This window comes from Jaculus jaculus, chromosome 17 (assembly GCF_020740685.1).
Source record: "Jaculus jaculus isolate mJacJac1 chromosome 17, mJacJac1.mat.Y.cur, whole genome shotgun sequence".
In the NCBI taxonomy this organism is placed as follows: domain Eukaryota; kingdom Metazoa; phylum Chordata; class Mammalia; order Rodentia; family Dipodidae; genus Jaculus; species Jaculus jaculus.
In genome coordinates this window covers 5746128-5887449 of record NC_059118.1, presented here as the reverse complement: position 1 = coordinate 5887449, position 141322 = coordinate 5746128, and the positions used below count along the sequence as shown (strand labels likewise).

Here is a 141322-nt window from a genome sequence, read left to right as displayed (position 1 = left end):
TAGACTTTTAAACAACTTCCTGGTAGTAATAAAGAGTGATTGTCATGAATTGGGTTGGATCTGAGGGATGCTTGTGAGTGTTAGGAGTGGGTGTTAGGGAGCTTCTCTAGTCGCTGTAACAGTCAACAGGTATCAGTTGGTGCCTGAAAACAGCCTTGCATGTTGAGGTTCAGTGGAATGCTTTGGGTAAGGTATAGGGAAGTTCATCTTGGTCTTTGGGTGTGATCAGTTGGGTTTCTGTTCACACACTGAGACACTGTATGTCCCACAGTATGAAAGATGCAGCCGAAATAAGCCGTGTGCTCGGCAAGGAGGAGGTAATGCTAGTCTTTCTTTCCTTCCCTCAGTAGGTGTGTGTGCCTGCTCTCACTTGAGCCTGAGCCGACCTGGAACCCATTCTGCAGCCAGGCTTGCCTCAGTCTCCCTGTGGCAATCCTCCTACCTCAGCCCCCTGAGTGCTGGGATCAAAGATATGTGCACTGCACATAGCTTCTGTTTGTTTATTTATTAAAGATTTTTATTTATTTGTCTGAGAGAGAGACAGGAAGGAAGAGGAAGACATATATAGAGAGAATGGGTATGGGCATGCCAGGGCCTCCTACCACTACAAGCAAGACCACAGACGCATGCGCCACTTTGTGCATCTGGCTTTATGCGGGTACTGGGGAATCGAGCCTGCGGCCATCAGACTTTGCAAGCAAGCACCTTTACCTGAGCCATTTCTCCAGCCCTATTTATTTATTTATTTTTGTTTTTTCAAGATAGAGTCTCACTCTGGCCCAGGCTGACCTAGAATTCACTATTTAGTCTCAGGCTGACCTTGAACACACAGTGATCCTCCTACCTCTGCCTACCAAGTGCTTGGATTAAGAGTGCCTTACCACAGCCGGATTTTTTTTAACTTTTTTTTTTTTTTTTTTTTGAGGTAGGGGCACTCTAGTCCAGGCTGACCTGAATTTACTAGGTAGTTTCAGGGTGGCCTCAAAGTCACAGTCATCCTCCTACCTCTGCCTCCCAAGTGCTGGGATTAAAGGCATGCACCAGCACACACATATTTTTTCCTTAAAAAAAATAAAATAAAATTATATATATATATATATATATATATTATGTACATATATTTACAAGTAGAGAGAGAGAATGAGACTGAACATACCAGAGCCTTGTGCTTCTGCAAGTGAACCTCAGACATATGCATCACTTTGTGCATCTGTCTTTACCTGGATACTAGGGAATTGAACCCAGTCCATCAGGTTTCACAAGCAAGTTCTTTTAACTGCTGAGCCCAGGCTGCAGTGAAATCATGTGGTGCATCAAGGGCAAGTGCTGTTGGAAACACTTCTGATTAATGACACACTAATTTTTTATTTTTATTTTTGTTTTTTCGAGGTAGGGTCTCGCTCTAGCCCAGACTGACCTGGAATTCACTATGGAGTCTCAGGGTGGCCTTGAGCTCATGGTGATCCTCCTACCTCTGCCTCCCGAATGCTGGGATTAAAGGCGTGCGCCACCACGCCCAGCAACACACTTGATTTTGAAAACGTTTTTGGTTGTTGCACATTTAGAAACCTTTTGCTATTGCTAAAGTGGCCTTTTTTTTTTAATGTGAGAGAGAGAGAGAGAAAGAATTGGGATGTGAGAGCCTCCAGCCACTGAAATCGAACTCTAGATGCCTGTGCAACCTTGTGCATCTGGCTTACAAGGGACCTAGAGAGTCGAACATGGGTCCGTAGGCTTCACAGGAAAGTGCCTTAACTGCTAAGCTGTCTCTCTGGCCCAACTTTTTTATTTTAGTCATTTATTTTTAAATGCTGTACTTACTTACTTGTAAGTGGAGAGAGAGAGAGAATATGAATAGGCATGCCAGGGCCCCCAGCCGCTGCAAGTGAACTGCAGATGCATGTGCCTCTTTGTGTGTCTGGCTTACCTGGGTACTGGGTACATCAGGCTTTGCAAGCAAGCACCTTTAACTGCTGAGCCATCTCTCCAGCCCTACTGTTGCTAAACTTCTCACGACTCCCACATTCAGTCACATAACCCCATATGGGATTGCAATTTATAGCTTAGAAAGACTCACAAAGATTTACTTATTTATTTATTCACTGATTTTTGCCATACTAGGGATTGAACCCAGGGCTCTGTCCTTGCCAGGTAAGCACTGTCCCGTGGAGCTGTATCCCCAGCCTCCAGTCTGCAGTTTAGTTAGCTGGGTGTTGGACGATCAGAGCTTGTGAGGGAGACAGTGGCAGTTGTAGTTCTTGGCCTCAGGGGCTGTAAAAGCAGGGCTCAGCCTGAGGGTGACTCTCATTAGCGTCGGCATAGAGGATGCTCGGTAGCCGTAGCAGAGGGTTCTCGGCGTCATCCCGTCACTTAGCCATACCCGTGAGTTCTCTGCATAAGCCCCTGGGCTCTTGCTTTTCAAGTGTCCACTGTATAAACTAGGCTTTGCCCAATTTGGTTTTGATGATCTTATAAAATGGGTGCCTGCATCACTTTTTTTTTTTCTTTCAAGATAGGTTCTCACTCTAGCACAGGCTGACCTGGAAATCACTATGGAGTCTCAGGGTGGCCTCGAACTCACAGCCATCCTCTTACCTCAGCCTTCTGAGTGCTGGGACTAAAGCATGTGCCATCACACCCGGCTTCACCTTTGTTTTTGTTTTTTTAATTTTGATTTTTTGGTTTTTTGAGGTAGGGTCTCACTCTAACCCAGGCTGACCTGGAATTCACTCAGTAGTCTCAGGGTGGCCTTGAACTCAAGGTGATCCTCCTACCTCTGCCTCCCAAGTGCTGGGATTAAAGGCGTGCGCCATGCCTGGATATTACTTTTTTTATTTTTGAAAGAGTGTGAGAGACAGAAAGAGAGAGAGAATTGGTGTGCCAGGGCCTCAGCTACTGCAGTTGAACTCCAGATGCTTGTGCCATCTAGTGGTCATGTGTGATCTTGCACTTGCCTCACCTTTGTGCATCTGGAGAATCAAGTATAGTCCTTAGGCTTCACAGGCAAGCGCCTTAATGGCTCAACCATCTCTCCAGCCCTGTTTTTTTTTTTTTTCAAGGTAGGGTCTCACTCTAGTTCAGGCTGACCTGGAATTCACTATGCAGTCTCAGTCCAGCCCTGTTTTTTTTTTTTTAATTTTTATTAACATTTTCCATGATTATAAAAAAATATCCCATGGTAATTCCCTCCTTCCCCCCCCCCCAGCCCTGTTTTTTTTTTAAGAATGAGGATGCGGCAAGGTTTACATAACAAATTCAAGGTCATAGTGCAGAGTGGCAGAGTCAGAACTTCAGCAGCTGGGAGCCTGAACCCGAGCTGTGCAGGCCTGTGAGTCCCCATAGCGACACCCCTGTGAGACTGGGCGCTGCATCTGTGTGGGTGTCTAACCGGCTATGGAGTCTAAATTGGGCTACTGTTTAGAAAGATCACACATGCGAGTGGACGGGGAGAGTTTCTCACTCTGCCTACCTTCTGGAGACAGGTCTCGGCATTCCCTGGAGACGTGGAGATTCGAGCACTGATTGAAGGACAATTCATGGCCAAGAGGATTCATGCAGAAGGCCTGGGCTATCGAGTCAGTAAGTGAGCGGCCAGCGGGGTGCATTCTGGGAGGGGGCCTCGGGCAGGAAGCAGGAGGAGCTGGGCCTGATGGAGCGAGAAAGTGGGCTGACAGGAGTCTGTGTGGGTAAGGGCAGAGCAGGAGGAAAGGTGGCTAGCTTCTCGGCTCCATTCCTCATCACCTGGTCTTTGTCATGAACTCCAGGACCTGAGAGAGGCCGTGGTTTCCACCTGCAGATCAGATTGGATCTGCAGAGCCCTGGACCCTGCCGACATGGGCAGTGCACGTGGGAGGACGCTGGCTCGGGACTACCGCTGGGCCCCTCAGCTTGGACCAGAAAGGCGGGGGGCGGCTGGGGGGAGACGCCACTATCACCAGTCAGAGGCGGGGCTGGGGAGCTGGCTCAGTGGGTAAGGACCAGAGTTTAGACCCCAAGCGCCCACGTAACTGCTGGGTGAGTTTGACAGCCACCTGTAATCCCAGCATGGGAAGTGGAGACGGGGTCAGCTGGCTACTTAGGCCAAGGAAATGAGTGAACTCTGGGTGCAAGTGAGGGAGACCCTGGTCAGTAAAATAATACAGAGGAATGGAGGAAGATACGTGACATCAACCTCTGGCCTCTATACACAAACACACACCCACACCCACACCCACACAACATTACACAGGCAAAAACAAGTAAGGAGCCCGGCAATCCCAACGCTTGGGAGGCAGAGGTAGGAGAATCGCTGTGAGTTCAAGGCCACCCTGAGACTACAAAGTGAATTCCAGGTCAGCCTGGAAAGAGTGAGACCCCACCTCAAAAAAACAAAAAACAAAAAAAAAAAAACAAAAAACAAGGGAGGCCTGGCGTGGTGGCGCACGCCTTTGATCCCGGCACTCAGGAGGCAGAGGTAGGAGGATCACCATGGCTCGAGGCCACCCTGAGACTAAATATTGAATTCCAGGTCAGCCTCAAAAAACAAAACAAAAAAACCTAGCAAGCTCAGGATTAGCTTGGAGAGGGCAGACCCAGTGGGTGTGGGGAAGGCCAGCAGGAGAGAGGAAGGGATCTTAAGCTATGGAGCACACAGGTTCGGGAGGTCAGCAACTCCGCCCTATTGATGGAGTCAGGCTCCTTTGGGGGTCTTTGAGGAGGCTGGACCCCGCAGCCAGGGCTCAGGTTTCTGAGGTGTGTTGGTTGTTCTGACAGCAGGGTTGACACCAGAGAAGGAAGAGGCCCGTAAAACCTTCTGCTTCAGGGCCCCGTGGGAGCCTTCCAGGGACAGCTTGCGTTTTGTGTAGGAAGTTTTATTATGCCTTTGAACCAGCCAAGTCAAAGGATACTATAAAAGTAAGCACTGGGTTAGCCTCTCAGAAAACCTGTTAGGTGGCATCTATTGAAGCTGAGCATACGCTTTCCCAGCAGTCTCCCTTCTACAGAACAGAGATGCCACATAAAGACGTCTCCCAGAGCATTCTTTGGGACCCTGGACCTGACCGTCCCGTGATGGAAGCAGGTCGGTGTCTGTGAACGCTGGACAGGACAAGCTACCATGCGGGGAACTGGCAGTGAGCCACCTTTAATTAACAACATGGGTGACTGTCACAGATTAACGCTCTGAGCAAAGGAAGCCAAGCACACGAGTCCACATGGCAGGATTCTGGGTACACAAGCTCCAGGCGGGTACGGCTCGACATCATTACCTGTCACAGCAGACGGGCAAGAGCAGCTCTTAGATGCTACCCGTATTCTGTATTGGGTTACATGGACGTGTTTAGTTTGTTAAATGTTTTTTGGTCTTTCAATGTAGGGTTCACTCTAGCCCAGGCTGACTTGGAATTCACTGTGGAGTCTCAGGGCAGCCTCGAATTCACGGCGATCTTCCAACCTCTGCCTCCCAAGTGCTGGGGTTAAAGGTGTGCGCTGCCACTTAGTTAATACATTTAAAAAAATATTATTAGTAGAGAGAAAAAAGAGTGAGTATGGGTGTGCCAGGGCCTCCTGCCACTGCAAATGAACTCCAGATGTATGTACCACGTTGTACATCTGGCTTTACATTGAGTGCTGGGGGATAGAACCCAGGCCATCAGGCTTTGCAAGCAAGTGCCTTTGACCTCTGAGCCATCTCTCCAGCCCATAAAAAATTTATTAAGTGACAGGATTGAAGTATGTACATGTTTCAGGATGCATGTTTTAGGTCAATATAACTCTTTGGTTTTGGTTTTTTATTTGTTTGTTTGTTTTGTTTGTTTTTTGAGGCCAGGTATCCTTCTGGCCCACGCTGAACTGGAATTCACTATGTAGTCTCAGGGTGACCTTGAACTCACACTGATTCTTCTACCTTGGCCTCCTGAGTGCTGGGATTAAAGGCAAGTGCCACCACACCCGGCTTCCTTTGTTGCTTTTGAGACAGGGTTTCATGTCACAACAGCTGGCCTCTTTCCTCTGCCTCCCAAGTGCCAGAATTGTAAGCCTGTTCCATCACCTCCTTTTTATTTTTTAAACTTTTAAAAAAATATTTATTTTATTTTATTTATTTGAGAGCAACAGAGAGAGAAAGAGGCAGAGAGAAAGAATAGGTGCACTATGGCCTCCAGCCACGGTAAGTGAACTCCAGATGCATGTGCCACCCTGTGCATCTAGCTTATGTGGGTCCTGGAGAATTGAGCCTTGAACTGGGGTCCTTAGGCTTCACAGGCAAGTGCTTAACCACTAAGCCCTCTTTCCAGCCCTATTTTTATTTAATTTAATTTATTTATTTAAGAAAAAGAGAGAAAGAGGCAGATAGAAAGAGAGATTGGGCATGCCAGGGCCTCTAGCCACTGCAAATGAACTACAGATGCATGTGCCCCCTTGTGCTTCTGGCTGACGTGGGTCCTGGGGAATCGAACTGGGATCCTTAGGCTTCTCAGGCAAACGCCTTAACTGCTAAGCCATTTCCCCAGCCCCCTATTTTTATGATTTAAGGGGGGGGGGAATGAGAATTGGCACACCAGGGCCTCAGCCATGGCAATTGAACTCCAGACGCTGTGCCACCTAGTGGGCATGTGCAACCTTGTGCGTGCCTCACCTTTGTGTGTTTGGCTGACCTGGGATTTGGAGAGTTGAACTGGGTCCTTAGGCTTCTCATGCAAGCAGCGTAACCACTAAGCCAGACCCCACCACCTTCTCATTTATTTGTGCACATATTTGTGCGTGTGTGTTTACGTGCAGGAACGACATGTGACAAGCATCAGGTCTGCCCTTGCCTGTCCACCTCATGTGGGGCAGGGTTTCTCACCCTGGACTCCTGCTCTGCTGGCCTTTGCTGTGTCCGCCCTGAGATTCTGGGAAGTTCCTCTGTCTCCACCTCCCATTGTACTGGCAGCATCAGTGTGCTGGGATTGTAGAAGCCTATTATGCATTCTGGATTTTTCAATTTTTATATTTTATTTATTTATTTTAGGAGGGGCAGATAGAGAGAGAATGGGCATGCCAGGGCCTCCAACCACTGCAAAAACTCCAGTCGCATGTGTCCCCTTGTGCATGTGGTTTACATGGGTCCTGGGGAATCAAACCTAGGTCCTTTGGCTTTGCAAGCAAGCACCTTAGTTGCTAAACCCACATTCTGACTTACAAAAAGTTTTTTTTTTAATTTTTATTAATTTATTTAACAGTGACAGGGAGAAAGAGGGAGGGGGAGGGGAGAGAGAGAATGGTCACGGCAGGACCTCCAGCCACTGCAAACCAACTCCAGACGCATGCGCCCCCTGGTGCATCTGGCTAACATGGGTCCTGGGGAATTGAGCCTCGAACCGGGGTCCCTAGGGTCCACAGACAAGCGCTTAACCGCTAAGCCATCTCTCCAACCCGCATTCTGACTTTTTATGTATGGTCTGGGGATTACACGTGGGTGCTCCAGTTTGAGCCACCTCCCTAGGCCTCAATGCAAATTTGAATATCAATATACAATGATCACTATCTACATTCCCATTCTCTTCATCTCATCACCCTAAAAGCCTAAGAAGAAATCTCACGCAGGTAGCCAACGCCTTCAGAATTGAGAGTGGGTGAGCAGAGTGGGGGAGTCGGCTCTGAGTGCCTGGCAGGGGACCTTGAGCTACCAGAAGGTTACATTTGGGAGCTGAGAGATCATTGCCAACAGCCCAGGGTGAGGGTGCAGGAAGAGGCAGGGCAGAGAGCTACGAAGGCTTATGAGATTATTTTAAAAGCATTTCTTCTACAGCATGAAGATTTTTATCCGCTTAGCAAGCTTAAGAGCAGAATCAAACCTGTCCTGCCAGCTCCGCCGCGTGTTCTTCTCAAACAAGCTCGGTTAAGTAAATGTTCTTGGAGCCACAAAGGGCCGCGTCCACGTGAGGCATCACTCTCCTGGCTGCCACGTGCACTGGCCAGCTCGCGCTTCGTCCCCAGTCAGTGTACAGCAGCTGCTTTCTTGTCTTCTCTGGGACAAAACACTCAACTGGAAGCAACTTGTGAAATGAAAGAGTTTATTTCCAGCTTACGGTTTTGAGGGAAGCTTTCATCATGCCGAGAAAGCGCGGAAGGGCCAGGTAGCACTGCGTCACCTCCTCACACCAGCGGGGAGGAGGTAGCAAGAGCTGGCTGAGTCCTAAGCAGGCCTGGGCTCTAACACTGTTAAGGCTTTCCCCAGTGACACATTCTTCCAGCAAAGCTCCACGCCCCTCCCAAAGGTTCCAGAACCCTCCCAAACAGCACTACCAGCTGGAGATTAATATTGAAACACACTCTGGCTCTCAAGCAGCTGAAGTATGAGGATCACTATGAGTTCCAGGCCAGCCTGAAGCTGGTAGGCTTTGCAAACAAGCACCTTTAGCCGCTGAGCCATTGTCTCAGCGCTCTCTCTCTCTCTCTCTCTCTTTTTCTGCAGTTTTTGTTTGAGGTAGGGTCTTGCTCTAGCCCAGGCTGACCTGGAATTCACTATGCAGTACTAGCGTGGCCTCCAGCTCACGGTGATTCTCCTACCTCTGCCTCCAAACTGCTGGGATTAAAGGGGTGTACCACCATGCCCATCTCAGCTTTCTCTCTCTTTTAATTTATTTGAGAGAGAGAGAAAAAAAAAATAGGCAGGTAGAGAGAGAGAGATTGGGTGTGCCAGGGTCTTTGGGCACTGCAAGCAAATACCAGACGTGTGCTTACATGGGCACTGGGGAATCAAACCTAGGTTCTCTGACTTTGCAGGCAAACACCTTAACTGCTAAGCCCTCTTTCCAGCCCTCAGCTCTCTTTTTTTTTAATGTCCTCATGTTATGCAGATCTTTTGTTGGTAATATCAGCCATTATCAAGTGATTGTAATGGCTACTTAGTAACTCCCAAGCATGCTTTGGAGTTTATTTATTTGTGTATTTTAAAGAATCTTTTTAAAAAAATTTTATTTATTTATTTATTTGCAAGCAGAGAGAATGGGTGAGCCAGGGCCTGTAGCCACTGTAAATAACCTCCACATGCATGTGCCACCTTGTGCATCTGGCCTTACGTGAGTACTGGGGAATCAAACCCAGCCTTTGCAGGCAAGCATCTTAACCACTGAGCCATCTCTCCAGCCCTGGTGTTTTTAAGGTAGGGTTTTATTCTAACCCAGGCTGACCTGGAATTCACTATGTAGTTTCAGGATGGCCTTGAACTCATGATGATCCTTCTGCCTCTGCCTCCCAAGTGCTGGGATTAAAGGTGTGTGCCACCACACTTGGCTTATTTTAGTTATCTTTTTTAAAATTTATTTATTTGAGAGCGACAGACACAGAGAGAAAGACAGATAGAGGGAGAGAGAAAGAATGGGCACGCCAGATGTTATTCCCCAGTACCCATGTAAGCCAGATGCACAAGGTGGCACATTGCATCTGGAGTTCACTTGCAGTGGCTAGAGGCCCTGGTGCACCCATTCTCTTTCTCTCCCTCTTCCTCTCTTTCTCTCTCAAAAAGTAAAATAAAATAAGTAGGGGCTAAAGAGATGGCTTAGCAGTTCAGGCGCTTGCCTGTGAAGCCCAGGGACCTGGGTTCAGCTGTCCAGAACCCACGTGATGCCTGCACACAAGGTCACCTATGTGTACAAAGTGGCATATGCATCTGGAGTTGGATTGCAGTGGCTAGAGACACTGTCATCCCAATTCTCTTGCATGCTCTCTCTCTCATAAAAATAAATAAAATATTAAAAAATATTTCTATTTATTTACTTGCAAGCAGAGAGAAGGGGGGGAATGGATGCACTAGGGCCTCTTGCCACTGCAAACAACCTCCAGATGCATGCACTACCCTGTGCATCTGGCTCTACATGGCTACTGGAGAATCGAACTCACTCTGGCAGGCTTTTAAGGAACTGCCACTAACCACTGAGCAATCTCCCCAGACTCCTATTTTCTCACTTTTTTTTTTTTGTTTTTGTTTTTTTGTTTTTCAAAGTGGGGTCTCACTCTAGCCTAGGCTGACCTGGAATTCACTATGTAGTCTCACGGTGGCCTCGAACTCACAGTGATCCTCTTGCCTCTGCTTCCCAAGTGCTGGGATTAAAGGTGTGCACCACCACGCCTGGCTTCACTTTTTTTTTTTTTTTTTCAAGATAAGTTCTTTCTAGCCCAGACTGACCTGGCACTCATTCTGTACTTCCAGGCTGGCCTCAAACTCACAGCAATCCTCCTGCCTCTGCCTCCTGAGTGCTGTGACTAAAGATGTGCCGCACCACACCTGACCCCTATTTTCTGAATTATCAAATGAGCCAAGCATAGTGGAACATGCCTATAATCCCAGCACTTGGAAGGAAGAGATGGAAGACACCCCCCCCCAAAAAAATGTTGTAAAGATAGGTTCTATGGCACTTACAAATTTAAGACAATTTCTTTCTATTCTTGCTTTGTGAGGTAACCCAGGTGTAGAAAGACAAACACCATATGCTCTCTCTCAGGCGGATCCTCTCTTAAAACCTTTATATATGTGGGTGTGTATTGTGGGAGAACGTGTGCACAGATGCCAGAAAACTAGAAAGGAGCCCATGAGAGGGAGGGGGAGGCTCCCAGGGAGAAGGGTGGGGAAAGTAGCAGACCTTGAATGACTGAAGCAAAAGGGAAAAATACCTGGGCGTGGTGGTGCACACCTTCAATCCCAGCTCTCAGGAGGGAGGCCCAATTCCAGGTGAGGCTGAGCTAGAGCAAGAGCCTATGTGGGGGAAAAATGTAAGAAATCCTAGAGGGAAAGGGAGATGAGGCAGAGGAGAGGGTAGCTTAAACTAAGCATGTGTATTTTTTTAACTGTATTGGCAACTTTCTAGTTTTCAATATTTTGTTTGTTTATTTGAGAGAGAGAGAAGCAGATAGAGGGAGAATGAAATGTGCCAGGGCTTATAGCAACTGCAAACAAATTCTAGGTGCATGTGTCACCTTGTGCATTGGCTTATGTAGGTACTAGAGAATTGAACCTGCATCCTTAGGCTTCACAGGCAAGTGCCTTAATTGCTAAGCCACCTCTCCAGCCCAACATCTTTCATACATATAGACTATATGCCATGCCATGATCATACTCTCCTTCCACCACCATCTGTGGTGTTTTTTTTTAATTTTTAAAATAAATTTTTTTTTTTATTTATTTGACAGAAAGAGGGAGGGAGAGAGAGAGAGAGAGAAAGATGTGCCTGGGCTTCCAGCCACTGCAAACGAACTCCAGATGCATGCGCCAATGTGTTTTTTTGTCCTTTTTTTTTCCCCCAAGGTATGGTCTTACTCTAGCCCAGGCTGACCTGGAACTCACTCTATAATCCCAGAGTGGCCTTGAGCTCATAGTGTTCCTTCTACCTCTGTCTCCAAAGTTCTGGGATTAAAAGTGTGCGCCACCACACTTGGCTTGCTCTTTTGAACGGCCTAGCAATTTATCATATTAAAGATTCTTCTGCATGGGGCTGGGAAGATGGATCAGTGGTTAAAGATACTCGCTTGCAAAGCCTTCTTGCCCAAGTTCAGTTGCCCGGTACTTAGATAAAGCTAGACTGGCACTCATTTGCAGTGGCAAGAGACCCTAGTGTGTGCATATACACACATATGTGCACATAAATAAAGTAATTAAAGATTTTTTTTTTTGCAACTGCTAGGCATAGCAATGCATGCCTTTATTCCCAGCACTTGAGAGGCTGATGTAGGAGGATGGCTGTGAGTTCAAGGCCAGACTGGGACTACAGAGTGAGTTCCAGGTCAACCTGGGCTAGAGTAAGACCCTATCTCAAAAAAAAAAAAAAAAACTAAAAAATTTTATGGGGTTGGAGGGATGGTTTAGCAGTTAAAATGTCTTCCTACAAAGCCTAAGGACCCAGGTTTGATTCCCCAGTACCTATGTAAGCCAGATGCACAAAGTGGCACATGTGTCTGGGGTTTGTTTACAGTGGCTGGAGGCCCTGGTGCGCCCATTCTCTTGCTCTCTCTCGCTCTCTCTCTCTCTTTCTCTCTCTCTTTCTGTCCCTTCTGTCTCTCTCTTTCATATAAATATTTTTTAAATTATTTATTTATTTATTTGAGAGATTGAGAGAGGGAAAAAGGTGCACCAGGGCCTCCAGCCGCTGCAAATGAACTCCAAACACATGTGCCACCTTGTGCATCTGGCTTACCCAGGTACTGGGGAATTGAGTTCAGGTCCTTGGGCTTTACAGGCAAGCACCTTACCTGCTGATCCATCTCTCCAACCTCAAATAATTTTTTTTTTTTGATTTTTCAAGGTAGGGTTTCACTCTAGTCCAGACTGACCTGGAATTCACTATGTAGTCTCAGGATAGCCTTGAACTCACAGTGATCTTCCTACCTGTCTCCCAAGTGCTGGGATGAAAGTGCCACCATGCCTGGCTTCAACTAAATAATTTGAATTTTTAAAAATTTTTATCTGTTTATTTAAAAGAGAGATAAAGAGAATGGGTGCACTAGCTACAGCCACAGTAAATGAACTCCACACTCATGTTCCACCTGTGCATCTGGCTTATGTGGGTCCTGGGGAATTGAACATGGGTCCTTTGGCTTTGCAGGCAAGCACCTTAACTGCTGAGCCATCTGTTCAGCTTCAAATAAATAATTTTTTAACTTTATTTTCAAAAAATATAAAGTTATTTTTTCTGGGCTGGAGAGATGGCTTAGCGGTTAAGGAGCTTGCCTGCGAAGCCTAAGGACCCATGTTTGACTCTCTAGATCCCACATTACCCAAACACACAAAGGTGAGGCAAATGCAAGATTACACATGCCCACTAGGTGGCGCAAGTGTCTGGAGTTTGATATCAGTGGCTGAGGCACTGGTGCACCAATTCTCTCTCTCTCTCTCTCACTCAGTTTCTCTAAAATAAAAAATATAGCTGGGTGTGGTGGTGCACGCCTTTAATCCTAGCACTTGGGAGACAGAGCTAGGAGGATTGCCATGAGTTCAAGGTCACCCTGAGATTATAGAGGGAATTCCAGGTCAGCCTGGGCTAGAGTGAGATTCTACTTTGAAAAATCAAAAAAACCAAAAAAATTATATATATGTATGTATGTATATATGTGTGTGCATATATGTATATAAATAAATAAGTTTTTTTCTGCAGAACTGTAGATCATAACTCATTGATGCGTTCATATAAAGGGGTGAATATAAAAATATAGCTGGGCTTGTTACTTTGTTTTTATTACCTCAGCTAATCAAAAGGAGTCCTTATGTGAACATTTGGCAATAAACACATGTCCTAAAATCGTTTTTAAAACGTGGATAAATCCAACCACATGTGGTAGCATATGCCTGAAAGCCAAAGTAGGAGCGTGACCATGAGGTCAAGGTCAGTGTGCACTAGATCGAGGTCCGTGTGCGCTAGAGTGAGACCTTGCTCAAAAAAAGAAAAGTGGGGCTGGAGAGATGGCTTAGTGGTTAAGGCGATTGCCTAAGAAATGTAAGGGCCTAGGTTCAATTTTCCAGTTCCCATGTAAGCCAGATGCACAAGGTGGCACATGCATCTGGAGTTTGTTTGGAGTGGCCAGATGCCCTGGTGTGGCCATTTTCTCTCTCTAATAAAAACAATATTTAAAAAAATAAAATAAATGAAAAGATAGCCTGGCATGTTGGCACACGCCTTTAATCCCAGCACTCAATAGGCAGAGGTAGGAGGATGGCCATGAGTTCGAGGCCACCCTGAGACTACATAGTGAATTCCAGGTCAGCCTGGGCTAGAGTGAGACTCTGCCTTGAAAAAAAAAAAAAGATGGATGAACAGGAGCGTCACAGAGAACTCACATGCGGCAGGCCTGCTTGGAGAGGGCCAGCTTTGGGTGTCCTGAGTGTCCCTTCACAAGCCACGCGTCGGGCAGGACTAGGACGCAGCCCATTCCGCCTGGGGCAGCTGCCACGTCCAGTTCAGATTTGTCTTTACTATTATGTTGTTTTTGAGGGAGAGAGAAAGTGGGTGCACCAGGGCCTTTCAGCCACCGGGAACGAACTCCAGACATGTGCGGCCCTGTGCGCATGTGCGACGTTGCACGCTTGCATCTCTATTGCATCTGGCTATGTGGGACCTGGAGATTCGAACAAGCATTTTTAGGCTTTGGGGACAAGTGCCTTAACCTCTAAGCCACCTCTCCAGCCCTGATTTTTTGTTTTTATCTTTTCTCTTGCAGTGCCCAAGACTAAGATTTTGGCCACCGGAGGGGCATCTCACAATAAAGACATCTTACAGGTAGGTAGTAGTGCCAGCCGTGCACGATGACCCCCCCCCCCCCCCCCCGCCGCTGGACCAGAAGCTCAAGACCAAGTGTGTTTCTTTTAAGGCAACAACGGTTGGTTGGAAGGGTTGGTTGGAAGGGGTCGGAAGACACGAGGAAGGAGAGTCGGGTCTGGAAAGTGCTGTCTGCTCTCTGACAGGTAACTCACGCGGTGCGACCTCTGTGCGCTTCCTTCCAGGTGCTCGCGGATGTGTTTGGTGCCCCCGTGTATGTCACAGACACTGCCAACTCGGCCTGCGTGGGTTCGGCGTACCGGGCTTTCCACGGTAGGTCGGGGATGGGGCACAGCTGTCTCTATAAACAGCTGCTCTGGAGCTGGGTTCGGAAACAGTGGCGTCTTGGGAATGTTTGCCTCATTTGTCTCCTTCCCAGCATGCAAGAAGCAACCTTTATCCTTTGTACTTTTAAAAAAAGAAGAAGTATATATTATATCTAGGGGCTGGAGAGATAGATGGCTTAGCGGTTAATGTGCTCATCTGCAAAGCCAAAGGACCCAGGTTCGATTGCCCAGGACCCACGTAAAGCCAGATGCACAAGGTAGCACATCTGTCTGGAGTGCCCATTCTCTCTCTTTCTATCTGCCTCTCTTTCTCTAAAATAAATAAATAACTTCTTTAAAGTATATATTTAGGAGAAACAGGGAAAGGGAGAGAAAGAGAGAAGGAATCAACACCAGGGCCTCCTGCCACTGCAGATGACTCCAGGAGCATGTGCCACTTTGTGTGCCTGGCTTTTTACATGGGTATGAAGGAATCTAACCCAGGCCATCAAGCTTCACAAGCAAATGCTTTAAACACTGAGACATCTCTCCAGCCCCTCCTTTTGTCTCTTATTCTCTCTCTCTCTATCTTTTTTTTCAAGGTAGGGTCTCACTCTAGCCTAGGCTGACCTGGAATTCACTCTGTAGTCTCAGGGTGGCCTTGAACTCACAGTGATCCTCCTACCTCTGCCTCCCGAGTGCTGGGATTAAAGGCATGCACCACCATGCCTGGATATCCTTTATTCTCTACTTAGAGTGGGAAAAGGGGCACAGGGTCTACCAAGGGAAACTGAGTTTTCAGACTTAAAAAAAATTATTTATGCTGGACATGGTGGCACATGCCTTTAATCTCAGCGCTTGGGAAGGCAGAGGTAGGAGGATCAAGGCCTCCCTGAGACTACATAGTGAATTCTAGGTTAGTCTGGGCTAGAGTGAGACCTTACCTTGAAAAACCAAAAATTAAAAAATTCTTTATGAGAGGAAGAGAGAGAGAGAGAACAGGTGCACCAGGGCCTCTGGCCACTGCAAAAGAACTCCAGATGCATGTACAACAACCATGTGCATCTGGCCTAGGTGGGATCTGAGGAATTGAACCTTAACCGCTAAGCCATCTCTCCAGCCCTGAAGAGGGAAACTGGAAAAGGCCACATTATGCTTAAGGGCCGTGGATGTGGGTCTGGACAGCTGGTTAGTGGGAGTTGAGGGCAGTGCCCACGGATGAAATCCAGAGCCATCTTTTCAAACAAGAGCAGAGCAAGACATGGGGACAATGGCAAGGAGTCCAGCACCCTGGACAGCTCCCCGAGGCCCATGGCTCTGATGAATGGCACCCAGAAAAGTCACACATTACAGGAAGCCCCAACTTCCTCAGGTGAACCACCCTGTCTCTGCCTAGGAGATCCTGGCTGCTGTGCACCTCAGGATGTCTGTCCTTCCCTCCCAAGGTTCCATTCTTTCCCTGTTTACTTTTCACTTCTTTTGTTGTTGTTGCTATTTTTTTTTTTTTTCCAAGGTAGGGTCTCGCTCCAGTTCACTCTGACCTGGAATTCACTATGTAGTTTCAGAGTGGCCTTGAACTCATGGCGATCCTCCTGCCTCTGCCTCCTGAGTGCTGGGATTCATGGTGTGCACCACCACGCCTGGCTTAACTTCTTTTTCTTTCTCCTAACCCCTCCACCTAGCTCCCCTAAATTCTTTTAAAAAAAAAATATTTTCTTTTTCTTTATTTGAGAGAGAGCAAGAGAAAGAGGAAGAGAGAGAGAAAGCAGGAGAGAATGGGAATTCCAGGGCCTCTAGCCACTGTAAACTTATTCCAGATGCATACGCCACCTTGTGTTCCTGGCTTTATGTGGGTACTAAGGACTCGAACCTGGGTCCCTACTTTGCAGGCAAGCACCTGAACCACTAAGCCATCTCTCCAGCCCTACTTTTCACTTCTTTGTGTGTGTGTGTGTGGTGTGGTAAGGTATGTTGTGTGTGGAGGTGAAAAGGTGAGTAGGAAAATATGAGCCCAGGCTGGCTTCGAACTCCTGATCCTCCTGCCTCTGCCTCTTCGGCAGTTTCCTACCAGCATGTGACACCACAGCCACCACTTGTAACTTCTTTTATTTTTATTTAGTTATCTATTTATTTCGTCTTTTTCAGGTAGGGTCTCACTCACAAGGTGGTACCTGCATCTGGAATTCATTTGCAGTGGCTAGAGGCCCTGTTATACCCATTTTCTCTATCTGCCTCTTTCTCTGTCTCAAATAAATAAATAAAATATTTAAGAAACAAGAAACAAACAAAAATAAATAAGTAAGCCCAGCATGGTGGCGCACACCTTTAATCCCAGCACTCAAGAGGCAGAGGTAGGAGGATCTCTGTGAGTTGGAGGCCAGCCTGAAACTACATTCCAGGACAGTGAGAGCTAGAGTGAGACCCTACCTTGAAAAAAAAAAAAAAAACCTAAATAAAAATAAATACATTGGGCTTAGGATATGGCTTATAGTAAGAGCACTTCCTGTATAAGCATGAGGCCTGAGGAGGCTGGAGAGGTCACTGGAGTTCAAGCCCCAGGACTCACATGAACAGCTGGCATGGTCAAGTGTATCTTAGCTCTAGTCATTTTTTAGAGAGAGTGAGTGAGAGAGAGAGAATTGGCACGCCAGAGCCTCAGCCACTGAAATCAAACCCCAGATGCTTGTACCACCGAGTGTGCATGTGCAATCTTGCACTTGCCTCACCTTTGTGTGTCTGGCTTACATGGGATCTGGAGTGAGATTGAACGTGGGTCCTTAGGCTTTGCAGGCAAGTGCCTTAACTGCTGAGCCATCTCTCCAGCCCTATAACTCTAGGCCTGTAGGGGAGTAGAAACCTGAGAACTCCAGAGCTAGCAAAAACACAAAAATATGAAAAACAAAACAAAACCCTGCAAGCTCCGGGAACAGTAAGAGACGTTGGTTCAAGTAAGAATGGGCAGCAGAAGCCGGGCGTGGTGGCGCACGCCTTTAATCCCAGCACTTGGGAGACAGAGGTAGGAGAATCACTGTGAGTTCGAGGCCACCCTAAGACCACATAGTGAATTCCAGGTCAGCCTAGGCTAGAGTGAGACCCTACCTCAAAAAAACACAGAAAAGGGGGGGCTGGAGAGATGGCTTAGCGGTTAAGTGCTTGCCTGTGAAGCCTAAGGACCCTGGTTTGAAGCTCGATTCCCCAGGACCCACGTTAGCCAGATGCACAAGGGGGTGCACACATCTGGAGTTCGTTTGCAGTGGCTGGAGGCCCAGGCGTGCCCATTCTCTCTCTCTATCTGCCTCTTTCTCTGTCACTCTCATATAAGTAATAAAAATACAAAAAAAAAAAAACCAAAAAAACAACAACAAAAAAAAAAGAATGGGCAGTAGAACTGGAGAAATTGCTTAGTGGTTAAGGCACTTGCCTGCAAACCCTAATGACCCTGGTTCAGTTACACAGTTCCTGTGTAAAGCCAGATGCACAAAATGATTCATGTATCTGGTGTTCCATTTGTAGTGGCCAGAGGCCCTGGCAACCCCATTTTTTTTTCTCTCTCTCCTTGTAGATAAGTAAATTAAAAATAAAAAAAGAATGGTGGCTGGAGAGATGGCTTAGCGGTTACGTTGCTTGCCTGCCAAACCTAAGTAACTCAGGTTCAATTCCCCAGTACCCATGTAAGCCAGAAGGGCCTCCAGCCATTGCAAACAAAGTCCAGACACATGTGTCATCTTGTGCTTCTGGCTTACATGGGTACTGGGGAATCGAACCTCGGTTCTTAGGCTTTGTAGGCAAGTGCCTTACCTATTAAGCCACTTTTCCAGGCCCCACATTTTTGTGTGTCTTTTAAATTAAAAAAAAAATATTTGGGCTGGAGAGATGGCTTAGCGGTTAAGCGCTTGCCTGTGAAGCCTAAGGACCCCGGTTTGAGGCTCGGTTCCCCAGGTCCCACGTTAGCCAGCTGCACGAGGGGGTGCACGCGTCTGGAGTTCGTTTGCAGTGGCTGGAAGCCCTGGTGCGCCCATTCTCTCTCTCTCCCTCTATCTGTCTCTCTATGTCTGTCGCTCTCAAATAAATAAATAAATAAAGGAACCAAAAAAAAATTTAAAAAAAAATTTATTTATTTGCAAGCAGAGAGAGTGAGAGAAAAGAGAGACAGAGAGAGAATGGGCACTCCAGAGCCTCCAGCAACTGCAAACGAACTCCAGATGCATGTGCCCCTTGTGCATCTGGCTTATGTCGGTCCTGGGGAATTGAATCTGGATCCTTTGGCTTCACAGGCAAGCGCCTTAACTGTTAAACCATCTCTCCAGCCCCACATTTTGCCTTTGTTCTTACTTTAGTCTAGGATTGAACCCTGATCGCTTCTGAAATATGAACCCTTAATCGCATTTATGCCAAGCAGGCTCCCTGGCCCTGAGCTGCACATGTGGCCCCTGGTTTTAGAGCGTTTTGTCTCTGCAACGTGACCTGTTGTTCAGCTAACCTCTTCACTTGCAGTGTGTGTAGATATGAAATCATCTTTTCCTTCCAGGCCTTGCTGGTGGGACAGGCATGGCTTTTTCAGACATTGTGAAGATAGCTCCAAATCCCAAACTGGCTGCCACCCCAAGCCCTGGAGCTTCTCAGGTGAGAAATCATCAAATTTTGTCTTGGAATTTTTGTGAAAATTAGCTAGGGTTTTTCTTCCCCCCCTTTTTTTTTTCTCTCCTCTTTGGTTTTTCGAGGTAGGGTCTCACTCTAGCCCAGGCTAACCTGGAATTCACTCTGTAGTCTCAGGCTGGCTTCATACTCACAGCGATCCTCCTACCTCTGTCTCCAGAGTGCTGGGATTAAAGGTGTGTGCCACCATGCCCTGCTAAATTATTATTATTATTTTTTTGGTTTGGCCCTGGCATGCAAGCAAGTGCCTTAACTGCTGTTGAAGGCCAGCTGGGTGTGATGACACATGCCTGTGACCCCAGAGAGTCCTGCAGTAATGTGGATGTTCGGAAAGGCCAGTTTTCATTCAGCCAACTCAGAACAGTTGAACATTTTTCCCATCATCACAACATTATATATATCATCATATATATATATATATATATATATATATATATATATATATATTTTTTTTTTTTTCCAAGTAGGGTCTCCCTCTAACCCTGGGAATTCACTATGTAGTCTCAGGGTGGTCTTGAACTCTTGGCAATCCTCCTGCCTGTGCCTCCTGAGTGCTGGAATTAAAGGTGGGCCCCACCATGCCCAGCTAAAAATAATTTTTTCAAAGATTTAAATGAACCCAACTTAGAAAACTATCTGTGTTAAAAAATAACCTCAGTAACTGGCCACGATGATGCATGCCTTTAATCCCAGCATTGGGGAGGCAGAGGTAGAAGGACTGCCATGAGTTCGAGGCCACCCAGACTACGTAGTGAATTCTAGAACAGCCTGAGCTAAAGTGAGACTACTTCGAAAAATCAAAACAAAAAAATTTTAAGAGCAAGTTAAGCAGATGTAAGAGGCACACACAGTCCTGAACCATGTACCCCTTTATAAATTAATTCTTTCTGCCCCTCCAGGCCTATGAGGCCCTCCTTCCCCGGTATGCGGAACTTGAACGGAGAATCTTGTCTCAGGCCCTGGGGACTTTGGAATGAATTCTGCAGGCTCAGACATCCCAGTTGCCCCTGCCTGCCTTGTGTGTTCTGACCAGTGTCGCCTGCTATCCTGAATTCTCCCGAGTGTTCCCGTCCTGTCCAGGACTATCCTGAAGCCAGTGTCACCATGGTTCCCTGAAGAGACGTGGGCTGCCTGCGCCAGGGTTCAAGAACATCTGTCCTTTCCTGCCCTTTATCCCAGGAGACAGGAAAACAAGACTGGGATGTGGCCACTAAATAGAGTCATTTCCCCTTTCAAAGGCAGAAAGAAAGGCATCTCAGGGGCTGGAGAGATGGCTTAGTGGTTAAGGTGAAGCCTAAGGACCCACGTTCAATTCTCCAGGCTCCACGTAAGCCAGATGCACAAGGTGATGCATACATCTGGAGTTCATTTCCAGTGGCTTGAGGCCCTGGTATGCCCATTCTCTCCCCCTCTCCCACTCTTTGTCTCTAATAAGTGAAATAAAATAAAAAGACATCTCAGAACCACAGTCCTCAGGATGAGGGAGATAAAGCCCTCCTGTTCCCTCCCTCCTCAGGCTACCTCTCCTTAAGCCCTGGCCCGCAGCACCCCACCCTATATCTTGACCCTGCCCTCCATCCCCTTCCACAAACCACAGCTACTTCTGTCCCCGCCCCGACTGTCCCTGCTGTGTGTGCCCTCCCGAGAGGGTACCTCCCCAAGTTCTCCTGCCTGCCCACTCTCCCCTCGCCTTCATGCTCTTTGCTTTCTCTCCTCACAGCTCCTGCCCTTCTCCCTCACTCCTCCCTCAGCTTTCCTTCCCCACACCCACCTGGTGTAACTCACCACTTCCCACCCAAGAACACTCTGGTGGGTGAGAGCAGCGACTGATGGGAAGTCAAAAGGAAGGTGCTTGGTGAAGGCATCATCGCTTCTGCTAGAGGCCAAGGCTCCCTGCAAGGGAGTGGTGTCCCTTAGAGGAAGTGGGTAGTAAAAGTTTGCAGCTCACCAGACAGTTATCTCTCATTACCTCCTCGACATTGCTTGTAAAGAAAATGTGCATCACTGACCAAAGAAAAGGGCTGTCTTGAACCACATTGCAGAGTAAACTGTAACATAACAGTCCAACATGCATTTTCCAATAAGTTGAATAATTGTGGATATATGAAGAAAACCATAGTTGACAAAGTCCAACAGAATCAAAGTAAAAAAGCAGCAAGCATTTGCAAACAGACTAGAAAAAGTCTTTGAAAGGAGATAACATCATGACAGATACCAAGATCAATTTACAACATATCCCAGTGGGAATAGATAGGGCCAGAAGTAGGGAAGGTATCAAGAAAGAAGGAAAGGGGGCTGCAGAGATGGCTCAGCAGTTAAGACGCTTGCCTATAAAGCCTAACAACCTGGAGTTCAATTCGCCGGTATCCACATAAAGCCAGATGCACATCGTGGCACATGCATCTGAAGTTCATTTGCAGTGGCTGGAAGCCCTGGTGTGTCCATTCTTTCTGTCTGTCATCTCTCTATCTTTCTGTGCTTACAAATAAATAAATTAAAACAAACAAACAAACAAAAAAAAAAAAAAAAAAAAAAGAAGGAAGGAATCCTCCTACCTCTGCCTCCCAAGTGCTGGGATTAAAGGCACGTGCCACCATGCTCAGCCCCATTTTCAACTTTTTTATTGACAACTTCCACAAATATAAACAAAATTCCAGGAGCTGGAGGGATGGCTAGCAGTTAAGGCGTTTGTCTGCAAAGCCAAAGGACTGAGGTTCAATTCCCCAGGACCCACGTTAGCCAGATGCACAAGGGGGCGCATGCTTCTGGAGTTTGTTTGCAGTGGCTGGAGGCCCTGGCGCACCCACTCATTCTATCCCCTTCTTCCTCTGTCAAATAAAAAATATATTTTAATTCCATGATTATAAACCCCTCTTGCCTTTCTCCCTCCTTTTCCCCCAATCCTCTCTCCATTGAATCCTTTCTTTCCAAATAGTCTCATCTATTTTTTAAAATTTTTGAAATTTATTTCAGAGAAAGAGAGAGAAAGAGGCAGATAGAAAGACAGAAAATGGGCGCATCAGAGCCTCCAGCCACTGCAAAGAAATTCAGACACATGTGCCACCTTGTGCATCTGGCTTATGTGGGTACTGGGGGATAGAACCTGGGTCTTTAGGCTTTGCAGGCAAATGCCTTAACCGCTAAGCCTCCCTCCAGCCCATCGTCGATTTTGATGTCATCATTTCTTCCTGTCATTATTCAGGTCTTGTGTAGGTGGCTGTGAGGTCAGGAATATCTAGGCCACTTTGTGTCTGGATGACAGCATTGTAAGCATTCCTCTCCTTCCTTTGGCTCCTGCATTCTTCCAGTCACCTTCCACAGTAGGCCCTGAACTGTGGAGGATGTGACAGAAATGTCTTAGTGCTGAACATTCCGTCACTTCTCAGCAGTATGGTGAATTTTCCGTCACCCTAGTGGGCTCTGCCATCTGAAAAGACAAGCTTCTCTAACCAAAAATGAGAGTAGCATTAATATATGGGCATAAACATAAGAGTGTTCAGAGGGCAGTTTAGTGGGCATAATAGAAACAGTTGTTATTCCCCTGGGGCTCATGACCTTCCCAGCCATAGGCTTTTGACTAGGTTTTTGTTGTTGTTTTCAGGGTAGGGTCTCACTCTGGGCCAGGCTGACCTGGAACTCACTCTGTAGCTCCAGGCTGGCCTCAAACTCATGGCGCTCCTCCTACCTCTGCCTCCTGAGTGCTGGGATTAAAGGTGTGTGCCACCATACCAGCGTGACTAGGTTTTCAGTACCAGGCATGATTAGACCGGCCTCTGGTCTAATCAGAGAGCTGATGTTTCCCCTGTAACAGACCTGCCACTATTGTACCAGCTGACACATCTCACCTGGCTGGTCAGCTTAAACCTCACATGGTCCACTGCTGGTGAACACTGTTGATGACTTCTCTCTCCCAAAGGCTGAGTACTACAAAGCTCTCTCCAGCGTCCTGACAGCTGGTCAACAGGGAGGCAGCTTCCAGCTCAGCTCCAGCTTCATTTCTCAGTGACCTGCAGCCCAGGCATGTGGAGTCTTCAGCCAGAGGTTCTCACCATCTAGTTCTTGTGGGCAACCACGAGCCTTGGCAATGGCCTGTAATGTTTTGGGAGCACCAGCGGCCTCCCTGGTGAACAGCTCACTGGAAGGCGTCCCACCCCTGGCCTTGAAAGTTTTCTTTTTTTTTTTTTCTTCTAATAATCTGTAGGCTGGGCGTGGTGGCTCACACTTTTAATCCCAGCACTCAGGAGGTTGAGGTTTAGGTAGGAGGATTTTTGGGAGTTTGAGGCCAGCCTGGGACTGCATAGTGAATTCCAGGTCAGTCTGAGCTAGAGTGAGACCCTACCTTGATACATCTGGTGAATTTTGAGTCACCCCAGTGGTTTCCACCGTCTGAAAAGAGAGGCTTCTCTAACCAAAAGTGAGAGTAGCATTAATATATGGTCATAAACAGGGCGTGGTGGCACATGCCTTTAATCCCAGCACTTGGGAGGCAGAGGTGAGAGGGTTGCCATGAGTTTGAGGCCACTCTGGGACTACATAGTGAATTCCAGGTTGGTCTGAGCTAGAGTGAGACCCTACCTTGAAAAACATATGTGTGTGTGTGTGTGTGTGTGTGTGTGTGTGTATGTATATATATACACACACACACACACACACACACACACATATATATATATATATTACACATACACATAAACATAAGTATTTAGAGGGCAGTCTGATGGGTATAATATATCCACTTAGCCAGACAAAAACATTTATTTAATTAAATTGATATATTTATTTGAGAGAGGGAGAGACAGAAAGAGGCAGACAGTGAGTATGGATGTACCAAGGCCTCCAGCCACTACAAATGAACTCCAGACGCATGCGCCACTTTGTCCACCTGGCTTTCCGTGGGTACTGCGGAATTGACCCCTGGCTATCAAGCTTTGCAAGCAAGCGCCTTTAACTGCTGAGCCACCTCTCCAACCCTGGAGCATGAAATCTTGAATTCTGAGTATAGCATGCATGTGTGGGATTTTACACATCTTTGGGACAGGAATGCTCAAAATTTTCATGTGACAATGCTGTGAGCAATTGTGACCACAAGGGAAAATGGAGACATTTTGCAAAGATGATCCTAAAGACTTCCCATCTGTGTTAGGCAATTTCCCATCACTATAACAAAATATCTGAGATAAAATGGCTTTGGGGGTGCAGCTCAGTGGTAGAAGACCTGACAAGAATGGAGCCCTGGATTCAATACTTAAGACCATATTTAACCCCCACCCCCAACACACACAAAAAACCCACTGAGGTAAGCAAATTTAAGAAGAGGACTTTGGCTCACAGTTCAGATTTCAGTATATGGTAGTTTGGCCTCATTGCTTTAGGGCTTCCTGTCGTAGCTGGAGCACACGGTGGAGGAAACGACCTCACCTCACCTCCTGTTGACCAGGAGCCAGTGAAATGTAGTGAGCTCCATCGCAATAAAAGAATAGAAAACGCTTGGAAATTGAGCTCAAGTTGGAAGAATATCTTCAGATATTCCTGAAATCCTGAAAGGTATAAAAATAGACTTAAGCAAAAAGGATTACTCAGACTCACGAAGGTTTAGTGTGTTCCAAATAAAAATTCCAACTTCCATGAGTGGGGGAAGTGTGCCTGGTTCTGGTCACAAAGATCCTAAAGCTCATTTGGGAAACTGCGGAACTGGAAGCAAGCAGAACAATTAGAAAAGGATCTCAGTGAGGGTCACCCTATTAGAAAATGAAACATGGAGCTTCTGTTTAAAAATACTTGGAGGGGGGGAGACCGAAGAGATGGTTTAGCAGTTAAGGCGCTTGACTTTGAAGCCTAAGGACCTAGGTTTGATTCCCCAGTACCCACATAGGCCAGATGGCAAGGTGGCACATGCATCTGGGGTTTGTTTGCAGTGGCTGAAGGCCCTGGCAGGCCCATTCTGTGTTTCTTCCTCTCTCTCGCTCTCCCTCCCTCTTTCTCTCAAATAAATAAATAAAAATAAAATATATAAAAAAATAAAATATATAAAGGGCTGGAGGGATGGCTTAGTGGTTAAGGCATTTGCCTACAAAGCCAATGGACCCAGGTTTGATTGCCCAGGACCCATGTTAGGCAGATGCACAAGGGGACGCACATGTGTGGTGGAGTTCATCTGCAGTGGCTGGAGGCCCTGGTGTGCCCATTCTCTCTCTCTCTCTCCCTCTTTCTCTGTCAAATAAATAAATAAATAAATAAATAAATAAATAAATAAATAAATAAAATATTTAAGTAAAAAGTCCTGTGTCAACATGGCTGGATTTATAAAAATAAAGACACACACACACACACACACACACACACACACACACACACACACATATATATGTGAGCTGGGGAGATCGCCCAGAAGTTAAAGCTGCTTTCTTGCAAAGCCTGCTGGCCCAGGTTTGATTCCCCAGCACTCACATAAAACCAGACACAAAAAGTGACTCGCGGTTTGATGTTCATTTCGGTGGAAAGAGGTCCTGAAGTGCTCATACACATGTGTGCTAACCAGTACCCATAAACAAAATAAAACATGACCATAGGAGCTGAGAAAATGACTCAGTGGATAAGGTGCTTGCTGGGCGAGCATGAGGACCTGAGTTCAGTCCCAGCATTCATGTCAAAAGCTGTCCCAGCACTCGGGAGGCAGAGGTGGGAGGATCTCCGTGAGTTTGAGGCCACCCTGAGACTACATAGTGAATTCCAGGTCAGCTTGAGCTAGAGTGAAACCCTCCCTCGAAAAACCAAAAACATAAAAAAAATTAAAAAAAAAAAAAGCTGAGTCTGGCTGCTCATGTCAGCACTGGAAGGCAGCAGTGGGGCTTGGTGGTCATCTAGTTTCACAGAATAAATGGAGGCTCTACGTTCGGAGAGAGGCTTTGTCTCAGGGAAACATGAAGATGAGTTATAGAGGAGAACGCCTCATGTTCTACTCCAGTTTCCACACACAATAAAAATACGATGAGCTGGGCCTGGCTGGGGGTGCACGCCTTTAGTCCCAGCACTGGGGAAGCAGAGGTAGGAGGATCACTGAGTTCAGGGCCACCCTGAGACTGCATAGTGAGTTCCAGGTCAGCCTGGACCACATTGAGATCCTACCTCAAAAAAAAAAACAAGATGAGGGCTGGACAGATGGCTTAGAGGTTAAGACTCTCGCCTGTGAATGCCAAGGACCCAGGCTTGGTTCCTCAGAACCCACGGAAAGCCAGATGCTCAAAGAAAGTGGTGTGTGCATGCGGAGTGCATTTGCAGCGGCCAGAGGCCCTGGTGGACCCATTCTCTCCCCACACCTGCTTGCAAGCAAATAAATAAATACTTTTTTTTTTTAGAATGTGGTGATGGTTGTGGTGGTTTGATTCAGGTGTCCCCCATATACTTACATGTTCTGAATGCTTGATCTCTACTTGATGGCAATTTGGAAACTGAAACCTTGTTGGAGGCGTGTTGAGGTGGACTCAAGGGTGTTACAGCCAGCTTCCCCTCGCCAGTGTTTGGCACACTCTCCTGCTGCTATTGTCCAATTGACGTCGGCCACGAGGTGATGTCCAGCCTCTGCTCATGCTACGTGTTCCCTGCCCTCGTGGAGCTTCCCTCCAGTCTGTAAGCCAAAATGACCCTTTTCCTCCCACAGACCGCTTGGGGTCAAGTGCTTTCTGCCAGTAACAGGAAGGTAACTGCAATAAAAAAAAACAAAGAGCAGAACTGGCCACCGCCCTGGCCCAAGGTTCACACTTTCTTTCTTTCTCTCTTTTTCTTTCTTTCTTTCTAAAAGGAAGAAGAAATACGTCCTGTCTTTTTCAGTTTTACTTTTTTCCCTTTCGTTTATTTTATTTATTTATTTATTTATTAGAGAAAGATGCAGGTAGAGAACAAGTGAGAGAGAGAGAGAGAATGGGTGCACCAGGGCCTCCAGCCGCTGCAAACGAACTCCAGATGCAGGCACCACCTTATGCATCTGCGTGGGTCCTGATCTGGCTTACATGGGTCCTGGGGAATCAAACCTGGGTCCTTTGGCTTTGCAGGCAAATGTCTTAATGGCTAAACCATCTCTCCAGCGCCACACTTTCTTTTCTCCTTATTTACTTACTTTCTTTCTTGTTTTTTTTTTTTTTTTTCATTCTAAACTTTCTGGTTTTTCTAGGTAGGCTCTCCCTCTAGCCCAGGCTGACCTGGAATTTACCACGTAGTCTCAGCCTGGTCTTGAACTCACAGGGATCCTCCTACCTCTGCCTCCCAAGTGCTAGGATTAAAGGCGTGTGCCACCATGCCAGGTCAGGGTTCACACTTTCTTGTCAGGCTCTTAAACACAGTGGTGGTAGAGGCGCAGGCCAGTCCTGTGAGCTCAGCAATGTGGACTTCAGGTCTCCTAGAGAACCTGGGGAGGGATTAAAGCAGTGAGAGTGACGAGTGTAGGGGATAGACAGTCCTGACGCCAAAACTACCTTAAAGTGTCTGAACTATAGAAAGCCGACCAGTGTGTCTGGCTGATCACAGCGAGGTGGGAGAGGAAAATGAACTGATAAGAAATTTGTTAACCAATGGAACAAGATGCCGTGGGAGAATTTTGTCTTGCTTTACTTTAACATATCTTTAAAAAGTACTTTATTTATTTACTAGAGGGACAGAGCCAGATAAAGAGAGAATGAGCACACCAAGCCTCCAGCCACTGCAGACGAACTCCAGACACGTGCACCACCTTGTGCATCTGGCTTATGCGGGTCCTCAGGAATCAAACCTGGGTCCTTAGGCTTTGCAGGCAAACACCTTAACCACTAAGCCATTTCTCTAGCCCTTAATATGTTCTTTAATATTATTTATTTATTTATTTGCAAGCAAAGACAGAGAGGGAGTGCAGGCTATGGTGGTGCATATATGCCTTTAATCACAGCACTCAAGAGGTAGAGGTAGAACTAAAGAGATGGTTTAGGGGTTAGAGCATTTGCCTGCCAGGTTCGATTTCCTAGGACCTACATAAGCCAGATGCACAAGGTGGCGCATATGCCCGGAGTTCATTTGCAGTGGCTAGAGGCCCTGGCATGCCTGTTCTCAATCTCTACCTGCCTTTCTCTCTCTCAAATAAATAAAAGTATTTAAAATAAAGAGGTAGAGGTTAGGAGGATCATTGTGAGTTTGAGTCCAGCCTAGGCTACAGAGTAAGTTCCAGGTTAGCCTGGGCTACAGTGACACCTTGTCTGAACTCCTCACCCCCCCCCCCCAAACAAACCCTAAATAACCAGGTTTGGTGGCACAAACCTTTAATCCCAGCACTTGGCAAGCAAAGGCAGGTGGATTGCCGTGAGTTCAAGGCCAGCCTGAGACTACATAGTGAATTCCAGATCAGCTTGGGCTAGAGGGAGACCCTACCTCAAAAAAAAAAAAAAAAAATTGCTGGTTGTGGTGGCACATGCCTTTAATCCTAGCACTTGGGAGGCAGAGATAGAAGGATTGCTGTGAGTCCGAGGCCAGCCTGAGACTACATAGTGAATTCTAGGTCAGCATAGGCTAGAGGGAGACCCTACCTCGAAAAACAAAATAGACAAAAAAAAAAGCCTATGGTGTGGAAGGTCAAGGCTGCTGGGTCTCGAGGGGGAAGCTGCTACTGTTGTTTTGCTAAGTGGGTATGTTGTGCCAGTCAGAATGCCCTCAAAATGCTCATGCTATGCTCACATGGTAGTGCAGCTCTCACTTTCGATACGAGAAGCTTCTTTTCACAGATGGCGTTGACAACTGGGGAGACGCAAACTCAGTGATGTGTGGAGAAGAAGTGACAGTGAAATGCTCAGCATCAAATGGAGCATTTCAGACAAAAATTTAAAAAATAAGAAAATAAGTGGGACATTTATCTTTTAGTATTTTTTTTATGAGAGAGAGGGGGGAATGAATGGGTGCATCAGGGCCTTCTGCCACTGCAAATCAACTACAGACACATGCAGCATCCAGCTTTACATGGGTGCTGGGGAATCGAACCCAGACCATCAAGCTTTGCCAGCAAGAGACTTTGGACACTTCTATCTATCACACTTGCCAAGGAACTTTGCAGGAAAGGTGCTAGAAAGAATGTAGGAGGGCAGGAGAGATGGCTCAGTGGTTTAGACACTTGCCTGAAAAGCCTAAGGAGCCAGGTTTGACTCCCCAGAATCCACGTAAGCCAGATGCACAAGGTCATGCATGTGCACAAGGTAGTGCACCTGTCTGGAGTTCAATTGCAGTGTCTAGAGGCCCTGGCGTACTAATCCTCACTCTCTTTCTGTATCATCCAAAGGATGGGACGAAATGCTTTGGAACATTGTATTGCGGACATGTAGCCATTGCATTCATGACTTCATAGTGGCTGTTCTTACCCACACAATATTGGGCCCATCAACACGCTGTCATAGATGATGAAAGAAGACAAGAGAGAGACAAAATGGTAGCGGTACTTACTGGGGTGAGGAAGGAGTTCCCTGAAGGGGATTGGGAAAGGGGGGGGACAAGAGTGTGTGTTACAAGAGGGGACTATGATCAAAATACAATATGTGCATATATAGAACTTGGCAATGAAATATTCACAGTTGGTAAGAATAGAATAGGAGCAGGGGGACTGGTGAGATGGCTTAGTGGTTAAGGCACTTGTGTACAAAGCCTAAGGACCTAGGTTCAATTCCCCAGTACCCACATAAGCCAGATGCACAAGGTGGCACATGTGTCTGGAATTTGATTGTAGTGGCTAGTGGCCCTGGTGTGCCCATTCTCTCTCTCTGCCTCTTTCTCTCTGTCAAATAAATAAATAAAGTTTTTTTTTTTTTTTTTTTTTTTTTTTTTTTTTTTTAAGAACAGAAGCAAAGAATTGTTTTTGATCCCTTCCCAGTTCACTGCTATTGAAGCAGTCCAGACAGGGGATGTTGGGTGATGGTAGTGGACAATATGTTTTAAACACTGGCTGGATAATGCATATGTCTTTCAGACTAATTTGACAATGGGCTGGATTTGGGAACTGTTAAAAAATGACACATAGGGATGGAGAGATGGCTCAGTGGTTAAGGCTTTTGCCTGCAAAGCCTAACGACCCAGCTTTGACCCCCCAGTACTCACATAAAGCCAGCTGCACAAAGTGGCACAAGTGTCTGGAGTTTGAGTGCAACAGCAAGAGGCCTAACCATGCCCATTCTCTCTCCCTCTTTGCCAGGAGTGGTAGTGCATGCTTTTAATCCCAGTAGTGGGAAGCTGAGGTTGGAGGAGCGCTGTGACTACATAGTGAATTCCAGGTCAGCCTGGACTAGACTGAAACCCCACCTTGAAAAACAACAACAAAACAAAACAAAACAAAAAAGTAAAACAAAACAAACAAAAAAAGCAAAGTTGGGGGCTGGGGAAATGACTCAGCAGTTCAATTCCTGAGTTCAATTCCCTAGTAGCCCACATAAAGCCAGATGCACAAAGTGGCACATGTGTCTGGAATTTATTTGTGGCAAGAGGCCCATCACCCTCTCTTTCTCTCTTTCTCTGAGGGAAAAATATATATATATATTTAAAAATGCAAAGTTGTGGGGCTGGAGAGATGGGCTTAGTGGTTAAGGCCCTTGCCTGCAAAGCTAAAGGACCAAGCTTTGGTTCCCCAGGACCCATGTAAGCCAGATGAACAAGGTGGTGCATGTGTCTGGAGTTTGTTTGCAGGGGCTGAAGGCACTGGAGTCTCAATTCTCCCTCTTCCCGCCCCGTCCCTCCCCCAAATAGATAAAAATAAATAAGTAAATAAAATGTAGGAAAAGCAAAGGTAGTTCATGTTTATAATCTCAGTACTCTGGGGAGGGAGGCAGAAAGATGAATGAGTGGAAGTCAGCAGGGGATTATATAGGGAGGAGAGGGAGAGGGGAGGGGAAGGAAGAGCAAGTGGGAGAGAGAAGTAGGAAGAGAGATGGAGTAAGGGAGGGAGGGAGAGAGAGAGAATGTACCATCAGGGAAATGCAAATTAAAAGTACTTTGAGATTCCATCTCATTCCTGTCAGATTGGCTACCATCGTAAAAACCAATGACCATAAATGCTGGTGAGGATGCAGAGAAAGAGGAACCCTTCTACACTGTTGGTGGGAATGCAATCTGGTCCAGCCACTGTGGAAATCAGTGTGGAGGCTCCTGAGACAGCTAAAAATAGATCTACCATATGAAACAGCTATAGCACCACTAGGCATATATCCTAAGGACTCGTCTCACTACCTTAGAGATACGTGCTCAACCATGTTTACTGCTGCTCAGTTCATAATAGCTGGGAAATGGAACCAGCCTAAATGTCCATCAACTGATGAGTGGATAATGAAGATGTGGCACATTTGCACAATGGAGTTCTACTCAGCACTAAAGAAAAATGAAGTTATGAAATTTGCAGGAAAATAGATGGATCTGGAAAGGATTACACTTAGTGAAGTAACCCAGGCCCAGAAAGCCAAATGTTACATACTCTCTCTCTCCTATGTGGATCCTAGCCACAGATGACTGGACTTCGATGTGAGTAGGAATAAAGCTCTGTAGCAGAGGCCAGTAAGCTAGAAAGGGGCTATGAAGGGAATAGAAAGGGAGGGAGGATGGTGTGTATATGTAAGCAGAAGAACAGATTAAAGGGGGTGAAAAGGCCTAAGTGAGGTCAGGGGAAGAGGTTGAGTAAAGGAAAGGTGGGAGGAAGGCTAAAAATAATTAAAAGAGAGAGAATGTAAAGTTCCCCAGGCATGGCTCCCCGGGAGGCTGAGGCAGGAGGGTCCATTAAATCTATGCACCGAGTCCAACTTAGGCAATGCAGAGAGAATCTTCGTGCAAAACCAAAAGCCGCAGCAACAACGAACGACCCCGGAGGAGGAGTCTAACCTCTTCACTTTCCAAGTGGGGAAACTGAAGCTCAGGCTTCTCGGTGCTCTTGCCAAGGCAGTGGCCAGTCAAGAGCGGCAGAAGGACAATCACTATCCGAGGATGATTCTTTCCTCCGCGGTGACAGGGCTTCCCTCTCGAGCTGGGAGCCTTGTCACGACTCTCACAAGCTCGGGTTGTGTAATCAGGAGTGTGGAATCTGAGATGGGGAGCCAGGGCTTCCAAGGAGGAACCCTGGAGTGGGGCACGCAGGGCCATTCGCTAGACCAGATCTTTACATGGGTGGGAATGGTGGTGCAGGAGAAGAGCCGCTGAGAGAGAAGGAAGGCGGGGGAGGGGGAAGGATGCTAAGGACTTTGGGGGAAGCAGGTTGCCAGAAGCGCTCTCCCACCTGCAGCTGCTCCGTGGGGTGCGTGCATGTGGGGTGTGTGCAAGTGGGGTGTGCGCTTTGCCCCCCCCCCTCACTTGGCTACAGCTGAGTGCGTGCATGTGGCGTGCGCTTGCGGACGTGGGGAACCACTGTCCATCTGGTCTATTTTCTGCCAATCAATTCACCTGTCAAAACAGATACGATTCTCGCTTGATTCTTGGGGGGACTCTAGGACAGAGGCCAGGGGTCGGGGGCTGATCCATTCTCTCTCGGGGTTTCAGGGTATCATGCATTCGACAGCGTGGGCTGGACAGCTTGGAGCAGGAATCTCAGGTAGGGTGACCATGGCTGGACCCAGGGGTCCTCAGGGTCACCCGCGGTGTGGGGGGGGGGGTGTCTGCCTGTGCGCTCCGCCCTGCCTTCCAGCGCGCTGGGATGCGGGCTGGGGAGGGGGCGTGGCCTTCGTGTTGTTGTTTCTCCGGGGCCCCGCCTCCGAGGGGGGCGCGGACCACGCGGCCCGAGCGCCCGCCTTCCCCTCCCCTCTCTTCCCCTCCCCGCCCAGCTCGCCCGCCTCTTTGTATCCAACATCCGGGTTTCCCCGCTGGCTCGGGCTCCGTGGCCACCGCTCAGGAGCCATTTTGGACTCGGTTCAGGTCCCCTCCCCCAACCCTCCCCTCCCCGTACATGGCCTCTCCGGACACGGCCCCTGCGCCCGGGGCCCGGGCCCAACCCCGCTACGCAATGCCTGCATCGGGTACGCCAGGACCCATGCCCCGCTGCCGCCCCCGGGCCCCAGCATCTCCCCGTAGCCCGGGCCGCAGTCTGCATCTCCCGCAGCGGCCCTGAAACCCACCACCATATCTCCCACCATCACCCCGCACGCTGCACGGACACCCCGGGCGCACGAAAAGGCGAGCGCGCGCGGCGGCGGCGGGCCACCGAAGACTGATCCAGAAGGAGCGGGAAGGAAAGAGAGAGAGGACAGAGAGCGAGCGAGCGCGCAGCCCCGGCCGCCGGGCCCTGCGCCGGCCCCTCCGGGGGGCTCCGGGTGTCCGCGGGGCGGCGCCGCGGAACATGACGGCGCCCTGGGCGGCCCTCGCCCTCCTCTGGGGATCGCTGTGCGCGGGTGAGGACCAGGCGCGGCGTGGGTTGGCGATGGGCGCGCGGGGAGGGCGCCGCACGGTGTTTACCAACAAAGGGCGGACCCGCGGCCTCGTCGCCGCGCCACCTGTCCCCCCCTTCTCGCCGGGCTCGCATCCCGCCGGGCTGGGGCCGCTCCGCAGGGGTGTCCCTGTTTCGTTGCTTTTTGGGGAGGAAGGGCTGATCTTGTCTCTTGGCGTTTGGTCGTCTGTTGCTGGATTCTGGTTCGCGGAGGCGCTCTGGGGGACGGGGACCTGGAGCGCATCAGGCTCCAGGGTTCAGGGCGCGCGTGGAACGCGGGGATCGAGTGGAGCTAAAACCTGAGCGTGCGGTCGAGGAGTGGTGCGCATGGAATGGGGGTGCTGGTGGTGGTCCCGGGACGGCTGTGCGTGCTGTTGAGTCACTCGGGGTAGCGAAACGGAGGTGACCGCTTCACCCAGCCCCTATCGGAGACCCCGGCACCCCCATCCCGTCGCGGTCCTTGCGTGCCTCGCTTTTGGTGCTGACTCTTACCTGCGCCCCGCTTTCCGTGCCGCGGGCCGCCAATGCGCCCTACGGGACCGCTTTGTTTTGGGGTCAGTGGGAGCGGAGAGGGTCGGGGCGTGGGATTTAGGAAAAGGAAAACCAACAGGTCCTGGTCCGCTCCGGCTTCTGGGAGGCACGTGGCGGACGTGAGTGACCGGCACTCGGTCCGCCGGCGGCCGCGGGCTTGTGCTTTGGGGATGTTCGGAAGCGAGTGTGCGTCTACTTGGGGGTGTGTGTGTGTGACTTGGGGGTGTATACTCCGCTGGGAAAGCGCCGTTCCCCCCCCCCCAACACACACACACTCTCCAAAGGCAAAGCCGAGATTTCCCTCTCTTCCCGGTGGTGTTGGGGCGTGCCCAACCCGAAGGGAGGATCTTGGGGACCGGCTTGGGGGCCAGTCGTGGGAAACGTGGACCGTGGAGTCTCGGCGCTCCGGTGAAAAAGCCAGCGGTGCTGGCGGAGGGAGGGACGGCCGGAGCCCGGCGTCCCGGGCGCCGTGGTCCTGCGCGTCTTTGTTCCCAGCCCCCATTACACATGCAGCGCGGGTCCCCTGCCGCCCGAGGTGGCCGCCGCGCGGAGTCTGGGAAACCCGCGAGGGGCGGGGCTGGGCGCGCGGGGGAGGGGCCGGGATCCCCCGCGCTGCTGCGGGGGGTGGGGATCCCGGTGGCCTTTTCCATCCCCCCCTCCCTCCCCAGCATCCCCCCGCCCTCGCTCTGCTCCCATCCTTGGCGAGGTAGTGAGGCGCAGCGGTTAACGCCGACGGCGAGAGCTCTCCGCCGAGCCCCGCGCGCCAGGACCTCGCCTGCGGTCATCTGGGCCCCTCGTCGGGAAGGGGCTTCGCGGCCGTCCCGAGACCGTTTCCCGCGTGGTGGAGGCAAAGAGTTGCGCTCGAGTGTCGCTCGCCGCTCCGTTCCGCCACTGCGCCGTCCCTTCCCACGCTTTCCTCCGGGAACGCGGACTCGGAAGCGCAGGGAGTGAGTGCGTCCGTTCGCCCAGGGGAACGGGTCCCCGGCACCCGGCAGCTCGCCTGCCTCCAGGCTTCCCCGGTCCCTGCGACCACCCGGGCCTTTTCAAGTCCGGAGCCCACTGACTGCTCTCCAGTTTGTCTCACTTTAGCCCTGCCAGTCCCTCTTCCCACCTTAGACTGGGCACAGTGCGATGGGATCTCTAGGACTGTGCCTCCTTCCTCCTTCCCACCGACCCGGGCGAGCATTGCGGCGCAGGGCAGTGCACAGCAGCCCAGGGCAGCTGGACTCTGACGCCCAGAAACCATGTTCCTGCCCCGAGAAGACGGTAGAGTCACCTGGATGTTTTCTTGTGGTCTGAGGTGACCCTGGGAGGAACGATGGGAGAACGGGTACAAGTTCAAATATAGGGCAGATCTGGCCTTTCCTTCAAGTTTCTGGTTCTTGTTTAAAACTTCTCCACCCCTACTCTGCATCATACCGTGCCCTGGTGGAAGGATCTAGAATCGTATTGTCTGTCACAAACATAGGTTGAAAGCGACCATACAGGTGTGTGGAGGTCAGAGGGCAGCCTTGGGTGTCATTGCTCAGCTGCTGTTCCCTGTGGGTTGTTTTTCTTTTTTTTTTTAAGACAAGGTCTCTCCCTGGCTTGGAACTCTCCATTTAAGCCAGACTGCATGGCCAGTGAGCCCCAGGAATCTGCCTGGCTTGTCTTCCTAGTGCTAAGAGTGTAAGCGTAGGCTGGCAAGGCCAGCTGCCTTCAGGGGGAAGCTTGTTCTCATTTTTGAAAATTAATTAATTAATTTTCATGTCATCAGTGTGTCAAGTGCTGGGGTTAAAGGCGTGTACCACATCACCTGGCTTTAAAACTTATTAATTAATTAATTGTTTTTTCAAGGTAGGGTGTCACTCTGGCTCAAGCTGAACTGGAGCTCATGCTGTAGTCCCAGGAGGCAGGCCTCAAACTCACTGCGATCCTCCCCCCGTGCCTCCCGAGTGCTGGGATTAAAGATGTGCACCACCACACCTGAATATTTTAATTTTTAAAATTTTATTACTTACTTGCAAGAAGGGGGAGGCAAGAGAGAGAGAGAATGGGAGCGTCTGGCCTCAAACTCATGGCGGTCCTCCTACCTCTGCCTCCCGAGTGCTGGCATTATGCCCAGTTTATATAATTTTTCTGACAATTTCTGTAAGTGTACATAATAATGTATTTTGGTCATAATCTGCTCCCAGTATTTTCTTTTGTCCCCTCTCCATCCCTCTTCCACATAACCCTTTTCCAACTTGTTCTTTTTCTGATTTGATGATTTTTTTTTTTTTTTTTTTGCCTCTCTTCATCCTCTGTGACATATTGATGGACCCAATATTGGAGAGGCAACAGCAGCTGCTGTGAGGTCATGAACGCAGTGGTCACTTTATGTCCAGAAGGCAGCATTCCAGAGCATTCCTCACCATCCTCAGGCTCTGGCATTCCTTCCACCACCTCTTCTGAAGTATTCCCTGAGCCTTAGTGAGTGTGATAAACACGGTCTTTGATGTTGAACACTTACCTGTCACTTGCCAGCACTTCAGTCCAGCCGTCATCTATAAAAACCTGTGACCAAAGGTGGGAGCAGAACTAATCTATGGGCATAAACATAAGTATTTAGAGGTCAGTTTGTTGAGCACAACATAACCCATTTAGTTCAACAACAGTAGAGCCTTACCTCCCAGGGCCTATGACCATCAGCCTTTGACTGGGGTTTTCAGTACCTAGCATGGATTCCCTCCTGTAGAGTGGACCTCAGGTTGAATCAGCTAGTGGTCGGTTACCCCTTTAATGGTCATGTCACTGTTGTAGCAGTGGACATTCGCCTGGCTGGCTGGTTGTGTAGCTCAAAGGGTGCCCTGCTGGGCAAGACTGTTGAAGACATTTCTCCCCTAGCAGCTAGCCTGCAGGAGGAGGCTTCCAGCTCTGTTCCCGTTTATCTCTCAATATCCTACAGTCTTTAGCAAAAGGGTTTTACCCCCATCTAGTTCTGGAGAAGTCCAGCTTTATTGTTGTTTTTGAGGTAGGCTCTTGCTCCCAGTCCCAGGCTGGCCTTGAACTCACAGCAATCCTCATACCTCTGCCTCTTGAGTGCTGGGATTAAAGGCATGCATCACCACACCTGGCTAGCTTTTTTTAAAATTGTGGCTTCTAAGCCGGGTGTGGTGGCACATGCCTTTAATCCCAGCACTCGGGAGGCAGAGGTGGGAGAAGCCCTGTGAGTTCGAGGCCACCCTGAGACTCCATAGTGAATTCCAGGTCAGCCTGGGCTGCAGTGAAACCCTGCCTTGAAAAACAAAAACAAACAAAAGTTTATCAGCCAGGTATGGTAGCATATACCTTTAATTCCACCACTCAGGAGGAGAGGTAGGATCACTGTGAGTTTGTGTCTATTCTATAGAGTGAGTTACAGGTCATCCTGTGTTAGAGAGAGCCCCTAACCTTGAAAAAAAAACAAGGGCTGGAGAGATGGCTTAGCGGTTGAGCGCTTGCCTGTGAAGCCTAAGGACCCCGGATCGAGGTTCCCCAGGTCCCACGTTAGCCAGATGCACAAGGGGGTGCACGCGTCTGGAGTTTGTTAGCAGAGGCTGGAGGCCCTGGCGCGCCCATTCTCTCTCTCTCCCTCTATCTGTCTTTCTCTCTGTGTCTGTCACTCTCAAACAAATAAATAAAAAATTTTAAAAAAAATTAAAAAAAAACAAAATAACAACAACAAATATATATGTGTATAATGTGCACCTTACTCTTTTTATTTTTATTTATTTATTTGTGAGAGAGAGAGAGAGAGAGAGAGTGGGTGCACCGGGGCATCCAGTCACTGCACACAAACTCCAGATGCATGCTCCACCTTGTGCATCTGGCTTAGGTGGGTGCTGTGGAATCGAACCTAGGTCCTTTGGCTTTGCAAGCAAGTGCCTTAACTACTAAGCCACCTCTCCAGCCTATATCTTACTCTTGTAGAAGTTCTCGATTGAAACTTTGCACATTGCACGTTGTCTGTCCTCACATTTGGCTCATGACTGTCAAGTTGTAAAGCACATGCTTGGAAGGAAAGAGAGAAGTTGTGCTGCCATTGGTAGTTAGCTCAAGTCTTTTGTGGCCTGGGCCTGGCCCAGTATGTTCTTGAGAAGAAAGGTGTTTGGCTCTTACATTGCAGTCGGTGGGCATCCCCGACACTGTATCCTCCAAGACCCTCTGACTTGCGGTCTGTACTTGAGGTTCAGGTCAGAGGGTCTCGGGGTAAGGGCTGCTGGTGGAGTGGAGCAGTGTTCTGAAGGAAGGAGTAAGAGCCGCAAGCTGGTGAGGGTTCTGTCTCGTCCTCACTGCCCCGAGCTGCCCTCACAGGCTTGGCCACCCGAACACAAAGATGTTTCTTGTCCATTTCCTCCGAGGTGGGCGTGTGTATAAGGGAGTGACTTTCAGCGCTCTGGTCCAGCACAGTGGTAGTGGCCAAGGACATGGACTGCTGTGCAGAGCTGCGGATGGCCCTTCAGAGAGGGTGTCCACGGCTACCTCTCCTTCCATTCGCTGGGCATTCCCGGCTGCTTGTCTGGCAGGGATCCCCTGTGGGAGGGGTAGGTACCCACTTCAGCTCCTAGAGACTCTTCTGAAGCAGGTGTGAGAGAGGCACTTCCCATCCTCCCAGGCTCCACGGCTGAACGAAGGTCTACACTAGAACCAGGCCCCGTGGCTGCCACCTCATGCCTAGGCCGGCTTCTGTAGTGTACTCCCTCCGCGGGCCTTTTGGGACACCGAGGGTCCCCCAAAGCTCTGGACCTCCTGACGTCCACCCAAAGAGCTCCCTTTGCATGCCTCGTAGTCCAGATCATTTTCCTACACACTGCTATCCTTTACGTCAGTCGCTCTGGAGTCCACTGGAAGCTGCTAGCTTCCCAGAAGATAATAAACCAGCATCTGTGAGCATGGAGATTCTGTGCGGAGCACTGTCTTGCACCCTGCTGGGCTCCCTAAAATCCTAGCTGCGGCCACCCCTCTCAAGAAGCGACCTATCCTTCGAAGGTGTCCTGTTCTGGCCCCTGGACATACCCTCAACCTTCACTTCTGCCTCCAGCGATTCTGCCCGTGTTTGGTTTGCAGCTCTGCTCTCCTCTTCCTCTTCCAGGAAGCCACTGCCCCTGCATCCTGGGTAGGAGGTTGGAGTAATTCAGGTGGGAACCAAGGGCCATCAGGGTAGGAGTTCAGATCTGGTAGGTTGAAGAGTTAGGGGCAAGTCTGGGCCATGGTTTCTGTATGTGCCTGTATTATGTGTGGTGTGCATGTACGTCTCTGTGTAGGCAAATGAGTGTACGCGCATGTGCATGCAGAGGCCAGAATTTAACACTGGGTGTCTTCCTTAATCATTTTCCACTTAAAAAAATTTTTTTTTTTTTTTCTAGTTAAAGTCTTGCTTTCTAGTCTAGGTTGACTATGTAGTCTCAGGGTTGCCTAGAATTCACAGTGATTCTTCCACCTCTGCCTCCCGAGTGCTGGGATTAAAGGTGTGTGCCACCACGCCCGGCTTCCACACCTTTTTTTTTTTTTGAAAAAAATATTTAATTTATTTGCAAGCAGAGAGAAACAGAGACAGTATGGGCTTGCCAGGGCCTCATGCTACTGCAAACAAACTCCAGATGCAAGCGCCACTTTCTGCACATTGCTTCATGTGGATCCTAGAGAATTGAGCCCCAACTGCAAGCTTTACAAGCAAGCCCCCTTAACCACTGAGCAATCTTTCTAGGCTAGCCCTCCACCTTGGTTGTTTTTTTTGTTGTTTTTTTTTTTTGTATTTTTATTTATTTGAGTGAGAATATGGGTGTACCTGGGACTCCTGCTTCCTTGTGTACCTGGCTTTATGTGGGTGCTGGGGAATCAAACACAAGCCATCATCAGGCTTTACAAGAAAGCGCCTTCAACTGCTGAACCATCTCACCATCCTCTCAACGTTATTATCATTATTATTATTTTTATTTTTCAAGGTAGGGTCTCACTCTATCCCAGGCAGACCTAGGTAGTCTCAGGGTGGCTTCAAACTCATAGTAATGGGCTTACCTCTGCCTCCTGAGTGCTGGGATTAAAGGTACGCCCCTCCACCTTATGTTTTTTAAATTTTTATTAATTTTTTTTTGTGTGTGTGTGTGAGAGGGAAAGAAGCAGATAGAGGGAGAGAGAAAGAGAGAGAATGGGTGCACCAGGGTCTCTTGCTGCTGCACATGAACTCCAGAACACATGTACCACCTTGTGCATCTGGCTTACCTGGGTCCTGGGGAATTGAACCTGGGTCCTTTGGCTCTGCAGGCAAGCGCCTTGAACACTAAGCCATTTCTCCAACCCTCTTATTATTTATTGTTATTACCTTATTTATTTATTTTTGTTTTTCAAGGTAAGGTTTCACTCTAGCCCAGGCTGACATGGGATTTACTCTGTAGTCTCAGGGTGGCCTTGAACTCACAGCAATTCTCTTGCCTCTGCCCCCTGAGTGCTGGGATTAAAGGCGTGCACCACAATGCCTGGCCTCCACCTTACTTTTTGAGATAAGCTCACTGAATCTGACGCTCACTTGATTCAGTTGAACTAGGCGGCCTCCCCAGTGTGGACTTCATGTGCTCTCTGCCCTGCCTGGCTCTTACGTGGCGCTGGGGATCTGAACTCAGGCCCTCATGTTTGCATAGCGAGCATTTTACCAGCAGCCATTTCCCTCCTCCCAGGACCACACTTTTTTTTTTTTTTTTTTTTTTTTTTTAAGATAGAGCCTTGCTGTACCCAGACTGACCTGGAATTCACTATGTAATCTCAGGGTGGCCTCAGGCTCACTGCCATCTTTCTACCTCTGCCTCCCCAGTGCCGAGATCAAAGGCGTCACCACCACGCCTGGCAGGACTTTTGAAGGTGACTCCTGGACTGGAGGGATGACTCAGGAGTTAAGGTGCTGGTATGACGGTGACTCTGTATAGATAGCCCTGAGTTAGGGTCCTGACAGTGGGGAGATCCGTAGAACAGGATTTTTCAACCTCTGACACTTGACATTTTGGACCCCGTGATGTGCTATGGGGAAAGTGGTGGCAAGTTGGCTTGCATACTGCATGCATTTAGTACCATCCCAACTTCTTATTATTTATTTATTTATTTATTTATTTATTTATTTTTGACGTAGGGTCTCACTCTGGCTCAGGCTGACCTGGAATTCACTATGTAGTCTCAGGGTGGCCTCGAGCTCTCGGCGATCCTCCTACCTCTGCCTCCCGAGTGCTGGGATAAAGGCGTCACCATTCCCGGCTTATTTATTATTTTTATAGGGAGAGAGAGAGAGAGAAAGAGAGAGGGAGGGAGCGTGTCAGGGCCTCCAGCTGCTGCAAATGCATGCGCCACCTTGTGCATCTGGCTTATGTGGGTCCTGGGGAATTGAACGTGGATCCTTTGGCTGTGCAGGCAAGTGCCTTTATTGCTGAGCCATCTTTCCAGCCCCCCATCCCAACTTCTTACCCACCAATTCCAGTGTCTCATCTTTAATCGTGATAAATTGAAAATGATTGCAGGCAATGCTGAGTGTCCCTGGCAGTGATAGGGGCAAAACTATTCTCAGGCTGAGAACTGGTGTTCTAGACTGTTCCCCAGCTTTTATTGAGGTAGATTAGTTGTGGGAGGCGTGTTGGAAGCTGGGTGTAAGGGCTTCACAGTGTACCTCCATCTTCCACCTCAGAGTCAGGAGTTCTCCCCAGACCTTACAAGAGTCTTGTTTTTTTCTTTTGGTTTTTTTGAGGTAGGGTCTCACTCTAGTCCAGGCTGACCTGGAGTTCACTATGGAGTCTCAGGGTGGCCTCGAACCTCTGCCTCCCAAGAGATGAGATTGAAGGCGTGTGCCACCACACCCGGCCTTAGGAGATCCTTGCTCTGCTAAGCGTGCCTTAGAGCGTGAGGGTTTGGTTGAAAATGAGCGGTTCCAGGGTACGGCCTGCCTGCCTCGGAGGAGAAGAGAATGCTGGCGTCCTTGAGTTTTCCCAGAAGTGGTTCGGGTTTCAGGGAGGCGGCCCTTTGTGGGTGGCCGGGCAGCCTGCCCGCCTGCACCCGCCCACCTGCCTTGGCCTTTGCCTTTGCCTGGGAGGCCGTGCGCTTCCCTTCTGCACGCACAGAATGGTAGGAAGGGACCGTGGCCGGGGCCTCTCCGCCGGCTCACCTGGGAGCCCCGGCCGCGCAGGCTGCCCCTGCCTGCCAGGACGAGCGCAGGCATCGTAGAGGGACCCGGGCATGCCCTACCCCCCCGGCGGGCCTGCCCTGTGGCACCCCGAGGAGCCCCCGCGGCTGGGGACCTCCCCGGCTGGGGACGCCAGGGCAGGGGGGCAGCCTCTCCCCAAAGGTATGGGCCTCAGTCTCTCTGGCTGCCCTGGGTGCGGTGGCAGGGTCAGGGCTTCCCACTGGACTCGGGGAGGTGGGGACTTGAGACAGGTGTCCCTTGCTGGAGGCCCGGGCAGGCGTGGTGGGGCTCCAGGGTGGCCCTGCCTGCTTGTTGGGCCTGGCAGACCGGCAGCTACGGAGGGGGGCGGGGGCTGCCCCATCTTTCATATCCCTTCTCTGGCCTCCCAGAGCTGTGCTGGGCACAGCCCCGAGTCTGAGACCTTACCTGCGCTGCCTTGGCAGCTGGGTACGCGTGGGGCTTTAGGGTGGGGGGAATCCGCGTCCCAAACCTCGGTTTCTGCGTGCTCCTTGCCACCTTGCGAGGTGCCTGCCCGCGCTCGGGACTTGGAATGAGAGTTCTGTCTCTTTCTCACTGTTTCCTTCCCAGAACTCTTGTGTCTTCTTTCCCTTCCCTCCCATCCCTTCACCAGGCATTTATTTACTATGTAATTATTTGCAAGGAGAGAGGGAAAATGGGTGTGCCGGGCCTTCTTGCCACTGCATATGAATTCCAGATGCACGTCCTGCCTTGTGCATCTGGCTTTATGTGGGGGAATCAAACCCAGGCTGTCACACTTTGTAATTAAGCGCCTTTAACCACTGAGCTATCTCTCCAGTTCTTTTTGTTGTTGTTCCAGAACAGACCCTCTTGTTCTGGGGCTTTTTAAAAAAAAAAAAAAAATTATTTTTACTTATTTATTTGAGAGAAGGAGAGGGAAAGAATGGGCATGCCAGGGCCTCCAGCCACTGCAAACCAACTCCAGATGCATGCTCCACCTTCTGCATCTGGCTTATGTGGGTCTTGGGGAATTGAACCTGGGTCCTTTGGCTTTGCAGGCAAGCGCCTTAACCGCTATGGGCTTCCTTTTGATCTCAGCCTTCGAGGGACTCACAAGTCAGTCCCGGTCCGAGGGGCCTGCTCTGTGTAGTCCTGGTAGGACTGCTCCTGCTCGGGGGCGCTGGGGTTGTTGAATTGGGGGGATGCTGCCATCTTTCCAGTCGTTCGTTAAGGTGGACAGTGAGATCCCTGCCCGGGACAATGGCAGGAGCTGGACAGCAGCCGATCAAGCAGGCTGGCCTTGTTCTACGGCCAGTGCTGCCTCTGCCTGGCCCAGGTCTACACGGCTTCCTACCCGGGACAGCCCTCTGTGTCGCCCTGGTTATTCATGTAGTGCCGTGCACACGCGTGTGCCTTCTGCAGATGAGCACGTAACCGCAGGGCCGTCTCTCCTGCCCGGACGTGTGTGTGCTTTCTTCAGGCCTCCTGGGCGCTGGCAGCTCCAGCCCCGGGTGCTCACTCCGCGGCCATGTGATCACTGAAAGCTGGCGTTGGGAAGGAAACTTGTCCCACTGGGCAGATCTGTGGCCCTCCTCCCTGGGGAATGTTCTCTGGAGGGGCCTGGCCGGTTTCTGGGCTGGAGTTGAGGTGTTTTGTGAGGCAAACCCATACCCTTGTTTGCAAATGTGTTCCTTACCTCTGACAACTGAGGATGCTAAAATTAGTTCTGGGGCAGGAAAAGGAAGGCTGTTGGAAACCCAAGCCCTTGGCTGTAATGTGGAGGAGGCTGCGTCCTGGTGTTTTGTGAGCAGACCAGCTGTTGTCTGTCCATCTGAGGAGGGGGGGGTCCCTGTTTGCCTCCCCGACCCGAACCAATGAAAGCAGAAGGCTGACCTGGACGCTTGCTGGGGTGTAGGTGCCAGCATGTCTTGCCTCTGGCTGTTTGGTGGTGGTGTGTTTCCAGGTATGAGGACAATGTCTTTCCATGTCCAGTGTCATCAACAACCCTTTTCGCCCTCCGCCTCCAACCTGGCCCGTCTTGTCCATTGATTCAGAAAGCACGCACAGGTCCTCAGAGCTCTAGGTTGGCAGGCAGAGATTAGGAGATACTTATTTTGTCTATCTTTTTTTTTTTGTGGGGGGGAGATTTCCTTCATAGTCTTCAAATGTTGAAGGAAGGTTCCAGAGGAGCCCTGTGGCCCAGGCCTCATGGGCGATTCAGCTCCTCTGTGTACAGAGCACATAAGGATCAAGGTTCATTTGCTCTGGGGATGGAGGGTTCGGCTTAGAAGGTGAATTCCTTTCCCTTCCTGCCTGAGAGCACCCTCTGTGGCTCCTGCCCGAGGGTGGGCCCTGTGGGAAAGAGGCGAGCCTGGGAGTACAGGCCGGTCTCCTCGACTCTGAAAACCCTGTACCTCGACCCCCCCTCACGCGGTGGTCTCTGGGTTAACCACCTTGGGGTGGTTGTGGGAGTGGAGATCATAGGAGCCCTTTGTTCTTTTGCCATTTAAAATTCTTTTAAAATATATTTTATTTATTTGAGAAAGTGAATAAGAAAATGGGCAGGCGAGAATTTCTTTCCACTGCAAATGAACTCCAGACATACGCTCCACTTTGTGCATCTGGCTTTACAAGGGAATTGAACCCAGGCTGTCCAGCTTTGGAAGCAAGTGCCTTTAACCACTGAGCCATCTCTTTCCAGTCCCCATTTAAAGTTTTATTTTTCACCATATAATCACAATACATCTATATTCATGCAGTTGGAGAAAGTTAGTTGTTAACAGATAAAACCAAGGTCCAAGCCGGGCGTGGTGGTGCATGCCTTGAAACAGGGTCTCATGTGGCCCAGGTTGGCCTTGAATTCGTGATCCTCCTGCCTCTACCTCCCAATGCTCGGATTTATAAGTATGCATCAGTTTGGGACCCTGGTGTGTACCCTGTCTGTGTGTACGCATGTGCACGTGTGTGGAGCCCAGAGGTTGACACTGGGTGTCTTCCTCAATTGCTGCCCACTTTACTGAAGCAGGGTTTCTCACTGAGCCCACAGCTCACCAGTTCAGCCTGTATAGCTAGCCATCTTGACCTGGGGATTCTGTCTCGGCCTCCTCAACACTGAACTTACAGATCGGCTGCCACACGCACCCAGCAAGTTCTGGGGATCTTAGTCTTAACTCCAGTTCTCACGCTTGTGAACAAGGGCTTTCTCCATGGAACCACCAATGCCTTGAATCAGACTTTTTTTTTTTTTTTTTCGAGGTAGGGTCTCGTTCTAGCCCAGGCTGACCTGGAATTCACTATGTAGTCTCAGGGTGGCCTTGAACTCATGGCAATCCTCCTACCTCTGCCTCCCAACTGCTGGGATTAAAGGTGTGCGCCACCACGCCTGGCTGAATCAGGCATTTTTATTTATTTATTGACTTATCTATGTGTGTATGGGCTCATTAGAATTTCTTGTTGCCACCTGTCTGGCTTTATGTAGGTGGCTGGAAGTCCTTTTAGGAATTTAATTAAAGTGTAAAATGACACAGAAGAGTGTAATTGTGAACACTGAGTAACCCCATGGTAAAGCGTGTACTTAGCATGTGGAAGGGTATAGATTTGATCTCAGCATCCAAAATTTAAAAAAAAAAAAAAGTGGGTCTGGAGAGATGGCTTAGTGGTTCAGGTGCTTGCCTGAGAAGCCTAAGGACCCAAGTTCGATTCTCCTGGACCCATGGAAGCCAGCTGCACAGGGTGGCACATGTGTCTGGAGTTCATTTGCAGCTCTCTATCTGCCTCTTTTTCTCTCTCTCTCTCAAATAAATAAATTAAAATAAAAAACCTAAAAACAAAGTAAAGAAAGGAAATAAAAATTGTGGTTATCGTGAGTGAGTACTTGGCACATTTTCAGAAAATGAATGCACCCAGTGTAGTTAGCGTCAATGACGAGTCAGAAGTTGGGCTGTGGAGGTGGCCAGCTGTGAGGTTGGTGCCCCAGCACCCTCGAACACAGCTGCGTGTGGACAAGCCCGTCTGCAACGCTGGTCCCGTGCCGAGCAAAGACCAGAGAACTGAACGTCACTGGGGCTTGGAAACTGCACCCCACACTTCTAGAGACTCTGTCTCGAGGAAACGAGTGAGTGAGCAGTAGAGGAAGGACTCCATGTTCTCTGTCGCCCCAGCGCCTGCGAGCGTACCTGCAAAAGCGAGGGCGCACGCACAGTCGCTGTCCCCGTCCCCGTGTGCTAGGGATTGCGCTCAGGGCCCCACGCTGGCCACGCACATGTCCTCCCGCCGACCCTGGCCCCCAAGCCCTCCCGCTGCATTGGTGCACTCACCCGCAAAAGGTAACTACTTTCTTTTTTATTTCTTTTGCTTGTTTTTAAATATTGATGTATTTATTTATGAGAGGGTATGGGCACGCGGGGCCTCTTGGCACTGCAGATGAACTCCAGATGCACGCGCCGCTGTGTGCATCTGGCTGCATGTGGGTACTGGGGAGTCAGACCTTTGCGGGCTTTGTAAAAGCAAGTCCCTTGAACCACTGAGCCGTCTCTATAGTCTAGTAACCACTTTCTTGATTTCCACATAGGCTAGTTTTGCTCGTTTTTCACTTTATATGAATGCAGTCACACACCGGAGCCCTGTCCTCTCTGTCTTTTATTCACCATGTCTTTGACTTTCACTCAGTTACCAGATTTCATGTCATTCATTTATTTATTTATTTATTTATTTATTTATTTATTTATTTTGAGAGACACACAGAGAGAGGCAAAGAGTGAGGGAGAGAGAGAGAATGGGTGTGCCAGGGCCTCCAGCCACTACAAACGAACTCCAGATGCATGCCCACCTTGTGCATTTGGCTTACGTGGGCCCTGGGGAATCGAACCAGGGTCCTTTGGCTTTGCAGGCAAATGCCCTAACCACTAAGCCACTTCTCCAGCCCCATATCATGTCTTTTTAAAGAACTTATTTTATTTATTTGAGAGAGGGGGGAAGTGTGTGTGTGTGTGTGTGTGTGTGTGTGTGTCAGATAGAGACGGAGGGAGAAAGGGCACACTAGGGCCTTCAGCCACTGCAAACCAACTCCAGCCACATGCGTCACCTTCTGCATCTGGCTTATGTGGGACCTGGAGAATTGATCCTGGGTCCTTAGGCTTCCCAGGCAAGTACCTTAACTGCTATGCCATCCCTGCAGCCTTTTTTTTTTTTTGGTTTTTTTGAGGTAGGGTCTCTGTCTAACTCAGGATGACCTGGAATGACCTATGTAGTGTCAGGGTGACCTCCAACTCAAAGGCACTCTTCCTACCTCTGCCTCCTGAGTGCTGGGAATAAGGCGTGCACCACCACACCTGCCTATACCTTGTCTTTTTAAACTCATGCACATTTTGGCAAACTTTCTAATTCATACTTGCTATTTTTTTGGAGACAAGGAGTCACTCTGTATCCTACGCTAGTCTCAAACTCATGGCAATCCTTTAGCTTCAGGCCCCTAAATGCTGAGATTATAGGCATTAGCCATGACACTGAGTTTTACTTTGATCTTTTGGGTGGGATATATATATATACATGTACATATACATGTACATATATATACATATGTATACATACGTATATATATATACACACACACACACACATATATATATATATACACACACACACACACACATATATATATATATATATATACACACACACACACACACACATACATACATACACAGGGCAGATATACAGGGCAGAGGTCAATATTGGATATTTTCCTCAGTGAGCCCCATATATATCCCACAAATGGGAAAGCCCTCTACTTTATATTTTTGAGGTAGGGGCTTCTGTTAAATCTGGGGTTCACCAGTTTGGTGAGACAAGCTAGCCAGCAGGCCCCTAGGGGTTTCCTTGTCTCCAGCTCCCTGCCACTGGGACTATAGGTGTGTACTGGTACACCCGTTTTTTGTTTTTTTTACTTTATTTTATTTTATTGTTGGATTTTCCAGGTAGGGTCTCGCTCTGGTCCAGGCTGACCTGGAATTCACTATGTAGTCTTAGGGTGGCCTGAAACCCATGGTGATCCTCCTACCTCTGCCTCCTGAGTGCTGGGACTAAAGGCATGTGCCACCACGCCCAGCTTTAAAAAATATATTTTTACTTACTTATTTGAGAGAGAGAGAGAGAGAGAGAAAGGTGGGGAGGGTATGAGTGGGCCAGGGTCTCTAGCCACTACAAACAGACTCCAGATGCGTGTGTCACCTTGTGTATATGGCTTACGTGGGTCCTGGGGAATTGAATGTGGGTCCTTCGGCTTTGCTGGCAAGCGCCTTAACTGCTAAGGCATCTCTCTAGCCCACACCTGGCTTTTTACGTGGACAATGCTGACCCAAACCCTGGTCCTTATGCTTGTGCAGCGAATGCTTTCCTGATTGGCTCATCTCTCAGCTGTGCAAAGTTTACATATTGACACATTCTATCTTGTCTCCTATTCCTGGGCTTCTGATTATATATCATTTATGCAGATGGTTTCTCAAGGGTAGATGACAAGAGTAATTTCTGGATCATAAGCTTGCTATCCATTATCATAAGCTTGCGTGTTATACATTTTAATAGGTCCTAAATATAGCCACATTATGATTACTTAAAAAAAATAAGTTTGTTTATTTTTATTTATTTGAGAGTGACAGAGAAAGAGGGAGAGAGAGAATGGGCACACCATGGCCTCCAGCCACTGTAAATAAACTCCAGATGCATGTGTCCCCTTGTGCATCTGGCTTATATGGGTCCTAGGGAATGGAGCCTCGAACTGGGGTCCTTAGGCTTCACAGGCAAGTGCTTAAGTGCTAAGCCATCCCTCCAGCCCCCTATTATTACTTTTTCATGCAGGTGACGGCAGCAGGTGCAGGAGTTGGGTGAGACAGCAGTTGTGTGGGGACCCATCATCAGAGGGTCGAGTCTACGTCCATGGCTCAGTGGTTGAGAGCTCCAGAGATTGCCCCCTGTTCAGGGTGTCCTGCTTACTGTGGTGACAAAGGAACATGAGGTTGGATTTGAATTTGGGATGGGCATGTGTGCGTATGTCCGTGCTTGCTCACTACGTTTGCTCCGTGCTCGGGCACTGTGGTGCTAGCTGAGGGTGCCTGAAGAGCTGTGTAATGGGGTGTGTAGCAGCTGCTTTATCATTGCCAGGAGAAGGTACCCAGTCAGAAGCAGCTAAGGGAGAAGGCACCCAATCAGAAGCAGCTAATGGAAGGGGGGAGGGTTTCTTTTGGCTTACAGTTTCATTATGGCGGGGAAAGCACGGCAGAGCAGGCAGCCAAGACCTCACATCTGGTCACAGCAGCAGGAAGCAAGTAGAGTGAGCTGAGCTCTGAACACCCAGAGGGCTGGGCTAATGGACCTCAAGGCCCGCCCTCAGTGGCACACCTCCCAGAGGTCCCACAACCTTCTCAAATTGCCACCAGCTGGGGACCAAGTCTCCAAAACACATGAAGCTCTGGGAGACATTTTGCATTCAAGCCACCGCAGGGCACAGCCTGTGAAGCACATGGCAGGTGTGGCAAGACTCTTGATTACACGCGTGGTGAGAATGGCAGTAGGTGTGATTTCTCATGACAGCTGGCCTCAGGTGGATGTCTGTCTGTGTATGCCTTGTCCTGTGTCCGGCCCTCTGCCATGGTTGGCTGAAGAAGCAGGGAAGCTAGGCTGGATGTGTGTTCCCCAGAGCCCCCTCTTCCCAGTGTCTTGATTGAGCATGCTGTATTCTCTTGCCCTGTGATTACACCGGCCTTCCCAGCCAGAAGGAGTCCACTTGAGCCTGCTTGTGGATTTTAGAACAGGTGACACTGACTGGATTCCTTCCTGGAGATGTCTCCAGTACCAATAACGTCTCGCTCAGCTTTTCCACACTGTGCAGGTGAAACACACGGTTGGACCCTGGCCCTGGTCTGCTCAGTAGACTGTCACAGGAAAGGGTGGAAATCGACGTTAAGGTTCTGACTGTATGTATGTATGGATGGATGGATGAATGAATGAATGAATGAATGAAAGAAACCGGGTGTGGTGGCACACGCTTTTAATCACAGCACTCGGGAAGCAGAGGTAGGAGGATCATTGTGAGTTCAAGGCCACCCTGAGACTATATAGTGAATTCCAGGTTAGCCTGAGCTAGAGTTAAACCAGACCTCAGAAAACCAAAATAAATAAATAAATAAATAAATAAATAAATTGAGAGCAAAGATGGGGAGAGTGAGAGAATTGGCATGCCACTGCAAACAGAGTCAAGACTCACGCATCACGTTGGGCATCTGGCTTTATGTGGATACTGGAGAAATGAACCAAGGTTGTTAGGCATTTCAAGCATCTTTGACCACCGAGGCATCTCTCCAGCTTTCTTGAATTAAAAATGTATATATATATTTAACGAGAATCACCATGAGTTCAAGGCCACTCTGAGACTGCAAATTCCAGGTCAGCTTGGGCTAGAGTGAAACTCTACCTCAAAAAACCGAAAAAAAAAAAAGAAAAAAATTATGTATTTGTTTATGTGCAGGTGGGGGGAAGGATGGCATGCCAGAGCCTCTTGCTACTGCAAATGCATTCCAGATGCATGCACACCTTTGTGCATCTGGCTTTACCTAACTACTGGGGGAATTGAACTCTGACCTGCAAGCTTTGCAAGAAAGGGCCATTAACTGCTGAGCCATCTCCCCCACCCTCTTTCTTGGAGTTTTTTCATTAGTTAGGTTTTAGCCTCTAAATTCCTTGCCTTTTCTCTTATTTACCAAAACTTTGTATGTTTACTCTTTTGTAGGATTTTTATTTTATTTTGTTTGCTTACAAATAAATAAATGAGAGAAAGAGGAGCAATAGATGGATAATGCGCACAGCAGAGCCTCCAGCTGCTGTAAATGAACTCCAGATGCTTGCAACAATTGTGCATCTGGCTTCATGTGGGCACTGGGGATTTGAACCTGGGTCATTAGGCTGTGCAGGCAAGTACCTTAACCGCTGAGCCATCTCTCCAGCACTGAAAGAGTTTATTTTTATCTTATTTTATTGTTTTTGGCTTTTTTGAGGTAGGGTCTCACTCTGGCCCCAGGCTGACCTGGAATTCATGTCAAGTCTCAGGGTGACCTTGAACTCATGGCAGTTCTGCTACCTCTGCCTCTCAAGTTCTGGGATTACCATGCCCGGCAGATTTTTTCTGAACTTTATCTTTTACCCCTTCTGATTTTCTATTTTACTATCGTATCTGTACACACACACATATACACATATACGTACACACCGCGTAATTCCCGAGGACTTTTGTCTCTTAGTTCTTTAACACTGTCATCTGCCTATTCTTCATTCTCTCTCTGAGGATAATACAATGTTTAGAATGTTCTTCTCCTTAGTCTCTGTTTTCTCTGTATTTTTTTTTTTTTTTTTTTGGCTTTTCAAGGTAGGGTCTTACTCTAGTCCAAGCTGACCTGGAATTCACTGTGTGGTCTCAGGGTGGCCTCGAACTCACAGTGAGTCCCCTACCTCTGCCTCCCGAGTGCTGGGATTAAAGGCCTGTGCCACCATGCCTGGCTTTCCAAATACTTTTTTTTTTCTATGCATTGTTACCTCTGTTGGTTAGTAGCTCTTATATTCAAGGAGGGACCTGAATTTGGATTTTTTTTGGGGGGGGGGTTGAGGTAGGGTCTCACTCTAGCCCAGTCTGACCTGGAATTCACTATGTAATCTCAGGCTGGCTTCTTACTCACAGTGATCCTCCTACCTCTGCCTCCCGAGTGCTGGGATTAGAAAAAGTGTGTGCCATCACGCCCTGCTGGACCTGAATCCTGATTGAAAGCTCTGAGCCTCCAGGCGGAGCTGACCAGGCCCGGGGCTCTGATTCGGCAGTCTGGAGCTGCCTGGAGCTCCCCAGGAGTGCCTTGTGATTTCTGTCGGCGGGTATAGGTCAGGTTCCCAGTGTCCTGGAGGCCACAGGCGGAAGAGCCGGGAGTTCCTGTGTGTCACACGCACCCTGTGCCTCCTGTTTTAGTGTGACTCAGTGGCCTGAGGCTGCCTGCTCCTTTCTCCCGAGGGCCTCTTTTTACACCTGCAGGAAATGAACTTGCATCTGCTGATTTGGGGTGGGGCGGCCTCCAGCCAGGGGTGGTGACAGGGTTTGAGGGTCTGACTGCTCCTCACCAGTTGATCCTTTGGACTCATTTTTAAAAAAAATATTTTATTTTTATTTATTTATTTGAGAGAGGGGAAGAGGCAAAGAGAGAGAAAGAGAAAGAGAAGGAGAGAGAATAGATGCGCCAGGGCATCCAGCCAACTGCAAACGAACTCCAGATGCATGTGCCACTTTGTGCATCTGGCTTACATGGGTACTGGGGAATTGAACCGAGGTCCTTTGGCTTTGTAGGCAAGTGCTTTAACCACTAGGCAATCTCTCCAGCCCTGGACTCATTTTTTTCCTTTTTTCTTTTTATTTATTTATTTGAGAGCAACAGAGAGAGAGAGAGAGAAAGAGAGAGAGAGAGAGAGAGAGAGAGAGAATGAGCATGCCAGGGTTGCTAGCCACTGCAAACAAACTCCAGATGTGTGCACCCTGTTGTGCATGTGGCTAACGTGGGTCCTGGGGAATTAGGTCTCGAACCGGGGTTCTTAAGCTTCATAGGCTAACACTTAACCACTAAGCCATCTCTCCAACCCTAGATTCATTTTTTAAAAAAAAATATTTATTTATTTATTTGAGAGAGAGAAAGAGAATGAGAATGAGTGTGCCAGGGCCTCCAGCCACTGCGAACAAATCCAAATGCGTGTGCCACCTTGTGCATTTGTCTTACGTGGGTCCTGGGGAATCAGTCCTAGGTCCTTGGGCTTTGCAGACAAGCGCCTTAACCACTAAGCCGTCTCTCCAGCTGGGCTTGCTTTTGCCCCGTTCTTCTGTTTAAAATCATTTACTTGTGTGCGTGCAAGTATGGGGTGTGTGTGGGTGCTTCAGGACCTCTTGCTGCTGCAAGAGAACACCAGGTGTCTGTGCAAACCAGCTTACATGGGTGGCTTAGGGATTGAACCTGGCCGTAAGGCTTTGCAAGCAAGTGCCGTAACTGCTGAGCCATCTTCCCAGCCCCTGTACCCTGTTCTTGCTGTGACTTCTGGTGCCACAAATTCCTGAATCATGGAGGGTTCCCGGTAGGAGTCATGTTACTTGCTTGGCCTTGTCCATAGCCAGTTGTTCTCCGTGTGGTAGTTAACGTGCACACAGATCTGCTCTCCAGCTTCCAGCTCTCCTTCACATTCTCTTTGTCCTTACGACTTTATGCCGTACGAGCGTTTCCCTGCTGTACAGGTGGTGGAATTAGAGCCAGAGGTGAGGTTGCGCCTAACCCTTGACCTTTACCTGGCAGCACTCTCCAGTGTTCCTCGGGAGCAAAGGGCATTGAGAAAGGCAGGCTTTCCTGAGAGTGGCCCTGGGCCACACCTTGTTTTGTGGGGCTGCAGTGCCAAGGACTTATTTACGAAGTCCAGTCTAGAAATGACATGAAGAACCTGGCGTGGTTCCTCGTTTCTAGGCTGGGCTTCAGGCAGGTGAGCTGCTCCTGTCACCTTGGCATATGCTGTTGGACTCACGTTTCTGGCATTTATAGCAGACACTGCAGAATACAGAATTGCTAAGAAAAGTATAACAAATATCTTTTTTTAAATATAAAGTACACATATATTTTTAACATTTTTAAAACTTTTTATTTCATTAATTTGAGAGAGAGAGAGAGAGAAGCAGATAGAGAGGAAGAGGGAAAGGATGGGCATGCCAGGGCCTCTATCCATTGTAAATGAACTCCACACACAGAAACCACCTTGTGCATCTGGCTTTATGTGGGTACTGGGGAATCGAACCTGGATCTTCAGTTTTGTAGGCAAGCGCCTTAACCACTAAACCATCTCTCCAGCCCACAAATATCTTTTGGCAGTGCATCCAGGTAGCTACATGTGTAGGAACGTAAGGAGAAAGCATAAAGTTGGGAAGAAAAATTACAGCTGGAAGTTGCTTGTTGCTGGAGTCTTTGCCCAGCTCCATAATTATTTTATTTTATTTTTCTTTTGTTTTTTTGAGGTAGGGTTTCACTCTAGACTAGGCTGACCTAGATAGAATTCACTATGTCGTCTCAGGGTAGCCTCTAGCTCATGGCAATTCTCCTACCCCTGCCTCCTGAATGCTGGAATTAAAGGCGTGCACCACCACGCCCAGCTCAGCTCCGTAATTTAGAGGCGTGGGTTTGGTAGCTGGGCAAGGGTCAGGAGATAAGACGGGAGCAGAGGCTGAGCCCTTCACACCCTCAGACTTCTATGGCAAAATACATTTCATGAACACATGAACTGGAAGAAATGTTCTTTTGTTTTTGTTTTTGATTTTTGAGGTAAGGTCTCACTCCCCAGACTGACCTGAAATTCACTCTGTCTTCTCAGGGTGGCCTCAAACTCATGGCGATCCTCCTACTTCTGCCTCCCGAGTGCTGGGATTAAAGGTGTGTGCCACCATGCCTGGCGAAATGTTCTTTGGTGACAAGTTGGAAGAGGAGGAGGTTGGAGGTAGGTGCAGTTTTCCCCAAGAATTTATTTTATCCTATTTTTTTAGTATTTTATTTATTTGCAAGTAGAGAAAGAGAGAGGAGCTAGAATAGAGAGAATGGGTGCCCCAGGGCCTCTAGCCACCACAAACGAACTCCAAATGCATGTGCCACTTTCTGCATCTTGCTTATGTGAGTATTGGGGAATCTAATCAGGGTCAGTAGGCTTTTTATGCAAGCACCTTAACTGCTGAGCCATCTCTCCAGCCTTCCCTCGAGAATTAATAACCATAGTCATGAGCTTGAAGTTTTTTTTTGTTTGTTTGTTTTTGTTTTTGTTTTTGGCATTCTGAGGTAATTTCTCACTGTAGCTCAGGCTGCCCTGGAATTCACTATGTAGTTTCAGTGTGGCCTCAAACTCCTCCTACCTCTGCTTCCTGAGTTCTGGGATTAAAGGCGTGGGCTGCAATGCTTAGCATGAGCTTGATGTTTATATCATCCTGTTTTCTGGGAAATTCTAAGTCAAGAAGTTTGAGTTGCCGGGTGTGCTGGCGCATGCCTTTAATCCCAGCACTGAGAGGTAGGAGGATCACCATGAGTTCAAGGCCACCCTGAGACTAAGGAGTAAATTCCAGGTCAGCCTGGGCTAGAGTGAAACCCTACCTCGGGGAAAAAAAAAAAAAAAGTGAGAGTTGCTTGAGATTGAAATTTGACAAGAGCAAAAATTATAAATTATCTTTAGATGGTTGTGTTCCTACAGAAAAGGCCCCTTTGAGCATAAGCTCCATACTCCAAACCCTGAAATGTGGGGATGGGCTGGAGAGATGGCTCAGTGGTTAAAGGCACTTGCTTGGAAAGCTGGATGATCTGGGTTTGATTTCCCAATACCCGCATAAAGCCAATGCACAAAGTAGCACATGTGTCTAGAGTTTATTTGCAGTGGCAGGAGGTCTTGGTGTACCCATTCTTTCCTCCTGTCTTTGTCTCTGTCTGCCTGTAAATAAATAAAAATATTTTTAAAAAAGCACGAGGAAAGAATCTGCCATGATTGAAAAACATTAGAAGCAAGAAATATCAGGAAATTAAGAGACTAAGTTTCAAATTTGACCCAGAATAGGGAAGGTTTTACTTGTTGGCTTGCTGTTTATGCAGTGCCAATTATCAAACCCATTTTTTGGGAGACAGGAATTTTTTTTTGTTTTTTTAAGTTTTTGAAGCAGGGTCTCACTCTAGCCCAGGCTGACCTGGAACTCACTCTTTAGTTCCAGGCTGGCCTTGAACTGGCCATCCTTTTGCCTCAGCCTCCAGAGAGCTGGGATCAAAGGCATGCACGCCACCACACCCATTATAAGACTACCTTATAATAAGATAGAAACCAACTGTATAACTTCCAAGATAAAAATGGCTGAAGTAGCCAATAGCTGGGTGTGGTGGCACATACCTTTAATCCCAGCACTTGGGAGTCAGAGAGGATCACTGTGAGTTCAAGGCCACCCTGAGACTACATAGTGAATCCCAGGTTAGCCTGGGCTAGACACTACCTTGAAAAACCAAAAAAAAAAAAAAAAAAAGGCTGAACTAGGACATTTAAACAGGTGGTTCATGCAGCTCAAGGGTACATCACATGTTAAGCAGGCTTGAGGCACTGTCCCTGTGTTGGATTTCAGCATCATAAAGGAAAAAACAAACAAACAAACAAGTAATCCAAAAGAAGATAGCAACAGAGAAACAAAATTAAACACAGGCAGTAACCATACATGGTAATGGACTCAACGCTGATTCAAAGAGCATTAGATCAAATTATGGAAAATAAGATCAGGGCAGAAAGCTTTAAAATAAAGGTTGGAAGAGATAAATTGGCTGAGCGTGGCATTACACACCTTTAATCCTAGCACTCTGGGGGCAGCGGTAGGAGGATCTCAGTGAGACCCTATCTTGAATTTAAAAAAAACAAGATAAAGGGCATATGTCCCAAGAAATGTCATAGGCATGTTAGCATCAGATAGACTTTTTTTTTTTTTTTTTTTTTTTTGAGGCAGGGTCTTGCTGTAGCTCAGGCTGACTTGGAATTCACCATATAGTCTCAGGATAGTCTCAGGATGGTCCTCGAGCTCAGTGATCCTCCTACCTCTGCCCCCCGAGTACTGGGATCAAAGGCGTGTGCCACTGTGCCCGCCTTGTCTTTCTGTCTTAAATAAGTCAATAAATAAGGAATCTGTAAGCTGTATACAACTTGAAGGAACAGTAACCCCTTAGGAAAATGGGAGATTGCTGTCAGGAGAGGTTAGTAGTCATGGAAAGACACATCTGTTACAGGGGATCATGGGTCAGAGCCCCACACTACTTCATGCTTTCTGATAGCAGAAATTGGTGGATGAGGTTGTGGGGCTGTTGGGAACATAGACTGGTATGTCGATTTTGGACAGAGTTGGGCAGTACCTGGTAAGCCCAAGGTACTTAGGCCCTGTTACCGAGCATTTCCAGCCCGTGGGGCCCTGCCCCCATGCACGCCTGAGAAAACTTGTAAAAGTTTATGATGGCTTTGCATCCGTCAGCAGACACATATAACCTCAGAGTCCCTGCAGCCACAGAGTCATGAAGCCAGGGCAAGGTCACGTGCGTGATCAGCCTTCAAGAACCGCGCTGTCCAGAGACTGGGCAGTTCTAGAACATCTGTTCAAAGCAGCAGAGGGCCAGCCAATCCAGGGATGCTTCTAAGGGGCACGGATTATGGGAGAGGCTGTCCCCTTCTCCCTGGGTGGCTGTGGAGGCGGGGCAATAGAGTGAGCACTGACCACCCCGCTCAGCCTCACGTGGCCTGTGGAGGTTTCTAGGATGGAATGTCTTCCTGTTGTGGTATGAGACCCCGAGGTGGGGGGCATCTTTTCACCACCTATGGCGTCCACACGGATTGGCTGGATGTCTCCCTTGAGGGAGGGGCAGCCACCAGCAGGCTTTCAGCAACCAGAGTCCTGTTGGGTGCAGGGGTCCAGAGTTCCCGACAGGCATGGTCAGGCCGCCTCGGAACCATCTCCTCCCCCTCCCGCTTGTCCCTTGAGTGGCTCATGGGCCGAGCCCGGGTGAGGTTTTCCCTGTCCAAGACTGCTGGGCCCAGCGGCTTCCGCGGGAAAGCCAGCTCCCAGTGCCTGTCCTGGAGCACAGTCCGTTCAGGTCCCACTACTGCACTATCAGTACAGAGTGACATCTGAATGTGTGTGTGTGCGCGCGCGTGTGCACACGTGTAAATGCATACACGCCTGTGTCTGTCCGATTTGCGAGACTTTCTCTGCCCTGCCTGGATGGAGGGTTGAGGAGCCTGTAGGGGTTTCTTCACATCAGGATCCTTAGGCCCCTTGATCTTAGGAACTGCCTTTGGATACTCTTATCTGGTATGCCTGGTCCATTTTTCTTTTCTTTCTTTCTTTATTATTATTATGAATTTTGGTTTTTCGAGGTAGGGTCTCCCTCTAGCCCAGGCTGACCTGGAATTCACTATGTAGTCGCAGGGTGGTCTTGAACTCACCGTGATCCTCCTACCTCTGCCTCCCGAGTTGGGATTAAAGGTATGCACCACCATGCCCAGCTTTTCTTTTCTTTTTATTTATTTACATGAGAGAGAGAGAGAATGGGTGCACCAGGGCCTCCAGCCACTGTAAAAGGACTCCAGACGCATGTGCCCCCTTGTGCATCTAGCTTAGGTGGGTCCTAGAGAATCGAACCAGGGTCCTTTGGCTTCACAGGCAAACGCTAAGCCATTTCTCCAGCTACTGGTTCCTTTTTTCTTCTCTCCTCTCCCCTTCTCTCCCTCCCTCCATTTCTTTTGAAGCAGGATCTCAAGCCTGGAACTCACTATGAGTTCCACTCACTGGAACTCATTCTGTAGCCTTAGGCTGGCCTGGAACTCACAGCGACCCCCACCTCAGCCTCCTGAGTGCTGGGATTGAAGGTGCACCCCACCCCGCTGGGTTACCTGATGCCTTTGGAAGGCAGCTGATGAGCCGGCTGAGGCTCAGGGAGTAAGCCCTGCGTCCTGGGTCTCCCCTCAGCACTGCGAGGCAGCAGGTGTGAGCCAGGCACCTGAGCACTTCCCTGACTTCCTCTCCTGCCAGGAGGGGGTGGGGAGGCTCCTGGGCCCGAGTGGGCGGGAGGCCTTCATCTATTAAAAGGCGGCAGAGGTGGCCTTGTATTGGAGTTTTGCCAAAGGCTATAAATAGCTAAGCGTGTGAAGAAACAGGGCCAGGGATGGGAGAGGAAGCCGGGAGGCCCCCGGGTCTCCAGCTGGCAGCAGTGCCCGGGTGTGGTATGGGAGGGGTGTGGAATGTCACATGGGCTCTGAATGCAAGGCACTTGCTGGCATGGTCTAACTTGATGAACTGGGGCCATCGGGGCCTGGGTGGAGAGGATTACCAACAATCTAGGAGTAGAAGGGCAGTCACCCCTTCACGGAGTGATTAGGTGGCTTCCCCAGGGGAACGCAGCTTGAAGCATTGAAGCAGGGCTTGGAGTCTTGCCAGTAAGGCTGGTGTTGCCGGGCTGCCTGTGGGCAGATCTGATCACTTGAGCTCAGGTGACATCCTGAACCATCGGATCCTATCTGGAGCCTTCAGGTGTGCACATTCCAGCCCTCTCTACTCAGGCCCAGCTCATGGGAGCGTCCAGTGTGGCTCCTGCTGGACACTGGACTGGACAGAGGTGCTGGGACAAACTGGGACCCCTCTCTTGCTCGCCTCTCAATTGTTAGGACCACTGACCCTGCGCAGGGAGCTTGCTTATTGTAAGAGTGTGTGAGAAAGCGCTCCTGAGCTGGGAGCAGGGCTCTGGAGTGTGCGTGAGCTGATTCCATCCTCAGTACTGTAAGATAGGTGTGTGTCTGTGTGTGTGCACAGCAGGTCCATCCTCAGCACTGTAAGGTGTGTGTGTGTGTGTGCACTGCAGGTTCATCCTCTGCACTGTAAGGTGTGTGTGTGAGTGCACTGCAGGTCCATCCTCAGCACTGTAAGGTGTGTGTGTTTGTGTGCACTGTAGGTCCATCCTCAGCACTGTAAGGTGTGTGTGTGTGTGTGCACTGCAGGTTCATCCTCTGCACTGTAAGGTGTGTGTGTGTTTGTGTGCACTGCAGGTCCATCCTCAGCACTGTAAGGTGTGTGTGTGTGCACTGCAGGTCCATCCTCAGCACTGTAAGGGGCGTGTGTGTGTGTGTGCACTGCAGGTCCATCCTCAGCACTGTAAGGTGTGTGTGTGTGCACTGCAGGTCCATCCTCAGCACTGTAAGGTGTGTGTGTGTGTGTGTGTGTGTGCACTGCAGGTCCATCCTCAGCACTGTAAGGTGTGTGTGTGTGTGTGCACTGCAGGTCCATCCTCAGCACTGTAAGGTGTGTGTGTGTGAGTGCACTGCAGGTCCATCCTCTGCACTGTAAGGGGCGTGTGTGTGAGTGCACTGCAGGTCCATCCTCAGCACTGTAAGGGGCATGTGTGTGAGTGCACTGCAGGTCCATCCTCAGCACTGTAAGGTGTGTGTGTTTGTGTGCACTGCAGGTCCATCCTCAGCACTGTAAGGGGCGTGTGTGTGTGTGTGCACTGCAGGTCCATCCTCAGCACTGTAAGGTGTGTGTGTGTGTGTGCACTGCAGGTTCATCCTCTGCACTGTAAGGTGTGTGTGTGAGTGCACTGCAGGTCCATCCTCAGCACTGTAAGGTGTGTGTGTTTGTGTGCACTGCAGGTCCATCCTCAGCACTGTAAGGTGTGTGTGTGTGTGTGCACTGCAGGTTCATCCTCTGCACTGTAAGGTGTGTGTGTGTGTGCACTGCAGGTCCATCCTCAGCACTGTAAGGTGTGTGTGTTTGTGTGCACTGCAGGTCCATCCTCAGCACTGTAAGGTGTGTGTGTGTGCACTGCAGGTCCATCCTCAGCACTGTAAGGGGCGTGTGTGTGTGTGTGCACTGCAGGTCCATCCTCAGCACTGTAAGGTGTGTGTGTTTGTGTGCACTGCAGGTCCATCCTCAGCACTGTAAGGGGCGTGTGTGTGTGTGTGCACTGCAGGTCCATCCTCAGCACTGTAAGGTGTGTGTGTGTGTGAGTGCACTGCAGGTCCATCCTCTGCACTGTAAGGGGCGTGTGTGTGCACTGCAGGTCCATCCTCTGCACTGTAAGGTGTGTGCGTGTGCACTGCAGGTCCATCCTCCGCACTGTAAGGTGTGTGTGTGTGAGTGCACTGCAGGTCCATCCTCAGCACTGTAAGGTGTGTGTGTGTGTGTGTGTGTGTGTGCACTGCAGGTCCATCCTCAGCACTGTAAGGTGTGTGTGTGTGAGTGCACTGCAGGTCCATCCTCTGCACTGTAAGGGGCATGTGTGTGAGTGCACTGCAGGTCCATCCTCAGCACTGTAAGGGGCATGTGTGTGAGTGCACTGCAGGTCCATCCTCAGCACTGTAAGGTGTGTGTGTTTGTGTGCACTGCAGGTCCATCCTCAGCACTGTAAGGGGCGTGTGTGTGTGTGTGCACTGCAGGTCCATCCTCAGCACTGTAAGGGGCGTGTGTGTGCACTGCAGGTCCATCCTCTGCACTGTAAGGTGTGTGCGTGTGCACTGCAGGTCCATCCTCCGCACTGTAAGGTGTGTGTGTGTGAGTGCACTGCAGGTCCATCCTCTGCACTGTAAGGGGCGTGTGTGTGCACTGCAGGTCCATCCTCTGCACTGTAAGGGGCGTGTGTGTGAGTGCACTGCAGGTCCATCCTCAGCACTGTAAGGGGTGGCGTGTGTGTGCACTGCAGGTCCATCCTCTGCACTGTAAGGTGTGTGTGTGCGTGTGCACTGCAGGTCCATCCTCCGCACTGTAAGGTGTGTGTGTGTGCACTGCAGGTCCATCCTCTGCACTGTAAGGTGTGTGTGTGTGTGTGCACTGCAGGTCCATCCTCAGCACTGTAAGGGGCGTGTGTGTGTGTGCACTGCAGGTTCATCCTCAGCACTGTAAGGGGTGGCGTGTGCACTGCAGGTCCATCCTCAGCACTGTAAGGGGTGCCCTGTGCACTGCAGGTCCGTCCTCCGCACTGTCAGGGGTGGCGTGCGCACTGCAGGTTTGTCCTCCGCACTGTCAGGGGTGGCGTGCGCACTGCAGGTCCGTCCTCCGCACTGTCAGGGGTGGCGTGTGCACTGCAGGTCCGTCCTCAGCACTGTAAGGGGTGGCGTGTGCACTGCAGGTCCGTCCTCAGCACTGTAAGGGGCGTGTGTGTGTGTGTGTGTGTGTGTGTGCGTGCACTGCAGGCCCATCCTCAGCACTGTAAGGGGCATGTGTGTGTGCACTGCAGGTCCGTCCTCCGCACTGTCAGGGGTGGTGTGCGCACTGCAGGTTTGTCCTCTGCACTGTCAGGGGTGGCGTGCGCACTGCAGGTCCGTCCTCCGCACTGTCAGGGGTGGCGTGTGCACTGCAGGCCCATCCTCAGCACTGTAAGGGGCGTGTGTGTGCGCACTGCAGGCCGGGCTCAGCCCTGTACAGTGGATGCATGCCCTGCAGCCTGCAGCCGTCCTCTTCTTGTCCTTCCACCACCTGCACTCGGCTGCACTCTCGCCCCTCTGCCCGTGGTGCCCATCCTGCCCGTGCAAACCGTCCTCCTGCCCTCAGGTCCACACGCTGCTCAGCAAGAGCCCCATGGGAGTAGCTGAGAATTCAGAACACAGTAGCTGAACACATTTGTAATGTTTTATTTCTTTTTCTAATTTTTATTTATTAAGAGAGAGAGAGAACGGGCACACCAGGGCCTCCAGCCACTGCAGCCAAACTCCAGATGCATATGCCACCATGTGCATCAGGCTTATGTGGGTTTTTGGGAATCAAACCTGGATCCCTAGGCTTCCCAGACAAGCTCCTTAACCCCTAAACCATCTCTGCAGCCCCGTGTTTTATTTCTCAGGTGTTCATGTTAAATATTGCTGCCTCCTAGGGATTGTCTTTGGTTGTTTCTCATATACTTTTTAGATGCCTGACATGCTCCTTTGGAGTGACAGTAACAGGTGACTAGCCAAGGGTGGCATGTCAGGTGACCGGCAGCCCTAGGCCCATGGAACTGGAGGGTTCGCGTGGTTTGTGGGGAGAGCCCAGAGCTGAGGTGCTCATGTGGTGTGGCTGCAGGGAGGAGAGGCGAGGATACCCATGTCTCCACGGCTGCTGTTCACGCACTGGGCTGTGGAGGGGGATCTGTGTGCCTGCCGGGCTGGGCGCTTGCTTGTTCATGGCATTCAAAACCGCTGCCGGTGGCCAGGGGCCTGTGGTCATCACAGATACCAGTCTGGGTCTTGGTCAGTCCTGCACTCTGTTCCCTGAGGATCACCCCTAAACCTTGAAGCCCTATGCTTGAGGAAGTGCCTGACTGGAGGAAGGCCCTGTGTGAGCTCTTTCATGGGCCCCAAGGCCCTTCCTGCGGCCCACACTGAGTGCCAGCTGCCTGGTTAGTTGTTAGGCTGAGCCTTGCCTTCTCTGAGGGTCAGGGTCACCCAGCTTTGGATGACCAGAGCTGAGGCTGGGTACTGCTCTTCAGAACGGGGGTGACATTTTGAACCTGTGGGTCCTACCTGGCGACTTGCTGCTTATCCCTGGCCAGGTCGCCCTGGAAGGGAGACAGAGGGGCTGGAGGGATGGCTTAGTGGTTAAGGCCCTTGCCTGCAAAGCCAAAGGACCTAGGTTTGACTCCCAAGGACCCACGTAAGCCAGAAGCACAAGGGCGCCCATGCATCTGGAGTTTGTTTTCAGTGGCTGGAGACCCTGGTGCACCCATTCTCTCTCTCTCTCTCTATTTCTCTCTACCTATTTCTGTATCTCTCTCTCTCTCTCAAATAAGTAAAAAAATATATATATATATTTTAAAAAGGGTGAAACTGAGCAGAGAATGGTTGCTGGCTGCCGTGGTGACGTTTCCCCTGCATAGCCGTCACTAGTCTCTTGTCTGTGGTTGGCTCTGGGAAATTAGAACTCAGGCTCTGCCAACCCCAGGGTAGGTATGGTGCCAAGTCAGCACACCAGCTCATGGCTGGCACAGGCAGTGGAGAGAGGCTGAGTGAGCGCCTGTTGGCTCTCAGGTGTCTGCACAATGTCCTGGCAGTGAGGTGGTAAATGCCGCTGCCCTTGCACGTGGCTCTTCCGTGCAGGGAACATGGCAGAGTGCTCCAGGACAGGGCTGCCTTTGGCATCTGCATAACACTTCCCATCCCAGGGTCACAGGTCCATGGGGGCAGCAGGGACAGCCCTGGGCTGCTCGTTTTGTAGGGACCGTGAGGAAGATGGGTTTGGTGAATGAGACTGTATTTAAAGGAAAGCGTTTGAGGAGCTTGGCGAGATGGCTCAGTGGGTAAAGCACTGGCCGCACAAGTCTGAGTTCAATCCCCAGAACCCAGAAGGTGTGGGCTGGAGCCAGGCTGGGAGGTTGATCTGTGGTTTCAGGTCAGCCTTCCTGGCGGTTGTGGGAGCTTCCCCTCTGTGGCAGGCTTTCCTTCTGTAGCACCAGGAGAGAAAGAACATTGGAGGCTGTCGCCTTCCATGCGGGGTGGGCAGGGTGCTATGGCGGGCATGCAGGATTGGGGGTACTGTGGTGTGGCTGTGGGGAGCAGAGGGCAGGCGAGGACAGGAGCTGCCCCTCTCACCGTCTCTCTGGGTGGTGATCCCGGATTCCACACCTGAACTCCTTGAGACAGACAGACAGTCCCCCCCCTCCCATTCCCACTGGACAGGTCTGGCTGGCCTTGGAAATCTCTTTTCACCCTCGTTGAGAGGTGATTCTGGGGTGCACAGCTCTTCTTTGGGGTTCCTTCAGCAATTGTTGCTACTGCATCAGGCCCTGTGGGTGCTGCTTTTTTTTTTTTTTTAATGAGAGAGGATAGAGAGAGAGAATGGGCGCACCGGGGCCTCCAGCTACTGCAGTTTAACTCCTGACGCGTGCGCCCCCTCGTGTGCACGTGTGACCTTGCGGGCTTGTGTCACCTCGTGCGTCTGGCTTATGTGGGACCTGGAGAGTCGAACACAGGTCCTTAGGCTTTGCAGGCAAGCACCTTAACCGCTGAGCCACCTCTCCAGCCCGATTCTTTGTTTTTGCGTCTGCTGGTCATCCGTCCTTCTGGGACATCAGAATTCCTTCCTCTCCCGTCTTCCTTGTGCCCAGGGCCAGCTGTCGTGGGGGAAATGAGTTGGGGGTAGCTGGAGGCCAGCGCACAGTAAGCACAGTACTTGGTGGCAGGGGCTCCGGGGAGGGGGAGTGCCCCTCCAGCGTGGCCGCGCTCAGTGTCTCTTCTCTCCTGGACGCAGGTTCCGGACGTGGGGAGGCCGAGACGCGAGAGTGCATCTACTACAACGCCAACTGGGAGCTGGAGCGCACCAACCAGAGCGGCCTGGAGCGCTGCGAGGGCGAGCAGGACAAGCGGCTGCACTGCTACGCCTCCTGGCGCAACAGCTCGGGCACCATCGAGCTGGTCAAGAAGGGCTGCTGGCTGGACGACTTCAACTGCTACGACAGGTACCGCCCGCGGGCGGCCCTCCGCGCTGCTGGCCGCGGGCAGGTGTCGCGGGCTTGTCTGAGCCGGAAAGGGGGCTCCCCGAGGTGTGCTGCGCAGGACCCCGAGCCCCTGGGTCGCTGTGCCCGCCCTGCCCTTAGAGGAGGAGGCATTTCAGCCTGTGTCCGCGCCCGGCGGTCCTCCGCGCGCCCCGCTCCCCAAGCTTTGGGTCACCCTTCGCGGGGGGGCGTGCGCTCACCCTGCCCTGCGCATGCTCCCCGGGGAAGCTCGGTCCGTGGGGGAGGGTCTTCCGTCCGCTGCCTGGGCTCGGAAGGGGCTCTCTGCACCCTCAGGCAAGAGTGTGTGGCCACCGAGGAGAATCCCCAGGTGTACTTCTGCTGCTGCGAAGGCAACTTCTGCAACGAGCGCTTCACCCACTTGCCGGAGGCGGGGGGACCAGAAGGTGAGGGGTCAGGGGAACAGGGGTCCCGAGGCTTGCTCCCCCCCACCCCCCGCGGGGAGAGTGGCTGTAGGGCTCGCGGGGCGCGGGAGCGGGCGAGCCGTGTGACGCAGGGCTCCATGTGTCCCCCAGTCACGTACGAGCCACCCCCGACAGCCCCCACCCTGCTCACGGTGCTGGCCTACTCGCTGCTGCCCATCGGGGGGCTCTCCCTCATCGTCCTGCTGGCCTTCTGGATGTATCGGCATCGCAAGCCCCCCTACGGCCACGTGGACATCCACGAGGTGAGACGGGCAGCTCGGGGCAGGGCTGGGGCGGGAGGCAGGGGGAAGGAGGGGAGGGCCGGCAGGTCGCCTCAAGCCCTTGTTCCGCAGGACCCGGGGCCTCCACCCCCATCCCCTCTTGTGGGCCTGAAGCCACTGCAGCTGTTGGAGATCAAGGCTCGGGGGCGCTTTGGCTGTGTCTGGAAGGCCCAGCTCATGAATGACTTTGTGGCTGTAAAGATCTTCCCACTCCAGGTGAGCATTTGGAGGTCTGCGGGTCGCCTTCTGTCTGGAGCCCAAGCTGCAGCTTCTCCCAGCACAGGGCAGTCCAGACCCTGCCACCTGTGCCCAGTGGGATGGTGGGGGTGTGTCCCCACCAGGAGTTGTCTCTCATGCAGCAGTGAGAGTCCATCAAAGGATTAGGGTCAAGCTGGGCCAAACCTTGGTCCATGGTGGTTTCTGTTTTACAGTTTAGTTAGTAGTGTTGTGGATTTTGTTTGTTTTTGCGCATATGTGTGCTCACGTGTGTGTACGTGTGATGGGCACACAGGCATGTGGGGGCATGACGCTGATACTGGCTGTGTTCTGTAATTGTTCTCCACTCACTCACTGAGAACAGGGTCTGGCACTTGAACCCACACCTCGCTGGTTTGTCTAGTCTCGCCGGCCAGCTCACCCTTGTTCCCTGTCTGTCTCTCTAGGGCACTAGGATTATAGGGCAGTTGCCACGCCCACCTGGCATTGACATGGGTGCTCTCAGGGCAAGCACTGTAACTACTGAACCATCTCTCTGGCCCCTGGGTTTTGTTTCTGACGTGGTGATCTGTTAAGAGACCTAGGGCCCCACACCACCCTTAGCCCTCGCCCAGGGTCCTTAGCTTTGCAGCTCACGTGCCACTGGTACGTGGCGTAGCAGGTACCTTCTTGTCGCCGGGACAAAACCAACCAGAAGCAGCTTATGGCAGGAAAGGTTTTATTTTGTCTTGCTTTTTTTTTTTTTGTTTTTTGAGGTAGGGTTTCACTCTAGCCCAGGCTGACCTTGAACTCACTATGTAGTCTCAGGGTGGCCTCGAACTCGTGACCATCCTGCTAACTCTGCCTCTTGAGTGCTGGGATTAAAGGCGTGCGCCACTGCGCCCACCTTGTCTTACATTTTTGAGGGGAAGGCTCCTCACGGTGGGGAAGCACGGCACAGCTAGGTTGTCACATCTTGTCATGTCAGCTGGAAGGAAGAAAGCAGTAAGTGTCAGCTCACTAACACCCAGCGAGCGGACTGATGAACCTCAAGGCCTGCCCCTGATGACACAGCCCCCCCCCAGCAAGGCTCCACCTCCCAAGGGCTCCACCGCTTAGAGGTCAAGCCTGAGGCTCAATCCAAACACATGAGGCCACGGGGACATTTCACCTTCAAACCACTGCACTGGGCACCTCACTCCCATCTCTGGTCCCATCTGTAACCTGTGGTGCTGGCCTTGGTGGCCTCAGTGATTGCCGCTGGCCCGGTCCGCAGGGCCTGGCCCCGTCCATCTTCTCCTGGGCCCTTCACAGATGCTGAGGCTGGGAGACCAGGGCGGGGCGGGGCTGGGGGCGGAGGGTGGCCCCGCCTCGGCCGTGTGGCTGCAGCGGGGCTGAGCTGCCTGCCCCGCAGGACAAGCAGTCGTGGCAGAGCGAGCGGGAGATCTTCAGCACGCCCGGCATGAAGCACGAGAACCTCTTGCAGTTCATTGCCGCCGAGAAGCGAGGCTCCAACCTGGAGGTGGAGCTGTGGCTCATCACAGCCTTTCACGACAAGGTGAGCCCGCCCTCAAGTCCACTCCAGGATAGATGAAGTGACTCCCCCCAACTCCCCATAATGGACGCACCTAGGCGTCCCTACCAAAGAACCTCTCACCCAGGGATCACTAGTTTTTTTTTTTTTTTTTTTTTAATATTTTATTTGGGAATCACCATGGGATATTTTTTTATAATCATGGAAAACGCTAATAAAAATTTAAAAAAAAAGAAAAAAATGATTTATTTATTTGACAGAGAAAGACAGGGAGAGAGAGAGAGAGACACAGAATGAGCGTGCCAGGGCCTTCAGCTACTGCAAACGAACTTGACGCATGAGCCCCCGTGTGCATCTGGCTAATGTGGGTCTTGGGGAATCGAACCAGGGTCCTTTGGCTTTGCAGGCAAATACCTTAACTGCTAAGCCATCCTTCCAGTCCCCCCCCACACTTTTTTTTTTGGTTATTCGAGGTAGGGTCTCACTCTAGACCAGGCTGACCTGGAATTCACTATATAGGCTCAGGGTGGCCTCGAACTCATGGCAGTCCTTCTAACTCTGCCTCTTGAGTGCTGGGATCAAGTTGTACGCCACCATGCCCAGCCTGGGATCACTTCTTATGGTGGGATAATGACATCTTTGTACTTTTAAAAATACATATTATTGGGCTGGAGAGATGGCTTAGCAGTTAAGCGCTTGCCTGTGAAGCCTAAGGACCCCGGTTCGAGGCTCGGTTCCCCAGGTCCCACGTTAGCCAGATGCACAAGGGGGCGCACGCGTCTGGAGTTCGTTTGCAGAGGCTGGAGGCCCTGGCGTGCCCATTCTCTCTCTCTCCCTCTATCTGTCTTTCTGTCTGTCTGTTGCTCTCAAATAAATAAATAAAAAATGAACAAAAAATATTAAAAAATATATATACATGTATATTATTTATTTGCAAATGGGCACACCAGGGCCTCCAGCCACTGCAAACGAACTCCAGACGTATGTGCCACCTTCTGTGTCTGGCTTACGTGGGTCCTGGGGAATCAAACTGGGGTCCTTTGGCTTTGCAGGCAAACGCCTTAACCACTAAGCCATCTTCTCCAGCTCAACCTCTTTGTACTTCTGCACTCAAGATACTCCCAGGCCTGGGAGGGGTTGGTCCTATCCTGCGCCCCAGAGCCCGTGCCCACAGTGTTCTTTGCCTTCCTCAGGGCTCCCTCACGGATTACCTCAAGGGGAACATCATCACATGGAACGAACTGTGTCATGTGGCAGAGACCATGTCACGAGGCCTCTCGTACCTGCATGAGGATGTGCCCTGGTGCCGTGGCGAGGGCCACAAGCCTTCTATTGCCCACAGGTACCCGGGTTAAGATGGCCTCCCTACTCTTGGTTTGGAGCTGCAGAGAGAGCTGGTGGAGCAAGTCAGAGTCTGTGAGCTTCCAAAACATACTTAGTTGGCTTCTCTGGGAAGTCAGAGCAACTGGGCCTCCACCTGTGTGCTGTGGATGGCATGGCTTTCCAGAACAGTCTTGGGCTGTCCTCTAGTGGCCACATGAGAAACTGCTGATTCCATTTCTCTGGAGAGCTGGTTCTGAAGTTCTCGAAGTTTTGGCTGGCACCCTTTTGTACCCCACTCTTCTCTTCTCTTCTCCTACCCCTCCTCCTCTTTCATTCTTTTCTTTCTTTGCAATTTTTTAATGGTTTTTCGAGGTAGGGTTTCACTCTAGCCCAGGCTGACCTGGAATTCACTATGTAGTCTCAGGGTGGCCTTGAACTCACAGCGATCCTCCTACCTCTCTGCCTCCCGAGTGCTGGGATTAAAGGCGTGCGCCACCACGCCCAGCTCTCTCTTTCTTATAAATAAATAAATGAATAACTGAATAAAATATGTAGTCCAGGCCTACCTAGAACTCCTGATGCGCCTGTCTCTGCCTCTTTAGCAATTTCCTGCTGGTGTGCCGGCCACACTGTCTCCCCCTACCCTTTTTCATTGTTTTACTTATTGAGAATTTCATACATGTATAAAATATATTTTGATCATATCTACCCCATTATCTTATCCTCCTCCCACTCCCCCTTGAACCCCTTCTTTTCAACTGTGTGGACAGTTCCATGATGCTGGGATGAACATCCAAACCAGGCACAGTTTATGGGAGGAAGGGGTGTATTACAGCCAACACATCCAGGGCACGTGCCATCAGTGGAGGAAGAAGCTGCCTCTCATTCATAAATCCAAGCAGAGAAAGAGAGAGAGAGAGAGACAGAGACAGAGATAGTCCACCAACAGCCAGCAGGCGCCAGAGAGCAGCAAGCACAGACTGGAAGCAAGCAAGACTCCACCCCCCCCCCCGTCCCCCTCCCCCGAGCTCAGACCTCTCTGCATCTTCTGGGCTAGAATTCACATCCGCCCCCCCAAATACTTCCTGCAGCCAGGCAGCAGGAGAGCCAAGTTACAAGTGTAATTTTAACACCTGAGCCAATAGAGGATATACATTCAAGCTGCTGCACCAGCCAGCCCTGTGTCTCAGTCTCTCTGTGACGCACTGAGTTCCTTGCATGAGGAGGGCAGGGGGGGTAAGTGTACACTGTGTCGTCTCAGGGTGGCCTCGAACTTGCCGCGATCTCCCTACCTCTGCCTCCCGAGTGCTGGGGTTAAAAGTACACACCGCCATGCCCGGCCCTTTTAAACTCTTAAAGGGACTCTGCCTTGGGCTGGGAGATGGCTCAGTGGTTTGCTGAGACCGTCCTGGCTATGACCTGTTAGGGGCAACTGAAGGGTTAGAAGGAGAGGCAGCTGGGATCTGGTGGTCTGCAGGCTTTGCCGGACACACTGCCAACACTGACTAGCGTTGGTTTCATTTATACACAAGTAGAAAAGCTTCTTTCATCAAATATAGAAAAAGGGTTGGAGAGATGGCTCCGTGGTTAAGGCCTTTCCCTGCAAAGCCTAAAGACTTGGGTTCAGTTTCCCAGTATTCACATAAAGCCAGATGCACAAAGTGGTACGTGAATCTGGAGTCCCTTGCAGTCTCCCAAAACAGTCTTTGGACCTTTTGTGGTCCCAATGTCACCCCCTTTTCTTTTTCTTTCTGGTTTTTCAAGGTAGGGTCTGTCTCTAGTTCAGGCTGACCTGGAATTCACTATGTAGTCTCAAGGTGGCCTTGAACTCACAGTGATCCTCCTACCTCTGCCTCCAAAGTGCTGGGATTAAAGGCACGCGCCACCATGCCCAGCTCCTTTCTTTTTTAAAAAATATTTTATTTTTATTTATTTGACAGAGAAGAGGTAGGGAAGGACAGAGAGAGAAAGAGAATGGGTGTGCCAGGGCCTCTAGCCACTGCAAATGAACTTTAGACACATGCGCCCCCTTGTGCTTCTGGCTAACATGGGTCCTGGGGAATCAAACCTGGGTCCTTTGGCTCTGCAGGCAAAAGCCTTAACCGCTAAGCCATCCCTCCAGCTCCCCCACTTTTCATTTGAGCTAGGTCTCACTCTATAGCTTATACTCAGGATAATCGTCCCACCTCAATTTCCTAAGCACTTGGGTTATAGCATGAGCACCCATGCCCAGCTTTGAACCATACTTTAAGAGCTGCTTGCGGGCTAGAGAGATGACTTAGCGGTTGAGTGCTTGCCTGTGAAGCTTAAGGACCTCGGTTCAAGGCTCGATTCTCCAGGACCCAAGTTAGCCAGATGCACAAGAGGGCGCTCGCGTCTGGAGTTTGTGTGCAGTGGCTGGAGGCCCTGGCACACCCATTCTCTTTCTATGTGCCTCTTTCTCTCTCTGTCCTATCACTCTCAAATAAATAAAAATAAGCAAAAAAACAATGCTGCTTGTCAATTCTGTGCATTATTGAATGGCAGGCACTGCACTAAATGCTTGAGAGACACTGACTCATTGGTTCTTGTTGCTGCCCTGTGAGGGGGAAGCTGTCTATCTGCTGAGCCACCTCTGCAGCCCAGGAAGCTGTTTTCTATCAGCCTCATCTTGTAGGAGAAGCTCAGTAGTGCAGAGATGTTGAGTCTCTTAGCCAAGGCTACATAGCTACTAAAGTCTGGCTCTGTGACTGTGAGGGAGGGGATTGAGCCTCAAATTACAGGCTTCCAAGCCAAGGGGTCTTGTTAACAGGAATGGCATAGAAGGCTGGCTGTGAGCTTGCCAGTTTTGTAGGCCAGGAGGTTGAACATTGACTCTTGCATGTGGTTCAACTTAGCAGTGATGCCTAGTAAGTGTGCCAGGGGTGGTGTGAAGTATTCCTGTCTTTTCCTCAGCTAACCGTCATGAGCAAGGCTGAGACAGGCGCTAGGGAAGTGGAGGACCTAAAGTAACTCTTCTTTATATTTATTTTTAAAAATATCTTTGCTGGGCATGGTGGCGCACACCTTTAATCCCAGCACTTGGAAGGCAGATAGGAGGATCGCCATGAGTTAGAGGCCACCGTAAGACTCCATAGTGAATTCCAGGTCAGCCTGGGCTACAGTGAGACCCTACCTCGAAAAACAACAACAACAAAATTTTTATTAGCCTGGGCGTGGTGGCGCATGCCTTTCATTCCAGCACTTGGGAAGCAGAGGTAGGAGGATTACCATAAGTTCGAGGCCACCCTGAGACTCCATAGTGAATTCCAGGTCAGCTTGGGCTAGAGTGAGACACTACCTCAATAAGCCAAAAAAAAAAAAAAGTTTTTTTTATTTACTTATTTTCAAGCAGAGAGAGGTGGAGGGAGAGAGCGTATGAATATGGTTGTGCCAGTGCCTCCAGTCATTGCCAACAAACTCCAGATGTATGCACCACTTTGTGCATCTGGTATTATATGGGTACTGGGGAACTGGACCTAGATCCTTAGGCTTTGCAGGCAAGCGCCTTAATATTGAGCCATCTCTCCAGCTGTAACCCTTCTTAATAAGGGTGGAGCTGTGTACCCATTCCTGTTCTACCCTGCCTGTGTGGTGTTGTAAGCTAATTTTATTTTATTTCTATTTACTTCTTTTGCGAGAGAGAGGGAGACAGACAGATAGAGAGAATGGGGGTGCTAGGGCCTGTATCCATTGTAAATGAACTCCAGACACGTATGCTACCTTGTGCATCTGGTGTATGTGGGCACTGGGGAATGGAACCTGGGTCTGTAGGCTTCACAGGCAAATGCTTTAACTGTTAAGCCATGTCTCCAGCCCACAAGCTAATTTTAAATTCCTGTTCTTGGTCACTTTCCAAGTACTGTAAATTCTTCTCAGGAGACCCACATACGTGCCCAGCTCCTCTGAGCACTTATGGGTTGGCCATTGATAACTGGGGTAGGAGCTGTTTTGCCAGCTTGGCAGAAGCCTTCCAAGGCAGTGAGCAATCCATAGTGCAGTGTGAGCTCCCTCCTGCCCCCGAGGGTGGGCTGTTTGACCCAGGCCTGCGGGTCACAGATCCTGCACCTTGAGAGCCTCCATGGGAATTGGAAACAAGCGCCTTTAACCACCAGGCCATGTCCCCGGCCCCCACCACGGGAGCTGGACCATGATACCCGCTCCATGCAGGCTCGCTTGTCTCCACAGGGACTTTAAAAGCAAGAATGTATTGCTGAAGAGCGACCTCACGGCCGTGCTGGCTGACTTTGGCCTGGCCGTTCGGTTTGAGCCAGGGAAGCCTCCGGGGGACACCCATGGGCAGGTATGGAGCCTGGGCAGGTGGCGGGGGGCGGGGGGACTGGCATTGAGGACACTGGTGTGCAGCTGGTGAGGTCTGGGGTCAAGGGGTCACCATGGAAATGCAGAGCTGTTTAGAAACCCAGAAAACAGGACTCTAATTTCACTAGGGGAACCAAAGCCTAGAGGTTGGTGACTCCTCCCCAGACCACTAAGCTGAGAAACCTGGGGGTTCCCCATTGAGGTTTCTGCCTCTCATCTTTCTATTTCAGGCTTTCTCTTTCATTCGTAATTCATTTTTTAAAAAAAAAAAATATTTGTAGCTGAGCGTGGTGGTGCACGCCTTTGATCCCAGTACTTGGGAGGCAAAGGTAGGAGGACCGCTCTGAGTTTGAGGCCACCTGAGGCTACAGAGTGAATTCCAGGTCAGCCTGAGCTAGAGTGAGACCCTACCTTGAAAAAACAAAAACAAAACAAAACAAAAAAACAACAACAAAAAAATTCATTTGGGAACTGGGTGGTAGCACTCATTTTCTTTCTGTGTCTGTCTCTTTCTCTCAAATAAATAAAATATTTAAAAATCATTTTCATTTATAAGTGGAGGGTAGGGGAGAGGGAGAAAATGGGTGCACTAGGGCTTCCTGCCATAGCAAATGAACTCCAGATGCATGTGCTACTTAGTGCACCTACCTTTATGTGGGTACTGGGGAATTGAACCCAGGCTGTCAGGCTTTTCAGGAAAGTGCCTTTAACTGCTGAGCTATCACTGCAGCTCAATGTTTTGTGCATGTGTGTGTGTGTATGTTGTGTGTGTGTGTACATATTTACTTATTCAAGGTAGGCCCTCACTCTAGCCCAGGCTGACCTGGAATTCACTATGTAGTCTCAGGCTGGCCTCAAACTTATGGCAATCCTCCTACTTCTGTCTCCTGAGTGCTGGGATTAAAAGCTTTGTACTGCTTCCAGCTACTGCAAATGAACTCCACGTGCGTGTGCCCCCGTGTGCATCTGGCTAACGTGGGTCCTGGGAAATGGAGGCTCGAACCGGGGTCCTTAGGCCTCACAGGCAGACGCTTAGCTGCTAAGCCATCTCTCTGGCCCAACTCTGATAAGTCTAAAGTTAGCGTCAGGCTTGATCCTGACCCCTGCAGACGGCTCACCCTCCGTGGCATCGGCGCCCTGAATCCCACTGTTGTGCTCGTGTGGTCGGTGCGTGACACGCGGGCTGCGGCTCCCCCAGGGGAGTGTGCGTTTGACCCCGGCTGGTGTCCGGAGATCTTCTCCTTTGCCCTCACCTAGGTAGGCACCAGACGGTACATGGCCCCCGAGGTGCTTGAGGGAGCCATCAACTTCCAGAGAGACGCTTTCCTGCGCATCGACATGTACGCGATGGGGCTGGTGCTGTGGGAGCTTGTGTCTCGCTGCAAGGCCGCAGATGGTGAGTGTGGCGGGGGGCCCCCGGCCTGGCGGTGGGGCGCTGGGGTCTTGGGGAGGTTCCCACCAGGCCCTTGCACCCGCAGGCCCCGTGGACGAGTACATGCTGCCCTTCGAGGAGGAGACCGGCCAGCACCCGTCCCTGGAGGAGCTGCAGGAGGTGGTGGTACACAAGAAAATGAGGCCGGCCATTAAGGACCACTGGCTGAAGCACCCGGTGAGGGCCTCGGGTGTGGGGTGCCCTGCTGGGGTGTGGCCAAGAGGACCTTCTTAGGGGACGCTGACATCACAGGGCCTGGTGGCGTGAAAAGGAAGGACTCCAGAGTGGTGTCCCACAGGCTGGCGCGGGGGGGGGGGTGCGGTAAAGTAGGACAAAAAAGAAATGTCCTCCTTCCTTTCCCCACTGGAATGAAACTGCTACTCTTTGGGCCTCAGAATTGGGGCTTTGCATTGAGGCGCTAGAGTGAGACCCTGCCTCGAAAAAGCAAACAAACAAAAAAAAGAATAATTTTTTTTTTCCCCACTGGGTGTGGTGGCACACGTCTTCAATGCCAGCACTGGGGAGGCAGAGGTAGGAGGATCACCATGAGTTCAAGGCCACCCTGACACTACATAGTGAATTCCAGGTCAGCCTGGGCTAGAGCGAGACCCTACCGCGAAAAGAGCATGCCATTGCTCAAAGGCAGGCAGCTGCAGCTGCCCCGGAGGATCCTCCCGCTTCCTGTGTTGAGGCTCAGCGGATACTTCCTTGGGGCAGTGAGAGAGAGCAGTGGGCGTGGTGGGGCAGCTGTCCTGAGAGCAGGCACCATAGGGTGCACCTTGACTGCGTGGGTGACTGGCCCATAGAGCTCTGCCTCATCCTTGGGAGCATTATCAAGTTTGGAGTCCTCACTGACGGGCCCTCGTGAGGATGTCTTATTTATTTATTTATTTGAGAGAGGAGGAAGAGAGAACAAGGCAGAGGCAGATAGTGAAAGAGAGAGAGAGAATGGGCACGCCAGGTCCTCTAGGCACTACAAACAAACTCCAGACGCATGTGCTACCTTGGGCATCTGGCTTTACATGGGCACTGGAAAGTCAAACCTGGGTCCTTTGGCTTTGCCGGGAAGTACCTTCACTGCTAAGCCGTCTCTCCAGTTGATGATGGCTTCCTGTCCTGCTGCGACTCGGCCTCCGCCGTGCTGTGCTTTCCCCTGCCATCGTGGAGCTTCCCCTGGAGGCTGTGCTGGAGAGCTTGATGCTCCTGTGTCCTGACAGCTCTGGGACTGGACCTGGGCCGGCCAAGGCTGAGATTAAGGCTGAGGCCGGGCTTCGTAGGAGGGGAGCTGAGGAACACGAGCCATTCTGTGCACGACAGAGCTGAGGCCCTGGAAAGGAAGGATCTTATGGGGATCACACTGTAAGGCAGTGTGCAGGGGAGAGCACTGAAATGTGGCCAGCCTGATTCCATCGCCTGTGCGCGGCCTTCAGCACCCGTGGAAACCACCAGGCTCTCCTCTGGCCAACACACCAGTCTCCAGAGACACTAAAGCATGGCCCCTCCCAGCCCCAGGGCCCGCAGAAAGCGCTTTTGGAATTCAACTTTTGCTAATTTGGAAACTGGGTTAAAATTTGTGTGTGTGTGTGTGTGTGTGTATGTGTACATTTGGGCTGGAGAGATGGCTTAATCTTTAAAGGTGCTTGCTTGTGAAGACTGATGGCCTGGGATCAGTTCCCTAGTACCTACATAAAACCAGCTGCAAAGTGGCACTTGCACCAAGAGTTCTTTTGCAGTGGCAAGATGCCCTGGCATGTCCATTCTCTCTCTTCCTACCCTTACAAATAAGTTTAAGTATTTTTAAAAATATATTTTCGCCAGGTGTGGTGGCATATGCCTTTAATCCCAGCACTCAGGAAGCAGAGGTAGGAGGATGGCCAAGAGTTTGAGGCCACTCTGAGGCTACATAGTCAATTCCAGTTGGGCCTGGGCGCTAGAGTGAGACCCTACCTTGAAAAAAACAAACGAAAAAAAGAAGAAGAAAATTTTTTCCACTGGGCAGGGTGGCAAACGCCTTTAATCCCAGCACTCGGGAGGCAGAGGTAGGAGGATCGCCATGAGTTTGAGGCCACCCTGAGAATACAGAGTGAATTCCAGGTCAGCCTGAGCTAGAGTGAAACCCTACCTCGAAAAACCATAAAAACAAACAAAAAACAAAACAAGGCCACCCTGACACTACATAGTGAATTCCAGGCTAGCCTGGACTAGAGCAAGACCCTACCTCATAAAAAAAATGTGTAGATATATATTTATTTGAGGGGGAGAATGTTTGATAAAGCGAATATGGGTATGTCGACCTCCTGCCACTGCGAACAAATCCCGCATGTACACACCACTTTGGGCATCTGGCTTTATGTGGGTACTGGACCCAGGCTTTACAAGAGAGCGACTTCAATCACCGAGCCACGTCGCAGCCCACAGAGGGTGTCTTTCGTCTGTCTCCCACTTTTGTGCAGGGCCTGGCCCGGTGCTGGGTGACCATAACAAGGGTGTCTTTTCCTCCCCCCCGCTGCTGTGCAGGGCCTGGCGCAGCTGTGCGTCACCATCGAGGAGTGCTGGGATCATGACGCAGAAGCTCGCCTGTCGGCAGGCTGCGTGGAGGAGCGGGTGTCCCTGATCCGGAGGTCGGTCAACAGCACTACCTCGGACTGTCTCGTCTCCCTGGTGACTTCGGTCACCAATGTGGACCTGCCCCCTAAAGAGTCCAGCATCTAAGCCCAGGACACAAGCATCTCTCCAGACTCAGTGGTTCTGAAGAAAAAAAAAAATAATAATAATAAAAGGAGAAAAAGTTGTGTTTTGTTTTGGAAATCCCATAAAACCAACAAACACATAAAATGCAGCTGCTATCTTACCTTGACTTTTTATTATTATTATAATTATTCTAATTATTATTATTAATATTATTTTTCTGGATTGGATCAGTTTCTACCAGCATCTTGCTCTACTGTATTGCAAACAGCAGACACGCCAGCAGGCGTTGGGGTGCTGAGCTGTGATTGCAGAACCAGCGGCACCCTGCTGAAGAGCCTCGGCCGCCTCCTGCCCTCCTCCCTGGGGACTCGTTTCTTCCTGTCTTCTCTTCGTTTGTCGTCAGAACCTGTGACACAGAGCAACCCGTCTCCCGTCTTAGGAAACTTAATGCTGCAAACTCTGCTGGAGGAACCTTTGAAGACTGTTATGTCGCAACACACCTTCCTCAGAAGGGGGTTTCCTCTCCCTCCCCCGCCCCCCCACCTTGTTTCTCCCATTTTTATAGCAGATGTGTGTGTGTGTGTGTTGTGTGTGCGTGTGTGTGTTTCACGGATCTACACGGGTGTTGTCCTGACCTGACCGAGGAAAAGCTGGGATGAGCATGAGGACGCTTCGGACTGCAGGTGGACGGGGAGGACCGTGCCGGGGAGGGCTTGGCACAGCTGCACACTGGGCTCGGGCACGTCCGGAGCAGCACCCTTCGCTCTGGAGGCTCCTTCTCAGGTAACGGGGAACGGAGGGCCAGGACCTTGCCGAGGCCGCACCCTCCCGTCGGGTTTGGAGAAGGTTCCAGGGGCCGGGGCCCGCCTGCCAGGCTTCACTCCCTCCTCTCCACTCCCTTGGGCTTGGCCGGGGGGTGAAACGCTTTTCCCGCCCCGCCTTCTAAGACTAGGCGAGGGGGAGCAGATCGTCTAGTCGGCTGAGCATTCTTCACTCGACATCACACTGTAGATCTCGTCAATGGAGGAAACGCCGGAACACGGTTCCCCCGGGGAGAATGCCCACCGCGCCCGCCACGGCCACCGCCACGGCCACAGCGTTCCCAGGCGGGGATCCTGCCTGCCTTGCGGCCCTGGCTCGGGAACATCGTTGGCCCTTTTCTGTGGCTCGTGGGCTTGGCTTTCTCCAGACCCTTTAACGTGGTGCATACTCTGAAAATCTGTTTTTCTATTACGCCGTGACCTTGCTCTAGTCAGTGAATGTCCCTAATGCTGCTGTCTCGACCTTTGAATTTTTTTAATTTATGAAACATGCTTAAAAAAAAAAAAACAAAACTTTTTTTTCAAACAAAACATCCACACATCCACACATAATACACATGCTTTGCTATGTGGCTTCCGAGGTTTAAATCTCAAAAAGTAAAAGAATTAAAACTTCATCACCACAGACCACCTCAAACCAGAAATACCTCAGAATTTTCTACTTGTGTAAGTTTTATTATCTATTTTGTTAGTTGTATTGTCTTGTAGGAAGTATATTTTAATGTAAGTTGGCTTTTATGACAAGGAAGTTTAAAAAGAAATAGAGAAAAAGAAAAAAAAAATGTTGTGTCTTCTAGAGAGTACTAGCGTTTTTGTTTGATAAGAGTCTCTTGTAAATACTGATCATCAACTGTGGGTTGGCCATCTGGGCATTCATCACTCTTGTTTGTAAACAATTTTCCTTCTGGTGTCTTTAGACCATTTTATTTAAACAAAACAAAACAAAAACAGCTGCATCTCTTGATCTTGAGGGAAGCCACTTTCTCCCCAGTCGCTTGGAGGGTCAGGGTTTCCCATAAGCCCACTGGGTGATAAGTAGATTGATACTCCTGTTTATTCGTAGAGCCCTGGCTCAGGCAATTTACTTGAGATTGAATTCCTTCAACACATAGGTGAGAGATGGGTAACTCTTTGACTGTGCCGGGCCGCACCGGAGCCTGGGGGCCCCGATCCCGGTGCACCTGGGCCTGCCGTCTGGTCTCGGGCTGTCTTTTCTCTGGGTGCGTGTGGGTGTGCCCAGAGTGCTGGGGGAGGCGGTGTGTTTCCTTCTCAGACCTTGGTTTTTGCTTCCATGAGTCACTGTGGACTGGCCAGGTGGTTAGGGGGATATGTGATTGTTTTGGTGAGCTATGTTGTCCTTTTTTTCTGTCTCTCTACTTGATTATGTGCTGTGGTATTTTTTTTCTTATCTCAGAACATGTTTTAATGGCAAAACAGGCCTTACAGCAGTTGCTTTTCGTTTCCACGCATTTCTTTAAGAAGCTTTAAGATATTTATTGAGAAGTGCCATCTCTACTTGCATTAGCGTTCTCCTCAGGCAGTGAGTGGGGGCATCTCTGCTTTTCACCCTCATAAGAAACAAACCACTAAGAAATAAATGTAGCTAATTCAGTGCATGAAGGATCCAGTTGCCAGTAGTACTTGTGCCAAACGCCAAACCCAGCTTCCCCGCGTGGTTTTAGGTTTCTCGGGGCATGCTTTCGTTGGTGAGCAGGCTTGATTGTCGTGTGACGGGTTCTAGTTTGGCGGAGTTCTGGAGCGGGGGCTTCCCAGGCAGGGCATGTTTACCAACTGGGCAGGCTCGATGCCCTTTCTCTGGGTGGCTTTCCTCTTTTGCTCGCCCTCCGCCCACTACAGTGTCCCTGTCTGGCTTCAAAGTGTCCGGAGGTGGTTCTGATTTGATATGGCCAGGAGGAGGGGTCTGTGGGGGGCTTCAGTCCGCCTCTTCCCGGCAGGTGATGCCCCTGGTTGCTGCTGGCTGGGCGGTGGGTGAGTTCCGTTTGTGGCTCTGGGAACTTGGGGGGGGGGGGGGCTTTTGTCCTAGATAAAATCTTTGCTGTTTTGTGCCATTGGAAGAGGGAGCCACCTAGAGTCTGCTTTGTTTGGCGACAGGGTCTTTCTGGGCCACATCCATGTGGGGGGCTCAGAAAACTACTTTTTAAAAACTTGTTTTTACCCCAAGCTTTTTGAAAGACTGTGGGAGGAGCTGTACCATTCACGGTGAGGGGCGAGAAATAGCCAAAGACCCTTTCTCTTTCCTTTACAGGATGTTGTGGTGTAAACAGCTGGTGGCTGTGGATGATTAACAATAACAGTGATGTGATTACTATTGCTAGAGAAATCCAGGAAGGAGGAGGCAAGATAAGACAGGGCCTCTGGGTCACGGGTCCTGCAGAGGGTCCTGGGTGACATGGCAAAGCTTGTGGGCATAGTCATCTTGAGCTGGCACAAAGGAGAGTGGTGAACATGGTTGCTGGTGGTGTCCGCATAGCTTCTCTGCCTGTTGGCTCTGAATTCACCCTGTCCACACACAGGGGTGTTTGTCTAGACGTTGTCTACAGCCTGGAGTGTCTCGAGGAGACCGGGGTCCCCCGCTAGCATCGCCTCACCAAAGGGGATGGTCTTTCAACTCCCTCTTACCCCACGGGGCCAGGCCACCTCCCCACCCTGGGCATGGCGTGATACGTTAGAAACATAGCTCATGATCCTAAAGTTCTGTGGCCTTTCTCCGGTCAGCCGTGCTTTTTGCCATTCTCTGTCTTGCCTCTCTACCCCATGGTTGGGTATGCAGAGTGGTTTCCCTAAGTAACACAGTCCGCGTAAGCGTGTGTGTCTTTAGTATTCTACCAGAAGTTGAACATCTGGTCATTATTTTCAGTAGAAAAATAAGTTGGAAAGCAAAGTCTCCTGGAGTCCCCCACAGCTTGATCTCCGTTATCCCAGCCTGCCGGGCTCTGACTGCATACCCTTGGAGAGATGGCCAAGTGTGGTCCATGCTTCAGGGGCGTCAGGCCACCCCTTTCCCAGAAGTGAGGCTTGTGTCTTATCTACTTATCCGACCCCCCAGCCTTCGGGGAGCAGCCAGAAAGTGGCATGGTAGTGGTCTTCCTTCTCAGCTTGGGTGACCCAACTTCTTCCCTGCGGTCACTGGCTGACGTGTTCGGCCTAGAGACGAGGAGTTGGCGTCTTAGTGAACATTGTGTCTTAGATAAATAGAGGCCTGGTGATTTCGGTTGATGAGCCGCCTGTCTTCTCAGTCTCGATTCTAAACTGTCAGTGTGTTCAGGGTCATGTGCGTAGTTCTTTGTAGATGATTTCGGATTGTGTTTGCTTTGTGGATGTGTAACCAGCACTCTACCTATGAATGTATTCCAAACCTCGAGGCAGCTTGGAAAAGTGCTCTGAGGTGATGATTTAGTTTTCCAGGGAAAACAAATCGCTAAGGAGCTCCCTGGGATCGGGTTGGGCGTGGTGGCACACGCCTTTAATCCCAGCGCTCGGGAGCAGAGGTAGTAGGTGGATCACCATGAGTTTGAAGGCCACCCTGAGACTAATTCCAGGTCAGCCTGGGCTACAGTACGACCCCACGTTGTAAAAGCAAAAAACTAAACAAACAAACAAAAATTTCCCTTGGAAATTAGTTGACCCAACCACATTTTTTTTTTTTAAGAGTGAATTCACAAGGCCCGTGAACGCTCAACAAATACAGAAGCCCGTGTTACTTAGTGGGACGTTTTGAATGTTCTCGTTTGAATCCTTTTGAGGTTTGAAGCAACTACTTAAGTTTTCACCAAGTTTTAGCATGTCGGTGACGGCATCTTCCAGGTAAGAACGAAGTAGGATCCCTCCAGTGCTAAACCCAGAGGTACCTGACCCAGAAGTGGCCTACGAGCCAGTGGGTGGCAGTGGGCACTGCCGTGGCCTCTCGCCCCGCAGGCTGGTGTCCATGGCTTGTCTAGGGCTCGGCCGTTCTGAGCACAGATGCGCAGTCCTGCGGGCGTGTACGGGGCTCTTCCGAGTACCCGCAGAAGACTATTAGAGTCCTTTGTAAAGTTTGTGATGTTGAGCTCACGGTCATGAAAAAAAAAAAAAAAGAAAAGAAAGAAAGAAAGAAATAGGAGCCGTTAGTCTTTCAGACAGGTGAGGGTGGGTTTTTGTGACGTCCTGGGACTTTGTTGGTTGGGTTACGTCCCCGGGGCCCTTCCCTGTTTGCTTCGATGTCGTTAAGTATTGTAAATAAAAGAGTAGGTTATATAACAGAGACATGACACTTGAAATTTTACTTTAAAAAAAAAAGTCTAGAGTTCTACATATATATTTAGTTTTATCACCTGACAGATTTCTTCTACACAGTGTGGAGATTTGCTTTATAACAGATTATTTTTATATAGTGAGTTGGAGTTAAGAATGCTTTTGTAACCAGAGCCAAGGAGCTCTGCCTTTCAGGACACGCGTACACTGGAACTTTCCCTTAGTGCTGTCTCGGATGCTGGGCTACCCTGGTGGCCCCGAGTCAGCTGTGTGGCTGTGTAGGACAGTGAGACTTGCCTCTGCTCCCTGTCCCTGGAGAAGACGGGGAGGGGCCCGTAGCATGATGGACACGTGCGCTTCCTCCTGAGATCGCTCTTGAACAAAGGGTCCTAAGGTTAAACACTGGTTTGTAAATGCCTACCATAGAAGGTAGTCCTTGTGTGAGGTTGTTTGGGGGAACAGAAAGAAATTGCGTGGGTAGATTGGGGTGTGATGAGTCTAGATGAGTGTAAGCTGTTGGCTACCCAAAGCAACAACATTCAAGTGGGGATTTTGGTGGCTTGAGTCCCACCAAACTGAATCATCTAGGACCAAATTGAGGTGACTCATGACTTCAATCTGTTGAGTCAGCCAGAGCCTCAGGATGACAGCAGGGTGTCTCTCAGATGTCCAGAGCCTTCCTGCCTTTCTTCAGAGCCAGCACCTCGAAGGCAGTAGGCAGTCTTCACTTCCAGCTTCCACTCTTGAGTAGACAGTAGTTACCTGAGGGGATTTTGGAAGGGGCCCAAGGGGAAGTGAACCGAGTTAAATCCTGCCAATTCTTCCGCCCAGGTGAAGGCCGGATCACCCCCACGCCCTGCCTGCTGCCTCCAGGCTCCAGGCTCCAGGCTGTGATTTCTGGAGGTTTAGGGGACAGGGTGGCGTTAAGAGACCCTAAATGTGTCATTTTAAACCAGCTGTGTTTCTATTCTTCCTGGTTTAGAGCGTGACATGTTACCCTGTTTCTACCTGGGATAAACCTAGCCCCAGTAGATCAAGCTGTACCCCAGGAGCCAAACCTGCCCTCTTCTGTTCTCTGCAGAAACCGCATGTCCACGCCTGTCTTAGAATGTAAATTCTGTTGTGCCTTTGGTTCTTTTTTTTTTTTTTTTTTGGTCACTCTTCCCTCAAAAGCAACTGCTGTAAGTTTTCTTCTACTTGTCTTTTCTAGCTCCAAGTCCCTTTGCCTTTTCTTCTTCCTTTTTTTTTTTTTTTTTTTTTTTTAACCTTTTCCCAGCTCTTAATTTCTGGATGCACTTCTGTGGTCCAGGTATTTTAAGAACCAGTTACCTCAGACCTCATGTCGAACAGTGTCACCGTCTGGGTCCTCTTTGATACTTGCAGACTTTTAACATGACGCATGGGGAGGCCTGCTGAGTGCTGGCAAGCCGCCCGTGGCGCCGCGGGGTCTGGAGCGTCGTCTCACGGTGCTGCCGAGCCCCTCCCCCGCGGCCTGCCGTCTTCAGTATTCTCACGCGTCTCGAGTAGGGAAAGCAACCTAACTGGCTGGTCTCGCGCCAAAGATGAGCTAGCTCTTTGTGACGCACTTCCAGTCGCTACAGCTCAAATGTAGAACATTCCTTTAAATGGCAGGATTAAAAAGAAAAAAACAAAAAACAAAAAAAAGAAAACAACTCACCATCCACCACAGTGCATTTTGGGGAAGGTGTCTATTGCATATGTTGCTGTGAAATTAGGCCTTGTGGGATATGACTATTTGGGCTGTTTGTCATTTTGATGTATTTTAAATAAATATATATATATTTTTTAAAGAGCCTTTTTTTTAAAAAAAAAAAAAACACCAGTTCAAAGAGCTTAATTAAACCAGCAGTCACTACATCTGAATATTTGTCTCCAGGGCATAGATGGCAGACCCAAGATGCGATGCGAGAGCTTGTGAGCTCTGCCTGCCTGAGCTTGTCCTGCTTGTCTCTGTGGCCAGGGGACACCAGGGTCATTGTGTTCCCAGTGGGTGTCAGCTTGGCCCACTGGGTGTTCGGTCTCTGCCCCACTTCGCGGACTCTTGACCTCAGTCTTGCAAGTGCGTTAGCCCGACGAGGGTTTTCTCAGAACTTTGCCACAAGTTGAAGTGTCTGCTTAGCCAAATAACTTCCCCAGAAGGGAAAATGCAGTCATTCAGATTTTACCAACCATGACAGAGATGAGAGTAGAAAGATGAGGCAATGTCTGAGCTTTTAATTGGAAAAAGTGTCCCAAGTTGTTATCAGAGGCTGCCCGCCGGGGAACAAGCGGTCATTTGAAATCCCGGCGGCTTTCTCGATTCTTTTTTCTTCCACAATCCTGTAGAAATACAAAGAAAATCGAGTGGCACTTAAGTATTGAAGGAGAGGGTTACCGCAGATTGGAAACAAGTTTCTAGATTTCGGTTCCACGCCACAAATCCACACCATGCCATCTTTCAGCTGTACAAGGAAACCTGCCTTTTGCATTTGACATGATTTTAACAATAACGTCAAAGGCCAAATTTTTCTCCCATTAATATTTTTCCACATTTGTCCTTGAATCTGAATAACTATGCAGTACTGTAAATTTAACGTACACCGAGTTTGATGTCAATTTTTGTGAAAAGAGCTTTCTGCACGTAACACACAGAGTTAAAGAACAGCAGCGTTCAAACTTGGCAGGAGCAGTTTTGGAACCAACATAAAATAACATTTTTTTTTTAAATTTTCCATCTTATATATCAGTTTTCCTGGATACTTCTAAATTTGTACAGTATTTGTTAAGGAAAAGAAGGAAACTAAGACTTGTCTAACTTAGTGGAGACTGTGTGTCAGGCTTAGGATGATGGTCAGCTATGTCTTTCTGATCTGTGTTTTCTGACTTGTATATAACAATTGTAATTAAAAGTTGGATTCACCTGTTCCTTACAGTTTAAAATGATTAAAATTACAGCCGCTGGAAATGTGACTCGTAAATGATTTAAGGTTGTAGAAGCAAGGAAGCTCTCCCAAGTGTCAAAACTAAAGACTTCTAGTTTTTATTTTGGCTCAAATTTGATGAGTACTGTCTGTATACCAGGAAATGTGAGGTGTCCTAGGTCACTTTTCACCCTTGTAGCTATAAAATAAAAAAAATTTTGTAGAACAGAAAATAGCTTGTACTACTGAATTAACAAAAGTTATACTATAAAGTATCATGTCTTTTTTAAAAAATATATATATACAGAGTTAAGCTTGTTGCTGTTACCCTGTCTGGATTTGAAAAGTGTACTGATTTACATGTATATGTGTGTATATGTATACACACACACACATGCACACACGCACACACATCTAAAATGGCCTGAAGCAAACATCCATGTCATTACAATTGCAAAATGAAAACATTTTGGCAAGAACATTGTATCATAGTTCATTCATTTGCAGTGGGTCTTTGTTCCTTTTTACTGTGGTAATTTTAGAAAATGAGTATCAAGTTTGAAATTAGATCTGCTAAATTGGGGTTTTGCTGCTTGAACTCTGCACTGGGTCCTCAAATAAACCGATGTGAATGTAGTTTTTCCCCCTGTGTGAAGAAGCAGCCCCACCCCCACAGAATAGAGGAAAAAATCTAGAACTATTTCAAGTTTTATCTTTTTGTATATGAAAATAAATAATAATAAACAAAACAATCTTGTTGTCTTTCTTAATCACATGAGTTTGGAATTTATTTTCTTTTTTTAAAATTTTTTATTTTATTTATTTATTTGAGAGTTACAGACAGAGAAAGAGGCAGAGAAAGAGAGAGGGAATGGGGCACCAGGGCTTCCAGCCACTGCAAACGAACTCCAGACACGTGTGCTCCCTTGTACATCTGGCTCACGTGGGTCCTGGAGATTCCAGCTTCGAACCGGGGTCCTTAAGCTTCACAGGCAAGCACTTAACCGCTAAGCCATCTCTCCAGCCCATGGAATTTATTTTCATATTTTAATTTTCTTCTTCTTCTTCTTATTTTATTTTTTTTTTAAACTTATTTGAGAGAGAAGCAGACAGAGAAAGAATGGGCATGCCAGGGTCTCTAGTTACTTCAAATAAACTCCAGATACAGGTGGCACCTTGTACATCTGGCTTATGTGGACACTGGGGAATTGAACCTGGATCCTTAGGCTTTGCAGATAAATGCCTTAACTGATAAGCCATCTCTCCAGTCCCTTCTTTTTATTATTATTATTATTATCATTATTATTATTTTTGGTTTTTCTATGTAGGGTCTCACTCTAGCCCAGGCTGACCTGGAATTCACTCTGTAGTGTCAGAGTGGCCTTGAGCTCATGGCGATCCTCCTACCTCTGCCTCCCTAGTGCTGGGATTAAAGGCGTGCACCACCATGCCTGGCTTTTATTATTTTTTAAAAATATATTTTATTTATTTGAGAGAGAGGGGCAAATAGAGAGAATGAGCACACCAGGGTGGTCATCCTCTACAAACGGACTCCAGACACATGCGCCACCTTGTGCATCTGATTTATGTGGGTCCTGCCTGGGGAATCAAACATGGGTCCGTTGGCTTTGCAGGCAACTGCTTTAACCACTAAGCCATCACTCCAGCCCATAACTTTTATTTTTAATATTTACTCATTTTTGAGCAGAGAGAAGGAGAGAGGGTGAATATGAGCGGGCCAGGGCCTCTTGCAGCTATAATCGAGCTTCAGATGTATGCGCCACTTTGTGCATCTGCCTTTATGTGGGTACTGGGGAATCAAACCCATGCTGGCAGGCATTGCAGGCAGGCACCTTTAACCAATGAGCCATCTTCCCAGCCCTGTTTTGTTTTTTTTTTTTTTTTTTAAACGTAGGGTTTCACTCTAGCCTAGGCTGACCTGGAATTCACTATGTAGTCTCGTAGCCTTGAACTCCTCCTACCTCTGCCTCCTGAGTGCTAGGATTAAAGCTAAGACGTGGGTATCACCACATCCGGCTTTCCAGCCATATTTTTAAAAAAATATATTTATGTAGTTATTTGTGAGGGGAGAGAGAGTGTGTGAATGTGTGGGCACGCCAGGGCCTTTTCCCATTTCAAATGAACGCTAGGTGCGTGGCTTTACATGGTACTGGGGAATCCAACCCAGGCCAGCAGACTTTTGCAGACAAGCACCTTTAACTGCTGGGCCATCTACCCAGCCCTAGCATTTCTTTTCATGAGAATTGTAAATAAGACAAAGGTCAGATGAGGTGGCGCACACCTTTAACCCCAATATTTAGGAGGCCAGCCTGGGGCTACAGAGTGAGTTCCAGATCAGCTTGGGCTAGAGTGAGATCCTACTTCAAAAAACAAAACAACAACAACAACAACAAAAAAAAAAACCAGTGGATAGCCAGGCGTGGTGGTGCACGCCTTTAATCCCAGCACTCGGGAGGCAGAGGAAGGAGGATCACTGTGAGTTCGAGGCCACCCTGAGACTCCATAGTGAGTTCCAGGTCAGCCTGGGTTGGAGTGAGACCCGACCTCAAAAAACAACAGCAACAGCAACAACAACAGTGAAATAAGAAGCTCGCATTTTCCTGCTGGTTGTGGTGAGCTCTGGGTACACATGCATCACTGGTGGCTCAGGTCCTAGTCTACTACTCCAGGGCTCTATGGGACTAGAACTCAGTGCTGGTCTCCATTTCAGCCACTTAAACGTCCAATGCTGGGCTGCAGTGGTGGCTTAGCCATCAAGGTGCTTGCTTGTGAAGTGTAAGGACTAGGGTTTGATTCCCCAGACCCCATGTGAGCAAGATGCACAAGGTGGCACATGCATCTGGAGTTTGTTTGCAGTGGCTTGAGGATTCTCTCTCTCTCTCTCTCTGTCCCTCTTGCAAATGCATAGATAAAATGTTGAACGTCCAGTGCTTAGCCGGGCAGGGTGGAACACGCCATTAGTTGTAGCACTTGGGAGGTGCACGTAGGAGGATCAGGAGTTCAAAGGCATGTATTCTGGAACTCTGCTCTCCCTCTCCTGCTGAATCCATCCTTCCTTCAACGCCACTGTGTGCATATGGCACATGCTTCTGGAATTCATTTGCAGTGGCCTGACGTGCCCATTCTCTCTCTTAAGTAAAAATAAGTGTCCCAGTGACCTGGTGTCCAGGTGAGAGAGTTTCACAGCACTCCTCCCCATCCTCCATCTTTACATTTAGATGTCATTAAGACAATAAGGGTAGCTAGTATTTAGTGTGCTTAAGGACATGCCTAAGCACTTCCCTATGGTTTATATGGATTATCTCCTTCAATGCTTGCAAGAACCCTGTGGTTAAATTTTTTTTTTAATTTATTTGCAAGGAGAAAGAGAGAGAATGGGCATGCCAGGGCATCCAGGTACTGAAAACAAACTCCAGATGCATGTGTCACTTTGTGCACCTGGCTTTATGTGATACTAGGGAATCAAACCTGGATTGTTAGGCTATGCAGGCAAGTGCCTTAACCACTGAGCCATCTCCCCAGCTCTACTTTTTCTTTTGTAGTTAAAAAATATTTTTAATTTATTAGCGAGGGAGCAAGAATGGGCATGCCAGGGCCTCTAGCCACTGCAAAGAACTCCAGATGCATGTGCCACCATGTGCATCTGGCCTATGTTGGTTCTAGGGAATCAAACCCGGGTCTTCATAAGCTTCATAAGCAAGTGCCTTAACTGCTAAGCCATCTCTCCAGCCCCCATTATGTTTTTTTTTTTTTTTTTCCGGGTTTTATGAGATAGGGTGTCACTCTAGCCCAGACTGACTTGGAATTCACTCTGTAGTCTCAGGGTGGCCTCCAACTCACAACAATCCCCCTACCTCTGCCTCCTGAGTGCTGGGATTAAACACATGCCCTACCACGGCCAGCCTATGTTGTTTTTTTTTTGTTTTGTTTTGTTTTTGTTTTTTTTCGAGGTAGGGTCTCACTCTGGTCCAGGCTGACCTGGAATTAACTCTGTAGTCTCAGGGTGGCCTTGAACTCATGGCGATCCTCCTACCTCTGCCTCCCGAGTGCTGGGATTAAAGGCGTGCGCCACCATGCCCGGCTTCTATGTTGTTTTTTAAAAAAATATTTATTTGCAAACGAGCGGGGAGGGGGAGAATGGGTGCGCTGGGGCCTTTAGCCTCTGCAAAATAATTCCAGGTGCATGCACCACTTTGTGCATGTGGCTTTACATGGGTACTGGGGAACTGAACCTGGGTTGCTAGGCTTTTTAGGAAAGCTCTGTAACCACTGCTGAGTCATTTCCCTATTCCCAAGAAGCCTATGGCTTTAAGTATTTTATTACCCCAACTTTTCCTTTTTTAAAAAAATAAATTTTTCTTTCTTTTTGTTCATTTTTATTTATTTATTTGAGAGTGACACACACAGACAGAAAGAGGGAGATAGAGGGAATGGGTGCACCAGGGCTTCCAGCTACTGCAAATGAACCAGACACATACACCCCCTTGTGCATCTGGCTAACGTGGGTCCTGGGGAATCGAGCCTTAAACCGGGGTCCTTAGGCTTCATAGGCAAGCGCTTCACCGCTAAGCCATCTCTCCAGCCCCAACGTTTCCTTTTCTGGAGACAGGGTATGTAACTGTGTAGCTACAGAGTTATGTGGCTCAGTTTGGCCTGGAACTTACTATGTGGTTTAGGCAGATCTTGAACATAAGATCCTCCTACTGGGCTGGAGAGATGGCTTAGTGGTTAAGGCACTTGCCTGCAAAGTCAAAGGACCCATATTCAATTCCCCAGGATCCACATAAGCCAGATGTACAAGGTGGCACATACATCTGGAATTCGTTTGCAGTGCCTTGAGGGCCTGACACCCCCATTCTCTCTCAAGTAAATAAAAATAAATGTTGAAAAAAACCCTCTTGCCTCATCCTCCTGAGCACTAGACAGCACTGCTGGACTCCATTTAAAAGAGGAAATAGCTCCGGAAAGATCAAATGACACACCAAGCCCTTGGCCAGAGATCCAAGCTTTTGAGCCCGGATCCAGAGTCCCGATCCACCATAGAGGACTATTTTGCCAAGAAATTCAATATTTTTAGAAGTTATAGTTTGTGTATATTTGGACTTTGAAGCCAGGTGTCATAAACACACCCAGTGTTCAAATCTGAATTAGCATCTCGGCTTCAGGGATCTTTTTTATTGTTGTTTGAGGCAGGGTCTTACAGTAGTCCAGACTGACCTGGAACTCAATCTTGCCCAGGCTGGCCTTGAACTCACAGGTATCCTCCTACTTCAGCTTCTAGACTCTTGGGATTGTAGGCGTGAGCCAGCCCGCCAGGCTTGGCTTTAGTGATGTTAGTGGACATGATTGCTCACCTACTCAATGAGACTGAAGCATTTCCTCCCACCCCCAGGGCTGTATCTGCACACCATTACACCTTCCACACCTGCCCCCCATCTCCGCGGCGGAGAGCGCCGCCCCCGGGCTGCTCACCAGGGGGCGCGCGAGGCCCCGAGGCCGGAGCCCGGGCGGGGCCAGGTTGCGCATGCGTGTCCGGCTCCCGGGGGGGAGGGGCCCGAGCGAGCGGCGTTCTTGCGGAGTGCGCCTGCGCGGCGGCGGGAGGCCGGCCCCCGGCGGAGATATGGCTGCGAAGAGCTTCTTTTCCCGCCTCAGAGGCTCTCGGCGATTCCTCGGTGGCTTCGTAGCGGGGGCTGTGGTGGGCGCCGCGGGCGCCGGGCTGACGGCCCTGCGGGTCTACCGGGGTCAGGGCGCGTGGCCGGCGAGGGACCCGGATGGTGAGTCCCTGGCTGCCACCTCCCTCCCTCTCCATCCCTTTCTCTCTGTCTGTCTGTCTGTCTGTCTGTCTCTCTCCCCTTCTCCTTCCCGGGTCTTCCTTTGATTTCAGGCATGCACGCCCTCACCCCCTGCCCCATCAGTGAGGACATGCCCACCATAGGGGTACTTAGCCCAGTGCTTGGTCCCCGCCTGGCCTTCAGAAAGCACTGGATGCAGGAATGGCTAGATGAGCAGGCTCTTTGAAGAAGCTAGCTTGCTGCGGTTCAGTGCAGATAAATCCTCCGCCTAGGGTGCGTGGGCACCCTATCTTGCACCCCTAACCCTTTCCAAAATATGCTAATGCACTCTGTCCTTGCCACACTTGCTAGTGATCAAGAACTGTCCAGGTGCTTGCAGCCCGGACGGAGCACCCAGAGACGGTTAGATGGGGACACTGTTGGGGAACGCTTGGTTTCTTTCCGTCCTCTTAGTCTTGATAAAGCGCATGTCTCAGTGCTGTCTGGGACAGATCATTGAGAAAGAGTGTCAGTGAGGGGTGATTTTTGTATATTAATGTTATTTTATTTATTTGAGAGTGATATATATATATATACATATACATATATACGTACATACAATATATATATATTGGGTATTTCGAGGCAGGGTCTCACTCTGGGCCCAGGCTGACTTAGAATTCACTATGTAGTCTCAGGGTGGCCTTGAACTCAAGGCAATTCTCCTACCTCTGCTGGGGTTAAAGGTGTGCACAACCACACCCTGCTCTTGTATTTTATTTTTGAGATAGGGTCTCACTGTAGCCCAGGTCTATATGGATTTCAGACTATAGCCCCAGGCTCACCTTGAACACATTGTTGATCCTTTTACCTCAGCCTCCTAAATGCTGTGATTATATGTTAGGGGCTGGGTCTCACTGACTCTGAACTCACTCTGTAGCCTCAGGCTGGCCTTGAGCTCATGACTATCCTCCTACCTCCCAAGTGTTGAGATTAGAGATGTGAGCCAACACTCCTGGCTATTATTATTATTATTAATTTTATTTTTATTTACTTATTTATGAGAAAGAGAGAGGGAGTAGAATATATGGGCACGCCGAGGCCTCTAGTCATTGCAAATGACCTCCTGATACATGTGCCATTATGTGCATCTGGCTTACATGGGTATTGGGAATTGATCCTGTGTCCTTAGGCTTTTCAGGCAAATGCCTTAACCACTGAGCTATCTCTCCAGTCCTATCTGTGTTATTTTGAGAAAATGGTTGACTATGTAAACCAGTCTAGTGTTGAAATTATATCTATTGCCAGGGCAAAACACCTGACTAGAAGCAGTTAAAAATGGAAGGAACAAGTTTCTTTCAGGTTTACAAGTTCTGAGGGGAAGTTGCGTTATGTTGGTGAAAGCATGGAATGAGCTACATACTGGTTCATGTCTCGTCACCTACCTGGATATACATCATTTTTAAAAGATTTTTATATGTCATCTGTATTTCTTCTTTTGAGAATTCTCTATTTAGATCCATACGCGCCCCCCCCCACCTTTTTTTCTGAGGTAGGGTCTCTAGTCCAGGCTGACCTGGAACTCACTATATAGTCTCAGGGTGGCCTTGAATTTATGGCTGTTCTCCTACTTCTGCCTCCCTGGTGCTGAGATTAAAGATGTGTGCCACCATGCGAGGCATAGCCCATTTTTTAACTGGGTTGTTTGATGTCTTATTTAGTTTTTTGAGTTCTTTGTGTATTTTGGAGATTAATCCTCTGTCAGATGCATAGCTGGCAAAGATTTTCTCCCATTCTGTAGGTTGTCTGTTTGCTCTATTCACAGTATCCTTTGCTGTAGAAAATCTTTGTAATTTCATGAGGTCCCAGCAGTTGATTTGTAATTTTGTTTCCTGAGCAATTGGGGTTGTATTCAGAAAGTCTTTGCCAAGACTAATATATTGAAGGGTTCCCCTAGTTTTTCCTCTAGCAGTTTCAGAATTTCAGGTCTGATATTAATTAAGGTCTTTGATCCATTTGGATTTAGTTCTTGTGCATGGAGAGAGATAAAGATCTATTTTCATCGTTCTACAGATACGCTTTTCTCAGCACCATTTGCTGAAGAGGCTATCTTTTTTTTTTGTTGTTTATTTTTATTTATTTAAGAGCAACAGACAGAGAGAGAGAGAATGGGCGTGCCAGGGCTTCCAGGCACTGTAAATGAACTCCAGACGTGTGTGACCTCTTGTGCATCTGGCTAACGTGGGTCCTGGGGAATCGAACCTCGAACTGGGTCCTGAGGCTTCACAGGCAAGCGCTAAACCGCTAAGCTATCTCTCCAGCCCCGAGGCTATCTTTTTACCAGTGAGTATTTTTGGCATTTTTGTCAAAGATCAGGTGACTGTAGCAACCTGGACTTACATCTGGCTCCTCTCTTCTGTTCCACTGATCTACATTGATGCCAGTACCATGATGTTTTTGTTACTATAGGTGAAAATCAGCTATGGTGATACCATCAACCTTATTTTTGTTGCTCAAAATTTTTGCAGATATTCGAGGTTTTTTTGTGCCTTTAAATGAATTTTGGGGTTGTTGTTTTCTATTTCTGTGAAGAATGCCATTGGAATTTTGATGGGGATTGCATTAAATACGTAGATTGCTTTTGTAAAATTGCCATTTTCGCAATATTGATTCTTCGAATCCAAGAACAAGGGATGTTTTTCCATTTCCTAGTGTCCTCTGCAATTTCTCGCTTGAGTGATTTAAAGTTTTCATTGTAGAGATACTTCACTTCCTTGGTTCAGTTTATTCCAAGCTACTTTATTTATTTATTTATTTTGATGCAATTGCAAACGGGAGTGATTCTCTTGATTTCATTCTCTGTGTGTTTATTGTTAGCATATAGGAAGATACTGACTTCTCTGTTTATTTTGTATCCTGCTATGAGGCTGTAGGTGTTTATTAGCTCTAACAGTTTGCTGATAGTCTTTATGTATAGAATCATATCATCTGCTAATAATGATAACTTGATTTCTTCCTTTCCAATTTGTATCCCTTTAGTATATATCTCTTGCCTTATTGCTACGGCTAAGACTTCCAGTACTATATTAAATAAAAGTGAGGACAGTGGACACCATTGTCTTGTTCCTGGTTTTTTTAGTATTATGTTGGCTGTAGGTTTGTCATAAATAGCCTTTATTATGTTGAGATATGTTCCTTCTATTCCCAGTCTCTGTAGGACTTTTATCTGAATGGACGTTGGAATTTATCAAATGCTTTTTCTGCATCTAATGAGATGATCATGTGATTTTTGTTCTTCAGTCCATTTATATAATGTATTACTTTTATCAATTTGCGTATGTTGAACCATCTCTGCATCTCTGGGATAAAGCCTACTTGGTCACATGAATGATCTTTCTGATCTATTCTTGTATTCTGTTTGCCAATATTTTGTTGAGAATTTTTACATCTATGTTCATGAGGGAGGTTGGTCTGTAATTTTCTTTTGTTTTGTTCTTTCTTTGTCTAGTTATAGTATCAGGGTGATGCTGGCTTTGTAGAAGGAGTTTGGTAGGATTTCTTCCCTTTCTATTTTATGGAAAAGTTTGAGAAGCAGTGGTGTTAGTTCTTCCCTGAAGGTCTGGTAAAATTCACCAGTGAATCCATGTGGGCCTGGACAGTTTTAGTTGGGAAAATTTTTTTTTATAATTGCTTGGATCTCTATACTTACTATAGGTCTATTTAATTGGTTAATTTCATCTTGGTTTAATTTTGGTAGGTCATAGAAGTCAAGGAAATCATCCATTTCTTTTAGATTTTCAAACTTAGTGGAATATATGTTCTTATAGTATGTCCATATTTTTGAATTTCTCTGGTATGTGTTGTGATGGTGCCTTTTTCATTTCTAATTTTGTTTCCCTCTTTCTTTTGGTCAGATTTGCTAAGGCTTTATTAAACGTGTTTATCCTTTCAAAGAGTCAACTCTTTGTTTCATTGATTCTTTGGATTTTTTTTTGTTGTTTCTATTTTATTAATTTCTGCCCTAATCTTTATTATTTCTTTCTGTCTACTGATTTTTGGTTTGCCTTGTTCTTCTTTTTCCAAGGCCTTAAGGTAAAGCATTATGTTGTTTACTTGGGACCTTTCTAATTTCTTAAAAGGCACTTAAAGCTATAAATTTTCTTCTTAGGACTGCATTCATTGTGTCCCAGAGGTTTTGTTCTAATTATCATTTGATTATATGAATTTTTAATTTCCTTCTTGATTTCTTCATTGACCCATTCATCATTTAGTAGTGTATTTTTTAGTTTCCATGATTTTGTGTATGCTCAATAGCTTTTCTTGCTATTGATTTATATTTTGATCCCATTGTGATCAGATAAGTGTAAGACATTACTTCAGTTATCCTGTATTTGTTAAGATTTGCTGTGTGTCCTAATAGATAGTCTATTTTAGAGAATGTTCCATGTGCTGCTGAGAAGAATGTATATTTTGCAGCATTTGGATGAAATGTCCTGTAGATATCTGTTAAGTCCATTTGTTCCATGGCTTCATTTAATCCAGATGCATTTCTGTTTATTTTTTGCCAGGATAACCTGCCATTGATGAGAGTGGGATATTGAAGTTACCCATCCACTACAACTGTGTTTGCTGTTATCTGTGACTTTAGTCCTTTTTTTTTTTTTTAACATTACTCACTGCTTTTTTTTTTTTTGACAACTTCCATAATTGTAAACAATATCTCATGGTAATTCCATCCCACCCCCCACTTTCCCCTTTGAAACTCCACTCTTCATCATATCCCCTCCCCCTCTCAATAAGTCTCTCTTTTATTTTGATGTCACCTTTTCCTTCTATTATGATGGTCTTGTGTAGGTAGTATCAGGCACTGTGAGGTCATGGATATCCAGGCCATTTTGTGTCTGGAGGAGCGTGTTGTAAGTAGTCCTACCCTTCCTTTGGCTCTTACATTCTTTCTGCCACCTTTTCCGCAATGGACCCTGAGCCTTGGAAGGTGTGATAGGTGTGAGTGACCTCAGTCCTAATAGTGTTTGTTTGATGAACTTGGAAGCCCCCATGTTATGTGCATATATGTTTAGGATTGTAATGTCCTTCTGTTGGAGTGGTCCTTTAATCTGTTGAGGTAGGGTCTCACTCTAGTCCAGGCTGACCTGGAATTCACTATGTACTCTCAAGCTGGCTTCCAACTCATGACAATCTTCCTACCTTTGCCTCCTGAGTCCTAGGATTAAAGGTGTGTATTGCTATGCCTGGCTGGTTGTCTTTTGAAAAACTAAAATCACGGGCTGGAGGGATGGCTTAGCAGTTAAGGCACTTGCCCGCAAAGCCAAAGGACCCAGGTTTGATTCCCTAGAACCCATATAAGCCAGATGCACAAGGTGGCACATGCATCTGGAGCTTGTTTGTAGCGACTGGAGAAGCTGGCATACCCATTTCTCTCCTTCTCTCTCAAATAAATAAATTAAAAAAAAACAAAAAACAAGAGGGCTGGAGAGATGGCTTAGCAGTTAAGGCACTTTCCTGTGAAGCCTAAGGGCCCAGGTTTGACACCCCAGAACCCACGTAAGCTAGATGCATACAAGGTGGTGTGTGAATCTGGAGTTCGATTGCAGTGGCTGGAGGCCCTGGTGAACCCATTCTTATTCTCTGTCTCTCTCTCAAATAAATAAAAATAAATTTAAAAATCTAAGGAGCATGCACCACCTTGTGCATCTGGCATATGTACTGGAGAATTGAACCTGGGTCCTTTGGTTTTATAGATAAGTGCTTAATTGCTGAGCCATCTCTCCAGCTCTAAAAATAGATTAATTTTTTTAAAAAAATTTTGTTGTTGTTGTTGTTTATTTTGATTTATTAATTTGAGAGTGACAGAGAGAGAGAGAGGAGAGTGGGCGCGCCAGGGCTGCTTAGCCACTGCAAACGAACTCCAGACGCGTGCACCCCTTTGTGCATCTGGCTAACGTAGGTCCTGGGGAATCGAGCCTTGAACCTGGGTCCTTAGGCTTCACAGGCAAGTGCTTAACCGCTAAGCCATCTCTCTAGCCCTAGATTAATTTCTTTATGTTTGTTTATTTGAGAGCAAGAGAGGAGAGAAAGAAACAGACGCCGAGAGAGAATAGGTGTGTCAGGGCCTCTAGCCACTGCAGATGAGCTCCAGAAGCAGGTGCCACCTTGTGCATCTGGCTTACCTTGGTCCTGGAGAATCAAACCTGGGTCCTTAGGATTTGTAGGCAAGTGCTAAACTGTCTCTCCAGCCCTTGGTTCGATTTTTGAGCAAGTTCTTTGTTTAGGTAGCCATTGTCCCTATATTTTGTTCTTGTTAAGAGTCACTAATGTTTGTTTTTGTCTGCCCCTCCTCCTTGTTTCTTTTCCTGTCTAGAGTCTTCAGAAGAAACTATCTTGGAACAGTTTGGATTCCCTGTAACTGGAACGGAGACCAGGTGTTACACAAATCACGCTTTGTCTTATGACCAGGCCAAGAGGGTGCCTAGATGGGTTCTTGAACACATATCCAAAAACAAGATCATAGGTAGGTCGTTGGAACAAAATCGAAGGTATTGAGGACATTCCCAGATTTAGAATAAAAAGGATTATTGGTAATTATCAACTTAAAATTTTATTTTATTTATTTAAGAGACAGGGAAAGAGAGAGAAAGAGGCCTCCTGATTGCTGGGATTAAAGGTGTGTGCCACTGCACTTGGCTCATCTTTTTTTAAAAAAATATTTTATTATTTATTTTTCTTTTTAAAAATCTTTTATTTATTTATTTCTTAGAGACCGGGAGAGGAGAGAGGGAGGGAGGGAGAGAGAGAAAGAAGGGGAGAATGGGCACACTAGGGCGTCTAGCCACTGACAATGAACTCCAGACACATATGCCACCATGCGCATCTGGCTTACATAGGACCTGGAGAATTGAACCTGAATCTTTAGGCTGCACAAGCAAGTGCCTTAACCACTAAGCTATCTCTCCTACCCCTAAAAAAATATTTTATTTATTTATTTGAGAGAAGAAAGAAAGAAAGATGGAAAAAAAGAAAGAGGCAGATATATAGAGAGAATTAGGTGTGGCAGGGCCTCTAGCCACCACAAACAAGCTCCAGATACATGCACTACCTGGTGCATCTGTCTTATGTGGGTCCTGGGGAATTGGACCTTGGTCCGTAGGCTTCACAGACAAGTGCCTTAACTGCTAATTTTTTTCTAGCCTCATAGTACACATTGACAATTACGTTTGTCTGACTGACTAAGTGGGGTGGAGGGTGCAGGGGCATCCGTGGAGCTTGCTGCTCCGCGAGTCTCACCTCTTCAGCAAGCTGCAGGTCTGCAAGAGACCCTGACTCAAAAAATGGTGAACAGTGCCTGGGGAACAACACCTGAGGTTGTCCTCTGGCCTCTACACACTCACGTGCACACGTGTGCACCTGGTGCACACACAGAAAGGACAAGAAAGGATGTCGGAATCGGTAACTTCATTGGTCTCCATTTTACACTTTTTTGTTGTTTTTTTGAGATAAGGTCTCACTCTAGCTCAGGCTGACCTGGAATTCACTATGTAGTCTCAGGGTGGCTTAGAACTCATGGTGATCCTCCTGCCTCTGCCTCCCAAGTGCTGGCATTAAAGGCGTGCGCCCCCACACTTGGGCAGTTTGCACTCTTTGAGTAGCGGTCTGAGTATGTTTATTTTTAACAAGACACATGACAGATCAAAACTGTGTTGGGGTTTGTGTGAGTTCTCTCTCTCTTTTTATTTATTTTTTATTATTTGGTTTGTTGAGGTAGGATTTTACTCTATCTCAGGCTGACCTGGAACTCACTATGTAGTCTTAGGTGGCCTTGAACTCACAGCGATCCTTCTACTCTGCCTCCCAAGTGCTGGGATTAAAGGCGTGCACCACCATGCCCAGCCTCAATTCTCTTTGGCAATCCATTCTGGAGGTACTAGACATGAAGCAAAAGTTGCCAGGTGTGGTGGTGCATGCCTTTAATCTCAGCACTTAAGAGGCAGAGGATTGCTGTGAGTTCAAGGCCATCCTGGGATTACAGAGTGTTTCCGGTCAGCCTGGACTAGTGTGAGGCCCTACCTTGGAAAAGTAAAAATCAAATAAATAAATAAATAACATAAAAATTAATAAAGAAGCAAAAATTTACATTTAATTCTTTAAAATATTTTTATTTATTTGCAAGCAGAGAGAGAAGACAGAGAATGGGCATTCCAGAACTTTGAGCTGCTGCAAATGAACTCCAGATACATGTGCCCCCTTGTGCATCTGGCTTACATGGGTACTGGGGAATCAAAACTGGGTCCTTTGGCTTTGCAGGCAGGTGCCTTAGCCACTAAACATCTCCCCAGCCCTGACATTTCTTTTGTACCATGTAGTATGCACATAATCTGTCTTCGGAATTTCTGGATGAAGCCCATTGCTTAAATCTTTATTTTGTCCTGGCTTAAAGGCTTAAGAGCAAGATATCAGAGACACCCTTCCTGCTTCAGGCTGTGCCTGCCCAGAACAGATTGTTTTGTATCTATATTTATCTGTTATTTCAGTACAAATGTTATTTGTGTAAAACACATTATATGGAGGGGGGGATTTAAAAAATTATTTAGTAGCCAAGCTTTTTAGACTCTTGGCTGTTTAGTCATTGTTTTTGCTTGGGCTCTGTCCAGGGCAGTCTTCCTGTAACTGGAAAGGCCAGCGTCCACACGTGGTGAGATGGCTTCTCTGTATGAGAAGCACACTTTCCTGGTCCAGGCCTTTCCAAACTCCAGGGGAGGATCTGAGCGATTCTTGGAGCTCGAGCCCTGCCCGTGGTCTCTAGTGCTAGCTGCTCTGAGGGACACCTTCCAGCAGCAACCAGCCCCCTCGCGAGCCCGTTGCTGACTGAAACCATCTCGTGTGTTTTCCTTCAGGTGATGCGAACAGAAAGCATTGTAAATTCAAGCCTGACCCCAGCATCCCTCCACCCTTCAGTGCCCTCAACGAGGACTATGCTGGGAGCGGCTGGTCGCGGGGACACATGGCACCAGCAGGAAATAACAAATTCTCAAGTGTAGGCGTATTCGGTGGGGGTGGGGGGCGGGTGGGAATGTGGGGTTGATGTTACATGTGTATTAGGACTTGGGGATGAAACGCTTGGAGCTAATCCCTGATTTTTATTTTTATTTTTTTATTTTGAGAGCTTGTTTCTAGCAGGGGAGTGCAGCTACTGGTATACCCTTGACAAAGACCAGCCCTCCTCTATTTGGGGAAGGCGGGCATCTGCAACCGATCGCGCAGCTTCGGGAGGGACGCACACGAGCGGTGAGGGAGGAAGGGACCCCGCCTGGTCAGCCGGGTCTGCTGAAGCAACCCTGACGGTCAGTGCGGTGACAGATGTCGCAGCCAGATCGCCCTCACATCCTATTCTTTTTATTTTGAGAGAGAGAGAGAAAATGGGTACACCAGGGCCTCAGCTGCCAGGAACAAACTCCAGGCACGTGTACACGTGTACCCCCTTGTGTATATGTACAATACTGCACGCTTGCATCACTGTGTGTGTGGCTGTGTGTGACCTGGAGATTCAAACATGAGTTCTTAGGCTTTGTAGGCAAGCGCATTAACCACTAAGCCATTTCTCCAGCCCCAAATCTCTAATTTGTAAAATTTTTAAATTATTTTAAATTTTTATTTATTTGAGAGAGTGAGAGAGAGACTGACAGAGAATGCGCCTGCCAGGGCATTCCATATTGGGAACAGCAGCTTAAAGAGGTGGGTCAGACTGGCATTGACAGTGACCCACAGATCAGGGAGGTAGTGAGGTAGAGCTTTGTGTGGGGTCACAAGCACAAGGTGAGTGAGCCTACAGTGGTCGGAACCTCAGTGCGCAAGGGACTTTTCCTCTGCTCCTTTTGAACTGGTGTTTGTTTCACACCTACACCTCAAAATGCGTGAAAGTTACCTCCATGGATGCTTCTTGTACTTGGGGTTTACAGTATGAAGCTGGGTTTTTACAAATGAAAAGCAATGCCAGGTACTAAATGACTAACATTATTAGAGTCATTTGTTGACCTTTTATTTATTTTTATTTTGGGGAAGATGGGGTTGAGTTATGGTCTTATTGTAGCCAGGCTGACCTGGAATTCACTGTGTAGTCCCAGGCTGGCCTTGAACTCATAGCAATCTTTCTACCTTGGTCTCCGCTCAAGTTCTGGGATTATAAAGGCTTGGGCCACCACATCCAGCTATTTATTGACTTTTTAGAAAATATTTTAATTTTTTAAAAAATATTTATTTTTATTTATTTATTTGAGAGAGAGAGACACAGACAGAATGGATATGCCAGGGCCTCTAGCTACTGCAAATAAACTCCAGACACATGCGCCACCATGTATATCTGGCTTACCTGGGACCTGGAGAATCGAGCCTGGGTTCTTAGGCTTCTCAGACATGTGCCTTAACCTCTAAGCCAACTCTGTAGTCCAATATTTTTATTTTTATTTATTTATTTGAGAGAGAGGTACATAGAGATAGAGAGAATGGATGTGCCAGGGCCTCCAGCCACTGCAAATGACCTCCAGACGCATGTGCCACCTTGTGCATCTAGCTTACATGGGTCCTGCAGAAACGAACCTGGGTCTTTTGGCTTTGCAGGCAAGCACCTTAACCAGTAAGCCATCTCCCCAGCCCATTGACTTTTTTTTTTTTTGTCAGAGGAAACAGTCTCATGTAGCTGGAGCTGGCCTTGAACGCCTGTAGCTGAGGATGAGCTGTCTCCCGTCCTCCACATCTGGAGTTAGGGTTATAGGTGGGCACCACCACGCCTGCCTGATAGTCCTTATTTTGAATGATATTAAAGGGCTGCCTGCTCTGGGTACCTTTGGGCTTGTGCATCTGAGCACTGGTGGGCTGGGCATGTGGGAGTGCTTGCTGAGCAGCGGCTGCAGCACTGATGCCTGATGAGTGAGTGAATAGTAGTTAGCTGCCTCGAGGTAGACCAAGATTGAAGAACTCCTTCCCTCTCTCTCTCTCTCCCTCCCTCCCTTTCTCTCTTTCTTTTGGTCTTTTTGAGGTAGGGTCTCACTCTAGCTCAAGTTGACCTAGAATTCAGGATTGCCTCAAACTCCTGGTGATTCTCCTACTTTTGCCTCCCGAGTGCCAGGATTAAAGGTGTGCGCCATAAGCTGGCAAGTGTCAGCAGTAAAATGTCTTAAAAGGGAAGATATTTCAGTGTAATATACTGCTTTTGTTTCTTTTCACAGAAAGCCATGGCGGAAACCTTTTACCTTTCAAATATTGTACCTCAGAATTTTGATAATAATTCTGGATATTGGAATAGGTAAGTTTTGGTTTTAATATATATTTGAGGGAGAGAGAGGGGAAGTGAGTAGGTGCACCAGGGCCTCTTGCCACTGCATACAAACTCCAGACATATGCACTACTTTGTGCATCTGGCTTTTGTTGGGGAATCAAACCCAGGCCATCAGGTTTTGCAAGCAAGTGCCTTTAATTGCTGAGCCATCTTCCCAGCCCAGGTGTGAGTTAAAAATTTATACACACACACACACACACACACACACACACACACACAAATTATTTTCCAACGTAGGGTTTCAGTCTAGCCTCAGGCTGACCTGGAATTCTCTCTGTAGCCCCAGCAGGAACTCACAGTGATCCTCGTGCGTCTTCCTTGTGAATACTTGATTAAAGGTGTGCACCACCATACTTGGTGTGACAGTTTGACTGAATGGCCCCTAGTATATTCATGGTTTTATTAAAATTTGTAATTTAAAGCTGCCGTCACCTGGCTGGAGGAGGTGTCATTGGGGGGTTCCTGGGGCCCGGCCCTAAGGCAGGGGTTGGTTTTGCTTAGGGCTCCTAAGTGTGCTTGTTTGTGGTGCTGGTGATGGCTGGGGCTTCTCCCTCTGCTTATAAAGGCAGGCCAGCTTCTTCTGCCATTATGGAACATCCCCTGAATCTGTCAGCTTCAATAATATCCCTTCCTCCATAACTGCCTGGTCTGGAAGTTCATCCCAAGTGACATGTGACTTTCTGCTACACCTGACTTCCATCTTTTTTTCCTTCCAAAGTATTTGTTGAAGATCTGAGATGTTTGTACTATTTTCTAATTGCATCCCTATGGGACCATTTAATATTCTTTTTCTAAGGAATCTACTTATAGGGAAAACTTTATCTTTTTTTTTAAATTTTTATTAGCATATTCCATGATTATAAAAAAAATCCCATGGTAATTCCCTCCCTCCAAAACTTTATCTTGTACGTGGGCGTATGTGCTATTAACTCAAGTTCACATTTAAATTTTTTTTTTTTTCAAGGTAGGGTCTTGCCTGTAGCCCTGGCTGACCTGTAATTCACTGAGGTCTCGTGGTGGCCTTGAACTCATAGTAAGGGCTGGGATTAACGGCATGAACCACCACCATGCCCTGCTCATTTTTTTTTTTTTTTTTGGTAAATAGTTTATTTACTTGAGAGAGGGGGAGGGAGAGCATGGGCACATGAGGGCCTTCAGCCACCACAAATGAACTCCAGACAAATATCACTACCTTTTGCATGTAGGTTTACATGGGTACTGGGGAATGGAACCTGAGTCCTTAGGCTTTGCAGGCAAGTGTCTTAGCCACTAAGCCATCTCTCTAGGCCGATGTTGTCATTTATAATATTGGTGTTGGAACTTCAGTCTTTCAGCATAAATCTCTGTTTCTCACATTTTGTCCTTTGTCATGACATTTGTAGTAGCATCATTTCAAATGTATACGTATAATTTACTTGACCTTTTTCTTAGGTCTAATCAAGTTACATTAAGGATGCAGTAAACATGGGTGGGGGTTCCTTAATTATTTGTAAGCAGAGAGGGAGAGAATGGGTGGGCCGGGGCCTCCAGCCACTGCAAACTGAGCCATTCCTCCAGCCCCAAGTTCCTTTTTTTATTTTTATTTTTTGGTTTTTTGAAGTAGGGTCTTGGTCCAGCCCAGGCTGATCTGAAATTCCCTACATAGTCTCAAACTGGCTTCAAACTCAGTGTGATCCTTCTACCTCTGCCTCCTGAGTGCCCAGCTCCGAGTTTCTTTTATTTTGAGACCAGGCCTCACTTTAGGCTGATTAAACTCAAGAGGTAGACAAGAACCACCTTGAGCTCCTCATCTCCTGCCTCCTGAGTGCTGGTTTTACAGTCCTATACCACATGGTCTGGCTTGAATTTAGTGTTTTTTTGTTTGTTTGTTGTTTTGTTTTTTGAGGTAGGATCTTGCTGTAACCTAGGCTGATCTGGAATTCCCTGTATAGTCTCAGGCTGACCTGGATTTCACTATGTAGTCTCAGGGTGGCCCGATTTTTTTTTTTTTAAATGTGTAAGAGAAAGAGAGAATTGGTGCACCAGGGCCTCCAACCATTGCAATAAAACTCAAGATGCATGCACCATCTTAGTATGTGCATGTGTGACCTTGTCCGCTTGCCTTACCTTGTGCAGCTGGCTTATGTGGGATCTAAAGAGTCAAACATGGGTCCTTAGGCTTCACAGGCAAGCACCTTAACCACGAAACCATCTCTCCAGTCCTCAATTTTACATTTTAGATAAGAAACAAGTGTTGTTATTTTTGTCTTTAGGGTGTTATTCTTAGTGAGGTCTTGTTCTTTTTTTTGTTTTAGTTTTTCGAGGTAGGGTCTCACTCTAGCCCAGGCTGACCTGGAATTCACCATGGAGTCTCAGGGTGGCCTTGAACTCACGGCGATCCTCCCACCTCTGCCTCCCGAGTGCTGGGATTAAAGGCGTGCGCCACCACATCCACTCTTCAGTAAATGTTAAAACCACTTGCCACTTTTATCTGGTAAATTTGAAAAATAATTTTTATTTTAAAAATATTTTATTTATTTATGTATTCATTTGAGAGAGAAAGAAAGAGAGAATGGGTGCACCAGGGCCTCCAGCTACTGCGAACACTCCAGATACATTTGTCACCTTGTACATCTGGCTTATGTGGGTACTGAGGAATTAAACCTGGGTCCTTAGGCTATGTAGGCAAGCACCTTAATCACTGAGCCATCTCTCCAGCCCTTTATCTTATTTTTAAAAATAGATTTAATAGGCTGGAGAGATGTCTCAGTTGTTAAAGCCTAAGAACTCATGTTCGAGTCTCCAGGTCCCATGTAGCCAGATGCACAGTGATGCAAGTGTGCCAAGTCACACTTGCCCACAAGGGGGTGCATGTATCTGGGGTTCATTTACAGTGGCTGAAGGCCCTGGCACGCCTATTTTCTCTCTCTCTCAAAAATAAATAAATAAAATATAATAAAATAATTATGTATTTGAGAGAGAGTAAGGGGAGGGGCATGCCAGGGCTTCTTGCTACAGCAGATGAACCCTAGACATATTCACCACTTTGTTCATCTGGCTTTACATGGGTACTGGGGATTTGAACCCCAACCAGGAGGCTTTGCAAGCAAGCGCCTTGACTGCTGAGCCATCTCCCAGTCCCCCAAACAATGGTCTTGTTTGTTTTTTTTGTTATCTTAACCCACTCTGTAGCCCCAGGCTGACCTCTTGACACCCTCCTACCTCAGACTCCTGAGTGCTGGGAATTAAAGATAAGTGTCACCAAGCTTGGTAAAAAATGTCTTTCAAACTGAGCGGTCAGGCAGCTGCTGAGACCAGCCAGTTCACGCTTCCTGCACGGCGACCCCAAAGAGCGCCTAGATAAGGAATGAAGGCTCACTGGTGGCTACCCTGAAAGCACTCCTGTTCTTCACAGCTTTCATGATCACAGTTCCCATTGGCCTTTATTTTACAACCAAATCTTAATTTTTGAAGGCGCCCTCGGAATGTCCAATGGGGACAGCTGTTTTTATGCTGCTCTTGTTGCGGTGGTTGCTGTCCATGTGGCGCTTGCCCTCTTTGTGTGGCCTGGAATGGAGACCCACGGCAGTGCGTGAGGCAAACAGGATGAAAAAGAACATCGCCTTTTGAAAGCATTAAAATTACTTTCGAAGTATAAAAATGTTTTTTAAATAATAAATTATACCTTTGTGAAGAGTGTGGTAAAATATTAGGTCATATTTTGGAACTTAGAGTGAATTCATATAATCTTATTAAAATAAATACAAGTTTTATATATAATGAAACGTGACTAGAACATTCAGTACTTTTAGCCCTTGAAATCTATCCTGAGGAATTAATATAATGTTGAAGAATGTGAGACACATAAGATAAATTCAGTGTTTAAATAGGCATGTCAGCTTTGTTGCAGTGGCATGTAATTCTTGAACAGTACTTGAAAACTGTGGCATAGATGAGGTTTTGTCTGCCTTTCTTTCTATTTATCTGTCTTGCATCCCTAGAATTTCTTTTGTGTTACTGACCTGGAACTCACTCATAGCGATCCTCCCTCTTCTGCCTCCTGAATGCTGGGATTCAAAGCTTGGGACACCACACTTAGAATTGGCCTGGGATTGTGCAGGCTAGGCAGGTGCTGTAACACTGAGCTAAGACCATGGCCCTGATAAGTATTTTTTAAGCAATGTGTAGTTGTGTTAAATAGTCTTGTATTTTAAAAATCATTTATCTTGTGTGGGGAGCATGCATGTTGTGCACTCTGGGCATGTCTTCTCTTCTTTCTTTCACTTTGAGACATGATTTCTCTTTTTTTAATTCTTGGTCTGGGAAGGCCAGACCCTGATGTCATCGTGGGCCACAGGCACGTTGGGATATAGACACATGCATGTGCCAGTTTGTGTCCAGCTTCACCCGGGCGCTGGGGGTTGAACTCGGGTTTGGCAGGCTTGCAGACCTAGCACCTTGCAGCCACTGAGCCGTCGCCCTCATCTTCCCTTTTGAGACAGGCTGTGCTTTGTAGTTCTGGCTGGCCTGTAAGTCCTCCTACCTCAGGAGGATTCAAGGCTAATGTAGCTGCGTGGCTTAAAGTTTGTTTTTTTTTTAATAAAACATTGGGAAAATTATTGCTTTATATCTTATAATATTCTCATTTAAATTCCTGCAATGCAGTGTCTTGGTGTTGTTCCTTGGGACTGATCTGATTTGCCATTTTTCTGCATGTATGCTTGTAAAAATAACACAGCATGTTTTTGGTTTGTTTTTCAGAATAGAAATGTATTGTCGTGAACTAACAGAGAGATTTGAAGATGTCTGGATTGTATCTGGACCTTTAACCTTACCTCATACTAGAAGCGATGGGAAGAAAGCAGTTAGCTACCAGGTAGGGGCATGTAACATTCACACGTATGCTGTTTGTATGAAATCATTTCTTCATCCTGCACTCTGCTGTTCAGTTTCATTTATGCAGTGTAATTTCTTGGATATCTAGTAGGGTATAAGCAAAGGGAAAATAGTAATGGATACAGAGCCATCCTTGACTTCTAACTACAGTTCAGGTGTGTGGAGGGGAAATGTCACCAGCAAACCTGGCTGCTGTAATACAGGTGACCACAGTGTCTTGAGTGCTGGGATGACAGGCATGTGCCATCAAGCCAAGCTAGAAGCTTTTTTTTTTTCCCTGTAGGTAGGCTCTCACCAGCGTAGGCTGACCTGGAACTCACGCTCTAGTCCCCGGCTGGCCTCCTACCTCTGCCTTCCTGAGTGCCGGGATTAAAGGCATGCGCCGCCACACCTGGAGCTTGGGTTGTTTTGTTTTAAAGATGAATTTGTTTTTCTTTATGTATGACACTTTAAACACCTTTATAAGCTGAAGGGAACAGGTTAAAGATACGAGAGTATAATTAGTGGTGTGAAAGTTTCCAGTATTGAGGAATTCTTGGTAAGTTTACAGAGTGGTGCATTTCGTGCCAAGTGTTTGACCAACAAATTGTAGTGCTGAATCTCGGCGTGGGAGCCTGCCCGACGATGCGCAGGAGAGTGGCCCATGCGATACACCGACGTCCACGTGCGGTGGTGAGGAACTGCAATGAGGAAGTGCAGGTGGATTTGGAGGAACTGCTTAGTTCAGTTCTGGCAATAATGTAGATTTTTTTTAAAGTATTTTATTTATTTATTTGAGAAAGAGAGAAAGAGAAGCAGATTGAGAGAGAATGGGCATGTCAGGGCTTCTAGCCACTGCAAATGAATTCCACATACATGCAACGCCTTGTGCATCTGGCCTTATACGGGTCCTAGGGAATCGAACCTGGGTCCTTTGGCTTTGCTGGTAAATCTTTAACTGCTAAGCCATCTCTCCAGCCCTAGTATAGATATTTAATAAATGCTGGCTGGGTTAAATGGTTATTTTAGGCAGTGTGGTAACAGCCGTAGGAAACACCTGGGAAGGAGATATGTAATGTTTGGAGGGTCCTCTGTTCCCCTGACATGGCGAGGAGCAGCCCATCAGGACCGACGTGCGGTGATGGGTGGGCATCTGACATGTTCCCACAGGCCCGCTTCCTTTCTCACGTGAAGTGACAGCCCCAGCTGCCTCTGTGTATTTGGTGGGAGTGCAGGGACTTGTTTTCAAGGATTGTCACACCCTTAGGGAGTTTCCAGTACTTTATTTATTTATTTATTTATTTTTGAGGTAGGGTTTCACTCTAGCCCAGGCTGACCTGGAATTCACTATGTAGTCTCAGGGTGGCCTTGAACTCACGGCAATCCTCCTACCTCTGCCTCCTGAATGCTGGGATTAAAGGCATGCGCCACCACGCCCGGCCTTTACTTTATAAAATATTTTATTTATTTATTTACAAGCAGAGAGCGAGTAACAGCAAGAATGGGTGTGTCATGGACTCCAGCCTCTGCAATGAACCATTTTGTGTAGCCCAGGAAAACAATACAATTTTTTTGAAACTTTATATTTATTTACTGGAGAAAGAAAGAGAAAGGAAGGAAGGAAGAGGCAGATAGAGATAATGGGTATGCCAGGGTCTCTAGCCACTGTAAATGAATTCCAGATACATATGCCACACTGCATCTGGCTTACATGGGTACTGAGGAATTGAACCTGGGTCCTTTGGCTTTGTAGCCAGGCACTCTAGCCACCAAGTCAGCTCTAGTCCACAGTACATTTTACCATCTTTATTACTACATTTAAATATATTTATTATTATTAATTTATTTATTTGAGAGAGAGAATGGGCATGCCATGGCCTCTGGTCATTGCAAATGAATTCCAGATGCATGTGCCACCACCATGTGCATCTGGTTTATGTGGGCTTTGGGGAATTGAGCGTGGGTCCTTAGGCTTTGCAGGCAAGTGCCTTAACTGCTGAACCATCTCTCCAGCCCAGTGATTTGTACTTTTTTTTTTTTTTTTTAAATTTTATCATTTTATTTATTTAGTTAGAGAGAAAGAGGATGAAGAGAGAGAGATTGTGTGTGCCAGGGCGTCCAGCTGCTGCAGACAAACTCCACACACTGCACCACCTTGTACATCTGGCTTATGTGGGTCCTGGGAAATTGAACCTTGGTCCTTTGGCTTTGCAGGCAAGCGCCTTAACTGCTAAGGCGTTTCTCCAGCCCCAGTAATTTGTACTGTTAATGAGTCGACTGAAGAATGTCGGCTGCTAAGTCTGAAAGAATGAAAAGAGGGCGCAAATCGTTCTGCAGCATCGCAGTAACAAGCCGTTCAGGAAAATTCTAAGTGGTGCTAAGGCTAGTGTCAGTTTTACGAGGAATAGGCATTTGCTTAAAGTCTCTTTACATAGATTACTTAACAACCACAAAGGTGAGAAAAGAAAACTTTACCTCCTTAGCTCAGTGACCAAAGGTGACACCGGCGGCAGCAGGCTGTACTTCTGGTGTGATGTACTGAGGAGAAGAACGCCTCTTCCATCATGTTTCTGCCAGAAAAGTCACGTTGAATTCCATAGAAGCCCAAGTTGGGGGACACTGTAAAGCAGGTCTTGTGCTTTGCAAGGGGATAGTATCTTAAAAGGAAGGGCTAGCGGGCGTGGTTGTGCCCCCCTTTAATCCTGGGTCACAGGGGGCTGAAGCAAGAGGATCACCAGCCTGGGGCTCTAGAGTAAGTTCCAGGTTAACCTGAGCTAGAGTGTGACCCTGCCCCGAAATAAAACAGCACAAAACAAAAGTTAAAGGAAATTAAGGGGGCAGTGGCTCATGCCTTTAATCCCAGCACTTGGGAGGCAGAAGTAGAGGATCGCTGAGTTCAAGGCCAGTCTGAGACTGCATATGAATTCCAGGTCAGTCTGGACTAGAGCGAGACCCTACCTCAAAACTGACGCTCCCCCCCCAAAAAAGGGAAATGAAAACAGAAAAGGCAAAGGCTGAGAAACCAGCTGTTTCTGATCGCTAGATTGTAGTGTCGTGAAAACAGCACGTGTAGTTGATCTTCATGGAAAGACAAACACTGCTGAAAAGGGGTTGTCGGGACAGTTGGCTCCACGTGAGGTCTGTAGACACTTGTATTCACTTTCCTGGTTTTGATAACTAATCTCTGGTTATGTGATTGAATGTCTCTGTTCTTAGGACATACATCTGAAGGGTTTAGCGATAAAAGGATACAGCTCTGGCTTAGTTTAACAAACATGTACAGAAGCCTGGCGTGGTGGCGCACACCTTTAATTCCATCACTGGGGAGGCAGAGGTAGGAGGATTGCCAAGAGTTCAAGGCCATCCTGAGACTATATAGTGAATTCCAGGTCAGCCTGAGCTAGAGTGAGATCCTACCTCGAAAAACCAGAAAAAAAAAAAAGGTATGGAAAATGGGGAAAACAAGAGAATGATAAGTAAATCAAGCAAAATTTTATCAGTTGTAGAATATGAGTGAAGAATGGGAAGTCTAGTTTGTAATTCACAATTGAAAGACATGCCTGTTGTCTTTTTTTCTGTCTGGGAATTCTTACACTGGGACAACCGGCTGTCAGACCGGCAGGGCTCAGACGTGTCGAGTGACTTCTTGAATCCGCTCATGCTTTTCACTGACAGATCTCTCTATACTGATACAGGTTTTGTTAGCTATGGCATTACTTTTCACATCAAGCTTGATTTCAGGTAAAATTATAAACCTAAAAATCGTTAGTGTATCTTAGCATGAGAGCGAAGTGTGGCGAATTGCCTTCAGTCTGGTTTGGGGGGTTTCAGGGCGGCACTTTCTCCAGTGGTGTGGCTTTGCTAAGTCGCTCCTGTGCTCGTGAACATGACCCTAAGTAAACTCAGGGGTCACCAAGAAAAAAAAAATCAAAGTAGAAAGGGAACTGGTTAGGAAGAAGGGGTTCATGCAGCAGGAGGGGGTCATGAGAAGGTAAAGGGAGTGTGAATTTTATGTATGCACATAATGTATTTTGATCACATTGCCAAAAAGATAAATGAATTGAACACATACATAGGTTTGTGTATTTATGCACACACATACACGAATACACCTGGGAGAATTTTATTATGAAAAACAGGAGGGAGGCTGGACAGAGGCAAGGGCGGGACGTGTGCTGAGAAGCAGTCAGTTAGAACATTCATGTGAGTGGGAAGCAAAAATGAAAGGTTGAGGGCTGGTGGCAGAAACCTTGAATGTCCAGCTGAAAAATATCCAGACTGTTGTCTTGCAAGTGAGGCCTTTTCAAAGAGCAGTGTAGACTAAACCGTGTTCTCAGCACTGCACGGGCCTGGAGATTGCTCTGTTCCCTCGGGGACAAAGCATATGAATTGTGAATTCCCGGCTCCGAGGGACTGCTTGGCAGTTGTGTATTGCCGTTCAGAATGCTTGCAAAGGGCACTGTTCTCTCTCATACTGTCTGTTTGCAGCTGTGCTCGAACCCTTCTTCAGGAGAGCGTGCCCGACGAAGATGGGGCTTGTTCTGTTTTCTATCCAGACATCAGTTCATGCATGCTTCTGCTTTGGAGGAAATGATGCAGATTAGCTGGCATTTTTTTCTTTGTTTTTTAAACATATTTTATTTGTTTATTTTATTTGAGAGAGAGAGAGAGAGAATTGGTGCACCAGGGCCTCCAGCCCCTGCAAACGAACTCCAGACGCGTGCGTTCCCTGGTGCACCTGGCTTACTTGGGTCCTGGAGGATCGAAATGGTATCCTTTGGCTTTGCAGCCAAACAGCCTCCAAGCCACTTCTCTAGCCCCTGAGCTGGTGTTTAAGGGCCATGTGCACTGGGCAGCACTGTCACCCTCACTGCCGTCCTTACTGAGCAGCAGCAGCTGTCCTCTTCTACGCACGGAAATGGAGGCTTGGGAGGGTCAAATCCAAGCCACACACGTACACACGAGTCTGTCTGACAGAACAGCTGCCAGTCATTCAGAGGGCTGTTCCAGCCCCAAGCTTCTGCCTGCAGGGAACAAAAGATGCGTGCGGCTGGAGAACGGTTACAAGTCATGTTTGCTAGCATGCAGAAATAACAGAAAATGGGCCAAGAAGAGGAGGGCTCCTTCTTGCCCGGCAGAACTGTCTGTTAGAATATGGAAGAGAGGATCACGGTGCCCTGGAACTGTAGGGGACGTGTGCCGCGGGGAAGATGAGAAGCGGTGACTTTATCAGAAGCGAGCCATCTGACAGCTCCAATCAGAATCAGCTGGATTACAACCGGGTCAGGCGGCGCCGGCTCGGATGGGCTTGTTTCAGGAACAGATTGACTCCCGACAAGTGAAACAGACCCGAGGACTGTGGCTTGCGCGGTGCAAACGAGCTGACAAGAAGGGGCGCCTCTGCAGAGGGGTGCTCGTGTGAACACTACTTAACCACCAGCTCCTCTGCAGCAGCGGTGCCCACTTCCCCCATCTCTCCTGGAGCAGAAACGCCGGCCAGGAGTCTTGAGGCATCATGCGATGGGGAAAGGAGGCTTTTTTCTTAAGTCTGTAGTTTAAGACTTAGGGAAAGCCTTTGTTCCTGTTTATCTGTTACTTTACCGGCTGCCTCCTTACCCCTGCCCTCTCCCTTCAAGGACGGGAGGGTCTGGGAAGCTGGTGCTTTCCAGAGGAGCCTGTCAGGCTTGGCTCCCTCACCACATGTGCTGGGCTTCACAGGTGACACGGGATTTCCCTCACCGGTGACTACCGTTCTTGCTGTCCCAGTTATGTGAGGCTTTGCTTGTCCTACTACCATGGAATCTTCAACTTGTTTGGCATCCTAAAGCCTTGCTCTCTTGATGTGTCCCAGCAGCTTTATTTTATTTTGGGAATGTATTTACTTATTTATTTGGTCTTTGTAAGGTAATGTCACCAAATACATTGTCTGACTATAATAGATAATGTTCTACCAAGTTGTTGCTTAGTATTTCATTGAAAGCATTGTGCATGTGACATTTAAAATAGTAGGCTTTGGGCTGGAGAGACTGTGCAGTGGTTAAGGGCATTTACTTAAAAAGCCTGACAATCTGGGTTTAATTCCCCAGCACATATTTAAAGCCAGACACAAGGTGGCACATGCATTTGTAGTTCATTTGCAGTAACAAGAGGTCCTGGCGTGCCCATCCTCTCCTTCCTTTCCCCCTGGGGGTGCTCTTGTGAACACTCCTTAACCACCAGCTCCTCTGCAGCAGCGGCGCCCACTTCCCCCATCTCTCAAATAAATAAATAAAATGACAGGCTTGGGGTTAGGAGATGGCTGAGCAGTTAAAGGCACTTGCTTAACAAGCCTGTCAGCCTGGGTTCGGTTCCCTTGGTCTCACATAAAGCTGGACACACAAAGTGGTGAGTGCATCTGGTGTTTGGTTGCAGCAGCAAGAGATTGTAGCACATGCGTATGTGCACACAAACACACAAACAAATAGCTTCTGTTGTTTCATATACATATGGTGGTTTCTTGAGGTAGGGTCTTGCTCTAGCCCAGGCTGATGTGGAATTCATTGTGTAATCTCAGGGTGGCCTTGAACTCACGGCAATCCTCCTGCCTCTGCATCCCTGGTGCTTGGATTAAAGGCATGTGCCACCGCACCCAGCAATAATTTTTTTTTAAATGGAGCCTTAGCCTGGATATTATTCCTTGCCAACTTCCTGTGGGGTTGGGCTAGGCTCTGTGGTCTTTGAGGCAGAGGAGATGTCATTTCTGTCTCTTGGAAGGAGTTGGCAACTCAGGTCAGCATGTAGGAACGCCTTCAGCTTACAGCGAGGGTCAGTGTAGGGATGTCATGTGTGATGTCATGCGTGTTGTGTTTTTCAGTTCTTCAAGGCTGCATCCAAGCTGTGTTAGTTTTCAGAGTACAGCAGTAATTTAACAGCAGCAGAGGTTTCTTTTGTGAGGTAGAATACTCCAGGTTTTTCTTTTATTATTTAATTAATTAATTTATTTGACTGACAGAGAGAGAATGAGAATGGACATGCCAGGGCCTTCCAGCCACTGCAAATGAACCCTTGTGCCCCTGGCTAACGTGGGCCCTAGAGAGCCGAACCCAGATCCTTTGGCTTTGCAGGCAGATGCCTTAACCACTAAGCCATCTCTCCAGCCCGGTTACTCCAGCCGTCTTGAATGAGAAGCATTGCTGCTGACTGACTGATGGTACAACCTGTTTCATGGCAGTCCTAGACATCCTTCGTCTGTTGTCATTGGCATCCCTCTTCATGTGGCCCCTCAGGCCACCATCGACCTTGAGCTGGCCTCACCTTGCTTGACCCACGTTTCCTCCTGGCCCTCTGGCTCTAACCCTGCAGTTGGCATTCTACCTTCCCAGCGGCATTTGCTGTAGACACGGCTTTCACATCGGTTTTGGTGGTTGTGAAGTTTATTTTATAGGTAGGATCTCATCTAGTCCAGGCTGTCCTTGAAACATGATCCTCGTGTCTCTACCCTCGGTGCTGGGATTATAGGCGTGCCCCACTGTAACCAGGGTTTTGTTTTGGCCTATGTTTATGCGCGTGTGTGTGTGTGGTTGTATGCGTGTGGGTGCATGTACGTACGTGTGTGTGCGTGGTTGTATGTGTGTGGGTGCATGTACATACGTGTGTGTATGCGTGGTTGAAAGTGCCTGCATGTGGAGGCCAGAGGTTGAGTTGGGTGTCCTCCTTGGTCACTGTTTATCTTACTTTTTAAAAAAATATTTTTACTTATTTATTTATTTGACAGAGAAAGAGGGAGGGGGGAGAGGGAGAGACAGAATGGGCGTGTCAGGGCCTCCAGCCACTGCAAACGAACTCCAGACACCTGCGCCCCCTTGTGCATCTGGCTAACATGGGTCCTGGGGAATTGAACCTATGTCCTTTGGCTCTGCAGGCAAATGCCTTAACTGCTAAGCCATCCCTCCAGCCCTATCTTTTTTTAAGACATGGTCTCTCACTGAATGCAGAACTCACCAATTTAGGCCAAGTTTGGTGACACATTCCTTTAATCCCAGCACTCAGGAGGCTGAGGTAGAAGGATTGTTATGAATTTGAGGCCAGCCTGAGACTAAATAGTGAATTCCAAGTCAGTCTTGGCTAGAGCAACACTGTACCTAGATAAACCAAAATAAATAAATACACACACACACGTATGTATATGTATATAGACCTCACCAATTTAGGTAGCTAGTGAGCCCAGGGGTCCTCCTGTCTCCCTCACCTCACTGGGATTACAGGCATAAACCACCACATCTGGCTTTCTGTGAGTGCTGGGATATGAACTCAGGTCCTCATGCTCGCATGGCAAGCTCGTTGCTGACCGAGCTGTCCCCCAGCTCCTCGCAGCGGTTGGGTGAAGTAGGCCATTTGGCGAATACGCACACTTGGATGGGTGGTGTAACTTACTGCCTAGTGGCAAAGCCAGCACTAAGCAGACCTCCCTCCAGGCCACTGAACCTTTCACATGTACCGTCTAGGAACACTTGTAGGAAGGCCTCCAGTCTTCCCCAAAGTAGGAAAAATTTGTATGCAAATTGAGTTACCTATAAGGGAGATGGCCATAAGATACTTATTTTAAGATTAAATTTTTAAGTCTTAAATTTAAGGAAGAAAAAGACAAGGTGTAATGAATTTCTAAACAGGACCCGGTCTCTGTTTTAGACAGGTTGAAGATGTCTGTGTCCTGGGAGCAAAGTAGACTGAGTCACAGAAGAGCCAGTGAGTTGTTTTCATTTTTCTAGTTATTTGTAGGGACGGCATTTTACTCACTGGACTATGGTAAGAAGGTCATGTCTCATCCTGTGGTTCCTAATAGCAGTTTCTGCGTTCATGAGGCTTCTCAAAAGGGTGCAAGGGACTCAGGTGTAGCTGAGGGGGCGCGTGTGCTCTGCATGTCCGGCACCCTGGTTCAGTCCTCAGACCAGGAGTCATGAGGTGACCATAGGTAGAGCCCGGGAATGTACGTGTCAGACGTCGTTACCTGGGTGGGATTTGATGGACGGAATTAGAAGCTCTGGTTGGCAGTACATGAGCATGGCTAGTTACTTCATTTTGCGTGTTGTCGTTTGCTTGTGGACAAGTCCATGAGACTGGTGTGGAAGGCTTCTTGTGCTGTGCTGCACTGACCTGCAAATCCCACCAGGTGGCACCAAGGATCTGCTTACCTTTGGGCCCCCAGCCTGGAGCATTTGAAGCCAGCTTCTACCTAGTGCCCGCTTGTGTATGTGGCTCAGCTGTGGCTGTGTCCTCTGTTCGGATCCCCCTTTTCCATGAACTCCCTTCGTCCTGTTGTTCCTGGTCTGTATGTGCATCCAGCCACCTCTGCGTGCAAGCCGAGCTGGGGTGCCCTAACTTTCCTTCAGATGGTCACTTATTGCCAGTCAGCCTCTGCGGTTGCCAGGGTCAGGTGCACATGTTCCGTGAGCATCCAGGCTAGGTGGGAACCTCCAGGCGGTGGTCCTTGAAGGAGCAGGCTTCTGTTCCCAGGTGCAGAGTGGCCTTTTGGGGTGAGGGTTTTGTCCCTGTAGATCTTATCATTTCATAAGCCTGTTTTCATCCTGCACCCTCACCAGCCACTTCTGGTATCTTTAAAGACACTCAGTTATAGAAACCATTCCTGTGGGTGTGTCTTCCCACCGTCCCATAGTTGATTCAGAGGGACCTTCATGTGTGATGAACAGTGGATGGCCCTGGAGTTCCAGGCATAGGTTGGAGCTTGTGAAGAGCGGGAAGGAAGCCTCCTCCTCTGCCCTCACTCACGGTCTCAGTTGTGTTGTGGACTGGGCACCCTGCAGCTGGCAGCAGTGTCTGATCAGAAAGAAAACTGCCTGTCAGTATGGAAAAGCCTGGAAGAGGCAGAGATGCCACGGGCATGTTTGAGTTGGATCATGTCATTTTATCGGGGACCATTGAGTAAATGGATACACAGCTTTTCTCTCGTAGATAACAGATGAGGTTTTTAAGGGGATTGGAAGGACCCTGGAGGCGGCTTTGTAATAATGTTGTCTCCATCATATACCGGCCTGCCCCAGCTCTGGTTGTGTTCTCAGCCTGACCTGGCTCTGCTTCCTTCAGTGTGTGCATGAATTTCCAATTTGTCTGATTTGATACCTTGCTTCAGAAGGTCTGTGTGATGGTCCAGGTGTGCATGAATTTACTTAATCTCATTTAAAAAACCCAGCCTGGTTAGGGTGGGACTTGGTAGTACTGTGATGTGCAGTCTGCCTCTTTCAGGGCCGTTTGTTTCATCCTAGTGAGTTGATGAAGCCTGTGTTTCTGTTGCTGGAGCCTGGAGCCCCCAAGCTAACAGTTTAGGCCTTTGAGTGTCTTGGAGCAACAGAAGTCCTGATTATGAGATAAAGAGAAAATAGCTGCTTCTCTTGCCCAGTGAAACCTCCGCACACAGTCACGGTGCCCTTCGCCTGCCGTCCTGTGAGCAGAGCACATCCTGGGACCCCGTGCTCTTTGGGGTGGCACTGTTTTAAAGAATGTGATTGCTCAGAACTGCTGCTAGATAGGCATCTTCTCTGTGGGTCCATTTTCACTTTATTATCCTTGGTAATTGAGATTTTATTCACCAGGATGGGGTGAAGTCAGGCGAGGGGTTCCTTGGGAACTGCTAGCACAAAGCAGCGTCACTAACTCAGCGGTGTCGTGTTTTCAGGTGATTGGTGAGGACAACGTGGCAGTCCCCACACACCTTTTTAAGGTGATCCTGGCTCGCAGAAGTCCTGAATCTCCTGAACCACTGGCACTGGGGGCCTTTGTGGTGCCCAATAAAGCCATTGGCTTTGAACCCCAGTTACCTGAATTTCAGGTGAGCCTTCAGGACCTGGAGAAGATGTCCGGTCTAGTGTTCTTCCCGCGCTTGGACAGAGCCAGCGATCTCCAGGACATCTGCTCCGTGGACACCTGCAAGCTCCTGGGTTTCCAGGAGTTTGTGCTGTACCTGAGCACAAGGAAGGTGGAGGGAGCCCGCTCTGTGGCCAGGCTGGAAAAGATCCTGGCAACGCTGAAGCAGGCGGGGGTTGAGCCCGACGATTACTTCCTGAGTCGCTACAAGAAGAAACTGGAGGAACTCAAACCTCTGGAGCAGTTAGATCCCGAGCCAAAAAGGTCCTCGTAGCTCTCTGAGGAGAATGCCCCATGACTGTCGGGATGCGGCGCCCGCTCCACGAGAGGTGTCAGTGGCTTTGCTTAAAGAGGTGATGGAATCCCCACTCAACTCCTGCCAAAGGATGAGAGAGTTACAGCTTTTTTTGGGAAGGGAGTCGAGGTAGGATCTCAGTCTAGCCCAGGCTGACCTGGAATTCACTATGGAGTCTCAGGGTGGCCTCGAACTTACGGCTGTCCTACCACCGCCTCCCCAGTGCTGGGATGAAAGGCGTGCGCCACCATGTCCAGGCCTTGCTACAATTTTTTTGTCAGGTGTTTTTTTTTTTTTTTTTCCAAAGTAAGGTTTCACTCTAGTCCTGGATTTCAGTATGTAGTCTCAGGCTGGCTTTGAACTCACAGTGATCCTCCTATCTTGGCCTTTAAGGTGCTCTGAATGCTGGGTTTAAAGGCATGAGCCACTGTGCCCAGCAGTATTTTATTTATTTATCTTTTTTTTTTTTTTGACACGGAGACTACATCACATGTACAGATGGAGCGCTTGTCTTGTGTCACATTAACAAGGGGACCATGTTCATGATGACCCTGTGGTCATGTCTGCCTGGTGACCGAAGTGAAGGCAGGCCCTGGCTACTCTGCCTGACAGAGCTGCTCAGCTAGCTTGGACTCAGCACTGTGCTTTCTTCTCCAGGCTCCCAGGTGGCCTGAGGTGGTTTTTAGAAATCCTCCATTATCCTGTCTAAATAGAGTGTATGGTTCCTTTCTTGTTCTTCTCTCCTGCCCCCCTGCTCCCCCCACCTGCCTCTGCCTGAGAAGTGCTGACGGCGCCCCGTGCGCTGGCCTAGCTCGGAGCTTTGCTTGTGTTGTCTCGCGTGGATCTTCTGTGGTCACTACCACGGCCGTTCTCCCCGTGAGGAAGTTGAGGCCTAGAGAGCTTTGTGCCTGCCCCATTGATACCTTCACAGAAGCCACCCAGGGTAGCACAGGGTTAAGAGAGGGCAGACCGGTGGGGCTGGAGAGATGGCTCAGCAGTTAGGAGCACTTCCTGTGCGAGATGAGGGTGAGAGGCCACTTGAGGTCGATCCCCAGAGCCCACGTAGACAGCTGTGTGAGCACGCACATCTGCAAGCCTGGACGAACAGAGGCCAGAGAGTCGCTGGCACATGCAACACAAATGAACAAACAAACTAGAAGTTGTCAAGCCCCAGGACCAGTGAGGGAGACTCCGGCTGTAGAGCAGGTGGCCGAGCGACGGGGCAGGACGTCCGGCGTTCCTCTCTGGCCACTGCAGGTGAGCACACCCTCTGCACACTAGTGCCCTGCGTCCTGCATGGGCACATCATGGGCATACACCACATACAAATGCAACAAGAGACAGAAGGTCCATTACAATTTTGGGCTCAGAACGTGATCATGTATCCACCCTGAGCTGTATCCATGGGTATCCGTGGCCCTAAGGTCTGCTTGGTAAGAAAGGTCTGGTTGTTCAGTTCCACTACTCAGGTCAAGAGCATTTTAATGTCCTCTGACTTGACTCTTAGCCCTTTTGAAAGAAACCAAACAGGGCTTGTTGATGCTTTGTGGAGCTTGTCAGTACCCTGCTTGCCCCAGGATACAAGTCTCTTAGAGACCACGTGGTACCAGGTAGATGTGTTTCTCACTTTTTAAAAGATCTGGGTGTGTGTGGGGGGGGCGTGGAAGATCTGGGGGAGAAGGATGCTAAGAAGGATACGTGCTGAGGTCACCAGCTGGTGACCTGCTGCCTCCTGGCTACTTGTTGCCTGAGGGCGCAGGGCAGGTGGTGCTTGGGCCAAAGCTCTAAACACATTTGGTGTTCCTGAGGGCGCAGGACAGGTGGAGCGTGGGCCAAAGCTCTACACACATTTGGTGTTCCTGAGGGTGGGGCCTGTCTTTTAGTCTCCAGATGCGGGTTTACGTGGAGTCCCTTCTTAGGCTATCTTAAGTACATACAGTCAAGTGTCTTGCAGGCATGAGAACCTGTCTACATCTGTCATTCTGCCGTCTTTTCAAGAGCCATTTTGGTGGTGCCTTTGCATCAGTCTCTGCCAGAAATGCCCAGGCTTTCAGATAAAGGGAAGGAGACAGTGACTGACTTGTTCTGCTCCTTTATTTGAGGAGGAAGGAAAAGTTAGGCAGTGGAACACAGTAGCCTGATTAATGCCATTCTGTTTTATCACACTGTTCCCCATTAGCGTGTGCCAGTCCTTCTCAGGGATAGAAAGCCAGAATGTCACTGTGACCAAAGAATCAGTTACTTTCTCTCCTTAGCAGAGAGGTGATGGACCTGGGTGTTTCTCAGAGCTGAGAGGAACACGCATGTTAGGTTTTATTTCCTATCTTTGTTAAAAATGAACACAAGCGTTTGTAATACAGCCTGCCAGGCCTCGTGTTTACATGTAGAAATATTACTGGTGGACAGTACTGATGCTTGAATTGTGTTCAGAATGCTTTTTATTATTAAGAGTCCCCTGAAGGTCTGAGGCCCTGGCAGGGAAGCTGCTACTACACTTTTGGCTAAATAGATATGTTGGGCCCATCAAGTTGTTCCCTAAATACCCATGTTTATGCCCATAGATTAATGTTGCTCTCACCTTTTGATCAGAGAAGCTTGTTTTTACAGTTGGTGGTGATGACTGGGAGACTCAAAACTTGTCACAGTGCTGAGAATAAGTGACTGCTGGTTGCTCAGTGTTAAATGAGACGTCTCTCTCATACCCGCCAAGGCTCAGGAAACCTTGGAGAAGTGAAAGAATGTAAGAACCACAGGACGGGGAGGGGTGCTCTGGAATCTTCCAGGCAGAAAATGGCCATTGCATTTATGACCTCGCAGCGGCTGTAGTTACAAGACCTGAACAATACCGGGCCCACTGACATTCTGTCATGGATAGTGGAGGAGGGGAGAAAAAGACATGAAAGCCGAAGGGAGATGGGTTGGAAAGAAGAGGGGTTCAGTGGAAGGGGCATGGGGGAGAGGGACAAATGAAGGTAATGGGGAAGGGATTATAATTAAAATACATTATGTGTATCTATGAAAATTGTCAATAAAGTTTTTTACAAAGCTCTCCAAACATCAAGCTATTAAAATTTTCTCTGGATCAGGTTCCCCCCCCCCCCACCCCACTGTGTGACTTGGTTTTTGTGGTCCTGATGCAGCAGATTCCTGGGCCTTCCCTGAGCATCAGATGCATCATCTCACCAGGCAGCCCTGAGCTGGTCACCATCCACTCAGCCAGCTTGGCAGGCTGAGCCTGGGCTTCCTTCTGTCTTCTGTCTCGTGTGTCCTCATACTCCTTCAGAGGGGGGGGGAGGCTGGTCTCAGCACTTGGCTATGGGAAGCCCCCATCTCTGGGTATGTATGGCAGGGGACTTACTCTCCATTCTTTCTCTACCTCAGATGACATCTTTAAACTTTTTTTTCCCCCATGGTAGGGTATCGCTCTAGCCCAGGCTGACCTGGAGTTAATCACAGTTATCCTCCTACCTCAGCCTCCCTCTACCGCAACTGAAGGTGTGCACCCCCACACCTGGTGTTGCAGCCACGCTGCATCGCTGCCAGAAATCACCCGACCAAGAACAGCTTGTGGGAAAAAGGGCTTATTTTGGCTTACAGGCTCGGGGGAAGCTCCATGATGGCAGGGAAAATGATGGCATGAGCAGAGGGTGGGCGTCACCTCCTCGCCAACATCAGGTGGACAACAGGAACAGGAGAGTGTGCCCAACACTGGCAAGAGGAAGCTGGTTATAACACCCATAAACCCACCCCCAACAATACATTGCCTCCAGGAGCTACCAATTCCCAAATCTCCATCCACTGGGGACCTAGCATTCAGAACACCTAAGTTTATGGGGGACCCCTGAATCAAACCCCCACACCCAGCCATCTTTAAGCTTTTTGTCTCGGTTGTAAGCGGCATAGGTTCGGAGAAGGGGCCTCTCGACTGTCTGCTAATGTCTCCAGCAACTGAACTTCCGTCCCTCCTCTAGCCTATGAAGGCTTCCCGTTGCCTGCATCTCCTGGCCTCATCTTTCAATTCCACGAATCTCAAGCTTTCCATGAATAGCCTGTCTTAGGATCTGAAATGTTCCCTCCATGCCACTCATATTTTGAATGCTTAGTCCCGGCTTGTGGCACTATCTTGAAGGCTGCGGAGCCTTGAGGTGGGGACCTGGCTGGCCAAAGTAGGTCACTGGGGGTGGGCTGTTGAAGGTTAGTCATGGCCCTGGTTCCGTGTGAACGCCTCTGTCTCACATTCCGATCACTCTTCGTGCCACACCCTCCCTGCACAGTGTACTGAACCCCTGAGCCCAAATAAAACCAGCCTCCCTTGAGGTTGCTCCTGTCAGGCCATCTGTCACAGTGATGAGACGTGACACCCCGTATATACTGGATCCAGCTCTGTACCAGGCTCTGCCGTCTTTTAACCACCCTGTCTTGGGCCCTTGGACACACTTCTGTCTTCAGCCTAACCCATCCGTTCTCTAGGTTGTCCTGGTGGAGCTGGTCAGGTGGGGCCTCCTGTGGTTTTCGGCCCTACCTTCAGAAACCATCAGATCAGCAGAGAGAGACAAGCAGGAGGGATTGCATGTTGACATGACCTCCATGTAATCCAGGGCCGTGGGGACTGGTGGCCGACCTACTGAACCTGCCACTGTGGGCTGGAGGGGGCTGTGTCCTGAGTATACAGAGAGCCTCTAGGGGTCACTGTGTCCTAATCCTCACATAGTCTTAGTTGTGGCAGGCCCTGGTATAGAACTTGCAGCTCGGAGCAGCTCGGAGCCGCTCAGTGCAGTGGGCCACAGGCCCGACGGGAGAGCAGAGGAGGCTGCCTGGGGCTTTGTGCGTGGCTCACACCACAGTAACCGGTAGTTCCATTTCCCCCAGACTTACTTATTTTTATTTTTCTGAGGTAGGATTTCACTCTTGCTCAGGCTGACCTGGAATTCACTATTTAGTCTCAGGGTGGCCTCGAACTCATGGTGATCCTCCTACCTCTGCCTCCCGAGTGCTGGGATTAAAGGTGTGCGCCACCACACCTGCCCCCCCAGACTTATTTTGAGAAACTTCAAGCTATAGCAGAGTTGAAGGGAAGAACTTGTCTCCCCAGTGTTGTGCCTCATTTGCCTCCCCCACCTTTGAACCATTTAAAAGTAATTTTAAAAATACTGTGTTTATTAGAATGGGTGTGCCAGGGTCTACAGCTGTTGCAAACGAACTTCAGACACATGTGTCACCATGTGCATCTGCTTACATGGGTTCTGGGGAATTGAACCTGGGTCCTTAGGTTTCACAGACAAGTACCTTAACTGCTAAGCCAATCTCTCCAGCCCAAAAGTAATTTTTTTTTTTTGTCCAAAGAAATGAAAGTTAATGATGGCATAACACTTCATTTTAAATTTATTTTTTATTTTTATTTATATATGAGAAAGAGAGGCAGATAGACAGTGGGTGCATCAGGGCCTCTAGCCACTGCAAACAAATTCCAGACGCATGCGCTACCTTGTGCATCTGACTTATGTGGGTCCTGAGGAATCAAACCTGGGTCCTTTGGCTTTGCAGGCAAATGGCTTAACCACTAAGCCATCTCTCCAGCCCCACTAACTTTTAAAAAAATAATTAAATTAATTATTTATTTATTTGAGAGAGAATGGGCACACCAGGGCCTCCAGCTATTGCATACTCCAGACCCATGTGCCACCTTGTACATCTGGTCTACATGGATGCTGGGGATTTGCACCTGGGTCCTTCGGCTTCACAGGCAAGCCCTCTAACCACTAAGCCATCTCTCACTTTACTTTTTATTTATTTATTTTTTTGTTTATTTTTATCTATTTATTTGAGAGTGACAGAGAGAGAATGGGCATGCCAGGGCCTCCAGCCACTGCAGACGAACTCCAGACATGTGCATCCCCTTATGCATCTGCTAACATGGGTCTTGGGGAATCGAGCCTCGAACTGGGGTCCTTAGGCTTCACAGGCAAGCACTTAACCGCTAAGCCATCTCTCCAGCCCTCACTTTCCTTTTTAAATACTTGAGCTTACTTGGCCTAAAGAGTACACATATTCCTTCTATTCCTGAAAGATATAAAATCTAAGAAAAATTGAAATCCCACTCTAGGCAGAGAGGATTTCCTGCCCACCTTCCACACCTTAGCACGTCACCAAAGGCCCTCCTTCACAGGGCAGTTTCCTTTCTCTTCCCATAATTAGAGACAGACGGGTAAAGGCAGGCAGTAGGCTCTCTGACCACTTGGGGACTTCTAGCTGTTGGTGAGCTTGTCCCTCAGCTGAGCTCCGGCCCAGGCCCAGCGAGGCTGAGCAGAGGGCAGGGCCCCCCAGCCCTCACTCTCCACCTGGGCTCTTTCTCCCCTCAAGCTCCCCACATGGCAGGAGCTCCTTGAACTTCCTTTTCTCTCTCCACGAATTTTCCCAGGTCCTCTGCATGGGATCTCTAACCAAGTGGATGCCTTTCCTTGGCTCTATACTTCCCTCAATAAATATTGTAAGTTCAAAAAGGCAGACAGAGTGAATATGGGAATACCAGGGTTTCTTGCCACTGTAAATGAACTCCAGACACATGTACTATACTTTGTGCATGTGGGTTATTGTGGGTACTGGGGAATCGAACCTAGTCCATCAATCTGTAAGCAGGCATCTTTAACCACTGAACAATCTCTCTAGCCCCCCATAACCCTTAAATACCTTCTTACTGTAGCCCCCATGCCTTTTCTCCCACGTACTCCTCCTCCCCCCATTCTCTCTCTCCTGTTATAATAGTCTTTACTTTTCCGTTCATCTTGGTGCCTCTACCTTGCACATACTGCATGTATCTTGCTGGTTTACCCCCACCCTCTTCCTGGCTGACAGTCAGCCAGTCATTTCAAGACAGGAGGCTCATGGAGGCCTCTCCCTTCCAGACAGGAGGCTCATGGAGGCCTCTCCCTTGGAGACAGGAAGGTCATGGAGGCCTCTCCCTTCCAGACAGGAGGCTCATGGAGGCCTCTTCCTTGGAGACAGGAAGGTCATGGAGGCCTCTCCCTTCCAGACAGGAGGCTCATGGAGGCCTCTTCCTTGGAGACAGGAGGGTCAGAGGCATCTCCCTGCAAGACAGGAAGGCCGTGGAGACATCATCTCATTTCACGCTCAGTCGCTCATGGGTTTTAGGCCCTTCGACCTCATGATTGTCCATGTCCTTGTGACGTGGCCATCATGTCTGGGCAAAGCATTCATGACGTAGCAATGCTGAATTGAGTTAAGGGGACTCTGCTTAGGGACACTCCACATGACACTGTCAAGTCAGCTTCCCGTTATGCACTTACATTGTCAATGTGTGGAAGATAAATGGGGAAATTTATGTCCAAATATTAAGATTCCTACGTATTATACTTTCTACCCATCTGAAGCGATTTTGTAGTCTCAGTGGTCCTGATTTGACCATCTGACATATTAGCTGTGCCTTTCAGCTTTGAGATTGCAGACTGAAGAAACAGACTTTCAGTGTGTTTGTTAAAAAACATTGAACAAGATAGATCCAAGGAGATCCTGTTGGTGAGAAGTTTGTTTTACATGGCAACCCATGTTCACAAATTTACCCACCAGGTTTCATATGATCATGTGCTCTGACAATTTTTAAAAAATATTTTATTTAGGGCTGGATAGATGGCTTAGCGGTTAAGCGCTTGCCTGTGAAGCCTAAGGACCCCGGTTCGAGGCTCAGTTCCCCAGGTCCCACGTTAGCCAGATGCACAAGGGGGCGCACGTGTCTGGAGTTCGTTTGCAGAGGCTGGAAGCCCTGGCGCGCCCATTCTCTCTCTCCCTCTATCTGTCTTTCTCTCTGTGTCTGTTGCCCTCAAATAAATAAATAAATAATTAAAAAAAACATTTTATTTATATTTGTAAGGAGAGAGAGACAGACAGAATGAGTATGTGTATGCCAGGGCCGCCTACCCCTGCCAATGAACTCCAGATGCACGCACCACTTTGTGTGTATGGCTTTATGTGTACACTGGGGAATCAAACCCAAGCTGTTAGGCTTTCAAGTAAGTGCTGAGCCATCCCTCCAGCCAGCAAAATGTTTTTGCTTATTATTATCATTATTTTTTTATTTTGAGGCAGGGCCTCACTCTAGCTCAGTCTATCCTGAAACCGACTGTAGCCCCAGGTTGGTCTCGAGCTCACAACGATGCTACTGCCTCAGCCTCTCAAGTGCCAGGACTAGGGCAGGCAGGTACCGCTAGGCCCAGCTTTGTTCAGGTAACCTAATTAGTTAGTTAATTTTCTGGCTTTTTCAAGGCAGGGCTCACTACGACCCAGGCTGACTTGGCAGTCACTCTGGTAGCTCCTGGATGGCCTTGAACTCATGGCAGTCCTACCTCAGCCTCCTGAGGGACTAAAGATGTGTGCCACCATACCCAGTTGGTAATCTATTTTTTTGAATGTATTTAATTGGGGGTGCAAGGGCTTCTGGCCACTGCAGATGGGATTAAACCCAGGCCTTAGACTTTGTCTTGAGCTGGAGCCATCTCTGCAGCCCTGTTCTGGTAGCTTTTTTTCTCTCTCTCTTTCTTTCTTTCTTTCTTCCTTCCTTCTTCAGGTAATTTCTTTTTTCTTTCTCTTTTTTCTTTCCTTCCCTCCCTCCCTTCCTTCTTTCTTCTGGTAATTTCTATTTCTTATTTCCTCTTTCTTTCCTTCTTTCTTTCTTTCTTTCTTTCTTTCTTTCTTTCTTTCTTTCTTTCTTTCTTCTTTCCTTCCCTCCCTCTCTCTCTCTCTTTTTTTCTTTCTTCTGCTAATTTCTTATTTCTTTTCTTTCTTCTGGCAATTTTTGTTTCTTCTTTCTTTCTTCTGATAATTTCTTTCTTAATTTATTTCCTTCCTTTTTCTTCCTTCATCCCCTCCCTCTCTCCCTCCTTCCCTCCCTCCCTTCTTATTTTTTGTGTGTGTGGTGTATGCACATGTATATGCAGATGTGCATGCCCTGTGTACACACGTGCAGAGGCCAGAGGACGACGTCAGGTGTCCCTGGGCCGTCTCGCCAGCCGCCATCTGGTTTCTGTAGCAGAGAGCAGCCCTGAGTTGATCGCACTGGGCAGGAGTTTCCATGGCAGTGTGCCTGGGAGCCGCTCCGGGAAGTGGGGCTTGTTTGCTCCATCTGTAGGTCTCCGTGACGTGGCTGAGCCATGGATTTGGGCACTGGAGCAGTTTGGGGTGCATTTGGGCTGGGCACCGATCCTACCTTCCCAATTCCAGCAGGGCAGCCGTCTGGGGCCAGGTTGAGAATGACCTGCAGGGTTGGCTGAGGATTGAATAGATCACATGTAGTTTGCTGAGCTCTTGAGAAATGGTGGCAGTTACCTGAATTGTCAGGTGACTGAAGAAAGTGAAGGACCCTCAAGCTGTGGACCAGGTACAAACAGTTGTCTCTTCCCAGATCCAAAGACATATGACACGTTGCTTCCAACCCTTTGACCATCAATTCTGTTTTTTTTTTCTTCTTAAGGTAGTGTCTCCCTCTGGCCTAGCCTGACCTGGAATTCACTCTGTAGCTCCAGGCTGGCCTTGAACTCATGGCGATCCTCCTGCCTCTGTCTCTTAAATGCTGGGATTAAAGGCGTGCACTACCACACCAGGCCATCATCAGTTCTTTACAACTGGCAAAGCCCTTTTTTCCAGCCTTGCTTTGACAGCCCACCATTTGGATAGGCGCTATTCATTTCACAAGTGAGGAAACTCCAACTCCAGGGATTTATCCATCCCCTGAGATTGGCAGGGAGCCCTGCTAAGGAGACAGACACATGACATAACAGAGCTGACGCCTTTCTGGGGACACTCTCCCCCTCACCCCCAGTAGTGTTCTGCAAAATAGCTGGTCAAATGTTTTGGAGTTATCCAGAAAGGTCCAGTAAATCCTGCTGGAATCCTTGTTTGCTTTATTCTCCCCATGAGGGCCCAGAAAGGCGGGGATGAGGGCTCAGCCTTGTGGTGCGGGCACATCCTAGGACAGCGGAGCAGTGGGCGTTGACTGTAGCTCGCTAGCCTGGGGTCCTGGGTCCCTCCATGTTAGGCTCTGAAGAGTGTGATCCCTTGGTCTGAGGCAGCCCTCGCTGGTGGGGAGATGGGAGTGAGGAGGTGGAGTGAGAGGAGGTGGAGGTCAGGGGCCTCCGCGTGTGTGCGGAGGGAGCCGAGCGAAAGTCAGACCTTCCAGCTGTGCGCAGGTGGCACCCTCTGCCAGCTCCCAACCAGGCTCTCTGGAAGTATCTGCTCTTTTCCCTTCTCCAGGCCCACTTGACACACACACACACACACACACACACACACACACACACACACACACACACTACCGCTGGTGACATCAGGAACCCTCTCTGCTCAAGTGTTCTCTAAGGCTATGGCGGTGGGAACAGTAGCAGGCAGAGGTTCTGAGTGCCCCTCAACCTCACCAGCACCTCTGAGGCCCGGGCACATCTGACCCCTTGTCAGACCACCCGGCAGGACAATGGTGGTTCCTACAGTCACCCGTGAGGGGCCTCTGACTTCTGCCGGCCTCCCAGTTGACCTGTTCCGTGTCCCCGCTCACCTCTCCCTGTCCCCACTGCAGAGCCTTGGAGCCTCCTCCAGCCATCTCCTTTCTGACGCAGGCAGAGAGCAGCGGGTGGTCCAGGGGACTTTACCCCAAGTGAGTGGAGCCCAGGGCAGCCTGATGTCATTGTGCTCTGTCTTCCTATATGATGCTAAAACTCAAGTAGACACGCAGGGACGAAATACCCTCGCTCCCCTTTCGCTATGGACTTTGGAACCCTGCTCTTGTCCCTGGGCTGTGGCTTGGACTGTTCCATGTCTGGTCTGGGATCAGAGCCTGTGTTCTGGTTTGGGCTTTCAGGTGTGCTTTCCATATGATTTCAGGTAAGTGGCATCTCCTTATCCCTCAGCCTCCCTACCTGTAAGGTAAGGGTTTGGGCTAAACAGTCTCTAGGGTGTCTCTCCACTTGATGCCTTTTCATTGTACAGGGAAGAGTCTTCCTTGGAGAAAGGTGCCCTGCAGGAGATATATATTTGCAAGGAGAGAGAGAATGAATGGTCCCGCTAGGGCCTCCAACGGCTGCAAACAAACTCTAAACTCCAAAAGCATGCGCCACTTTGTGCATCTGGCTTTACGTGGATACTAGGGAACCAGACCCAGGTCACCAAGCTTTACAGGCAAGTGCCATTTCTCCAGCCCAGTTTCCTCCCTCCCTCCCTTCTTTCTTTCTTTCTTCCTTTCTTTCTCCCAGAGGAGGCATAGTGGTACGGGTGGAGGCCACAGGGAGAGAGTGGCCTAGGGCCTCTGAGGAGGTGTGAATGAAGGAGGCAGAGCAGGGCCAGTGTGGACAGCCCTGTCCCAGCCCTGTCTCCTGTCCCAGACACCCTCTCCACACCCCAGCCTGATAAGCAGGTGTGAGCCACAGTCGCCTTGTGACAGGCCCTTGGGCAGGGAGGGTGGTGGCAGGGGTCCACTCCACTTCTGAACTTAGATGTCAGCATCTTTCTCCCTTCACCCCTATTTCCCTGCCAGACTAGACAGGTTCCAACCCAAACCCATCAGCCCTGACACATGGCCCTGGCCGGCAGTTCCCTCCCCACGAGACCTGGTGGAAAGTACATCTCTCCCTGTCCTTTCTGGAGAAGTGCCAAGAAGTGGCCACCCCTCCCCCTCGGGCCCGCTTCCGTAGACTGCTGGACTGGCATACCTCACTGGCCGGTCCTCTTGTCTTCTCCATTCCCCATGGCCATTAGCTGCCAGCCATCGTCCCCCAACTGCAGCCGCTCTGCCTGGGCCCACACTCTTTCCTCTAGAACCTAGCCATAGTTCAGAAGGCCATGGCCCCTTATTTCTAGATTCATGGACAAGGAGGAGACAGGGGAGTTGTAAAGAGAAAGAAATAGAATCTTAGAAAGCACTAAGGAAGATAAACGGGACTGAGCTAAAAGACACAGAAACCCCCCCAGGATAGAGGGTCCCTTATAGTCCAAGACTTCAAGGCTTAAGGCTTTAAATACTGAACTATCTTCCACGTTCTGGAAGCTTCTCTTCTTTGCTTAAGGCTAAAGATGATTTTTTTTTTTGGGGGGGGAGTCTTTTCGAGGTAAGATCTCACTGTAATTCAGGCTGACCTGGAATTCACTATGTAGTCTCAGGCTGGCCTCGAACTGTCAGCGATCCTCCTACCTCTGGGATTAAAGGCGTGTGCCACCACACCTGGCTTAAAGATGATTTTTAATATTTATTTATTGATTTGCAAGCACAGAGACAGATAAGAGAGAGAGAGAAAATTGGTACACCGGGGCCTATAGCCACTGAAGATGAACTCCAGACACATGCACTACCTTGTGCATCTGTGGAATCGAACCTGGGTCCTTAGGCTATGCAGGCAAGTGCCTTAACCACTAAGTCATCTCTCCAGCCTGGGTACTTTTTTATTTTAATATAATATTAATTTATTTAAAAATTAAAATATTCATTTGAGAGAGAGAGAGAAGGAAAGAGAGTATGGATACCCCAGGGCCTCTAGCTGCTACAAATGAGCTCCAGATGCATGTGCCCTTTCGTGCATCTGGCTTTACATGGGTCCTGGGGACTTGAACCTAGGTAAAAGCGGGTTTTGTAAGCAGCTTCTTTAACCACTGAGCCAAACCCCGGCCCACACATATTATTAACCAGGTACAAAAAAGTTGAAATTCCCATACAGTTTTTGTGCAGATTCACCAGTTGTTTATGTCTTCCTTACATAGCTTATCGCTCTTTCCTCATACATGTGTACATGATGTGCACATATATCGAGCAGTATATACATACATATGTACATACGTGTACTTTATTTCTGAATTACTTGAAAGTAAATTGAAGACAATCATGGCTTTTGTTACCCTCTAAATTATTTTTTTAAATTTTTAATTAATTTATTTATTTTTGGTTTTTCAAGGTAGGGCTCTAGCTCAGGCTGACCTGGAATTCACTATACAGTCTCAGAGTGGCCTCAAACTCACCGTGATACTCCTGCTTCTGTCTCCCAAGTGTAGAATGCGGGATTAAAGGCGTGCACCACCATGCCAGGCTAAATTCTTTGTTTTCATTGAAAGAGAACTTTAAGTGTCATTTTAAACTGCAAGGATGTCCATCAAACATCAAAATTAAGCCGAGTATGGCGTTGCATGCCTTTAATCCTAGCACTCTGCACTTGGAAGACAGAGGTAGGAGGATCACCGTGAGTTCAAGGCCACCCTGAGACTACATATTGAGTTCCAGGTCAGCCTGGGCTAGAGTGAGACCCTATCTAGAAACAGCAACAACAACAACAACAAAAATCACAAGCATGCCAAAAGAGCAGCCATGCTGTTAAAATGCTCACTTACTCTATCTCAAACCCACCCTTTGCCTATATTGCCTATAAACACCCTATATTGTGTTTATAAAGGTTTTATTTTTATTTATTTATTTGAGAGAGAAAGAAAGAGGCACAGAGAGGGAAACAGAGAGAATGGGCACACCAGGGCCTCCAACCACTGCAAACAAACTCCAGATGCATGCACCCTGTTGTGCATCTGGCTTACTTGGGTCCTGGGGAATCAAACTGGGGTCCTTTGGGTTTGCAGGCAAATGCCTTAACCGCTAAGCCATCCCTCCAGCCCTATAGTGCATTAATTTTTTTTTTTTATTAAACAAGAGAAAGCAGACAGGTACATGCTGGCAAATGGTAACTGTTCATACTCACATGTAATCTCTGAGCCCCACATACAGAGAAAGGGGTAAAGAGGCGAGCATACTACACAGGGCCAGCACCCCGCAGCTTGCGGCAGGCTGAAGGAGCAGGAAGTTGTCCTTGTTCCCACAGAGCACCGTGGTGGTGTTGATGCCATACACTTCTTGTCTAGACTGGAAGGGATAAAAATGAACTCAGCCAGGCGTGGTGGCGCACGCCTTCGAATCCCAGCCCTCGGGAGGCAGAGGTAGGAGGACTGCCCTGAGTTTGAGGCCACCCTGAGACTACATAGTGAATTCCAGGTCCGCCTGGGCTACACTGAGACTCTACCATGAAACAAATCCTTGACCCCATCCCCAAGAAAAAAGAATTTAGAACAAAAAGTGGAGATTATTTTCCTGTTGTATTCTGATCAGTATATTGTCGTCCCCCCGATACCAAATAAGTTGAGAACCATGATGTTTAGAAAAAGAGACCTCAAAGAGGGCTACTGAGCATGAGAGGTTGTGGGGAGAAAAGACTGCAACTTGATCCCAGGGACTGGAGAAAATTAAAAGTAAATAAATAAATGAAAGGTTGGAATCCAGTGCTCTCTCTATTCGTCACCTCCTCCCTCACCTCCTCGCCTTCCTCCCTTCATCATCGTCTTCACCCTTATCCTCACCCCCTCCTCGTCAATATCTTCCAATCCGCCGGCTTCATCACCGTCACCATCTCCGTCTTCCCCTCTCCTTTTAAAAATATATTTTATTTATTTATTTATTTAAGAGAGAGAGAGAATGGGCATGCCAGGGCCTCCAGCCACTGCAAACAACTCCAGACTCATGTGCCACCATGTGCATCTGGCTAACGTGGGTCTTGGGGAATCAAACCCGGATCCTTTAGCTTTGCAGGCAAACGCCTTAACCGCTAAGATATCTTCTCTAGCCCACTCCTGTGTGACATTGCGCGCTTGCATCACTGCGCATCTGGCTTACGTGGGACCTGGAGAGTCGAACATGAGTCCTTAGGCTTCACAGGCAAACGCCTTAACCACTAAGCCATCTCTCCAGCCCTGATTTTAGTGGACTTTGAAGATGGATCACCACTCTCATTCAGATGAAATTCTTCGGAGAGGAAAAATGTTCCCTTTTCTTTCTTTTTCTCTTTTTGAGGCAAGCCCAACAGACTGGCTTTTTTTTTTTTTTTAAGTGAGAGAGTGAAAAAGAGAGAGAATTGGTGCACCAGGGCCTCCATCCACTGCAACTAAACTCCAGACACATGCATCATCATGTGCAGCTGGCTTACGTGGGTCCTGGGGAATTGAACCTGGGTCCTTTGGCTTCACAGGCAAGCACCTTTACTGATAACGGATCTCTTCAGCCCCCTTAAATTCTTTATTGTCTGTTTCTGAAGACAAGGACATCTTCCAGAGAACCATTGTGCTCCAGATGCATGTGCCACCTCGGGCACATGTGTGACCTTGCATGCTTGTGCTACTGTGCCTGGCTTATGTGGGACCTGGAGAGTCGAACATGAGTTCTTAGGCTTCACAGCCAAGTGCCTTAACTGCTAAGCCATCTCGTCAGCCCTGTAACCTGATTTTCTAAATATAAATTTTATTTTATTTTATTTTTTTTTTTCCTTGTTCTTTTTTTTTTTTTTTTTTTTTTAATTTTTATTAACATTTTCCATGATTATAAAATATATCCCATGGTAATTCCCTCCCTCCCCACCCCCACACTTTTCCGTTTGAAATTCCATTCTCAATCATATTACCTCCCCATTACAATCATTGTAATTACATATATACAATATCAACCTATTAAGTATCCTCCTCCCTTCCTTTCTCCACCCTTTATGTCTCCTTTTCAACTTACTGGCCTCTGCTACTAAGTATTTTCATTCTCACACAGAAGCCCAGTCATCTGTAGCTAGGATCCCCATATGAGGGAGAACATGTGGCGCTTGGCTTTCTGGGCCTGGGTTACCTGACTTAGTATAATACTTTCCAGGTCCATCCATTTTTCTGCAAATTTCATAACTTCATTTTTCTTTACCGCTGAGTAGAACTCCATTGTATAAATGTACCACATCTTCATTATCCACTCATCTGTTGAGGGACATCTAGGCTGGTTCCATTTCCCAGCTATTATAAATTGAGCAGCAATAAACATGGTTGAGCATGTACTTCTAAGGAAATGAGATGAATCCTTTGGATATATGCCTAGGAGTGCTATAGCTGGGTCATATGGTAGATCAATCTCTAGCTGCTTTAGGAACCTCCACACTGTTTTCCACAATGGCTGGACCAGATTGCATTCCCACCAGCAGTGCAGAAGGGTTCCTTTTTTTCCACATCCCCGCCAACATTTATGATCATTTGTTTTCATGATGGTGGCCAATCTGACAGTAAATTTTATTTTTTAAAAATAACTTAAAATATTTTTATTTATTTACAGAGAGAGGGAGGAGAGAGATGAAGAGAAGAAAGAGAGAACGGGCATGCCAGGGCCTCCAGCTCTGCAAATGCCCTCCAGCTACATGCAGCACCACTGTGCATCTGGCTTTCTGTGGATCCTGGGGAATTGAACCTGGGTTGTTAGGCTTTGCAAGCAAGTACCTTAACTACTGAGCCATCTCTCCAGCCCTGTCACCTGAGTTTATATCTCCAACTCAACTCTGGTCAGATAATTTGGCATCTTGTCTTCCTCCCACTTGTGGATGGTTGACAAATGTTGTCACACAAAAATTTGGGAGTTTGGTAACCAATTCTGAACTCTTCTGAAAAAAATGGTTGGTGGAGTTTGTTATATTTCTGTTCTACTTTCAAAATTTCTCTCCCTAGCTTGTTCGCTAAGTCTATTTAATTTTATACTTCATCAATATGTTCAATTGCTTCTTGCTGTTATTTATGTATTTATTTATTAAATTTTTAAATTTATTTTTATCTGAGACAGAGAGAGGGGATAGAGAGAAAGAGAGAGAATGTGGGTGAGCCAGGGCCTCTAGCCACTGCAAACAAACTCCAGATGCATGCACCGCCTCGTGCATCTGGCTTATGAGGGACCTGCAGAACTGAACCTGGGTCCTTAGGCTTTGCAGGCAAGCACCTGCCATCACTCCAGCCCCCACATGTATTTATTTGTTTATTTATTTATGAGAGAGGAAGAGAGAGAGAGAGGCAGACAGAAAGAGTGAGTATGGCACACCAATGCCTCCTGACACTGCAAATAAACTCCAGATACATGCACCACTTTGTGCATCTGGCTTTACATGGGTACTGGGGAATCGAACTTGGGTCATCAGGCTTCGCATACTAGTGCTTTTTACTACTGAGCCATCTCTGCAGTCCTCTTGCTATTCCTTTTCTCCCTTCTGCAAGCCCGTAGAGGCTGATGAATCCACCATTTTCAGGGCAGAGTCTGGTCTGAGTTTCTTGGGTTGAGGCAGAAGTGGAGATTGGTATTTAGGGGCCATGACAAGAAGAAAGTCCAAAAAAAAAATACTCTAAACTAAATTAAAAAAATATTTTATTAATTCGCTTATTTGAGAGAGTGAGGGAGGGAGAGAATGGGTGCCCCAGGGTCTCAAGCCACTGCAACTGAACTCCAGACACATGCACCATCATGTGCAGCTGGCTTATGTGGGTCCTGGGGAATTGAACCTGGGTCCTTTGGTTTCACAGGCAAGTGCCTTTACTGGTAACTGATCTTTCCAGACCCCCCCTAAATTCTTGATTGCCTGTTGCTGAAGACAAGGACATCTTCCAGAGAACCATTGTGCAGTTGTCCAAATCAGAGAACCTAACATTGATCTAATATTGTTATCCAGCTCACAGCCCATAGTCACACGTTGTCACTTGTCTGGAACCTTTTGTCCTTTATGTTTGTCATTTCCAGCAAGCACCTTGAACCACTGAGCCATCTCTCCAGCCCCCGAGGATTTTCTGGTGCGCTGTTCTTTCCAAAATTACTAGCTGCCCATTCCGACGGGCTCCCGTGTCTTCTGATGTGTCTCCATCCGTCTTCGGGCACCTTCTAGCATTCAGCCACAGCGTGGATGTCCCAGGCTTGATCTGGTGTTTTATCTGCTCTGGCCCTGAATTAGCCATTTGACCGAGGAGGCCTAGTTCCTTTTAAAGGAGGACGGTGTTCAGAAACCCCGACTCGGGTGCTGGGCATCCTCGCTCACGCTGCTTACCGCCTCTGAAGCGGTGGCGGGGAAACCAAGCTGATCTGGCATGAAATCGTAGCTTGGGGATGGAAGGGAGACGCAAGTGACAAGCCCCAGAAGAGGGGTGTCCCCCCCCCGTCCTTCCCCGGCGCTGTCTTTCCCACCTTCTCTCTCTTTCTTTCCTTCTTTGTCCACCGTGACCTCATCTCCCCTTTCTCGGTCAAGAATTCCTCTCGCCATTCCAGCTGTGGGAACCTGTGAAACCATCTCCCGTGCTCAGCGCGTGCTATCGGAGACAGAGAACTATGCGACCTTTCTGTGTGAACAGCCCAAGGCAAAGATAATTGACGACAAAGTTTGTGCTGAGAACAATCCGATGACAAGGCGGTTGGGAAGGCACATTTGGAAGATTTCCACCTGGAAATGTCCGTCCCCCCCCACAAGCCCCCGCATGCCTGCGCTGGGACTGAAGGCCTGAGCAGGGCTGCTGTGGGAGGTCTGCTCTCCAGTAAGTCTCGGGATTCTGGGCACCAGCCAGGGCCATGGAAATGCTGGCAAAGCTCGCGCTCCTGTCCACAGGCAGGAGGGATAGTGGAGACCAGAAGTGACAGTTGAAGGAAGACCAGCCAGCCATGGGACAAGTGGGTGGCTGCCCCTCCCACTTAAGCCCCCTCACCTTTTTTTTCAAGGCAGGGTCTCGCTCTAGCCCAAGCTGATCTGGAATTCACTCTGGAGTCCCAGGCTGGCCTCGAACGCACAGCGATCCTCCTACCTCAGCCTCCTGAGTGCTGGCATCAAAGGCTATTTAGTTAAGTCTTTTGAGATTAGAGTGAAAGCCTTGTCTCCCTGTGGTGTCTGGATGGAAGACTGGGCCCTGGAGTGAATGCAGCAAGGAGCCCACACCTGTGGAGGGAGCAAGCACCACCCAGAGCTGGGGACGTGGCTCAGCAGTTAGAGGAGCTTGTTTGCAAAGCCTGCCCATCCAGGTTCGATTCCCCAGAACCCACATAAAACCGGATGCACAGAGTGGCATGCGTATATGGAGATTGTTTGAAGCGGCCAGAGCCCTGTGGTGCTCAGTCTCTCTCCCCCAGCCGCTCTCTCTCTCAAATAGATAAACAGAAATATATATATATTTTTTAACAAGAAAATACTGTCCAATGACTGCCTTCTTGGACTGAAGTGGAGACCTGTTGAGATGGAGTCAACTGGTTACATTAAAGGCTTTGGTTGGGCTGGTGAGATGGCTTAGCAGTGAAGGCACTTGCTAGCGAAGCCCAAGGACCCAGGTTCTGTTCCCCAGTACTCATGTAAGCCAGATACCCAAGGTGGTGCATGCATCTGGAGTTTGTTTGCAGTGACTATAGGTGTCCTGGAGTATCCACTCTCTCTCCCTCTCCCTCTCTCTCTTTTTCGAGGTAGGGACTTACTCTAGCTCAGGCTGACCTGGAATTCACTCTGTAGTCTCAGGGTGGCCTCAAACTCATGGTGATCCTCCTACCTCTGCCTCCTGAGTGCTGGGATCAAAGGCGTGCGCCACCACGCCCGGCTTCTTCTACTTTTTTTTTATTTTTTATTTTTGTTTATTTATTTAAGAGTGACAGACAGAGAAGGAGGCAGAGAGAGAGAGAGAGGGAGAGAGAGAGAATGGGCACGCCAGGGCCTCTAGCCACTGCAAATGAACTCCAGACGCGTGCGCCCCCTTGTGCATCTGGCTAACGTGGGTCCTGGACAATCAAGCCTCGAACGGGGCCCTTAGGCTTCACAGGCAAGTGTTTAACCGCTAAGCCATCCCTCCAGCCCTTCTTCTACTTTTGAAAGACAAGGTCTGTTTGTGTATCTCAGGCTGGCCTACGAGGCTATAGTCCACCAGGGTAGGGAAGCATGGTGGCAAGCCCAGCTCTTGGTAGTCGTGGTGACAGAGCTTCCTCTCACGTGGGCAGGTCAAAAGCAGAGAAAGGGAAGACCGGTGCTCATTATTATAACTCTGTAAGATGGATAAGATGTTCAAAACATGTTCACTCCGCGAAAATGGACAGGCATTTGTTTCCTGGCTGGGTCCATGTGGAAGACCTTATTTGATGATGGGGGAGGAGGAGGGAGGAGAGGGAGGGGAGCCTCTGACTCACTCCTGGCGGGATGGCTGCTAATGTCAGCCATGGTGGCTGCATCTTGTCTCCACTCTCAGCACATATTTAGTATATTTTTATTTATTTCCAAGGAGAAAGAGAGAGAGAATGAACGGGCATGCCAGGAACTCTAGTCTCTGCAAATAAATTCCAGATGCCTGCACCACTTTGCGCATCTTACTTTACGGTGGGTACTGGGGAATTGAACCAGGATCGTTAGGCTCTGCAGGCAAGCGCCTTAACGGCCAAGCCATCTCTCCATCCCTCAGCACATATTTGGTCTTCACAGAAGAGAGGCTTTGTCAAGGGGCAGGGAAAGCAGGTGGGGGGGGATGGGGAAGATGCATGGCCTCACAGTGAGTCTGTCCTATGAAGACCTGGCTGGCCTTCAGTTGGGAAGGAAATTATTTTGGGGGGGATATCTGAGAGCGGGGCTTGGAGGTAGTGGGTGGTGAGGGTGGCACTGAGGGAGGCAATGGCAGCCTGTGGTTAGGGAAGAGCAGACATGGAGTAGCCAGGGTGGGGCTGGAGGCTGTTGCAGGCTGGGCAGGACCGTCCCCAGTTGAGGAGGTGACAAGGAGTGTGAAGAGCGTGTTTAGTGGAAGTGAAGGGCTGGGTAGGGAAGGGCCAAGGTGTGTCTCTCCTGAGCCAGGCTCTCATCTTCGCCCTGCATCCTGGCCCCTGCGTGCCTTCTTCCTGATCCAGCCTTCCAGAATTCTCTATGCCCTTCCCCTCTCCCAGCCTTCCAGGCCCCAGCCCCCCAGCTCCCCCCACCCACACCCCATGCCTGCCCTGCCAGTGGCCCGCGCCCCGCTGGGCTGCTGCGCCCTTCTCTCATCACCTCTTCCTCACTCTCTGTGGCACCCTGGCACCAGCCCCAGATCTGTCCTCCTCCCCACCCTCTGCCCTCCGGGGAGGGGCTCAGGGACCACAGACACTTCCCTTGGGGTCCAGCTTTCCTGCAGGGGTCAGGTGGGTAAGGCTGGGTGATGGCGGCCCGGTCCCCGCAGAGCAGAGCAGCTGTGTGGGGACTCACATGGGGTAGAGAGGAGAGAACGTGCGCAGGACGTGGGGGTTGGCCAGAGATGGGGCCCTGCAAGGCCAGGCTGCTTTCTCCCGCCTCCCAGCATCCCCTGGTTTTGCCTGCTGTCACCTCACTTCTCTTCCCAGCTCTTCCTTCATCTCCTGGACCTTCCCACAGGTCGCTGAGGGGCTGAGCTCCGGGTCTTTCACTGGGTCAGCTGGCTGGGGGAGGTAACTTCTCTCTCTCTGCCTAGTGTCTTCAGGGCTGGTGACCACAGGGGTGTCCTCGGATAGGGGAATGGAACAAAGCCAACAGAATAATTCTAGGGCCCCATGGACACCACTGTGGATGGGAGTTAAAGATTGTCCAGGCCCTTACCACATGCCCACAAGATACGATGATTTATTTTTATCTTTTAATTTATTTGCAAGCAGAGGGGGGGGGGGTTGGGAGGGAAGGAGAGAGAGAGAGAGAGAGAGAGAGGGACACAGGAGAGAGAGAATGAACACACCAAGGCTTCCAGCTGCCGGAAATGGACTTCAGATGTATATGCCATCTTGTGCATCTGGCTTTACATGAGTACTGATGTGCTGGTTTGATTCAGGTGTCCCCCATAAACTCAGGTATTCTGAATGCTAGCTTCCCAGCTGATGGAGATTTGGGAATTAATGCCTGCTGGGGACAGTGTGTTGTTGGAGGCGGGCTTGTGGGAATGTGGTTGTTTGATTCAGGTGTCTCCCATAAGCTCACGTGTTCTGAATGCTAGGTTCCCAGCTGATGGAGATTTGGGAATTAATGCCACCTGGAGGCAGTGTATTGTTGGGGGAGGGCCTATATGGATGTTATAACCAGTTTCCCTTTGCCGGTGTTTGGCACAGTCTCCTATTGCTGTTGTCCATCTCATGTTGGCCAGGAGGTGATGTCCACGCTTTGCTCATGTCATCGTTTTTCCTGCCATCATGGGGCTTCCCCTCGAGCCTGTAAGCCAGAATAAGCCCTTTCCTCCCACAAGCTGCTCTTGGTCCGATGTTTTCTGCCAGCAATGAGAACCTGGCTGCAACAACTGGGGAGTCAAACTTGGGTCCTTTTAGGCTCTGCAGGCAAGCACTGCAACCACTAAACCATTTCCTCATCACTAAGACACAATCATTTAAGTAGATAGAGTGAAAGAGGAACACAGGATTGCTGTGAGAGGATCACCGTGTGGTTAGTGACTCGCCGCTGCTTTGGTTGGCGATGAGGTGTTTATATGTATCAGGGACTAATGTACAATCTTTCTTTCCATCTCTTGTGTGTGTGTGTGTGTGTGTGTGTGTGTGCATGTTCATACAGGTGCAGCTGCACATGTATGTGAGGACCAGAGGTCAGCCTTGGGTATTATATTAGGGAACAATATCCACCTCTTTTTTTGGGGGGGGATTTTCTAGATAGCATCTCACTCTCTAGCCCAGGCTGACCTGGAATTCACTATGGCGTCTCAGAGTGGCCTCGAACTCACAGTGATCCTCCTACTTCTGCCTCCCGAGTGCTGGGATTAAAGGCGAGTGCCACCATGCCCGGCTGCCCACCTCTTTTTGAGACAGGCCGGAGCACTAGTCCAGAGCTTGCAAAGTAGACTAGACAGGCTGGCCAGCAGGCTGCG

General features: G+C 48.6%; 3 protein-coding genes and 1 non-coding gene across 8 annotated transcripts in view; 3 read left to right on the top strand and 1 right to left on the bottom strand.

The window, feature by feature from the left end:
• Positions 1-21250, top strand: part of Xylb (xylulokinase) — a 50099-nt gene extending 28849 nt beyond the window's left edge. For both annotated transcript variants that reach the window (XM_045136431.1, XM_045136430.1), the window contains 5 exons: positions 3483-3579; positions 14167-14225; positions 14450-14537; positions 19059-19153; positions 20086-21250. In XM_045136431.1, coding sequence (XP_044992366.1) covers positions 3483-3579; positions 14167-14225; positions 14450-14537; positions 19059-19153; positions 20086-20163 — 417 coding nt within the window. In that variant the 3' untranslated portion in view covers positions 20164-21250. The remainder of the gene's footprint in view (positions 1-3482; positions 3580-14166; positions 14226-14449; positions 14538-19058; positions 19154-20085) is intronic.
• On the bottom strand, positions 19507-19580 carry LOC123455679. Its single transcript, XR_006634062.1, has one exon. It is a non-coding gene; the product is annotated as a small nucleolar RNA Z40 (small nucleolar RNA).
• A 12241-nt stretch (positions 21251-33491) lies between the features above and the next one.
• Acvr2b (activin A receptor type 2B) lies at positions 33492-77673 on the top strand. 4 transcript variants are annotated; one of them, XM_004662100.3, is made up of 11 exons: positions 33492-33543; positions 65057-65264; positions 65595-65704; positions 65834-65985; positions 66076-66219; positions 67613-67756; positions 68926-69074; positions 73262-73376; positions 74651-74789; positions 74872-75002; positions 77343-77673. In XM_004662100.3, the coding sequence occupies exons 1-11, from the start codon at positions 33492-33494 to the stop codon at positions 77535-77537; spliced, it is 1539 nt and encodes a 512-aa protein (XP_004662157.1). In that variant the 3' UTR covers positions 77538-77673. The 4 variants fall into 4 exon arrangements, with proteins under 4 accessions (XP_004662157.1, XP_004662156.1, XP_044992618.1 ...); XM_045136683.1 differs by lacking the exon at positions 33492-33543 and adding an exon at positions 54743-54792 and having other exon boundaries at positions 65858-65985; XM_004662099.2 differs by having other exon boundaries at positions 65834-66219.
• A 13466-nt stretch (positions 77674-91139) lies between these two features.
• Exog (exo/endonuclease G) lies at positions 91140-118887 on the top strand. Its single transcript, XM_004661996.2, has 6 exons — positions 91140-91304; positions 97681-97830; positions 100211-100350; positions 102539-102615; positions 107389-107503; positions 118172-118887. The coding sequence occupies exons 1-6, from the start codon at positions 91151-91153 to the stop codon at positions 118631-118633; spliced, it is 1098 nt and encodes a 365-aa protein (XP_004662053.2). The 5' UTR covers positions 91140-91150; the 3' UTR covers positions 118634-118887.
• Positions 118888-141322: the final 22435 nt, after the last annotated feature.

Bases quoted from the DNA above. Each gene is read 5' to 3' on its own strand.
- Acvr2b (XM_004662099.2), top strand. From the start codon at position 33,492: ATGACGGCGCCCTGGGCGGCCCTCGCCCTCCTCTGGGGATCGCTGTGC. The intron at 33,544-65,056 runs GTGAGGACCAGG...TCCTGGACGCAG, and splicing joins CTGGGGATCGCTGTGCGCGG to GTTCCGGACGTGGGGAGGCC. The intron at 74,790-74,871 runs GTGAGTGTGGCG...TTGCACCCGCAG, and splicing joins TCGCTGCAAGGCCGCAGATG to GCCCCGTGGACGAGTACATG.
- Exog (XM_004661996.2), top strand. From the start codon at position 91,151: ATGGCTGCGAAGAGCTTCTTTTCCCGCCTCAGAGGCTCTCGGCGATTC. The intron at 91,305-97,680 runs GTGAGTCCCTGG...TTTCCTGTCTAG, and splicing joins GCCGGCGAGGGACCCGGATG to AGTCTTCAGAAGAAACTATC. The intron at 107,504-118,171 runs GTAGGGGCATGT...TCGTGTTTTCAG, and splicing joins AGAAAGCAGTTAGCTACCAG to GTGATTGGTGAGGACAACGT.